The following is a 144179-nucleotide window of genomic DNA, read 5'->3' as shown; positions in this document are numbered from 1 at the left end:
AAGACGCGAAGAGGCCAGGAAACCGTCGCCATCTTCTAGGCTTTTCAGATTTTAGGGTTCGAAATTTTGTTTTTTTTATAATTAGTTTCAAATCTAGTTTACGTTTTTAGTTTCCTTTTTGTGAATCTAGGTTTCGTCTTTTTCAGTTAGTTTTTTGTATTTCTTTTTTGAAATTTTAAGGTTCGTAATTTTTTTTTTGTAATTAGTTTTCGATTTATTTTTGTTTTTAGTTTCCTTTTTGTAAATCTAGCTTTCATCTTTTTCAACTAGTTTTTTGTAATTTTTTTTGCCGCTTTCTTTTACTTCATCCTATTTATTTTGTCATTTGTAATAGATTTGTTGTAATATATTATATCTTAATTTCTGTTTGTTCAATTGTTATTTCCATTGTTGATTTCGTTCTAAATTCGTGCAATATAATGTTATTTCGTTGCTTTTGACATGTTGGTGTTGCTGTTGATATGTCGTTGTTGTTGTTGATACGTCTCTATTGCTATTTTTAAAATAAAAAAAAACCTTCCCACACTTTCTGGTACGGTCCTTGTTCAAAGCTGCATCAATATCTAACGAATCTAATCCGTTTTTGGACTGGATCAGTATATTCCTCATAGTTGTTGCGAGCTCACCTGATGCGGACCAAAACTGCATCAGTAAGCCCGATTTTGACCGCATGAGATGGGCTTTTTTCCACTAGTGCAACAATTGTCCTCAATAACCAACGTAAGTTCTTCCGGCGCATTTTGTCCTCACTTATGCTCACCCTGAGAAACTTCCTAAGAGGTCACCCATCCATGAACTACTCCTAGCCAAGCACGCTTGACTGTGGAGTAACTAAGGAAATGAGCTCTCTAGAAGAAGAATGATGCATCTTGTTGGAATGAGTAGCTTGCTAAATCCCTTTAAAGCAATCATGAGGGGTATTGCAATTTATATTTGAGTCCATGCATTCATCTTAGGCCCATATAAGTCTAGCTCATGTCAAACTCTAGGCCCAGTTGCATCTTTGTGTGAACCCTAGTCTATGTCAAGCCCAGTCTATGTCTAGTCCAAGTCTATTTCAATCTAAATTCAATCCAAGTCCATTTCCAATGTCAAGCCCATGTGCATTTTTGAAGCTAATTTCGAACCAATATAAGTCCAAAATTAGGTCCATATAAGGCCCAACTCATTTCCTAAGTTTAATCAAGTCCATTTCAAACCCGTATAGGAGGAAGTCCAAACCATTAAATTTAGCGAAGCTAGCATCCCTTAAAGACCATGATGGCACCCATTGACCTATCGAAGCTAGTGACCCTTTATACCATAACGACACCCTTTGACCTAGCACGGCTAGTCACCCTTAAGACCATAACGACACCTTTTGACCTAGCGAAGCTAGACATCCTTAAGACCATAATGATACCCTTTGACCTAACAAAGCTACTAATCCTTAAGACCATAACAACACCCATTGACCTAGCGAAGCTAGTCATCCTTAAGACCATAATGGTATCCTTTGACCTAGTCAAGCTAGTCAGCCTTAAGACCTGAACGGCACCCCTTGACCTAGCGAAGCTAGTCATCCTTAATTAAGACCATAACGGCACCCCTTGACCTAACGAAGCTAGTCATCCTTAAGATCATAATGGCATCCTTTGACCTAGCGAAGCTAGTCATCCTTACGACCACAACGACACACTTTGACCTAGCAAAGCTAGTCATCCTTAAGACCATAATAACAACACCCATTGACCTAGCGAAGCTAGTCACCTTTTAAGACCATAATGGCACCCTTTAGACCTAGCGAAGTTAGTCACCGGCTAATACCATAACGGCACCCTTTGACCGTGCGAAGCTAGTAACCCCTAAGACCATAAAGGTACCTCCGAGTTTAGCGAACCTACTCCTATCTTACACCTATAGCAGTCTAAATCCTCGAGTCTAGCGAAACTAGTTTGTCCTAAGTCCATAATGGCCCCAAAATCATTAAATCTAGCGAAGCTAGTCCATCTTTGATCCATCAAACCCCAAAATCATCAAGTCTAGCGAAGCCAATTCCTTCCTAAGTTTAGCAAAGCTATCATAGGCAATCCTTTTGAGTCTAGTCTGTTTGCAATTTCAAAGCCTAGTCCAGTCAAGTGCACATCTACATATGCATATAGTTAGGCCCATGTCACCATCATAACCATAATCATACCCATTTCTAATCATTTTCCATTTTCGCTTTTTCCTCATTTCTCATGTCCACATCCATTTTCCCATTCCCATCCCTCATTTCCGTCTCCCGTTTCGAAAATCATTTATTAAAACTTACAAGCAAGGTCCACTCGATTTTGTTCATGACCAGTCAAGATATTGCAACTCAAGAATGCCTAAAAGAGGGACAAAATGTAAGCCTACTCTAAAGCTCACTATTCGCACTATCACCACCCTAACTTCATTTAGAGTCATGAATATTACTTTACACTGTCTTCACAATAGAAGTGTGATCACTTCCATAGGGTCTATCGCCTTGACATCAGAGGCGCGATCAATTTCATAGGGTCCACTCTGAACCCTGCACCTAAAAGATAATTCAAAAGTGCAACCTACATATCTATCGTGAATTTCAACAGAATAATGAACATATGACATCTAGTGTTCGATCATACAAATGCAATGCTACACATAGCCGATGACGATAAACTACTAATACTTGCTATAAAGAGAAACAACATCACCAACAACCCTTTTGTGCAGTGTATCAACATTTTAAAGGCTTTGTCTTTTATTTATGGTTTACTAGGATGAGTCAGAGAGTCCTTACCCTAAGCCATTTCTATCCTTTTTCATCGAGTCTATGTCACTATAGGACTCTGCTAAGCCTTTCCATTTTCATTTCATTTTATTTTTCTTTTTATTTTCATTGTCCTTTCACCATCATTTATGCTGCTAATTTAATGATGAAACTTAAATCACCTAATGTTCTTGACTAATAATAATATAAAATAATTTTGAAAAAAATGACATATTTTGGGTCAGGAGTTATTTCCCTCTTTCTTACATCATCCTCCATGATACTTAGCCAAATAAACCTTTCAAAATCAAAGCTCCACAAACAACCTCCAAACCTTCCACTATCATAAACCAATAACTTATGTGCAAGCCTAAATACAAAAATATCAAAGCCATGTAAAAATAAAATAGTTAAAATTTTCAAAGTGCGAAAAAAAAAAGACAAAAAGCAATTGAAAACACATAAGACAAAAAGGAAAGAGAAAAGCCAAAGGCAAATAAATAAAAAGTCAAGTTAGGGGGTTTGCACAAAAGTTCTACCCCTCATTCAAATTCCTTCAATTCGTCTAAACCTTAGCCATATAATCCAAAATCCTTCAAACCTATATCAATGGCCCCTACCTTAGCCCATCCAGTTAAATCTTCATCAAACCTAAAGCCTTTAAACCTTTCATCAATGCAAAATCCTTTTCCAAGGTATGTCTAAGCCTTCTAGTTTGAAAACCCGAAAGGGCGGCCTATGCAAAAGCTAGGGCACAAAAAAATCAAATCCAGAACCACGAATGGTATGATTCCGCAAGGATGCATAGGAATCCTCATCTCGAGGTTCGACCGCTTTAATTAAAAAAATAGTCAAGGTCTAATGATTTGAAGTTCTAGAATTTAGGAGCATACTCTTTCTAGATCCCGACATAGACTCGAGTCTAAACCTAGCTACATCAAAGCCTTTTTGAACCTATTTCTATTTGAGTCATAAATTTTAACATTTTTATTTTTCAATTCAATCTCTCCTTGACCCTGAAGGACTCTCCCCCAATTCCATGGTTTCTGGTGATACTTGACTTTGCCTAAATCACTTTCCAAAGAAGAATCCCCACTCACAACTTTCAACGCTCAAAACAGATTTGCTACATTTCAATCAAGACTCAAGGTGCCTAATTCAAGGCAAGCTCACCCAAAGTAGGGGCTTCCTATATATGTGGTGGTTCCTCCAAATCAAATCAAACTCCCGAAGAGTTGTAATTTGCGGATCTCGTTTACGGACCCCGATTATTTACTAAAAAATGATTTTTCGAAAATCATTCTATTTATTTATGATCATTCTATTTCTCTAGATATCTAGATCTCCTAGCCTTGCAAAATCCTGACCTCGCACTGCATTACATACATATTAGTCTTACATAATTCTGATTGCATAACATGTCATCCTTTAGCTTTGCATAACCTTAATCCTTAAATAGCATCTTGTGCATCCTTAGAGAGTCTAAGTTTGCATTATTGCATCATTATGTGCTTATGTGAGTTGTTTGCACCTATCTGCTAACATCTCTTCCTACAGGTAATCAAATTGCTTGTAGATATTGTCCTTGTACTAACTTTGTTTTGCAGAGACACGCGTATATAGATCAGTTCTAAATTGTAGAGCGTTCAGAATCGTTCTCTGTCCCGACACTGTATACTTTATTTTTTGAACCTCAATCAAAGTGGGGGATTCCATTGACACATAATAGTGTCTCCCTATTTAAGGGTTCAATGACGAAACATATCGTGCTATTAGTTTGCACGACCTAACAGAAGAGAAATCTAAATAACCAATCCAAAATTGTGTTTCAAAATGATATTCTAAAGCCCGATTAATTATTCATGATGATTATTAAGTCCATAAAATATTTTTAGTCCATTTAAAGCGTTTATTATTTTAATAAATTTTTTATTATCTTTGATAAATATTTTAAATACAAATCAGATTTTATTCCGTAAAATTCAATCTCCCAAATTTAGGGACAGAAAAGTATCTTCAAAACACGCGTTTAATAAAAAACTAGAATATGCTATAATACGCGTCGGACGAGGCGGCGACGCTCAGGGTGCCACGTGCGCCTAGCACATTGGCCAGACCACGTTAGGCGCGCCAATGAGCGCCTGGCGCGGATTCTATGTGAGACCCAATTTTCTTTCTTATCTTTTGAAAAATGTGTTTACACGTGTGCAACCTTTGTTGGGCTGGTCGCGTCGGGCACACCAATGTGCGCATGACGCGTGGATGTGCACTTGACTCGTAGGCCTGCGCCAGGTGCAGGTTACCGTGTGAGGCGCACGCTCTTTTTTCCTATAAATACTTGTGACTTTCCAAATTACGGACGTTTTTTCGATTTATTATTTCATGAACACAAAAACTCTTGAATACTTACGAATTAAATTGTAACACCCTGATAATTCTCTCTTTTCAAAAATGTTTTCCGCTTACTAAAGAAGATTTTTGTGTCATATATATGTAAATGCGGTTGATAATTGGAGCGGAACAGCTCCTACTCAAAAATTTGCTATTAGTGCAATGTGCAAACTCATGCTTGGTACTCATCCAAAATGAAACTGGCAAGAATATTATGTGCAATTTTTAGGCAGCATCCAAGAGTCTTTTTTTGGCCTGGTTTTGTAGAAGACTCCAAACTGAAAATAGATTAGTACAATGGAGAATAATGTGTAATCATTTGTCCTGTGAATGCCTATGTTTTAATGTCAGATTTTAGTTAGTTGTCTGATGAAAAAGAACAAGGCTAGATTAGACTTTGTATTTTGGAGCAGTGTTGTTAAGCTCTTGTAGGAAATATTCGAAGCCTTGGCACTTTTGCGGACTGTTTTGAACTCCCCACTTTTGTTATCCATAATCCTAATTTAGGAAAGGAAGCAAGATTTTTCTTGCTCTGACTATCGCATGTATATGACACGTTTATGTCCGCATGCTCGTAATATTTTGCTTTTTATGGTCGCCTTGAAGATTTGATAGTTTTTTCTTGACAATAGTTTAGCTCTAAATTATAGTTATATAGTATACAACATCTCTGTTTGTTCATTGAGAATGCCTTCTATGTACATCAAGTAGCTTTTGTAGGTACATTAAAAAAAAGTAACTAGCTTGACACCCTAAACCTTTTAATGCTGGTTCATTTGCAGTTAACAAAATAAAGGAGCTCAAGAAACTATATGGAATTACTCTTTGACCCATCTTCAATGGAATAGTTATGAACATCATTAGGGAAACTAATACCTTGTTAAGTTGCAATGTAGCCATGTGATCTTGAAAAATTTTCTCTTGCGCTTTTGTGTTACTGTTACGATGTAGTTGCCTTTGAAAGTTGACCTTTATCATATAGCAATAAAAAAAGAATTTTTTATTTTGTATAAGTTTCAAGGGTTAGGCACGATTCATGACTTCGTGATTATAATATATATTTTTAATGGTACTGCTGCAGTTTGAACAATTCAACCGTTTATCATAGTATATATCCTTCAGATAATTATATTAGGGGATGTAAAAATTTTGCTTTTACAAACCCCTTGTTGGCAATATTAGGGGCGTTAATTTTCGGAGCCGAAATTTCGAATCGCGGAAAATGTGATCCGAACCCAATCCAAAAAGATTGAATATCCAAAATTTTGGATTGGATATTCGGAAACTAAAAATTTGAATTTTTCGAAGGAAAACTGAAAAAATAAGTTCCGGATCATCGGATATCCAGTCTTGAAAACAAGTGTTTTAGGATATTTCCGATCGCGTATTCAAAAACCCCATGTTTCGGATATTTTTGGATATCTGAAATGAGCTTTTCCCGACCCGTATCCGATCCGAAAAAATACGAAATCCGGTCGGATACTTTAGAACAGCCCTAGGCAATAGTATGACAACACTATTCCTTAAAGTCATGTCTTTGAGCCCGTCAAAAAAAAAAGTCATGTCTTTGAGAATCTTAAGTCATTTGAAATGAAAAGGATCATGTTGTGCAACTTTTTGTTAGAGTCTGAATATCAAGAACACTCAACTATGTGTTCAATAATATTTTTTGAAAATTTAAGAGGTGTTGGTCTTCTATATAAGAAACTAGGCTTGACTACATCTTTATATGTGAAAGTTAGGGCTACTTTTATCGAGTTTTTGCATCAAAACATCCAAAAGTATTAGCTACAGTCATGATTAAAATCATTGTATTATCTACTATGGAAAGCCAACTTTCATGGAAGTTGAGTTACTTCAGCTTAGAGTGCGTTACTTCTTTTGAACCACACATGGCCTTTGTGAAAGATGGAAGTTGAAATCGTCAACCACTAAGATTATTCATACACTAGGGGAAAAAAAAGGAAGGGTTGCGCTTTTGATAAAAGTGCATCCCTATAAGTGAAGGGCTGCGCTTTTCTAAAAAAGCGCAGCCCAACATAACAGAAGGGCTACGCTTTTGAAGAAAAGCGCAGCCCTTCAGTTAGTAGGGTTGCGCTTCTATCAAAAGCGCAGCCCTCCTCACATTAGAAGGGTTGCGCTTTTCAAAAAGCGCAGCCCTTCCCTTTGAGAAGGGCTGCGCTTTTTGAAAAAGCGCAGCGCTACTTTGTGAAGGGCTGCGCTTTTTCAGAAAGCGCGGTCCTTTTCAAAGTGAAGGGTTGCGCTTTTTTAAAAAGGCGCAGCCCTTCGTTCAATTTTTTTTTTGATTATTGAAGCGCGCATGTACAGTAATCCCATACTCCAACTCTATTTTTCCCACTTTCCTCCCTTAGAGAATTACGAGCGAAAAATCGAGTGCACCACCACCACCTTGAGAGACCTAATTCGAGTGCACCATCACCACCTTGCGCGCCACCCACATTGCTCCACCACTTTTGCGCGACCACCACTGCTACCCATGCCACTGTTGCGCGCCACCCACATTGCTCCACACTTTGCGCGACCTAACTCTACTGCTCCACACTTTGCGCGACCTAACTCTACAGTGACCGGCACCACCTTGCGCGCCACCCACCACTACCCTTCTCTTCTCTTCTCTTATCTTCTCTTCTCCACCATTTGAGTGGTTAATTAGGTATGAATTAATCTTGTTTTTAAGTTACTTTTGATTTTCTTAATTGAATTAATAATGTGCAATGTGGGTTTTGTCAATTGTAGGAAGAAGAGGCTAAGGAAGTTTTCTCTTCATTGCTCGTCGTTGGTGTTAAGAGGTAACTACTTTAACATGTAGACAAAGTTGATAATTTATTGAATGTATATGTATTTTTTAAATGTATTATATATTTGTTGATATGAGATTGTATGAAAAGCAATGTGATTTAGCTATATATGAAATCTACAAGTTGTTTGAATCATCATCATATATGCCTAGATACCCTTCAAGACTTACTCATTAGGAGTAAGTCTTGAATAGTCCCCGGTTTGGGACTGTTCTTGGACGTTTGATCTCACTTAGGTGGTGAATGTGTGTCTTCTTTTCAATTCTGAGGAAAATCTTGGCTTATCGTTTCTCTACATTGTTCTCTGGGTACATATGTAGATAAGCAATTATCTACATTGTGTACTTGGAGAACTGTAGGGAAAGCTGCCGGATTTTCCTTAGAATTGAAAAGTTGGCATATATTCACTAGTGAGATTAGACGTCCAAGGATGGGTTAGGTTGGAGTGATAAGGACCTTCGACTGCATGCATACAATTGAACATGTCACTATCTTAGCTTGTGTATACGTGTGTGATTTGAATATGTGAGTGTATGTACTTTAATAATGATTGATGCATTATAATGAATGTTGTGTTTAATTATTAGAGGTGGTCTTCTTGAATGAGATGGATCGTACTTGGATGTATGGTAGTCGTGAATCGATTGAGTTTGTGAATGGGGTCTCGGAATTCTGTAGAAGTGCATTAGAATATCAAACATCCTCTGGAGCAGTCGACTTTTATTGTCCTTGTTTGGATTGTAGAAATGTGAGCAAGGTTAGTAGTATACATGTGGTTAGGGAGCATGTCTTTCGCCGTGGGTTTAGGCCTCAATACCACGTATGGGTTTGGCATGGTGAGCAGGGAGGTATATGGAAGCTCTGGAGTAAAGAATGATGTATGTGAAGAAAAAAAGAAGGATGATGATGAGTTAGGGGATGAGAATTTGGATGATGAATTTGGAGATGACGATAGGGATCGGGTAGACGAGATGATACACGAGGTTGAAGATCAGTCGTGTAGACGACCTCGTATTTTTGAGTCTATGTCTCAGGCTGCTGAAAAGCCGTTGTATCCAGGTTGTACAAAGTACACCAAACTTTCCCCGGTGGTAACACTGTTCAACATTAAGTCGAACGCTGGTTGGACGGACTCTAGTTTCACATCGTTGTTGGAAGTTTTAGCTGAGATGCTCCCTGATGGAAATGAACTGCCAAAGTCGTACTATTATGCGAAGAAGCTGATGTGTCCTTTGGGTTTAGAGTACGAGCGGATACATGCTTGTCCTAACGATTGTGTGCTTTATCGTAATGAGTATGAGCATTTACATGAGTGTCCACGTTGTGGATTGTCGAGGTACAAGCGTGAAGGAGCTGGAGGTAGTGAAGGACCACCAGCAAGGTGTTGTGGTATCTACCCATAATACCTAGATTTAAGCGCATGTTCTCAATTAAAGGAGATGCGAAGAATTTGAGGTGGCATGCAGATCGTAGGAAGAAAGACGGTCTGCTCAAGCATCCGGCTGATTCGCCTGAGTGGAAAACTATCAACAGGGTGCATAAGTCATTTGGTAATGAGGATAGGAATCTGAGGCTTGGATTATGTACGGATGGCATGAACCCTTTTGGCAATCTCAGCTCGCAGCATAGTACATGGCCAGTAGTTTTAGTGGTTTACAACTTGCCTCCTTGGTTGTGCATGAAACGCAAGTACATGATGTTGTCGCTTCTTATATCGGGGCCCAAACAACCTGGAAATGACATAGATGTATACCTTCAGCCGCTTGTTGAAGATTTACAGAAGATGTGGAACAAGGAGTGTTAGTATTTGATGCGTATGCTAATGAGATGTTCACTCTGCGTGCCATGCTTTTTTGTACTATGAACGATTATCCAGCTTATGGGAACTTATCTGGGTATAAGACTAAAGGAAAACAACCTTCCGATTTTTTTAGGTGACATGAAATCTACACACCTTAAGGGCTGCAAACATGTGTATATTCGATGGGACGGTTGAAGAAGAAGTTGCTCATAGACCATTAACTGGTACTGAAGTTTATAATCAGGTGAAGGGCATTGAAACAGTCTTTGGTAAACCTGCTAGTGAGGTTGATCGACCTACAGGATTATGGAAAAAACAGTCCAGTTTTTAGAAACTCCCATATTGGAAAGATCTAAAGGTCAGACATTGTTTGGATGTCATGCACATAGAGAAGAATGTTTGTGAAGCTATTCTCGCGACACTTATGAATATTCCGGGCAAGACAAAAGATGTTAAGGCGTCACGACTTTACTTGGAAAAAGAGGGGCTTCGACCAGAGTTGTGGGCTCAGAAAAGGGACGGAAGGAAGAAGAAAAGAGGGGAGGAAAGGGTTAATGATGAAACTCAGAAAAGTAAAAAGGTGGAGGATTCGGAGAAGATTATTTGCCACCAGCTTGCTACACGATGTCGCGTGCAGAGAAACGATCATTGTATGGCATTAAGGTCCCTACTGGCTACTCATCGAATATGAAGCGCTTTGTTACCTTAAATGGTGAGTTGAAGTTATCGAGTATGAAATCGCACGATTGTCATGTCATGATGCAAGTATTCTTACCGATTGCAATTCGTGGGATACTTCCAAAGCATGTGAGGCACACCATTACAGAACTGTGTTCATTTTTTCATACAATCTGCAGCAAAGTCCTAGACCCGTCGACCCTCGATTCCTTGCAGGCCAGAGTAGTTGAAACTCTTTGCAAATTTGAGATGTATTCCCCCTCCCCCCCCCCCCATTCTTTGACATTATGGTCCATCTCATTGTCCATCTAGTTCGAGAAATTAAGCTGTGTGGTCCAGTGTTTTTGAGGTGGTGCTATCCTTTTGAGAGATATATGGGAACTTTGAAGGATAAAGTTCGGAATCCTACACAACCAGAAGGTAGTATAATTCAAGGGATTGTGGGTGAAGAGACAGCAATTTTGTGGCTGAGTATTTTGCTAGTGTTGATCCTGTTGGACTTCCGACATCCGGACACGAGGGCAGACTTGAGGGCAAGGGTACAATTGGTTCAAAATTGATCACACCTTCCGTAGAAAAGCGTAAACAAGCTCACTAATTTGTATTGCATCACGTACCAGATGTCCATCCTTATTTAAGTGAACATATGGAGGAATTACGTGTTAGCAATACTGGAAAAGGAGTGAGGGCATTGACGCATATGCATAACAAGACTTTCATTGATTGGTTTCATAAACGAGTACTCAATGATTTGGATGAAAGCGTTCCTGAAACAGTCAAGTGGTTAGCATTTGGTCCTCGTGAAGCTGTACGCTCTTATGAGGGTTATGATATTAATGGGTATACATTTTGGACTGAACGTCAAGATCTAAAGTCAAGATCGCAACAAAATAGTGGTGTTTCACTTGTGGCGTCGTATAAGAGAAGTCGTCCCGGACAGCCAATTCGAGGGCTATAGCGGGTTGGGATGGCGTGGGTGGACGGGATGGTGGTTTATATTGATGGGAATGAAGATGGAAATTATGTTGGCATAGTTTTCCCACTCCATTGCACATTTTTCTGGAACTTTTCGACACCTTAAGGCATTTTTCCCCATTCTCAACCCTTCCCAACCCTTTTTCGCCAAAAAACATGTTTCTGAAACTTTTTTCCAAAAAATAATCGCATTTTTGGAATCCTCACATTTTTTTGGATTCTTTAACATATTTTTAATAATTTTTTTAGACACTTTAAAGCCTTGAAAAGAAGTATGGGTTTACTCACATATGGGTGTCTACTCCTCATTTCTTCTTCTTCAATCAACACTATCGATTTTACAAAGGTACTTTTTTTTTCAAATTTAAATTGTTGTAATTTTTCGGTTGACTAATTAATTCGTTATGTGATTTAGTCTTGATCGAGAATTAAAAGAAATTACTATTCTTCCTAAAAAAAACTTCTTACGAAATTCGAAGTTTAGTTGTTGTTGTTGTTGTATATTGCTTCATTTGTTTATGGGAATTGTGTTTGTTTACCAAAGGAAGGCTGGAAGCTTTTTGTTCATTTGCCAATTTCAGTTGACTTTATTTTCTTATTTCATTCAACTTTGCTAGACTTCTGGTTATTCATACTCATATTAGGGTGCTAATTATCTTATCATTTCTAATTGTCTTTACTTGTACGTGTTCTGAGTGTTTTTAGGAGTTGCTACTCTGTTGCCGCTACTGTTCTTCAGTTGGTGGCTTGCTCCTATGTTGTGTTCTTCTGTTGTTTGCTGATTGTTATTTCTACTTGTTAAATGTAAAATTGTAGACTTAATGTCCAATTGTTATCATGAACTACCTGTAGTTGTTGTTTGTTGTTATTTTTTTAACTAAATCTCTTCAAACTTGAATTTCAGGATTTGTATTTGTGAAGTGCTTGAAGTTAATAGAAATTTCGGTTTGGATTGGATCCAAACCCTAAAAACTGAATTTTTCAGTTTGGATTGGAGTGAAATATAATTTGGTTTGAATTCAGTTTGAAATTTCAAAAACCGAAATAATACGGTTTGGATTTGGAATTGTCCATAATTATCCAAACCGAAAACCGAACATTCACTCCTACCTAGGTTTCGCAATATATATCCAAACAAACGTCTACTTCGTCTAAATAACAATTACCTGAATTTGATTGCGAGGATGAATGCGATGACATATCGAAGTGAAAAGCACCCAAATCGTGTACCCAGTTGAGTCGAATAAAGCAATGCTTCTGAAAACGGTGCTTCCGATGAACTAAGTTCAAGAAAAAAAAATGGTGGAACGAAGGTCCGCCCTTTCCTTGCTAAAGACAAGTACAAAAGAGGACAATTAGGAAAGAGGATGGAAAAACTACCTCAGTTTACTAACAAAAATGATATGAGTTTCCAAAAATAATCATACTGTTCATGGGAGAAGTTACATTATTAAGCCGATGTTGGCCAAAACAACCCAACTGATGTTCGGGTTTATCAGCCCACCAAAACTCAGGACTAGATAGGTGAAAAAGTTATTTCACAATAATTGTTCTAAAACTATAAATACGAAAGTACTATAAATACAATAAAGTACAAGAAAACAACTTGGGAATAAATTACAACTAGTGTTTTTTTTGTTGGCATTACAAAAACAAAGCACAACTACTCCCTCTGTCCCCTATTCATGGCCTCACTTTTTGTGAGAGCTTTTTGAGGTAAATGGGGCAAAGGGACGGAGGGAGTACAACCCTTTCCTAGCTTCAGTAGCTAGTACATGGGCCCCAATAACACAATCCTTATAAACTTTAACTATCCTACAAAAGAGCAACATGGATAATATCATCAACCATAAGAGGAGAGTTCCATGGGAACTCTATTGGGATCAAGCAAAATATTAACCGCCTCCACTGCATCTGTAAAATTGAAACTCCTTGAAGTTCGTCGAGCTCAAATATAAGAACCAGTTGGAGAACCAATCCGCAAACGAGACTGAACTCGGCTGAACCACTATGCCCAAGTTATAAGCTTTCCAGATGCATTGAGAGAACTAGTGTTATTTTTTGCAATGTGCGAATAAATTGGTGATCATGACACTTGTATTGTACAGGTAACTGAGGCTTTTGGTAAATTGTTCAATGTGTTCTCAACTGATATCAGATCTGGCATTAAATGCAGAGAGGTTTGAGATAGGCATACGACCAGTTCCTCCAAAACTAATGCATGCCTTAGGAGAAATTGGATCATTTCCACTTCCCGTTCTAGCCCATGATAATCCTGTATCACTATTTTTTTCAGACAATACCTGCAACATGAAGGAATAGCATGATCTGTTCTAAAAAAATCTCGTTCCAACTTCAGTTGCTTTTTATCAAAGCACCCATCTCCATCTTCATAATACAAAGAGAGTCCCTGCAAAGTAAACAACAAAAAGAATACATAACTGTTAAAACATCAGCCATGAGTAAGTAAAATGATACCAAAACCACACACTAACCTCTGTAAAAACAAGTGTTTCTAAAGCAGGTGAACAGTTGAGAAAGGGTAGGATCAATTTATCCCAAAAAAAATCTAGAAGACCACATCGCAGCTCAAGACGTTTTAAATTCGGAAACGTTCGCAGTTGATCGTTTAAGACCTTCTCACCAGCATATTCAAACTCCTTCAACAACAAATTAAAGAGAAAAGTTAGCTTCTTTTCTAACGACTGCTGAAAAAAGGCAAACCAGCTTTTTTTTCCCCCTAACAAAACAAAAACAAAAACAAAAATAGAGATTGAGCCATACCCGCAACATGAAGCCTAACAAGGATATATGTTGAGCATGAGAACAGGCTCTGATGAGGCTAAGTATATTCTGAAAAGAAACCTCAATTTTTCAAATCGTAAGATATATAGAATCTCTAGTTCTGCTTCAACAAGACGATGCATTATTGGGATTGAGTACTTGTGTGCTACATTATCCGAGTACTCAAGGTACTCCAAATTAGGAGTATCGATAAGCACTATGTCAGTGTTATCGAAGCTCACAGTATCAAGTTTATTCATTCGTAAACACAATCTCCTAAGGGAAGTCGAGAAGACAGTTGTGTGATGGACATGGCTTGTAAAAACTTCAAATGTGAGGTCTTCTAGGACAGGGCAACTTGATACTAGCCTTGGCAGGAAGCCATCGTCAGAAATAAAAGACATGGACAAGGAGAGCAGTTTCAAGATTGGGAGGCAATAAGATGGCATGGTGATAACTTGATCAAGACCAATATTGACCTGAAGCTTCAACACTTGTAACGTTTTACAAGTGAATATAGCTGGGGGCAGCTGAGCATCCCCTGGGTTCCTCAAGAGAATACAGAGGTCGAGCTCCCGAAGTCCACAAAACGTGAACGGGAAGGACATCCACGCATCAACACGAGCAACTTTCAAGTCAGGGAGACAGCCTTGCTTAAAGTGATTAGAACAACAGCCACAGAAATAGACATCCACAAAGTCGCCGCTGCCAACTTGAAGTCTAAATCTGGTGAGATACTTAGACTTGTATGCTTGGAGGATAGTGTCAACAAACTTGACAAAAGTGGGGTAACGTTGAACTGCATAGGGATTTTCCGAACAAAGATTTATAGGCGAGACGTCAAAGTCAAGGGATGTAATATAAGGGAAAACACGCCTCAATTTCCTAGACAATATGGATGTAGCAGCGGCATCCTTGGTAGGAAGCAAGGAAAGGATTCGAATTAACAGTTCGTCAGGTAAACTTGTAAGCCTGTCTACCAGGGTACTAAAGTTGTGATTTTGCACATCCAATAGACTAAGGGATAGGGATGTAGTAGGAGTTATAGTAGAACATGATTTGAACCTCCGATCCATAGATGTTCGTCCTCAAGAGAAACGATTATCTCATTAAAAAAACTATCCCATCTGATAGATGTGAACAGTATATCTATCAGAAAGAAAAAACTAGGTTGAAACAGAAGTTGAGCAATTGAATGAATTAGAGCAATTAATGCATGAGGAAATCTAGTGATCATCATCAATTCCACACATGAAGAATAATTCTCAGAAGCAAATACCAACTCCAGAACACAAGAAAAGATAAGAGATCGAAGAAAAAGAATACCTCAATCAAACAGCCGGAAGAAATTAACGAAATACTACTTGGTATTATGAATGAGAATAAATTAAGAGTTTAGAGAGAGAACAAGAAGAATAAACAGTTGGTTTTGTGTTAGGGTTTGAATAAATCTCTATTATATAATGGAAGGCGGGAGCAATGGTGTCCTCTTTTGAAATACCTATTTTGCCCTCTTCTCTTTCTAAATTACAAAAGGAATGTCAAAATCAAAATACCAAAAATAAATTTACAACACTCACTCACAAATCACTTAAAAGAAGAAACTTTACAAATCACCCATACAATTGAGAAAATCACGTTATAAAAATCACGCAAATCACTCAAATAATCAGGAAACTTTATTAAAACTCAAAATTAATATACAAACTAAAACTAATAACCTAGAACGTCAATACATACAAAAACATTTACAAAAATTTACTTACAAATCACTATTCTCAAGAAGCATTCACAATTAATGTGGGTCATGATAAAAAAAAGTAGAGGTGTATTTCTAGTGAAATCAGAATTTAGAAATTAGACAAGGAAAAAAATTATTTACTTTTTTATATTGTTTCCTATATATAATGAAACTTTTACATATATCTGGACGTATTTTTTTCTATTATATAATAGCGATAAATTATCAAGGTAAAAAGGTTTATATAAAATATCAATCAAGAATTAAAGTACAACATATCTCTATTATATAAGGGAAGGGGGGAGCTACGGTGTCCTCGAATAAAGAGACTATCTTACCCCCTTCCCATTCTAAATTACAAATTCACTACAAATCAAAGAGGGCTTCAAACAAAAATATCAAAAATATAATTATAATAATCACTCACAAGTCAACTAAAATCATAAAATTGCATAATTTACGTTATGCAAATCACTAAAATGAGGAAACTTTACATAAACTTAAAAGTTCACTTACAAACTACCACCAATGAAAAAATTGACTTGAAATCAAAGTGTCTACTTTCTTTACAATTTATGAAGTACTATACTTAATTCAAAAATCAAATAAAAAATTATAATATTAAAAATCATAAATAAATTCAAAAAAATTCTATTTTATTCATAGAATTTAACTTTGAAAAGTAAAAAAAAAAAAAAAAAAAAAAAAAAAAAAAAAAAAAGAAGAAGAAGAATGGTGTGACTGTGTGAGACTTAAGTGACAGAAACTAAACCAATCAAATTTTGACTCTTATGCCGAAGAAATTGAATTTCTGTTTGAAAAAAATTCAAGCACGCATCGCGTGCAAAAAAATTCTAGTTAAAAGAGAGAGAAAAGGAAGAATGAGAATTGAGGGAGAATTGAGATTGTGTTTTTCCCTCTTTGCCTCTCAAGTCCTCCCGACCCCGAGACCGTTCATCGTGCACGGTACACCCGGCCCAGCATCTTTACTTCAGATACTCTTTCCTTCCATTTTACATCACAGCCTCAGTGGTTGGGCCTCTACTACTCTCTCCGTGTTAGAAATAGATATTTAATTTGCTCATTTAAGATACATAGCTCATTCGAACTATGTATTGTTCATTCTAGTAATATATTAGAAGCTTAAAAATTAAAGTGAATTTAAAATAAGTATATATCTATACATACAAATATATTAAAAGGCGTGCGAAAACAAGAAAGTGTGCCATGTGGCGCTCTTCTAATCTCCTAGAGAGTTTTAGTTCGTGTAATCCATGTACAATAAAAAAATTAAGAAATTGCATAGTATAGGATTTGATCCCAAGACCTCAAGTACATATACTAAAGTTTTAACCACTAGACTAAGTTGTATTTAGTGTTGTTATCATAAAGTATTATATTAATAAATAAAAGTTTTTCTTACCCGGTGCATAGCCCGGGCCTAATAACTAGTTTTACCCGTAATGTTTGCTCATTATAAGGATGTTTTACTCATTTAAATTATTTTTTGCTCCATAAATATTCAGTGGTATTGTTAATATTTTCATTAAATGAGCAACAGTCTAAGAGTTTTTTTGCTCATTTAAGGACCTTTTTGCACTAAGTAACATATTTACTCATTTCAAAGCTATATTGCTTATTTCATTAATTTTTCAATGGGTATCTTATTGTTTGTTTAATTTTTATTCCTCCACATTCAAAAAAGAATTGGAAAAAAGAAAAGAAAAGAAGAATATAATAAGAAAAAATAATTAAGTCATAGTAACAGCTCATTTTGTGAATGAGCAAATTTATTTTACCTCACTCAATATCAGATTGTTTACTGGTCTTCTTGTGTAAAAAAGATTGCTCATTAATTTTCAATGGGTATCTTATTGTTTTTATTAATTTTTATTTCTCCACATTCAAAAAAAATTGGAAAAAGTTAGAGAGTGGAAAAGAAAAGAAGAATATAATAAGAAAAAAAAATAAGTCATAGTAACAGCTCATTTTGTGAATGAGCAAATTTATTTTACCTCACTCAAGATCAGAATATTTAGTGGTCTTCTTGTGTAAAAAAGATTGCTCATTTGATCAAACGAGTTAAATAAAACTGCTTATTTGATCAAATGAGTAAAATAAAACTGCTCATTTTGTGAATGAGCAGATTTATTTTACCTCACTTCAGATCAGAATGTTTACTTATCTTAACAAAAATGCTCATTTGTCAAAATGAGCAGATTGATTTCTCTTCAAGACAAAACAAACGGCTCATTTGATCAAAATGAGTAAAATAAAACTATTCATTTTGTAATTAGCAGAGTTAATTTAACTCATCCAATATCAAATCATAATGTGAACTATATCAAACTTGTTTTTCCATGTTTTCCTTTGAAAATCATGTTGCTCATTTCCTTATTTTTATATCTCTCTGTTTGTTTTTAATTGTTACAAAATGAGTAAATTTCTTTTACTTCACTCAAAATCAAAATCTTTACTGATCTTCTTCTGCAAATAGATTGCTCATTTGATCAAATGAGTAAAATAAAACCGCTCAATTGTGATCAGAATGTTTATTGATATTGCTGCACAAAAATGATTGATCATTTGATCAAATAAGTAATATGAAACTATATTGTAAGAAATGGAAAAAGTTAGAGAGTGGAGAAGAAAAGAAGAATAATAAGAAAATTTTATTTTTAAAATTTTTTTAAAAAAATATATTGTTACAGAATACGGAAAATATTAAAAAGAAAAAAGGCGTGTCATAATAATTTATATTCTTCCCGTAAAATAAAATATTTAGAAATTTAAAAATAATAATTATAGTACAACATCCCTCAAAAAAAATTATAGTACAAAAATATACAAAATAATTGTAACAAATAAAAGAGCTAAAATAAGAACTAAGACTATGGAAGAAACATGGAAAACCAAAAAAAATTAAAAAATGAGATTCAAAGCCACAGAGGAAGAAAAGACAAAAGTAAAAAAAAAAAAAAAAAAAAAAAAAAAAAAAAAAAAACATAAGTGGTTGGTATGGGAGTTGAACCAAGGACCAACTGTCACTGCATGCTAAGCGCATAAAACATCAAGACCAATTGAGCTAAACTACTTACATAATAACAACGTCACGCGTTAAATACTTACCATATTGCTCAGTTTGTATCCGGGTGAACACCCGGGTTTACGATAATAATTGTATCCCAACCCCAGATTCCGAGCATGCGTTTGGTTTTTATTTTTGGAAAAATTGTGAGGGATACGCCAACGTTTGCGTGAGGTTTTATTTTTTCAAAATTGAAGCTGATATTTTAAAAATGGACGGGCACATGACCCACCGTGCTCTAAGGTGGGTCCAATATGCACGTTATGTTGGAAATTGGAATGTTCAACAAAATGGTATTTGACTTTTATTCACCGACTTACTAAGAGTAAAGTTACTTTGTATTATTGTGGGGGTTAAAAAGCAAAAATAGATTGGAGAGAGTGTGTCCTAAAATGGAATAAAGGACAGTGCACAGAACATTAAAAATCGTCCAAACGAGGTAAATGCACAAAACGTTAAAAATCGAAGGGAGTATATCTTTCTATAATTCAAATTAGTCCCTCCGTTCCATAATTAATTGTGCATTTACTACATTCTCAATGTACATTTTATATATTTTCAATATCTACAATTTCATGATTATAAAAAATTATAAAAGTTGAGTATTAATGGTCAATAATTCATGAAGATATTATATTTAAGGTTTAAAATGTCGTAGATTAAAAAATATCAATTAAAAATAAAAAAAATCAATCAAAATAATTATTATTTAAAATATAAGGTTTATTTGCCTTTATCTTTAATGTATGTTGATGGATTACATAGTACACGCTCTGTTGACCCTTGAGTTTTGAAGATGACTTAACCACAAAAGACATAGTGTATTTTATTTATGTTGATTGCTAGGTAATTCATTCTCGAGCAAAGAGAATACTTGATTGAAGATTAAAACGGAGAATTAATCAAAGATCGAACACTAGTACAGAAAAGGCAATTTGCGTCGGATGTGAGGCGCCTATTTGCGTCGGACTATGGTGCGACGCCAAAGCCCTCGACGCAAATGACTCAGAAACGATCTGCGTCATATGCGGAAACGACGCAAATTAGTTAGCTATTTGCGTCGCACGTTGTATACGGTGCGACGCAGATGGCTACTCAGCCCAACACCAAGCTCAAAGGGTAGGGTAATGTGCGTCGCACATGGCCTAGGGTGCGACGCAGGTGAGTGATTTGCGTCGCACCTTGGGCTACGTGCGACGCAAATTGCTATTTTTTTAAAAAAAAAATTAATTTTATGAACTAGGCTAAACCAACAAAATTTCAGTAGAAGAAAAAGCGAACAAAAAAAGCAAAAAAAAAAAAACCATTCTCATATGTCGAACACAACAGTAAACACAAAAGAATAAATCATTCTCATATGTCGAACACAACAGTAAACACAAAAGAATAAATCAAAAAAAATCCATAAATATCACAATTTACAACTCGAACACAACAGTAAACCAACAAAATTCACAATTTACAACTCAAACAAAATGAAAAACTTAAATTTACAGTATATATTGCAAACAAAATGAAAAACTAATAGCATATATCGCTCGCATCTGTCGCCGGTACTGTCGCTGCTAGTATCATCCGCCGCTACTGTTGCTTGCTTTGTATTAATCTTCCGCCGCTACCGCCGAAAAACAAAAACATGAAGATTTTAGTTTTCAGATCTAAATTGAAAAAAAAAAATTCAGATCTGAAAATTAAAACCGAAAAACAAATCTAAAAAATTTAAAAAAAACCTGAACAAATCAGAATGAAAAAGGAAAATTACCAGTAAAGAATCTCTTTGTTGTTGAAGGATGTGTGTTTTCATCTTACATAATTCCGTCGCACGTTGAAGGATGCGTGTTTTCGTCAATTTCAGATTCAATATAATTCAGGAACCCCAACCTTCATGATTAAAATCGAAAATAATGCAAGAGGATGAGAAGCGGCTGAGATCTGGGTTTTTTTTTCTTGTAGAGGGGAGGAGAGAGAAAGAGGATGAGAAGCGGCTGAGAGAAGGAGGGAGAGAGTTGAGTGAAATTAGGGTTGAGAACCCAAATGTGCGTGCAGTTTCTGAAATAAAAGGGTAGTGAGACGATATGGGCCTCGTGGACTTAATCTGTGCGTCGGACATTGTATAAGGTGCGTTGCAATTGGGTATTTTGCAACGCACCTAAAAGACGTGCGACGCACATAATGTGAATTTTTTTTTTAATGTAGAGATTATTTGCGTCGCATAGACACGGAAATGACGCACATTTGGCTTTTGCAACGCATGTAAAGCAGGTGCGACGCAAATGGGCCATGTTGTGCGTCGCACTCCTCCCACATGCGACGCAAATTCAAACTATGCGTCGTTTCCGTGTCTATGCGACGCAAATCAGGGGACGCAAATCGTCTATTTTGTACTAGTGGAAATGAAGATGTTCGAGTTATGAAGTATCAATCATGGAATGAAGATTAGAATACATTAGGGTGTATTTATTATCTTCATATTAAGGTTGATTGAAAGCTCAATTAAGTTCGTGGTGAATTCTCAAAGGAACTTGGTTTTGTTCCCATGACAGGAACAAACCTGATACAGTTAGGAACAAGACTTAAAACTGGTTTAGGAACACCTAAATAACTCAAAAGTATTGCACCTAACTCTAGGTGTGCGCCTAATAAGTTTGTTAGAGTTTTTAGGATTGTTTTTAATTAAGATCCACTATTTTAGGGAATTTGGTTTTAGTTTATTAGGAAAAGATTTTAAAATGATTTTCGAATTTTATTTAGGAAAATATCTAACCGTTATCTATTACATTTTATTTTAAAAGATTTTGTTTTCAAAATAAAATATCTTTCCGGTTTTCAAAAAAGGTTTTCGTTGAAATATAAAACTGATTTTCATTTTTGATCAAGTTATTTTTAAAAGATATTTTCCTAAAATCTAGCCAAAGTAAATATTTTATTTACTCCCTAAACATATGTTTACACGCCTAAAACTATTGCTACACGTTTTATAGTTAGTGGATTAATTGGCTTGTTTAATTATCTCTCAAGTTTTAATTAATTTAAATAAGTTTGATTATTCCTCAAGTTTGTAAAATCACGTAATACATTACTGCTTCTCTTATTTAGTTAAGTAGTGGGTTAGAGGGTTAATTACTTATCAAGGAATATTTAATTAAAATTATTTAATTAATTAAAGTCATGGAGATCATGGGATAGTGGATTAATTAGTGGATACAAATTGTCTTGTCTTAATTGTCTATAAATAGGCGCCTAAAACCTTAGAACAATTTGTGTCTGACTTAGCTAATTTGTCTTAGTTGTCTAAAAGAGTCAGTGCCTTTCCTAAAGAGATTTCATACTTACATTAATCGAGTTTATTACTCTTCCATTGTTTTACAAATTGTATTTTTGAAAAAGGGTTTGAGTGAACTCTTGTAAGTGTGAGAAGCTTTGAGTGAAGCAAGAGAAAGAGAAAGAGAAAGAAACTTCTAGTGAAGTTTGAGAGGAACGACAGTTGTGGGAACTGTCGTTGGGAACTTGAGTTGAGTGACTTAAGTTGTGAATCGAGAGAAAAGTAATAGGTTTGTAATCAGAGTTGTTTTGGCCTATTATAGTGGAAAGTTGTTAAAATCTTGTGGTCGAGGTTGTTTCTTCCTACTAGCCTAGGAATTTTTCCTCGCTAAAATCTCTCGTGTTCCCATTGTTTGTTCCCAAGTTTACTTTTAATTCCGCAAAAAGTATAGCTTATTCTCTCACTATAATTCACCCCCCTCTTATAGTGCTCATGTTATACAATAATTGGTATCAGAGCGGGAACTCTAAAATTCAGGAGACCCTATATAGTTCAAGATCTTGGAAGATATGAATACTAGAGAGAAACTGGAAGAAGGGTACTCTACGCAGAGGCAACCAATGTTTAATGGTAAGTTCTACACCTACTGGAAGAACAGAATGGAGATCTTCATCAAAGCCGACAATTACCAGGTATGGAGAGTTATAGAGGTAGCTGATTTTGAAGTCACTACCACTAATGACAAGAATGAGGTGATTCCTAAATCCATATCTGATTTCGATCAACAAGATTTCGAAAAAATGAAAATTAATGCTATTGCTATAAAACTGCTTCATTGTGGTCTTGGACCACATGAACACAATCGTGTCATGGGATGCAAAACCGTAAAACAAATTTGGGATCTCCTTGAAGTCACTCATGAAGGTACGAGTGAAGTTAAGAGATCAAAAATAGGTCTTTTGATGAATCAATATGAACTTTTTCAAATGAAATCAAAAGAATCTTGTCCTTAGATTGAAATCTTGTACGAAGTGCTGATTGGAACTATAAACTAAAATTAAGCTAGAGTAGCTCTGGCTGTCTAATGCGAAGTTAGAGATTAAATTTAATGCAGGATGCAAATGATTTATTTGATTATATATCCGATTTCGAGAACTCCGTCCACTATTACTTAATTGATCAAAGGTAACCAAAAAGTGTTACATAAATGGGGCATATGGTCTGAGGGATAGGGATAGGTGGGATTGAGTATTTTTCTATGTTTGGTATAGATTGACAATAGTATTGGAATACATAAAAAAATTTACAAAATTACCTTTACTTATTTTTTGTTTCCTTTCCAGTAAAAAAAACAAATCTTTTCTTTGTTCGTCACTCTCTCCATTTCATTAAGGGTAAAATGACTTTTTAAGACCCATTCCATTAAGGGTAAAATCTTTTGTTTTCTCATTGTAATTTACCTTCTTTTTTTGGAAAAATTGATATGAAAGGTCTGAAGTATTGCCCATCTTCTACAAAAAGGTCCAAACTATGGATTATTATTAATAGGTACCAATTTCTTTTCTTTTTTTTGAAAGAAATAGGTACCAATTTCTAATATCATTTGACAAAAAAGGTCTCCTTCACCTAGCAGGTAAACTAATGGATCACATGACTTTTAATGAAATATTTTTTCCTTTTTTTCGGTTTTGAAATTAAGGAAATTATTTTTTCTTTTCTTTTCTAATTTTTTAAGCCCTTATTTGAACCTGATTCTCTCTTAACTTTTCATTGAACCCTTATTTTACTGGAAAAATTGATTAAAAAAGTCTAAAGTATTGCCCATCTTCCGTAAAAGGTCCAACTATTGATTATTATTAGTAGGTACCAACTTTTATTACTCTTTGACAAAAAATGTACCTTTAACTTGGTTTACTTGTATGAGCATGTAAACAAATGAGTCAGTTGAAATTCAAGTAACATATAATGAAAAAAAAATTCCTTTTTTGAAATTAAAAAAATGTTTTAATTATTTTTTTTTTCCTTTTCTAATATTTTTCTCAATTAATACCTTCTTTTATACATCTAAAAAACATCAAGCATACAAATTTTGGCATATGGTTTACACACGTTTAGCAAAGACACTAAGTCATTACATTTCCGGAATTACATCACACGTGAATAAAAAGTACATCACTGATTGCTTAAAAGTACATCACCCGTGCATGGTTTAAAATTACATCAATGATTACAAACATTTATTCCCAAAAGCATAAACTTGTAATAATCTGCATCTTTTTTTAAAACAAAAGATCTGGAAAAATTCTACCAAATACAAGTTCTTCTCATCACTCACTCATTTCATCGCCTTAGCATTCTTCATATAGGTTGTTTGACGACATTGAGTTATCCTTAAAAATATCACAGCAATTTTCGTGTTGGTTCTGAAACTTTTCTAGAGATGACCCTAGAAACAAAAATAGTATATTCATTAGCAAATTTTTCAGAACAAATTATTTCAACTCATAACCAAAATAGCCTTAAATACAAAATTCATATCAACTCAAAACCAATATGCAATAAGTGAAATTGAAACAAACTGATGTGATCAACATCTAGTCTTATTGAACTAATGGAATAAAGACTCACTACTCAATTCTAAGGCAAAACTCCTTCATGCATTCACAAAAAAAAATCTTCTATATTTTGTTTCCTACTTAGGTATAATAAGTCAATTTGTAAAAATACCAATACATCATATTTAGCTAGCTAAAAGCTAAAGACACACAGATGTGAAATCCATATACCAATACATCACAAGTATACATCAAATCTTTACCACACATACATCATAGGTACACTATAAGTACATTGAATCTCATATATGAGAAATTTCAAATAACATTAAACCATTGTAATTTTCAGCAATAAAAGACTCAAAAGCACATATATATTTTCTTATAGTGTTGCTCCATCGACAATTCAGTAATCTTAGGCATAAACTATAGTAAAAATCTAGAGCCACCAACTTCATGTCGAAGAATATTTCACCGTTGCCTTCACACGAACCTTTTCTTCTCCAAAATTGGAAACCTTTTTTTAGCATTAAATGATTCGTCTTGACTAACTTGCAGCCAAGATTTTGATATAGGTATTAATTACGGGGTAACTATTCTACCATTTAAGATGATCGATTGCAATTAGGGAAATTATAAGAAGAGTTGATTAGCTATGCATATGCATGCTACGTGGGAACTAAACATCCCCATACCTTTAATTTGGAACAGTCATTCCAATCTATAGAAGAGACATCGGAGTATTAATGACAGCTCAGGATAGCAGCAACTAAAGTAATATCCTTGTTATGGGATTGAGACACTAAAATCTCCTTTTATCACTATTAAATTTTTAGTACATTAGAAAATAATGGCATGGCTAGTGCTAGCACTTCTTTTTAGTAGGATGCATTGTTTGTGTTCCTTTATAGCCTCTGATGTACCAAGATGACACAATACATCATATCTTTACTACATATACGTCATCGGTACAATACAAGTATATTAAATCTCATACACATATACACATCATATTTATAAGAAATTTTAAACATCCGATTAAGCTAAGATACATTAATACAACAATTCTGCATAAAGTCATGATATATGCCTAAATGAAAATCAAATCAAATTCATTCGATCAGATAAGAAAGAAAAACCTCCATTTAAATCTAGCATTTCATACATTCGGTGTGTCATTTTGTTGTAAGTACATTGTCGTGCTTGTATGAGTATATCAAGTGACTTATATAAGTACATTGAAACAATTCAATAATTGTTCAAGAAAAACCCAAAATATCATCATCTCAATAAAATTTAATATCTTAATATCTATTCTTAATTAGTCAAAACCTGACCAATTCACTACTCAAGTTCCATGATCTTGTTGGGTTTTTCATTTAGAGCTTTGAGCCATGTTGTACTGCATCTGCATTATTGCAAACTGCCCTAGTTCCTTTGGAAAGACGCACTATTTGAGTACTTACGCAGGAAGATCATTCTAGACTTGTGAAACAAACAATTTACTCAATAGTTCACAACCTTAGACAAAACAAAATTGAAACGTATAAAAAAGCATCAACCTTCGGTTACATAGGCTAAGTAGCATACATTGAGTCATTTTTAGAAGCACATCACTAATGGCTTAAACGTACATCGCTTACTTCTATACGATGAATCAATATATTTACGGATCCCATATATTTAAAGTTGGTTAAACTATAATATTTGTCACACGATTTGATGAGGAGCAATAGGTAATGCAGACTTGTAGATTGGCCTTCAAATATCCCCAGTTGCATATAAAACAAACCGAGGAAATCTCCATTCAGGATCATACGAGAATTCTTATTGGTGTAGTTGCATTCCCTCACCCTTCCACCACCCCCTCCCCCACCCCAGCAGCTCCCCCTTTCCCCACCCTCCGACAGATCCCCCTCTCCCCCACCCTCCGACAGATCCCCCCACCCCCGTCGACCCTCCCACAACTCCCCCCACCCCCTGTCGAATTCCCTCACCCTCCCCCTTCCTTCTCGAATTCCCCCCCCCCCCCCCTTCCTTCTCGAATTTCCCCACCCTCCTCCTTCCCTGTCGAATCCCCCCTCCACCATCTCCGTCGAATTCCGCGAACTGTGTGAGGGAGGGTTGGGGTTTAGGTTTAGGTTTAGGCATTACGATTAACGTTAGGATTATGGTTAGAGGTTGGGATTAGTGTTTAGGGTTAGGGTTAATTAGGATTTAAATCAATTAATTAAGGTTAATGACTAACGGCGGTTAATGTTGTTAGTCATTAAGGGCCTCTTGGTGTATTATGTTGAAATTGAGGGGTACCAGGTGTATTTTTAAAAGTGCGAGGGCACCCGGTGAATTTCGAGAAAACTCGAGGGTATTTGGTGAAAAAATCCGTATTTAAAATTTTATTTTATCTATGCTAATATATTAAAATAGAAAATGTATTATACATGATTTGATCCCATGACTTTACATTTATGTAATAAATTCTTACACACTAAAACAAGTGACATTTGGTGATATAAAGGACCCTTGAGTTCTCCCTTCAGGAAAAAAAAACAAACACTTGAGTCCAACGATATGACTTTCTATCTCTCACTTGTATTATGACCCGTGCATAATGCACGGGAGTATTTATTCTTTTCTTACATATTTAAAGGAAGTCACATAATAACATTGACTTAACTTACCATATTACACAAAATCATAAAACACGAAGTATGAGTGGTGATCAACAAAAATTACAAATGAAATTTCCAAATCAATTCATATGTTTGCGAACACTTCCTTGTAAACTACATTTGGCGTATTTGCGCGCAAACAATGTTCTTCATCCAACAAAAGGATTTTGAGACCTTTTTTGCTCGTAATCTGGAAACGACAACATAAAATTGTCCATGGCTGAAAACAGGTATCGAAAGATACATGCCTACATGAGACAGAGTTTGTCCTTGACTTTTATTTTTGGTCATAGTAAAAAAAAATCATTAATTAAAGGAAATTGTCGTCTCTGAAATCTGATAGAAAATTTGGTGAAGTCAGACGGGATTAGTGACATTCTTGGGATAAATATTTTTTTTTTGACATTGCTTCCGAAAATAATAGTAACTTCCCGTGCATCGTGCATACTGCACGGGAAATGTTTTGTCTTATAAATTGAAAATTTTAAGAAGTTTTTCCTAAAGTCATGGTGGTGAATATTAACTTGTGATTTAAGATTTCATAATCATGTATTGAGATTATTTTAGAAACTGACTTATAAACCGCGTCTTTAGGCTGATATGGTTAATGCCATGGTGAATCACATGACCCACCTATATTTTCTTTAAAAAAATGGATAGAAATAGTATTTGCTCTGTCTATTGCTTCCCATAAAGTCTAAGATAAAATCATAATTCGCACCACCAATAACACTCAGCCATACGCCGGCTTCAGCAACCACTTATGGAAGTATTATTCTACCTTCTTAGACCACTGATGCATCATATTTGGCCACCCACTGGTAGCTGCCCACTTAGTCATGATTTTAATTTTATACCCGTCCAACTGCATGGGGATTTTTTTTATTTTTATAAATTTAAGATTTTATGCTATTTTTCCTCAAATCAGGGTGAAAATATTTAACTCGTTCATCTATCAAATAGATGATATAAAAGTTAGTTAGGAATAAAAAAATAAGTATATACATAAATGTAAATTTTAATTTGCTATTAGACCTGTGCAAATTGTACGAGAAATTTTTGTTCCATAAATTTAAGATTTTATGTTGTTTTTCCTAAATCATTGTAGAAATAGTATCTTGTGATTTAAAGTTTTATAATCATGTATTTATTTATTTTATGACCCGTGTGTTTAGCAGTTGATGTAGTTAATATCATTGTGGATCATGTGACCCATTATTAATCTTATAAAAAAATTGATTGAATTTTTTCGCTTAGCCTACTACTTCATTTAAAGGATAGATTAGATCATACAATTTGACCATATCTCGTACTCAACCATTGAGCTACTTTTGTTTCCACTACCTACAATCCCTCTCATCTCCATATCTTGCTGCCTTGCACCACCATTGGCCATTGCGTTAGGCCACCTATTGGACACCTTTGTTTGCAATAATAATCTTCATTTACCTTTTTTCCATTCATTTGCATGCATTTTTTCTATTGATTTTTTAATTTGTTGATGGGTTTTTGTTAATTTACAAGGAGGTAATATATTCTACTGAGTTTTAATTGAAATTAGAAAAGTTTATATGGGTGTGGTGAAGAACTTCAAGTTGTGGTACCAATATACCCATTAGCTTGAAATTAGCTAATCTGTAGTTTTATATTTGAAAACTCGTGTTTTGAGTATCTTGTATTAGTTCGACTTTAAATTTATTATGGTTTTTTAAATGAAAACACATTTTTTTTATGAATATGGTTTAAATCTCGAAAAATTGGATCGGAGTATTACTTCTAGAGTGAAACTTTTTATGAAGTTTTAAATTCATGCATTGATTATTGATTGACATTTTGTTGTGGACGGTGGTGACTCACCAGCTGTAAAATCCTGGATCTGCCACTAAATGTGTTATATGATTTTGACTTATGACTTATTTCGAATAATAAGTATAATACTCTCTCATATTATTTTATTAATATATACTTATTTAATTGACCACCTAATTAGCTCCTAACTTTATTTAGCTTAATTGTTGCCTATCTTTTCTCTTGTTGTGATTCAAAGAGTTCGCTAATAATATTGTTTAACTGACATGACATAGATGTGGCAAAGAAATCAAGCTGCATGAATATTTTTATTTTTAATTTTTTGCAAAATGGCTCGTGATCACGTATCAAATTAAATGATAGTTCCTTATAAGTTTTAATTCCGGTAAATGAATTATTCAGAAAATATAAGTTATATTTTCAAAAATAAATGTTGATATGTAAATCGCAACTCCCTAAAATACATACATAAAATTGTATTATCTTACTGATCGTTTCCTTTTTAGTCAATAAGCGATACGTCAATTATATCATGTATGCAAATTATTTCCTTGATTGACAGAAGCTACATAAGCAAGTTATGATTTTTTTTTTTGCATAATTTGGAACTTGACTTTGCTCAATAAACGAAGTTCAATCTATATGATAATACATCCTTCCCTGGCTTTGCTCATTATATCATATAGATTGAACTTCGTATATACATCCTTCTAGAGTTGAATTCTCCCATTAAATAGTACATTTTGATTTTCTAACATTATAGTAAAATTTATTATCAAGTAATATGTTATCCCAATCATCATATAAATAATTACTCCCTCTGTATTTTTTTATCTTTCTCACTTAGAATCTTGACACTATTCACAAGTAGAGAGAATCTTTTAGATTTTTCTCAATATATAAGAAAAAATATAGTCATGTGGGGTCTTGTTTGATTCGTCTCAATGAGTACTTTATTAATATTCAATTATTATAATTTTTACTAATATGTAATGAAAGATATTTAACGTAGAATAAGTGCATTGGCAAACGTGCAAAGTCAAAGTAGGAAAGATAAAAAAATACAGAGGGAGTATAACATAATTTTGGATAATATAAAATCATTGGTACTAAAAAGGCAAGATTGCGTGTACAATAATATAATCAAAATTATTATTTTTGTTTGATTTAGTTTATAATCACATAAATAGGAAGTTATATGCTTTCCTAATGCCTCATATGGACAAAGACCAATTTATTATCAATTTTGCTCCTAATTTTAAAATATTATTATACTTTATTTATGAAAAAAATGATAAATATCATAGAATATCGTATAGAATGTACCGATTAAATTATACTCAATTATTTTTACATTATTTTATCACGACTTTAAAATAATTATTTTGAGTTCATATGTAATACAAATAATTTACCAAATGATCTCCCTTATGTCTCTCTTACTTTATCTACAGTTTCTGTCAATCTCTATAATTATACGAAACACATAGAATATCGGTAAGAAACCTGACATATATGTGGTAAATTGTTCCTTCCTTGCTAGCTACCAAAGGAATCTGAAAACCTTTCACGTTATTTTGTCAATATAGCTACATGTTTTCCTAGTATGACGTTGATATATTTATTTTGACAATACCTCATTTAGTTTTACACATAATGTTGCAAGAAGAGAAAAGTTTATGGTTAATGTGTCGAACCATTTATTAGATTCTCTAACACTATAGTTCAACCTATCTAATGGAAAAAATATTGGCTTAAACACGTTGCTTCATTAAGAGCTGAGGACTAAGGTTCAGATAAAATGACAATTTACACTATTACATGCACTCGTTAATGCAACCATTACCGCTCCTGAATTATGTAGTCTTACTCAACCCACTCTTTTGTGATATAGTATCAATTAACCCATATGATGTCTGTGTACACTTCATTGACTGAACATCGCGCATATTATCTAAAATAAAAAATATTCGTGACAATTAATTGTTGTTGAACTAACACTAATAGATTTTGCGATCCTTGTTGTATTATAACTTTGTAAAACTAAATATTATATCTAAGGCAATTCTACAGATGAAGTTTGGATTTATGAATGTTTTAACTTATATAGTATGATTAATAGGATTGCTTAAATGTCTTAATAATGTAATCATCGATTTTCTTGCATTTGAAATAAACCTACCTTTTTGAACTTATTAATCATTATTAGACCTTAATCGAATTTATTTGAACAAAATTATCCGAATTGATTACACCTTATTTTATGAGTACGTCGAACTTCATTTTTTCTTAATTTTGCTGAACTGGCTTTTTCAGAACTTACCCAGGCTTATTAATTTTTATTAGATTTTATGTGAACTTATATGAATTTGACTAAATTTTTTTTTTTTTGTTTTTAATAAGGAATAAACAAATAAATAGAATGGTACACGTATCGTATTGTACACCACTTTGGTTGTTTTTTTATTTAAGTTTGTCGAACAATTTATTAGATTCTCTAAACACTCTAGTTCAACTTATCTAATGAAAAAATATTCACTTAACCCATTACTTCATTAAGAGGTTCAGATAAAATGACAATTTGCATTATTACTGGCACTCGTTAATGCAGCCATTACCACTCCCGAATTCCGTAGTCTTGCTCAACCCCTCTCTTTTGTGATATAGTATCAATCAACCCATCTTATTTTGGCGTACACATCATTGACTGAACATCGCGCATGTTATCTAAAATAAAAGATATTCGTGATAATTAATTGTTGTCAGGCCCGGCTAAGGCCCTGTAGTGCAGGGTGAGCAACTTCACAGGGTCCCAAAAATATAAGGGCCCAATTATTTTGGTTTGCCCAATGGGGAAAAAAATCCTAACTCCATGTTTTTCTCTATTTTCAAGCCTTCCCTTCCAATTCCCAAAACCCCATTTAATGATACCTCTCTCTGCCATCTCCTATTCGCAAAAAAATCCAACCTTTCTCAATTACAATTCTCAAAAAATTAAACAATTACAAAGATCAAGTATTTTCTCACAGATGGAATAGATATGAAAATACCCTTAAGCAACATTCTTTAAGTGGAGACAATTTACTCTATTTCTTTCTTCTTCAACCTCCAACTTTCATCCACTAATTAAAATTCTTTTTTTTCTGGTATGGCTTTTTAGATTCTCTAACTACGGTAACTATTTCCCTAATTCTCTTCTCCTTTTTATTATGCTATCAAATCTCGAGTCTTTTTTTGTAGAGGAAAATATGGTTAGGGTTATATTCATGAAGTTTGAGGGTAATAAAGTGAAAGAGTATAGACAATAAATTACAGCAAGAAGAAGAATTGGATTTTTTTTTTTTTTTGAAGAATTACAAGTCGGAAAGAGTTTTAGTGGTTTAGTAAAGAAAATATCAGGAAGTAATAATAGTGGAAGAGGCACAAGTTTGATAGATTAATATTATTCCTTCTCTTACTAGTTGAAGGTAATTTCTTAATTATGAAAAGTGAGTTATTTAGTTGTTTTTTTGTTTGGATAATCTAGAATTTTAGTTAATTTTATTACAATTATTTTTGGCAGTGTGAATTGTTCAATGATCAAATTTCGATTTTTATTTATTAATTTCCAATTTTTTGATAGTGATTCATGCATAAAACTTGGTTCCTTAATCGTTCGTTTAATGTTTTTGGGGGTCTTATAATTTAGGTTAGCACAGGGCCCCTAAATTATACAAGACGGCCCTGATTGTTGTGAACTAACACTTATAGCTTTTGTAATCCTTGAGACATTTATTCGTTACATATTTCAATAATCTCTTTTTACTTGATATATTTTTTTATTAGGTAATCATGACTCACCAAAAATTACCAATACTACCTCTTTTTTTTCATATATCTTCTTAACTATAACTTCCAAAAATTCTATTACTTTTCCACATATTTATTTTTTTCTACTCTCATAAATACTTGTACCCGCAACAAAGTAGTATATAATTAAATATGAATCAAATAGTTTTTAGACTCATGCATAATACAAAATCATTTTTTAAAATATAAAATATGAAATTATATTTTTATAATATACTACTTTGGTAAAATATCTCAAAAATTCTCCTTTATAGATTAACATTTTGGTCCATAATAATATGATATAGACATTTCATGTCATGTATCCTAATACCAATTTTTTGAATTTTTGCATCATCTATTATATTAATTATATACTTCCTCCGTTCCGAAATAAGTGAAAACCCCTATAAAAAAACTCTCATATGAAAGAGATTAGTGTTTCACTTATTTCATAACGAAAAGGTATATGTCTTTTTTGATTGGTATAATATCGTCATGTCAAGACTCTGTTTTTTCAGCTTTTTTTTGCTTAACTTAACTTATTTTTACTAAATTTAACATATTTTTGTTGAACTTAACTTATTTTTGTTGAAATTGTTTTTTATTGAATTTATTTTTGCTCAATTGGACTTGTTTTTGCTAAATTAATTTTTTACTAAACTTAACTTATTTTTGTTGAACTTATTATTATTGTTGAACTTCACTTATTTTTGCTGAATTTAACTTATTTTTACTAAAATATATTTTAATAAGTCGACGAAAACATAGCCTAATTATCTAAATATTTGCAATTTAATTTATTTACCTTTTATTTAAAAAGGTTAGTATAGTTTTTTTTTTGTTTGACATGTGGAATTTGACTATAAAAAATAAGTATGTTATTAAGATAAACATTAAGAAAAAGTCCTTACCCATAAAATTAACCAAAAGAAACAGAGTAAAATTTCCTGTAACATAATCGTCAGTTTTTTTATCCAATACTTTCCTCTGTTTCTATAATAAACCTTACTTCCTAATTTCTAAACCATGAAAAACATCAAACTCCCATTACAGAAGCAAACCTAATCCACTTTCATTTCATGTTTTGAAAAAATTTCTCCGTACTACAACACTCAACACCATTTCTTATTATATCCTTTGGATAATCATGAAGCAACCGCATTTAATTTTTTTGGGCTAATAATTAAAGATGTAATATAATTTTGAAAATATTTTCATTTTTTTTGCTCAAGTAAATAGATATTTTTTTAAAAAAATTCTCTGTCCGGTCTCTTCACGTGGCTAAAATAATTTTTTCTTTTAGATAAATATATAGATTACTCATACTTTTAAAATAATGTTTGCTTGAAATGGTGACACTTCATTGTTTCAATACTTGGAAAAAATATTTACTAAACTTTCCTTTAAAATAGTGTAGATATCATAATTTCATTTTGGGTCATCATACAAATTTGGTTTGGTCAATTATCTATATATATATTTGCCTAATACAATGTAGATTTTATAGTTTCAATACCTGTCATCTATCCATATCTTGATAGATTATATTGTTATTATCCTATTAATTCAATCTAAAGGTAAGACAAATGTTTCTCTCAGATGGACTGTTCAACACATCCTTACTCTGGATCTACAAAATCTTGTAAGTATGTGAACCCATTGTCAGCTAATCTGATGGAACTTGCATATACAATGATATCAATTATGTCTATAATAAAAAGAGTAAATATGTTGAAATTATAGATAGATGAAAAATCAAACTAATATACATATGGACCGGCCTACCTAATATTGAGAGTCTGAGTAGCAATTTGTCATGCAAATTAATTGATTCAAATACCTTAAGTATTTGGGCCTCGTCAAATTAAAAAAAATTAATGGAGTTGATTAGTGATAAATGGTTGCTATATGTCTGCAATAAAATTATAGCTTTATACATGCTATAGTTGCTATATGTCTGCAATAAAATTATAGCTTTATACATGCTATACATTATGTTAGTAGTCATCTAGAAGGCACAAGAAATATATAAATTCTAAGATATTATTGAGTTTTATTGATTATTAGAAAATTAAACATGTTATTATAAAAAAGTATTTAAAAATAGTGTACGACTAATATGATTAGCAAGGAAGAATGAAATAGAGTTATATGTAGCATTCAATTTACACACTTACACGTGGCATGTAGATTCATTATTTCACCATTTTGTCATGCAACGTGAGGCTTTAGTTTACAGTGAATGTCACGTGGATAATTTCGGATACTATCAATTTAAATTAAGTGGTTGATTGACAATTACCATCAACATTGGAAAATTAAGATTGATTGATAATTTATATTCATTGCTTTTTATTTGGGATTTTAAAATTTCAAACGTAATCAATATGAGAATTATAAATTTCGGCCAAAAGTATATGAATTTGGGATTTTAATTGTTTAATTTTAATCATAATTAACGTCAATCATCTATATATATATATATATATATTAATATATATATATTATTTATATATAATATATATATATATAAACCTAGAAAAATTTGCCTATGTGTCACTATCACAATCAATTCGCCAAATGCGTTCTCCCTTGAAAATGTAAAATCCAACTGCCACGTGTAGATTGTTGCATAACTCAAGCATATGTGTCGCTTGCACATCATTCCCATGTGTGTGCCATGAAATTTCGATCTAGGCAAGAAATCATCAAATCAGTTACAAACATTCATATTAGGAAATAGTATTATAATGTTCCTAAATTCAAGCAAATATCCTATTAAATCAATGGCTCAAAATAACTTTCCTTAGATAATCTTAAATCAACCGTTAAATTCTAGGAACATGTGTTGCTGATTGAAATCAATCATAGGATTAGTTTGTCAAACAATCAATTTATTATCTATTCAAATCTATCATAATGTCGAATTAGATCAATAATTTAAAATCAATCATATAATTATTCCCACAAATCAAGCAATCAAACACTTTGTAAAATAAAAACAATTCCATCCTAGCACTTCACCACAATATACATTTACGATTTGCTAAAATTGCACTATGCCGACGACATACAAAACAAAAGTAGCAATCTATAATTAATCAAATTACAGCTTATTTTAAATTATGAAACAACTTTAAGAAAAATTGAAGATATTAATAGGCATTTTATCACTCAACTTAATATTCATGTTTAATTGAAAAGGATAAAGATACCTCTGAAAAAGGGATAAAGATAATATAAATTACACAGCATCACAAATTTACTTTTATGTTCTATACAAAAAAAAAAAAAAAAATTCCTTTTGTTTTATAATACAATCTGAATTTATTTTGTAAAATAAAAGTAGATAGATTACATTAAATTGTGTTGGGATATAAATAGGGATAAAGAGTAAAATGTATCCATGGCAAAAACTAGATGATGAGATTATGTTGACGTTCGTGGACTTTTCCAGTTACAATTGAAGTAAAAAAAAAACATACTTATTCACGTATTACCTTCATATTATCAATTAGATATGCAAGACTTAGTCAATTTGAGACGAAGCACAAATATAAAAAAAAGTATGGCGATAGCTTTCATCTTAATCATCGTCAGAAACTTGCATTGGCATTTTCACAAGAACAAGTAATAAATAAGAGTAAAGGATTTAATTGAGGCTGTAGTTAGGGCTGGCAATGATGCGAGTCGAGTTCGAGTTTGACTAAACTTGACTCGAACTCGAAAACTCATACTCAAACTCGACTCGACTCGAAAACTCGCGAGTTTCAAATTTTCAAGCTCGAACTCGAACTCGAAACCTAAACTCGAACTCGTTTTAAGCTCGAACTCGAACTCGTTTCAAGCTCGAACTCAAACTCGTTTCAAACTTTTTGGTCATTTGATATAGTTCTATTTTTATAGAAGAAATTCTTTACTTTGCTCTTTGGTCATTTTATACCCTTTTTTTCATTTTTTCAAAAAAGAAAAGTACAAGTATTTTTATAGGAAAAAGTAAAGTTAAAATTTCTGAAAAAAGTAAAAGTATATATATATATATATATATTAAATTTTATCGAGTATCTCACGAGTTTCTCGAGTCGAGTATTGAGTTGCTCGACTCAACTCGTTAACCTGTCGAGTTGAGTTCGAGCTCGAGTCGAGCTCACTTGAGTCGAGCTTTGACCGAGCTTTGACCGAGCCGAGTTCGAGTAGCTCACGAGCTGTCTCAACTCATTGCCAGCTCTAGCTGTAGTTGTTCTGGTTGTAGAACAGGTTGGTGAACCTGAGACGAGTCCGCCAAGTAATGAAGTTGGCGTCCGCTGATGAATGTCTGAAAGGAAAGTTAACTTAAACTACCCTCAAGGGGGATGCGACGAAACCCCCTCTAACGCTCAAGTCAGTACGTGCCTACGAAGGATTTTTAGAAAGAAAAAGGAGAGAGAGAGAGATAAACTATTTTAGGTGAGAGAGAATATACCTGCAAATTAGTACTGTGTCATTCACTAAAAGAATCTACCCACATGTCGTATGCTAATAAATCTTTCAAAATCTACTGCCACGTGTATAAATGGGGTGCAAGTTGCTGATGTGCCACCTCTACACATGTCATTAGCGTTTGGCTATAAGCATCAATTCTGGAAATAAGTTTTTTTTGCCTTACATGATTTTGAAACAGAAGTGAATCATTAACAACCTTCTGTATTTTGGAAAGTTTTGGTGAAAATTTAGCACCCATGCAAACCGTGTTAATTGACAAAGTAACTTTCATGCGTTAGGTATCATACATAAGTGGATGCAACTTTATGTAGTATGCTATCTTACTTTTCCTTTTTTTTATTTTTTTAACATCAATTGGTTTAAGATATAATTTATGCACATACAACGAACGACATAGACAACTAAAATTTGGCATAGGTTATTGAAAAATTAATTTGGACATGATAGACATTGCAGCCTCACCACCACCCAAGTATGTGCAAACCTACTACCAAGAGAGTGGTAAGCATGCGCAAAATCAATATGATTCACAATGTTGAAGACATATATACTTATAAGTAAGTGAGGGTAAATTAATTTTTATTTTCAGTCATTTTTTGTTAATTCTATGTTGAATTATAAGTTGCTTTTAGTGAATGACTTAAACTCAATGATAATTTATAAGCAAGTTAGTTGTATACTGTCTTTAAATACTCTTTTATTATAACATGTTTGATTTTCTAATAATCAATAAAACTCAATAATAATTAAGATTTTATATATTTCGTGTGCCTTTTATATAACTACCAACATAGTTAATAGCATATATAAAGCTATAATTTTATTGCAGATATATAGCAACCCATTTTATCACTAATCAACTCCATTATTTTTTTGGTGGTTGTTTGATTATTAACGAAAACTATAGCGCGAATACTTAAGCTATTTTAATCAATTAATTTGCATGACAAATTGCTCCTCAGACTCTCAGCATTAAATAGGCTAAATGCATATTAGTTTAATTTTTAGTCTATATATAAATTCAACATATTTACTCTTTCTATTATAGACATAATTGGTATCATTGTATATGCAAGTTCCATCACATTAGCTGAAGATGGCTTCACATACTTACAAGATTGTATAGTTATAGACAAAAGGTATATATCTGCAATATAATTAGAAATATATATGTATGATGATTTTTAATCTTTAATTTTATCTAATATAAAAGAGCATGATTATTGTATTAAAAGTGCGTAAATTGAAATCGATAGATAGATAAATTTAGCATGTGTAATTGTATTAACAAGTAATCAAGGATTTTATGAGTTTTCAATGAGCACACCAAGTTTACAAGACAAACGAAAATTTAATCGAGACCGACGAGAGGACCATAATAGTTTTTTTTCGGTGATTATATTTTTGATTACCTTTGAAGAGGATATTTAAAAAAAATGAAGAAGAATAAGAATATTAATGATGTTATTGATGGTAAGAGAAAAAAGGTGAGGAAAGTAGTGTGTGATGAAGACGATATTGTTGGTAGTTTTAGTGAAGTACATGCAGCATATAATTTCTGTTACATTCTTAATTTTCTATATTATATATTTAAAATCTTATTTGGTTGAATATATTTTAATTGTGTACATGTGACTTTTTTGTTGAAGTGGCAAAAAGTCATACGACTTATTAACTAAAATCCGAATCCGACATGAAATTATCGGGTTGTTTAATTTAATATATTTTGGTAAAATATTAGTAAATAAGAAGTGGGTTAAAAAGATTCATGAGATTGATTTGTTTGGGTTACGCATATGTTCAAACTTGATAAACGGTTTAATAAACGGGTCGGATAAATAAAATCAACTAATAAATAATCAAAACAATTTATGTTTCTTAATATGCACGGGTTCAAGTCATATCTACATAAAACCTCCCGTGCGTTTTTGCACGGGTTAAAAGCTAGTATATAATATATAAAAAGATATGCTTGATTTATGAAAATCTCATATGAGATCATGATATTAATTGCCTAATTTAAATACCCAATTAAAATAAATCACGAATGAGTATCATTTTTCAAATAACTTTCGGCCACAAAATATTGACATGTCACGTGGACACCGGATTTAAGAGTCTTTACTTTGTGAAGCTCTAGAATAAATTGCTTGGTGAATATGAGATTGCCACGTAGGATTTATGATTTTGCTTTAGATAATAGTATAGATGTTCTAAGATGTTTTAAATCATGAGCTTCAGATATTTGTGATTTGAGATGGAATTTGTAGATATGAGTGAGTACAATTTGTTGTCAGCACTTTCTTACTTTAAAATGATTATCCAAAAATAAATATTCGAAGCTCAGGTTATGAGTTAGATGGATTGTTAAATAGGACTCAATGGAAAGGCTATTCTTTCTAGAGAGCGTTTGTATCTTAGCTATAAAGTTAAACTCTAATTTGGGGTTATGATCTTTTGGTAAGCCGTGTTTTATTTTGAGAATGGGTTTGACCATTAGTTTAATTAATGTTTTAAATTTGCTTTACTATGATTGAGTTTATTAAAATCTTGAAATCTATATATATATATATATATATATATATCTAAAACATTAATAAAATTTATTGCCATTTTTATTTGGGATTTTAAAATTAAGATTGATTGATAATTTAAATTCATTGTCATTTTTATTTGGAATTTTAAATTTTCGAAACGTAACCAATATGAGAATTATAAATTTCGGCCAAAAGTATATGAATTTGGGATTTTAATTGCGTAATTTTAACTATAATTAACGTCAGTCACATATAATATATTATTAATTTAAGAAAATTGAAGTGTTGTGCATTTTCTGGAAGCTCGATTTTGAGCAATGCAGAGTGGAGATAATTAATAATAATAGGAATGAATCTGAAATCTATGGCTGATTTGTAGGGTATTGATATGGATATGAATCTGTAATTTATTATTGAATCCGATACTTGACTTTTTTTTTATTGGGAATTTTCCTCAGGTACCCCTGAGGTTTGACGTAATTCCCAAATTACCCCTCACATTTGGGGAATTCCTCATATACTCCTGAGGTTTGTGTTTGGATCTAAAATACCCTTACTAATGACGGTAGGTTAACGCTGTTAATTTTTTTCCCCTCTCCCTTCTCCCCTCTTCATCTCTCCTCCCATCTTCTTCTTCACCACTCATCTTCTTCACAATCAAACTACAGTTTTTTAAGTGCTTCATCAAGCTTATAACCTTCAAAATTTTCGAAGACAAAAAAAAATCATTATCTACTGCTTCAAAACCCAAAATCATCCAACAGGCAACAACAACTAAATCAAACAATGTTCTTATTAGAATTTCCAATGTTTAGTTGGCAGAAAATTTCACGCTAGAACTGACCCACCGATTGGAGCTTCAAAAAAACCCATTACTCCATTAAATTGACCCACCATCATAAATTTATGCTATGAGTACTTCATATATTGAAATTGAAGCAGAATTTTTATGACCCAGTTTGTTTATAAGATGGAAAATTCCTCTTCTGCTACTTTTTAACAAGAATGCAAAAATTATAAGAATGGTGTTCACAGGTGGGGATGCAGTCAGGTGGTGAATGAGGTTGTTTTGGGTACCGAAAAATAGAGAGGTAGAATGGTGGGAGGAGAGAGAAAATTTTGAGAAAATTTGGGAAAATTTGGAGGATGGTGGGAGGATGTGGGAGGAGAGAGAAAGCTTGGAGGTTCATCAATGGAGGAGGATGGGAGGATGGGAGGAAGGAGAGGAAACTGAAGAAAGAGAGAAAAAAAAGTTTACGACGTTAGGGTTCCATCATAAGTAAGGGTATTTTAGACCCAAACACAAACCTCAGGGGTATCTGGGGAATTCCCCAAATGTGATGGATAATTTGGGAATTACGTCAAACTTCAGGGGTACCTGAGGAAATTTCCCTTTTTTATTCATTATTCATTTTAAAATTGTTAGAAATATAAAAAAATATTACGTTTGTTCAGTAGCGAATACTTGCCATAATGTATTTATTGCGCGGAAGAATTGATCGATGATTTGCCGTGATTTTCATAAGCTATTATGCATAATCAATGCTATTGTGTAAGCTAATTTTTTTTAGGGATGTCGAATCTAATTTTTTTTTTATGGAAAAGATGTGCCAAACACATAGACATAAGCCAAAGGAATTGTTTAACAAATGATGCCACATCAGCAAATTTACTTACTTATGACACAATTAGTACTCGAAATTATGTGATTCTGCATTAGTTTATAAACTAAACTAATTTTCACGTTGATTTTGTGGCTTTAATTGGTAGGTTAACTTAAAAAGTAAAGGAAAAGATTATTGGGAAAGAAATCAATCAAAACTCTAGATCACCTATAACAATTATGGGCATGTAATAATAATAAAAAACTGTAAATTCCTTAGCTTCCTAGTATGTCGTTTACACTATTTCATACAAATTAACTATGACCATAATATCTTTCCAAACAAATAAAACTATTACCATAATACTCCCTCTGTTTTTTTTATCTTTCTCACTTTCCATTTACACATCTTCCAATGCACATTTTTGAACTTAAATATCTTTCATCATATATTAGTAAAAATTATAACGATTGAATATTAATAAATGTACTAATTGAGACGAATCAAACAAGATCCCACATGACTATAATTTTTCTTATAAATTGAAAAAAAATTGAGAAGATTCTCTCTAAGTATGAATAGTGTCAAGATTCTAAGTGAGAACAATAAAAAAAACAGAGGGAGTATATTATACATATATAAAAAGAATGATATAGAGGAAACTAATGAAACTAATGACAAATTATGTTACAATCACGACAAAAATAAAAATGACAAATAATGTTAAACATTGTTACAAAAAACTCTAATACAATCCCATGCAAAAATGTTATGCAATCACGTGAGATATGATATACTATTTCATTCACGCAAGCCATGAATAACGAATTGATATTCCCATTTGATGTTGCGACGAATTCACCTTCTACAGAAAGTTGGATGTTGTTGCAAACCGTAAATGATGCTTGACATAATTTTTTTTTTCTCAAATGATGTATGAAAACGTGTTTAGAGTTTATGAATTTTGATGTTGTAGTACAATGCAAATATGATTAGGGTATTTATAGTGCAAATTAAAGGTTATTTTTTTACTCGATTTTTTTTTAAAATTAATAAAATATCATTAAATCACGAATTTCCATATTAAAGCTTGATTGAATCAATCCCTCAAATCACGTCATTCAAATTAAAAATGATTTTGATTTAGGTGATCAACTTGCATATGATTGAAGATTGTAATTGCTTGTTTCCATGTGGAGTGAAACTCCAAAATTTTCGGTCAAATTTAAACATAATTGGAGATTATAAAAACGACCTTGCCTTTTTTATGCCACAATTTACGCTAATCATCAATAATTACCTCAAATCACCCCTAATTACGACAATTAATTTCCGAAATCTTTTAATTTTCGGATTCCACCAAGGCAAATCCTACTTGGACACCCTAGTTGATAGTTTTATATTCCTCGTGCTCTAGAATTGCTCGGTGATTGTGAGCTTGACACGTAGGATTTTTTATTTTGCTTTAGATAATAATATAGATAGATATGTGAGACCAAGATTCAAATCTTGGTAGAAATAAAATTTTCATTGTGTTGGGGGGGGGGGGGGGTTGTTCAGATTTTGTTGGGCCTCTAGGTGAATGACCCTATGTGAGGGCAGCCCATAGGAAAACTCTTCTTATCAAGGGGTTTTCGAAAGGGGACAAAAAAAAAAGATATTTAGTGATAGATTTAATTTTAAAATGAAATATTAATAAATAGCCCGAATCTAAAAATTAATTAGATAAGAAAAAGACACACTTAACACATAGAGAAATTACAAAAACATCCCCACCCAAGACTTTAGCCAAATAGTCATAGTAATCCATAGTCATCGTAATATGTTGACTATGATGTTTCCTTCTCATTTATCTCCCCCCTCCTCTCCCACCACTTCAAAGTTAATCAATCATTCATCACGAAAATGACATAAATAGAAAAGGAGCCCACCTGAAAAAACCAAACCCACCAATTAAAACCAAAACCAAAACCCACCAGAAAATGAAACCCAAAATTAGGCCTCGAAATCCCAGAGACGTCTTCAACTATAATATTAATTTAAATTCCCCAAAATTCAAATCATCATCACCTGGAAAAAAAAAGCGCCATATTTTCTCTCTCCTGAAAATAATCGTGAAATTATCAATGGCTCCGCAATCTAGGAAGTGGGTAATCCTAGTTGCAACGATCTGGGTGCAAGCTTTCACGGGGACTAACTTTGACTTTTCGGCATATTCGTCGGAGATGAAAACGTCGCTGGAAATAAGCCAAGTGCAGCTGAATTACTTGGCAGTTGCGTCGGATTTAGGCAAAGCGTTTGGTTGGTCATCTGGGTTGGCTTTGATGTATTTACCTTTATCGGTTGTTATGTTTATTGCTTCCTTTATGGGTTTGCTTGGTTATGGTCTTCAATGGTTTGTTCTTCGTGGCCTTTTTTCTCCCCCTTATTTTGTGGTACGCCTTTCTCTCTCTCTCTTCATTAATTAATTGTTATTTACACTGCTCCATATGTTAATAATGTACATAACACGATGACATATCATATCATATTTGATTCTCGTATACGTGAACACTTATTATGCATCTATCATAGAGTTTGCGGGATAACTTGGTGGTTAGAGGCGGCTTAGAGCATATTTCCCAATTTCAAGAAAAATGCATGTATCATATCATATATAGTGCATCATATAGCCACTACTGCCCTTTTGGTTAGAGGCAATAAAATTATTGTTATTGTAATAATTGTGTAAAATTGTGAAAAGAGTCTCTTGCTAAGGTGTATATCAAATCGATATTTGTGTGTACTATTTGTACATCACAAATTCTTGAGTCAAATTGTTACAAGATAATTTCTGGTATAACAACATATAAATTACCGTTTACTTTGTAATAGAACTCAAATGACAAAAAATATATAACATAATGACATAAGATTTATGTCATTATGACATTATGTGTATAGTCATGCCATTATGGTTGATATCTATTTAATTATGCATGTTATGCAATAAGTTAGGGTGTAATAGAAATGACAAACTGTGTGAGACATCTTAGGTCATGTGGGTTAAGCATGCGAAAAGCCCAGTTCAGCCCAACCCACGAAACAGACTGCCCAACCTGATCCATGATATCAGTCCAGCCCGGCCCATGAAACAGACTAGCCCAGCCCAATAATTATTGAACCAAATTGTGTATATTTTAATCAATTAGATTGCATATATTTTAATTCAATCAAGTTCAAAAATAATGAAATTATTCATTAATATTAATAATTGTATATATTGTAATTATTTTTAAGGTTTTATGTTACAATAATAATTTATTCAAATGATTAAATAATTTTGGAAAAAAAATTCTCATGCCGGTCCGCCAGCCCGCTAGGTCGACGAACTACCAGAATTGCTTCCTGAATCCTGAAAATCGGTAGCATACTGGCGTGGACCTAAAATTTTCAGTCCATGGACTAGCCTGCCCAAACGGTGAACTTCACAGTCCGATCTTGAACCGTAAAATCTCAACCCAGCCCACTAGGATCCACAGACCAACCCGCACCAACGGCCATCTCTAGGGTGTAATTTGTTACATCCACGTCACTCTCATTTGTACATACGTCTTTTTTCTTTTGAAATTTTCATTACCATTTATTACCATATTGGTAATGAAAGTTTATAAACAAAAATACATGCGGAGGTATGAAGTTTTATTGTCGGGATATAGTTTCCTTACAAAATTACACATAAACTATCACTATTTATTACCACTTATTCAACAAACAATACGTGTTATTGCGTTAACCATGGAAATATTTTAACTTAAGTTTTTGAATTTTAGTAGATTGAAAAAAAAAATTAAGTTAGAGGAGGTAGTTGTATTTATTAAGGATTCATTCTGTTCAACTTATTTTAACTTATCTAAGATTTTATAAGACCAGATAAGATAAGATAAGATAAAATAAGATGTTAGACATACAAACGATAAGAAGAAAGTATTGGCAACTCATAGTTAAATACTAAAAATGGCATCTCACAAAATTTTTGGTACCAAAGCTAAGTCAAAATGGTACCAAAAGAGAGTATTTTGATACCAATACTATTTTGTTATCAAATTTCAATTTAGTACCAAGGTTACATTTTGGTATCAAATGACTATATTTTGGTACCACTTTGATTTAACTTTGGTACCAAATTTTTGTGTGATGTTATTTTGGCATCTCACTATGAGACGCCTACCACACCTCCACAATAAACCATTTTATAAAATATGATGAGATAAGATAAAATAAAATAAGTTAAATCAAACGGATCCTATAAGATAATTTACCATAGTATTTACGCTGTACATTTGTGACTAATTTTTATAGGAGGTAACGGTCTAACGGAGTATATAATCCTATGGGCTTTCAACGAATACTATGTCTTTCTATTTTATGTGGCGTTTGGACCGTCCAACACAAACTATAATGAATATTATGATATCGATGATGCTGCCTTCAAACATTGTCAATTGTCGTCATGTCGATCATACACTTATTTATCACACATTTAATTCATTGAGAGTAGCTTTAATGGAATAGAGGATTTTTTTTTCTATCCTTTTCTACTTTTTTTTTTTTTTTTTTTTATCAAAACTAAGCCATAACTTTTGAGGAAATATGTTAAAAACAAACCTTTTAAAAGTTCAGTTTTGCGAGAAAAACCTTATATTCTTTGCAAAAAGAAACCACGAACTTAATTTTTCTTACGATAAGAAACCTTTTCCCATTTTCCGGTGTGTTTTTTTCTCAATTTCGACGATGACCCTTATATTTTTCTCAAACCCCTTATCCCTATTCTATATGTCAAGAGCGATAGGATACCAAAAAATAGAAAAAAGAAAAAAAAAGAAGAAGTAACTACTTACTTTAATTTAAAAAATAAAAAAATTAAAAATAGAAAAAGGAACTACCTCTAAATTAAAAAAGTAAAAAGAAAAACAATCAACAATTCAGAAAAACCTAATTTATTATATATAATTAACACTTGGGCTGTATTTTCCAGCGATATAAGCGGGAGATGTTCCACATTGCAAGATTTGTTTGACGATCGTAGTTTTTATGAAGGAATTTTTTGTTTGATTCAACTTATGTATTTGTTTGATTCGATTGCTTATGTAGATGTCGTATGACTTTTTATTAATGAATTAATTTTACTATTCAAAAAAAAAAAAAAACACTTAGATTATTCTACATTTCCTAAAAAAATAATTTTCTACGCATTTACGCATACATTGTGTGCATATAAAACTAGTTTCCATTAATTGCGGTACCACCCCATATATCTCAAAAACCACACTGGAAAATGAGGAATAGGTTTCATTTTGCGAGAAAAATTAAGTTTGTGCGTGATTTTTTTCGCAAAGAATGTTTTAAAAGGTTTTTTCTCGCAAAATTGAACATTTAAAAGGTTTGTTTTTTTTTTTTTTGACAAATTATCCTAACTTTTAGAATTATTATGGTCATCTCAGTCTCATTTTGACTCTAGATTCATTCTCTGTCCCAAGTAGATATATTGCATTATAATAGAATGGAGGAAGTATAATTTACAAAATAATATATTCCTTAGTAAACATTAAGTATATAAAGTTGGCATGATATATAGAATTAGATGGGTGGAGTAAGTACTAAGTAGTCATTATTTCTGGTAACTTGTAGATAAAAAGATGTTTGTATAAAACTATCACTTTAACTTGCCATTTCGTGTTATTGAAACAGTAGTACTTATTACATTCTATTGTTGGAAGGTGTCAAGGTGATTTGCATTTCATTTGCAATAACGACAACGATAATAATCGGTCTAAACTCTAAAGTCTGAACTTCTGTCATGAGAGTTATATTAGAAATACATGGCGACAAGTTAGGGGACAGTAATAATCAGTCATTAGCTAGGAAGAATTCTATCTTCCTCATCTATGTACATTTTTCTTATCCCCTGCATTTGGACGGGTTTTTCATCATATGCAAAATAAGTCAAATTATTCAAATAATAACGTTTATGATAAAAGATGGAGAAAATAATATGTTGCTGATTGACTAGAAAATAATAAACAGAACATGGCAAATTTATATAGCTAAAAGAAAACATGAACCCGTTTTAATAGGAAATAACCACTAATAGGAAACTGATAACACACCGTTCTGATGATATATGTATCTAATTAACATATATGAAGCATAATAATATTCCCCTCAAAAAAAAAAATGAAGCATAATAATATGATACATTGATACTGATGGTAACCTAGGTGGATCCAATAAGGGTTCTAGGTGGTCCAAGCTCCAAAAATAAAATAAAAATTTTGTTTTGGGCCTTAACCTACACATCGTTTATAAGATAAATATATAATTTTACAAGTCAATGCTAAACATATTGCCTCAGTGGTATTCTGTGCGTCTGAAACTTTTCATAGTACACATGAGACACAAGTTCGAGGCTACTTTTTGCCATTTTTTTCTTTTTATTCTTTCTTACTTCCCTTATTCTCCCGGTTCTTTTGGCCTTTGAAAATTTTTGTTCTTCCATTTTTCTATTTCTCTTGCTTCTATTCTTGTGTTTATGATAAAACTGTCTTTTAAGTTTATTGTCACTACTTATCTTTAAAGTACAATTACTTTTACATTTTTTTAAACAATGTCCAACTATAGTTAATATTCAGTTCCAAATTCATACCTAACAATTATTAAATACAACAATTTTTAAATAAATTAGTTTACCAATATTAATGTTAGATTTATTGATGTTGAATCTAAATTTCTCATCATTGTCCATTGTTGCAATAAAATTACTTGAGGTGTATTAGGCATATTGCTCCTAATTAGTAGGTTCAATTGATGTATTGATGAGGACCCGCCAAACCTAAAATCCTGGATCCGCCTCTGGATGGTAGCATTAATTATTCACAAACTTTTGTATAAGGCAGGCCACACCTTGAACAAATGGTGTGGCCAGCTAATAAAAGGCCCAAACTAGGCTTTGTAATGAAGCCCGCGTCCCCTAAAAAAAACCCAAGCGTAAAATTCGTTTTCGTAACAGGAGTTACTTTTCCATCCGTGTTCAGAGGGGTTACTTTTCATAATATGGGTTACTTTTGTTGAATCTATGTTTTTTTTTTCTTCTAATTTTTAGGTGTTACTTTTAGTGAAACTAAGGGTTACTTTTTCGAATGCTAAGCGGTTACTTTACTGAAACTGTAAGAATATTCCTTGAATTGTGGTGCTCAAGAAGTGTTCGATGAAATGCAAAAGAGACGCAAAACTGCGTCTCGCCCGGGCGGTCGGGCGAACCTCACCCGGTCGGGCACGGGAGCAAGTTTGGAGAAACGTTGTTTCGCCCGGTCGGGCAGTTCTCTTTCGGTCGGGCGCGCATATACGTTTAGGAGAGCTGGGGACCGCCCGGTCGGGCGGATTTCGCCAGGGGGGTCGGGCGGATCGGGAAATAACGCGGAAAACGCGTTTTTAGCTGTTTTGTATAAATAGGTTATTTTAACCTATCTTTTACACTACGAAAAACACTTTGTTCTCTCTGTAATCTGGTTTCTTCTCATAATAAAATATTCTCTCTCTCTCTGCCGTGGACGTAGCCAAATTGGTGAACCACGTAATTCTGGTGTCTGATTTTATTGTTTTTGCATTCATAATTTGTTCTTTCTCACATCCGTTATAACAAACTGGTATCAAGAGCTTTGGTTTTCGATCTGTGTGAGAAAGATGTCTGGGGTGAATGTCAAAATCGATAAATTTACTGGGAGGAATAGTTTTAGTCTGTGGCAGATCAAGATGCGGGCGTTACTGAAGCAACAGGGGTTGTGGGCACCGTTGGCAAAGAAAGCAACGGATTTAGTCACCGCTGAGATGGCCGTTCTGGAGGAGAAAGCTCATTCAACGATATGTTGTGTCTGGTAGATGACATAATCACTGAAGTCGCGGAGGAGGAACCGCATCTGGTCTGTGGTTGAAATTAGAGAGTTGTACATGACAAAATCTCTAACCAACAAGTTGCTTTTGAAGCAACGTCTGTTCAGTCTGCGAATGCAGGAAGGTATGCCTCTTAGAGATCATCTTGATCAATTAAATACAATTTTATTAGAATTGCGTAATATTGATGTGAAGGTGGAGGATGAGGATGCCGCTTTAATTCTGCTTGTTTCTTTACCTATATCGTATGAAAATTTTGTGCAATCTTTCATTGTTGGTAAAGATTCTGTGTCCCTAGAAGAAGTTAGATCATCTTTGCATACTAGGGAATTGCGCCATAAGGCATCTGGTAGTAGTACAGAAAGTCAGTCTTCTGGGTTAGTGGCCAGTAGTAGTGGTGGTAAAGGACATGGTAAAAAGAATTTTAAGAAACCTGGAAATTCTAAAGGGGGTCCTAAACCTAATGATATCTGTAACTACTGTAAGGAAAAGGGGCATTGGAAGAAGGAATGTCCTAAAAAGAAGCATCAGGAGAACAAATCTGGGTCTGGTTCTGCTGCTGTTGCAGCAGAAAATTCGAATTCTGAGGATGACCTTGCTCTAGTGGCAAATGAGAAAACATATAGTGATGTGTGGGTTCTTGATTCTGGAGCGTCATATCATATGAGTCCTCATAGGGAGTGGTTTACTACTTATGAGCAGGTAGATGGGGGAAATATTTCGATGGCTAACAGTGCAGTCTGTAAGATAGTTGGAATAGGCTCTATCAAGATCCGGACTCATGATGATATTATCTATACTTTGAAAAATGTTAAGCATGTTCCACAGATGACCAACAATCTGATTTCACTTAGTCTACTAGACAGTAAGGGTTTCAGTTTCAGAGGGATGGTGGAATTGTGTATGTCTGCAAGGGTTCAAAGGAGGTTTTGAAGGGGGTCAAGCGTGGTACTTTGTATGTTCTGCAGGGTTCTACTATCTCAGGTTCAGCTTCTATTGCATCGTCTGAGGTTCAGAAGGAGGATATGACCAAGCTATGGCACATGAGACTTGGTCATATGAGTGAAAAGGAATGCAAATCCTCTCCAAGGCAGATCTTCTGTGTGGCCATAAGGTCACAAACCTGGAGTTTTGTGAGCATTGTGTTTTGGAAAATTACATCGTAGCAAGTTTTCAAGGGCATTCATAGAACAAAAGGTACTCTGGATTATATCCACTCTGATTGTTGGGGTCCTTCACGCGTGGAGTCTTTGGCAGGTCACAGGTATTTTGTTTCTTTCATAGATGATTATTCAAGAATGACTTGGTTGATTATTATGAAGTCAAAAGGTGAAGCTTTCAAGAATTTTAAGCAGTGGAAGGCATTAGTGGAAAATCAAACTGGGAAGAAGATCAAAAGGCTACGAACTGATAATGGTCTGGAATTTTGTTTGTCTGAGTTCAATGAGTTCTGTAAAAATGAAGGGATTGCTAGGCATCACACTGTCAGAGATACACCACAGCAGAATGGTGTAGCAGAAAGGATGAATCAGACACTTCTGGAGAGAGCTCGGTGCATGCTCTCTAATGCTGGTATGACAAGAAGTTCTGGGGAGAAGCTGTCAATACAGCATGTTATTTGATAAATCGTGGACCTCATTCTGGGATCAATCTCAAAACACCATATGAGATGTGGTCAGGTAAGCCTGCAGATTACTCAGATTTGCGAGTTTTTGGTTGTAATGTCTACTATCATGTGAATGAAGGAAAACTAGAACCAAGGGCTAAAAGGGAGTGTTTGTGGGTTATGGGGATGAGTTAAGGGTTATAGAATCTGGTCTCCTCTGAAAAAAGGGTTATACTTAGTAGAAATGTAGTCTTTGATGAAAATTCTATGTTTAATCCAAGTGATGTCCATTGAAGTGTCAGATAGTAGTAGTGTTGATAAACAGGTGGAGCAGCAAGACACTCATGATGAGAGTGATGATCAACACATTGGTTCTGAAGAACCATCATCTTCGACGCCTAGTGAGGAGGCGCCTAGCCTGGCACGGGAACGTCCTATAAGGACAAATTTTGGTAAACCTCCAACTAGATATGGGTTTGAAGATATGGTAGCTTATGCACTGCAGGTTGCTGAAGAGGTGGATGTCTATGAGCCATCAACCTATAGGGAGGCAGTTACATGTACGGAGTCTACCCATTGGCTTGCTGCAATGGGGGAAGAGATGGAGTCACTTCATAAGAACGAGACTTGGGAGCTTGTGTCTAAGCCTTCAGGGAGAAAAATTGTTACTTGTAAATGGGTTTTCAAGAAAAAGGAGGGGATTCTGAAGAAGGGGTCAAGTATAAGGCTCGACTGGTTGCAAGAGGGTTCACACAAAGGGAGGGTGTAGACTATAATGAGATTTTTTCGCCTGTAGTCAGACATACTTCCATCAGGGTGCTACTAGCGATAGTTGCACATCAGGATTTTGAGCTTGAGCAGCTAGATGTAAAAACAATTTCTTACATGGAGAGTTGGGAGGAGAATATATGGCTCAACCAGATGGTTTCAGGTTCCAGGAAAAGAAAACAGTGTTTGCAAGTTGAAGAAGTCCTTATATGGGCTAAAGCAGTCTCCAAGGCAATGGTACAAGAAGTTTGATAGCTATATGATGAAGCTAGGCTACAACAGGAGCTCATATGATTGTTGTGTGTATCATAACAAGCTGACAGATGGGTCTTTTATCTACTTAGTGCTATATGTGGATGATATGTTGATAGCTGCCAGGAACAAGTCAGATGTTCAGAAATTGAAGGAACTTCTCAGTGCTGAATTTGAAATGAAGGATTTGGGTGCAGCAAGGAAGATTTGGGATGGAAATTTATAGGGATAGGACTCAGAAGAAACTTTTCTTGTCACAGAAGGGTTATATTGAGAAGATATTGTCAAGGTTTGGCATGTCAACAGCAAAACCTATAGATACTCCAAGTGCTTCGAATAGTCATTTGTCTGTGGCTTTTGCACCTAAGTCGCTGAGGAGAAGGAGTACATGAGTCGGGTTCCGTATGCTAGTGCAGTAGGGAGTCTGATGTATGCTATGGTTTGCACTAGGCCGGATCTTGCACATGCAGTCAGTGTGGTTAGTAGGTTCATGGGTGATCCTGGTAAGGAGCATTGGCAGGCAGTCAAGAGGATCTTTCGGTACCTTAGAGGTACGTCAGATATTGGTCTCATTTATGGAGGTGATATGACTTGCTTAGTTGCAGGATATTCTGATTCTGATTATGCTGGAGATGTAGATGGTAGAAGGTCTATGACTGGATATGTGTTTACTCTTGGTGGTTCTGTGGTGAGTTGGAAAGCAACTTTACAACCTACTGTAACTTTGTCTACTACTGAGGCAGAGTACATGGCCTTGAAGAAGCAGCTAAGGAGGGGATCTGGTTAAAGGGGTTAATCAGTGATTTGGGTCTACATCATGATCAAGCAACTGTGTTCTGTGACAGTTTAAGTGCAATATGTCTAGCAAAGGATCAAGTCCATCATGAGAGGACTAAGCATATTGATGTAAGATATCATTTTCTGAGGAGTGAGACAAGGATTAAGGTGAAGAAGGTAGGAACTGCTGATAATCCTGCTGATATGTTCACCAAGCCGGTTCCGCAGAGTAAGTTCCAACATTGCTTGGACTTACTTAATATTCGTGATTGCTAGTTGCCCTCTTGGGGCAATTCTGGAGTCCTTAGGGACTAATCTGGTCTGGTTGTCTTTTGTGACAAATCTGGTGTTTGGGAGATTCTGGGCATTGTGATGATCAATGCATCTGGTTTTCTGGTGATTATGAGAGAATTCAAGTCAAGGTGGAGATTTGTAAGAATATGCCTTGAATTGTGGTGCTCAAGAAGTGTTCGACGAAATGCACAAGAGACGCAAAACTGCGTCTCGCCCGGGCGGTCGGGCGAACCTCGCCCGGTCGGGCGCGGGAGCAAGTTTGGAGAAACGTTGTTTCGCCCGGTCGGGTCCGCATATACGTTTAGGAGAGCTGGGGACCGCCCGGTCGGGCGGATTTCGCCCGGGGGGTCGGGCAGATCGGGAAATAACGCGGAAAACGCGTTTTTAGCTGTTTTGTATAAATAGGTTATTTTAACCTATCTTTTACACTACGAAAAACACTTTGTTCTCTCTGTAATCTGGTTTCTTCTCATAATAAAATATTCTCTCTCTCTTTGCTGTGGACGTAGCCAAATTGGTGAACCACGTAATTCTGGTGTCTGATTTTATTGTTTTTGCATTCATAATTTGTTCTTTCTCACATCCGTTATAACAGAAACCAGGGATTACTTTTTGTAATGATATGTGTGTGTACCTTTACGGAAAGTATGAGTTACTTTTACTGAAATTAGGGGTTACGTTTTGTAATTATAAGGGGTTACGTTTACAGTAATTATGAGTTACTTTTTGCAACTATAAGGGATTACTTTTGTAATTATAAGGGGTTACTTATACTGAAACTAGGGGTTAATTCTTACGCCATAACCACCACCACCTTCTTTATCCTCCTTTTCTCTCTCCTCAGCTTCACCGTCGATTCTACCTCCATCATCCTCGATCATCGTTGTTCACCTCTTCTACTTACCCCCACCCATACTCCTCCTACCTCTGTAGCTCTCCGCCTCCTCCACCTCCTCCCCCTTCCTCATCCTCTCTCTCTCCTCGCCTCCTCCGCCTCCTCACCAATCGACACCACCTAACTTCACATGACGACGATTTTTCAGAAAACACAAACAAACGTCAACAAAAGACTATTATCGCCATAGTTATTAACTGCAAGATTATTATCGCCATTGTTATTAACTAAAGAAAGCTAAAAAGAAGAAGAAGATTTCAATCAAATCCAACAAACGAACTTCCAAGAACACTACAGTTATTACCGCCATTGTTATTAAATGAAGAAAGCTAAAGAGAAGAAGAAGTTCATCAGGAGAGAGAAATTAAACCTGAAAATCGGAGATTAGGGTTTCTGATTTGAGAAGAGAGAAAAATTGGATTTTTCTGCATGCGAATATGGGATTTGGGGCGGGAGGAGAGAGAAAATGAAAAATGTGAGGGGAAGAGGAATTGGGCGGGGAAGGGGAAGGAGGAAGAGCTATAGTAATGTGGCTGCACGGTTTGGGTTCTGTGTGGCGTGTTGCACAAAAAACGCACTGTTAATTATTATATATACTTTTCTGATCTGAGTTCGTATTCCCAATAGTTTACTTCTAAAGAGTTGAGAAAGTTTCTCCAGAAAAGAGATCATATACTCTATTATCTTTAGTAATATGTTAATTAAGGTCAATAAATATTTGTGCTATTAATAGTCTTTGTCATGATATTAGTATTCAATATTCCTATCTACTATGTATTAAGATTCTTGTATTAATCTATGTATTAAGATTTAAGAATGAAAGAAGAAATTTTCAGAAAATGAAGAGGTTTGACAAGGTGAAATTATTCAAAAGACTGTAGTACTCTGCCTTCAAATTGATACTGGAATTTTCAGTTGCAATACACTCCATGTATAGGTTAAATTTGAAATGAGAATCCATTATAAGAAGATTAAATGACAACTCAAAGCACTAGACCTTCACGGGTATGCATTTATGCGGTATAAAGGAGGCAAGTTGTAATTTGCACTATGTGGCCATAGTCTGCCCTTTAGAAAACATATCATACAACCTTTTTCTCTCTCATGAAAGCAGAGATAATCTTCTTGGATTGGCTCTCGATGTTTAGTGGTTAACAATGGAAATTGGGTAGGACACATGAAGGTTTCTAGTTTCTACATCATTCCATATCATAAGAATGACCTATGTCTTATAAGCTTGTTATGCTCCTAAAATTATTCATGGTTTTTATTTGACAGGTATTTTTCCTATGCTTATTAGCAGGATGCAGCATCACCTGGTTTAACACCGTGTGTTTTGTTCTCTGCATTAAAAACTTCCCAGCAAATCGATCTCTTGCACTATCCCTTACAGTCAGCTTCAATGGTGTAAGTGCTGCGCTATACACGCTAGCAGCTAACTCAATCAACCCATCTTCACATGTTGTCTACCTTTTCTTGAACGCCTTCATTCCCCTCTTGACTTCCCTTGCTGCCTTACTTCCAATATTAAGGCAACCGGAAATTGAACCTCTCCCTCCTGATGCTGTTAAAAGGGACTCCTTTATATTCTTTATCCTCAACTTCTTGGCAGTCATTACTGGCTTTTACCTCCTCTTCCTTACCTCAGTAACAAATGGTATAACATCTTCACGTCTTCTCTTTGGTGGGGCGGTTTTCCTGCTTTTCTTCCCTTTATGCATTCCTGGCATTGTATATGCTCGAGAGTGGTTCGAACAGATTCATTCAAGCTTACAGATTGATGGGTCAGGTTTCATTCTTGTTGATGATGATGATCTCGAGCTTCATAAAATATCAACACGGGAGAATAGCTATACTAGTAGCACCATGTCTTTGCTCGGGAATTGGATTGAAAATCGTAATGAATCTACTTATAACTTACCTGAGCTTAATGCAGGAAAGAGTGATGTCTACTGTGGAGCAGTGTTCGAAAAGGATCAATTAGTGATGCTTGGGGAAGAGCATCGAGCTTCAGTTCTAGTCCGTAGGGTGGATTTTTGGCTCTATTATATTGCTTATTTTTGTGGAGGAACAATTGGATTGGTTTATAGTAATAATCTAGGACAGATTGCTCAATCGCTTGGGCAGAGCACCAGCACCACGACTCTTATAACTCTCTATTCGTCTTTCTCCTTCTTTGGCCGCTTACTCTCAGCCATTCCAGATTACATTCGTGCGTAAGTAGTTGATCTTTCTGAATAACAATATTCTCGTACAAGCATGCATTCTCTGAATCTAATAGTTGATTCTAATGATAAGTATGTATAAACTGCCCCATGAAGTGAAAGAGAAGAGTTGGGTTCGTAATGTTAGATATATAGAGGTTGGACGCAAAAATGCAATATCTAACCCCAACTTTATTTTCTTGGTGTTCTTAAGCTTCAAGGCTGCAATCTCAGTAGTGATCCTAGACATAGATTATTTCAGTTTGATAGTATTTCATTTGAGGGCTTCCGAGTTCATAACAAATATATAATTGAATCTTCAATCAAAATCCAAATGTTGTATGTTGAAACCTAATTATCATGGTGATACTGTATCTTTCATATGCAACATCTATGGTTCAATATTGGATACATAATACAATAGAATAAAATTTCATATAGGTTATGTACTGGGTATATCCTTTATATATAGCGTACTTACACTAGGGGTTGTGAGAAGGATATATAGAGTAGGAAGGGATTCAGTTTAATTCACCCCTGCGCTTAAAGAATCAGTTGTCCTCCTCGTCTTTCTCTCTCCCCTACTCTTTTTGATATGTTTATTCTTCTGACCTTCTCACCTCCGTTCAAAGGTGTGAATGTGAAATTCTAAATCATACCATCTGTACTAGTGATGCACACTTATAGTAATTAATTTTCTTTCCTTTTTCACCAATTTCATAAAATTAGAAAGTTCAGTTTTTTTTTTATGGCTGAAGTTGACTGTGATCTAGTTGTTTTGTTTATTTAGTTAACTGTTTGCCTTCTAATGTTCTATGAAATGTTACATGAAATGTTTTAGAAGTTATCTGATTTGGAGTCAAATGCCACTTTTGAACAGGAAAGTGTACTTTGCAAGAACAGGATGGCTAGCTATTGCACTTGCACCAACCCCCATTGCCTTCTTATTGCTTACAGGATCAGGAAGTGCCCTGACTCTCCAAGCAGGAACAGCACTGATTGGCCTTAGCTCTGGCTTCATATTTGCAGCAGCTGTTTCCGTCACATCTGAGCTTTTCGGCCCTTTAAGTGTAGGGGTCAACCACAATATCCTGATCACCAACATCCCCATTGGTTCGCTAGTTTATGGTTTCCTAGCGGCCTCAGTTTATGATTCTAATGCTGGACACACATCTCAGGGGATCTCGATGGTTACTGATAAAATAATTTGTATGGGGAGGCACTGCTATTTTTGGACCTTCTTTTGGTGGGGATGCATCTCAATTGTTGGGCTCTTTTCATGTTTGCTCTTGTTCTTGAGAACTAGGCATGCTTATGAACGGTTTGAACGTGATCGAATTTCTGCCGCACTGGATTAAGGGAGCGATGGTGTGTTTGGATGTGCTTCATATTGTACAGAAAGGACAAACAGTACATACCGACAAAAAGAAAAAAGAAATTACAATGATGGAAACCTGGAAATCAGAATTTATATTGAGCTACATATATCCATATTGAGAATGTCACTTGCTAATCTGTACTTACTGCCTTAATGTTCAGGAAATATGCACACATATATTTTTGCTAGACTTGTTGAAAGGGTTTAACATATGGTGAATCATATCTCCGATTTTTGAAGTGATCATTGTACAACATTGGTGATTTAGTTTCCGATCTCTTGTGTAACATGTTTCGCTCTGAAATTTTTTGTTTGTTTGATTACTCTTTCTTAGAATGCGATCTGCTTTTGCTAGTATATGCTTATATCTTGATTCTCATTATTTTGTGTTTGATTTGATCAACTGTAATTTTATCTGCTGAGATATGTTAAAAGAGATTCTAGCTCCTACACTTTGCACATTTCTAGTCCCAGTGTGACATTTATGCCTGCAAGGCTGCAACTGATGGCAAATTGGCAATCTTGTGCAGAGAAGTGGTTAAAATGTCTATGCTTTTTTTCTTATAAGAACAATAAAATAGTCCTGATCTTAAAGCTTGCTGCTTGAGTTTTAAAAGGGAATGGATATTTGCTGCTCTAGAATCAGCAACTCTGGAGAACCAAACAAGTACTCGTATAAATTATGTATCACCCTAACAGGGGGGAAAACTTATGCCCAAATAAACATGAAGGGAAAAACAAGATTACTTATACTTTTTAAGGATATCTGCAAAATGTCTCATTTTTTACACAAAGGAACAACCTTTCATATGCTAACGCCATTTTGTGTGCAGTGAACATAGACTGTGCATAGTCCTTGCAAGCTTTCCCTCTTTGAGCTAACCTTTTGGGACCTTCTTGAGCTACTTCTTCCAATGTCTCCACCAACGAAGCCACATTTGGAGCGAACATGAACCCAAATTCTTCTTCCACCATTATGGTCCCCTTAATACTTGGGAACCTCGAGGCCATCACCGGGGTTCCACTTAACATCGCCTCCATAAGTGTGAGATCGAGGCCTTGTGGTCTTAAGGTTGGGTTTAGGAATATATCGATCGCATTATAGAAGGCTCCTAGCTCGGATGGCTTCATGGATCCCAAAACTAGTATTTGTGGACCTAGTTCCCTATATCGGTTCTCCCATGGACCCGACCCAGCCACAACCAGATACACATCTGGATGGTCCTTTACAAACTTAGAGAATGCCCTATGAACCAAGGGGTGGCCTTTGTCCTTCACTAATCTTCCTGCCACACCTATGACTAAGGTAGCACTTTTAGGCACACCAACTTTAGACCTAAAATCTTGGCCTATTCTAACATCTTCCCTGAAGTCACCTTCATTCACACCATTGATAATAACATGTACCCTCTTAGATGGTATTTGGTACACATCTCTTAGCATCTCGCCAACACTATCACTAATAGCAACATGATGTTTGTAATTGTGAAAAAACCTTATTTCATTGAGTACTTTAGGGACTACACCTTGAATACTTTGGTTAAAACCAGGGGACATAGGCTCATCTGGTTGCCTAGCCAAGTCTTGATATATGCTTGATTGCAAGCTTTCAAGAGCATTGCCATGCCATGTAACCACAAGGTTGGTTAGGTGGCGCGCCAGCCCATGAGGGAGTGCCACGCTTTCTGTGTGGATCACGTCAAATGCTTCCCGTTGGTTCTCCTCTGTAAACTGGTCCCATGCCTTGTTGTATCGCCATGTCCCGGGCTCACCCTCGTGGCAATGTATGATCGGATTGGTCCGCGATGATGAGCTTGGGCTTAGGACTGCTCCTTCACCATATGGGGATGTAAAGATATGGATCCTATGCCCACGGTTGGCTAAGGCAGTGTAAAGTGTGTAGGCATGGCGTTCCATGCCCCCTGGAATGGACCCCACGGGCCACTTTCTCGAAAAGACCGCAACCTTGAGGGGCATAGGTCCACGTTCCGCGAAGGATAGGTGGTTCCATGCAAAGGTGGCGACTCGCAAGTCGCCTGCCCATGATTTGGCTCTTGTAGTGGTGGAAAAGGGGGGAAAGCATAGGGAGGAAGGGTTACTACTTTGAAGGAGGAAAAGAGCTGGTATAGTGAAAAGAACAATGAAGAAAAGAGTTATACAAAGTTTGTAATTAGAGGTTGAGGAAACAGGTGATTTTCTTAGTTTGTTGTACATATTTGAGGCCATTTTGGTGTAGAGGCAAATAAGTAGAAAGAAAGGGTGGGTGAAGAATCAAGAATGGTTTTTAGGCATATGAATGTATTGAACACGAGAATTAGAAATCTCCAACTACTAGGAAAACAAACATGTACTGGAAAAAGTTAGGCTAAAAATGAGTTAAAGACTTGGAAGTATTGGGCGGCAAGCACGCACTAGGCATTAGGCAAGTGCTCTTTGTTGGGGAAGTGTTGGACTTTCAACGTGAGGTAGTGCCTTTCTCACGCTACTTTAGTGGGAAATTGCCCAACTTTTCCATTTTTGCAAGTAATATTAAGGATTTGTTATTAATTACTTCAAATTTGGTCAAATATTTTGGTAGTATGTTACTCATGCTATGTTGTGTGCAAATGAGATAAATGTAAATGCGTTCTATAAGGAGAGATTACAATTATTACAAAAAAAAAAAATGATGCCCTTGGAGCTTAAAACAAGAGTTGTGTCTTGTTTTTGAAGTGAGTTGTCATTCTTGAATTGTGTGTATATATGGAATATCAAGAGTTCAATCATATATACTTCAAGGTTATATAATATACTTATATTTATATAGTTATATTTGATCAGAATTATAACTAATATGTTTTTTTAAAATTCACTTTGACCCTTATAAATATACATTGATTGACATAGACTCAACAACATCTTGACAATATTATACTAATAATTTTATTTAGTTAAATTAATGGTTAAATTTCCATAACTTTGATCACTAGAGTCAAACTCTGTAAACTAATAATTAAGGTAAAAGAAGTGTTATTCTATCTAGAATTTGCACAGTTCAGACCAATAAGTTTCATGCACTTGTGAGTTGGGTAAAAAACAGTCCTACGAAAAGTCATGTCGTATTGTGTCATGCTAGGAAAAGTTTGATATTTGTGGCTTAACTTTTTCTATACCATTTTAGTTTTTATAAAGAAAATTTTTGGTTTTAACTACCTTTTATTATATCATAATTTTGAAATAACTACCTTTTTCAATTGTTTTGTAATTAAACTACCTTTCTTGTACCAAATGATTGGTGTTGCTACCTTTAAACAGATTCGGGCTATTTTCTTGTTAAGTGAGGCCTACGTTTTTTTCTCCCAATATGTTTACATTTCTCCTTCGATTTTCCCGTATATTATCCCTTTCTTCCAATTTCAAACACAATTTGCCAATCATTACTCAAATCAATCTTCAGAAATGGTTGGCTCGACTCGAGCTTGAAATTCTCGGCTCATCTCGAGCTCAAGAAATTCGTATACGAGTTAAGTTTGTCTTGATGCTTGACTTGAGTTTGCGATAGCTGAATAAGCTTGACTCGACTCGAGCTCGAACCACTCAATATACCTTGAGTTAGGTATTTGGAGTAGTATTTTATAGAGAACATATATATACTTTATTTCATTCTCCCATCAAAGTGGTGCTTTATGAGTTAGCCTTTTACATTATATAAAAAAGGTTTACATTTTGTTCCTTTTGTAAAGAACATGGGGTTAATCCTTTGTTTCTGAACCATTTTGGGACAAGAGCAAACTATAAGTATGAATAGGGTAGTAACATCATATTGAGAAAAAAAAAATTGTTGTGTTACACTATAAATCGATGTGGTACACTTAATATCTTACATAAAACTCCTTATTTAAAGAGTTTTTGAGCCTCTTCACGAGCTTATGAGTCGAGCCAAAACTAGCTTAGGCTTGGCTCGTCAGTATACTGAGTCTGAGTTTTGACTAAACCGAGATCAAATAGTTCACAAGTAGGCTTGATTCATTAATACTCCTACTAGGGACAACTGTAATCCATAACAAAAGGAAAATTATTTTTGTAAGGAAAAAGTAGCGCGGTTTAATGTTTCTTTCTATAAAACAAGTCCAAAATAAAAGGGATAACAATGTTTTTTCTTAAGATTATTTCATGGTGCACTCGAGTACCTTTTATTTAGACTTGGAAATATTTGACTCGGCTTGAAACCAACCTAGTAATTGGACTTTAAGCAACAAATAACAAAGCAAAATAAAAAAAAATGATTGAGCTTAAAAACATTGCAAATAAGAAGGTCAAACTAGATTTGGAATGTTGAGTAGAGTAATCAAAAAATTGAACATTATTGGTATATGGGTAGCACCCTAAGTCTGTTGGCGGACACAAGTCATGTGGCCCGCCATGAAATTCCCAGGACACGACCTCACCATGGTGAGTCAGACCACTTCTAATGAAGTTCCAAGAAGGTGCTCGCGGTCACCGAAAACAACAAAATAAGGGAATTTTTCCTTCAGTCAGACTCGTCTCAGTCGTACACGTGTCAATGGATTGCGCACCCTGTTAGAGGAAAAATACTCCTATAAGTGGCCAAATTGTACTATTATAGAGGTACATTTAAACACTACTTTCTCTCTCTATCTCTCTACTCTCTCTAAATCCTTAACGGACACATACTGACTTGAGCATCGGAGGGGGTTTCCTTGCATCCCCACCAGGGCAGTTTATGTTTGTTTCCTTGCAGCCTTCCACTCACGGACTCCCCCACGATTACTCACGGACATCTCTGAGGTCCGCCACTGTTCCAACTCCGGAACAACTTGGTGCTAGAAGAAGGGGCCTTTGATTTATGTGAAGTGGTCATGGATAAGACAGAAACTACAAGTCACGGTCCAATAGGATTCGAAACCGATCAAGGGTCTTGCCAACCCCTTATTACCGGACCCACTGGGGCAATTGAGTTCCACTTCAGGGTACCCGAGAACAATGCTGAGCGAACCACGGACAACAACATTTCCCAGGTGAACACTGGTAACATACCACTCAATTTAGCTCATCTGAGTCAGTTTTCTTTGGAACAACTGAAGACATTTGCGTCGTTCATAATACAAATGCTGACGGACGCTCCGCAAGATAATGGTAACACTCCAACTCCTAATACTAAAGTCGGACAACCCCGTAATCGATCACTGGCTATGGCTGGTATAAACGCTGACGGCACACCAATAAGGAAAATTCCTACCTTCACTCGTAAGGGACGGCAGTTGAAGAGGTAGCTAGAGGATCCTGAGTATGAAGAGACACTTATGGATACCGAAGAGCTTGACAATTCAGAGGATGAGAACCAAAGTCACTCCCACCGAGAGTACAACACCAACTAATGGTGCTAGTAATTATTCGGCTAGCGAACATTTGTTGATCAAGCCTAAACTCTCTCCCTTTGTGCCAGAGATTCTGAATCATTCTATACCAAGGATTAAATGCCGTCATGTAAATAGGATAGATGTCAGTTTTGACCCCAACCATCACGTCGCAACCTATGAAGGACACGTGTACCTGTACACCTAGGTGGATGCCATATGGTGTAAGGTGTTCTCATCCACCCTAATCGGGATTGCTCAGACATGGTTTAAAAGCATCAAGCCGGGTAACGTTTCTAGTTTCTCTCAGCTTTTATCTATGTTCAATACTCATTTTGTGAGCAATAGGCGTCGTGAACGCACTACTGGCTAGTTATTATCCATCAAGCAGGGAGAAATAAAGTTTCTTTGTGACTTCATTGGTCTCTTTAATGTTGAAGCGGTCACAATTCCCCGTTTACAACAAGGCATGACAGTTCTAGCCTTGATGACGGGACTGAGAGAGGGGTCCGCATTTAGTAGTTATCTGGGCCATAAGACTTTCACGTCACTGGGGACGGTGCTTGGGAAAGCAAATGATTTCATAAGAGGGGAGGAATGTGATAAGGCTGCTAGCAATCAATATCGCGAGTCTGACAAGAAGAAAGATGAGAATTCACGAAAGGATAAAGGTCGTGATAGTGATCGCGACCATGAAGAGAGGAAAGAATCAAACATGGTCAAGAAAGGGAATGATTGAGAGTGTGGTCACCGGGAGAGAAGTGAACGCAAAGAGAAGTTTGACAACTTAGTTCCCCCCCAAAAAAAAAAAAGGATTAACAATTTGTTCTATAAAATTAAATAGGGGATTATTTTTTGGACCCTTTTTTAAAAACATTTCATTAGTAGTATTTAATTGATCTATAAATTATGTATTAGTTCCACTAATTTTAGATTCTAAATTATATTCATATCTTTTTACTAAGACCGATTAAAAGTGAGTGATATAATTTATCTATCTCTATTTGTCTGCTTTTCATGTGAATTTCTGAAAACATGTGCCAAAGGATCGAGTATGTTGCAATAAACACAGACACACACCCTGTCCTAATATATTCATGTAAAGACAAACCAAGTCAAATAAATGCAATTCAATAAAAATAGGTTTGACACCCTCGTAAAATAAGGTATAATAAGTTCAGACAAGAAATAATAAGGTATAATAAATTCAGTTAAAGTAAGTACAGAATAATTCAGATAATTATAGATAAGTTGACAAAAAACAGGGTCAAATTTAATAAATTATACATAACACAAGGATTTAAACTTTGAAAAGGTTAGTCGGAAACAACTAACTATCAACATTGTCTGCTATTTTAGATAACACATATGATATTCAAGTAATGAAGTATACACCAATACATCAGCTATTTAATAATATATCATGTCATGCGAAAATGAGGTTGTAAGTTGAGTTATAAAATCAGAAAAATGGAGTATTTTTGGTTAAAAAAGAGTAAAAAGTAAAATGGGCATGTTATCAAAAATAAAAAATAGCAACTGTATGCAGTTTAATAAAAAAATAGCCTGTAAGAAAAGTGTATAGATTAAATAGAAATGGATGTAGTATTATACTAAAAGGAATCTTAATACTTATTAGATTAATGGTACAGGATTCACTAATAGACTAAACAAAATTTTACCTTGATGACCCAAATTTTATATTATTGTAGTCAAAGTTGATAATTTAAAATTCTGATTTCGTCAAGTAATTTTAGCCGGATTTTGAGCCTTATATAGATGGATGGCGTTATTTTTTTAACCTCCTATCTTAGCCGATTTTTTTTACCTCATATAATTCTATATAGTTTAAATTGATGTACTAATTAAAAGTTATGATTATGTGAAATGTTTTTGGCTTTATATAAATAGACAACATAATTAAAATGTGCGCTTTAGCATTATATACTAATCAATATGTACTTTCTATTTTTTCACCTAAAAAGGTTATCCATTATTTTCAAACTGATCATGAAGTTGAGGGGAACATCCCTTTCTTGTTTAGAGAAGTTTAACAACAAAAGTTTAAGAAATAAACTCAAATTAGTTTCATATATAAAATTTATTTTAAAAACACAAAATTAAATAACCAATTTTTTTAAAAATGTATCAATAGTTGATTATAATTTTTAAAAGGTATCTTCTAATTTATATAAATAACTACAAACCAAATACTGTGAAAGTTTCAAAAATTGAAGTATAATTTGGGAAGATAATTTTTTTCAAAATACGATATTTATTAGACCTTCAATATATACATCCTATAAATATATTTATGCTACCTTACCTTTTTCATATTCAGTATAAATAAGCACTTTAAAATTAAAAGGGAAGTCCCAAGTCATATATATCTTCTTGGCATAATATAGAAGGAAGAAGTAAAAAAAAAATAGAATTTTTGGGAAGTTGATTTTGTGTGATTTTCTTTATGTGTAACTTTTAGTAGTATGATATGACTTTGCACAAGATATCATTATATCGAAAAACAATCATTCTGTACGACAATTATATAAACAAACTACAATTGAAAGATTATGAAATATTGAAAAAATAGAAGTATGATTTAATAATTGTTTTTATAATATGCGAATTGTAATTCAATTTAGACTATAAGGGAAGTAGTCGACAGAACAAGTATTTCAATCAACTCTTTTTGAAAAAAAAGGTGCGACACGTGATATGTCATGCCATTAACTTCATCAGCCACTGAACAAACGTGTCATAAGTTAGTTTTAAAACATTCTAAATACATGATTATAATATTTTAAAATACAATTAATATTCATCACCTTGATTTTAGGAGAAGCTTCTTAAAATCTTCCATTCATAACAAAAAACTTGCCCCCCAGACCAAGGAAAATAGAGAGAATTGTCATCTTTGATTGCATCTTATTGGAGAAAATAAAGATAAAATTTGGGGGTGATCATGATAGAGGAGAGTGATAAGGGTTTTTGCAGAGTATGAGATGGAGAAAGTGAGTGTGGTTGTTGAACTTCAATTGCCAAATAATAATGTCAACACTTAGAATTAAATCAAAGAATCTCAAAACTATTGCTCGGGACTCAATGTACAAATCGTAATTTACAAGTGTACAGATGAAAATTCCAAATTTATATATAGGAGTAATAAAATAATGTGGGTAATGGGGAGTGATTGTACACTCAAATCTATTACTCCAATTATTGTTTGGGTTATGGGGTAATGGGAGTAACATGTAATCTCAACTGTACTTAAATCGCAATTCGCAAGTGTACAATAGGAGTAATTCGCAAGTGTATCGTACTCAATTAGATGTATATAGTTTTTATATAGAATGTACAAAAGGAGATGTTGTATATGAAATCGCAAGTGTTAATTAGTACATTAAAATTCATCATCTTACATAACTAAGTAGCTTGCTTTTGGACTAATTTTAGTTTTTAAAAAAAGTAGTTTGCTTTTGGATCTGTGTAAAATGAACGGGAAAGTTTTATTTTATCAATATGAAGTAGTATGTGTTAAATTTCCAATTTATATGACGGTAAGTGCTAAGCATATGCCAATTAGTATTACTAATATTATGTTTTATGGGTAAAAAATACTAGGTCGTGATTTTCCTTATATTAACATTTTTTTAACAAAATATATTACGACTTAATATTTGACACACACAACTTAACATGAGTAACATGTAATCTATGGTATAACTATTTCATATAAATAATTTTCGATAAGTTTAAGATTTGAAAATATAAAAAATTACATATAAGTACTGTATGAGAAATTTTATATAAATTTAAGATTTTATAATACATCCTTTGAAATATAAGTGCTTTTCCATATTTTAACTTTTTTGTATAATTATAGATATTGACATATTCTGTACATAAAGTAGGAGAGATATAATAGATCATTTGGGTAACATTATATGTCTTACATACAAATTCATAATAATAATTTTAAATTCATGATAGAATAATGTATAAACAACCGAGTATACTTAAATCGGTACATTCTATACGATATAGTGAGATATTTATCATATTTTTAGAAATAAAATATAATAATATTTTAAAATTAGGAGCAAAATTGACAATAAATGGGCCTTAATCCATGTTAGGCATTAGGACAGAATATGACTTTCTACTTATACGATTATAAACTAAATCTAACAAAAAATAATAATATTAATTATATTATTGTACACGACGACATCTTGTCTATAGTACTTGGAATTTATTAAAATACCCAAAATTATGTTATAATTTATATGATGATTAGGACGTAGCATATTAGTTAATAAAATATTCCAGAATCAAAATGTACTACTTAATGGGAGGATTCAAGACTGGAAGGATGTATATACATACAAGGCATTGTTAATTTATGTGGCGGCCACAAATCAAAAATTATTTCAGCATATTGATAGAGTGTATTTCAGCATATTAATATTGTGTATTTCAGCATATTCTTAAAAGTGTGTGTCATATCTTAGCAGAAAACTCTTACTTTGCGCTATTTTTCTAAATGAGAATAGGGGAATTATCATTAATAAAACATCATATTGCACCTACAATAATACTAATAAAAGATAATCTAAAAAATTAATGTGAATGTTTCCAACCAAACTACTAATATAGATGCTTCGCGAACGTTGTCGTCATATGGTAATATTTCATATAGTTCTTTTTTGAGAAGAGAATGGGAGTCGGAGAGGATCGGGAGTAAGTGCGAACCAAGCAAAGAGTGAGTCAAAACTGAGTAAGTGAGAAACGAGATTCACGAAAAACATATAATAGGATAAAGTCATCTGAAAGAATGAATTAAGTGTCATATAGTTTTTTTGATCCGTTAAATAGGTTTCTTTAAGTCAATGGATCAATTATTGAAGACATGTCCCATAATTTGGAATATTTCTAAAATAATTTATAATAGGAATTACTAAAATAGATGATCATAGTTTCGATTATCGTGGTCAATTCCCAATAATATTATATTTTTTTTAATTGCCAAACTATAATAATTCGAATATAGTTGAAATTTAGAATCATATTGATGTTTTGTAGTTGCTTCATATTTTATTTAATATGTCTTTATATATGTTTTAAAAGTAAATATAGATTACTATGACATCATATTTTAAATAAATTTTTTAATATATAATTACTATTAGCATTAAGTATATTATGATCTAGAGTGATTTTAAGGTAATTTTAAAAAAATATGTAAGTATTTTTCCGTTTCTTTTTTTCTTCCTATTTCGATTGTTTGTGTTTTCCACTACATTTTTTTGACCTTAAATATACTTCATTCTCTATTGGTAAAAAAAACTATAATAATTGAATTTTAATAGAGTATTCAATGAGAATAATCAAACAAGATCCCACATAACCAACGTTATTAGGATCAGGGTCCTATTTTGGACCGTAGAATCATAAGATCCAGATCGGAATTTTAACAACAATGTACATGACTATATATTTCAAAATCTTTTTTTTGAAAAAAAGGTTGATAATATGTTCAACCATAATATCAACTACATTAGTCATTGAACGCACGGGAGTGATTTCCAGCTTTTTGAGCATTTTAATACATGATCACTGTAAAAAAAAATTACGAGCTAATATCACACCATATTTCTAAGAGATATATCTTAAAATCTAAAATTTATAAAACAAAAAATGATCAATGTGATCATGAATAATGGATTTAAAATTTACAAGTGCAACGAACTCATGGGTTGTAAGCTATAAGTCATAAGTCATACTTATTCAACTTATGGGTTGTAAGCCAGTTTCACCATATTCAATGTGATCAATACTAATTATTATATATAAGTTACAAGTCATAATTGTAATACTCACGAATCGTAATCCAATTTAAATTATTCTGAATTAATTTCATGATATTGTACGATAATTTAAATTTACATTTTTTTTATTCTTTCAACTTTATATACATGCATTCTAATAATGATGCATTTAATAGATTTGGAAAAAACTACTTAACAAATTAAAAAAGTTACGTGCATTATGGACGAAAGACACGTTTTCAGCCATGGTCAAATTTATGTTGCCTTTTCCAGAGTGGCGAGCGAAAAATGGTATGAACTTTCTTCCGTTTGATAAAGAACACGGTGTGCGCACAAGTACAACAAATGTAGTTTATAAGGAAGTCTTTGAAAGTGTATAAATTGATTTGAAAATTACATTTGTAATTATTGTTCTTCAACCAATCTTACTTTATGATTTTATAATTTTGCGTAATACGGGAAGTCAAGTGATTGTTATTGTGTGACTTCTAAAATATACTCCATAATAAAGCCAAAAATACTCCTGTGCATTACGCACAACAGCACAGATCATAAAACTTGTTCATCTATAAAATAGAACTAAATCAAACAATAACCTCATCTGGAATATTTTTTGTGCACTGAAAAGAGGATATTTCTGTATGCATTTATTTCTTGATCATTAAGAATATTGGCTCTTATTTTTTCATAACTAGGAAAATTTTAGAGAGAGAAACTCTCTCCTCTCTCTAAAAAAAAAGAGCATGCACATTTTCTACTATTCCATGATTTGAACCTCAGTTTATACGGAAGCCATGGCAAAAGGTTCAAAGAAAGGTAATGGTGGATTGAAGAAGAATAAGCAGAGTAAGGGGACAAATCCTCAAACTGTGGATGCGAAAAAGATGAAGAGTGTTAATGACATTCAAGAATCGTCTGCTCTGAGCTAGACATCGGAGGCGGATGATGAAGATTCGATTGCATCACTTAATGATCAATTATCCTGGCATGATAGGGAGAATTTTTCAGCAGAGGCATCGCAATTTCAGAATTGGATTACCTCTGAGGAGACTAGTAGGAAGGGGTTTGGTTACGCCTTCGCCATTGCCGATGCAGTAATTGAATCAGAACTCAGGTACTAATCCTAATTGGACATCTTCGTTGTTTGAGAATATAAGAGATGAGGGATTGAATTTGGATTTAGAGAAGAATGTTGATAATAATGCTAATTCTGATGAATGTGTGAAAATTACTATGGATGACATACAACCTGAGATTGAGTACCGGAATTCAGCTATAGTGTGCTATATTCTAGGTTGTAAATCGCCTTTTAGGATTGTTAATGGATTTATTCGGAGGATTTGGGGGAAATATGGAATTGAGAAGGTAGCTATGCTGGAGAACAGAGTGTTCATGGTAAGATTTCGATTAGTAGAAGGAAAAATGAAGGCATGAGATGGAGGTCCAATTTTATATAACGGGAAACTATCATTGTAAAGAATTGGTCACCTGATCTAGACTTGAGTAGCAAAAGTGTGAAGGTAGTTCCTACATGGATTCGCCTGCCAGGTTTGCATCTGAAGTACTGGGGTCAAATTGTGCTGAATAAAATAGCAGGTATCATTGGGAAGCCTATAAGGACTGATAGAGCTACGCCTCAGAAGGACATTTTAGAATATGCTCGAATATTGGTGGACGTAAAGTTGGATTAAGAATTCCCAGATGAGGTGAAATTCATGAATGAAAAAGGAGAGATGCAATCATAGAAAGTGAAATATGAGTGCAAACCTATTTTTGTTCAGATTGCAGGGGGATAGGGCATACTATGTAGCAATGTAGATAGAAGAAACATGAAATTGCTCAGAGAAATGTGATGCCAAGGAAGGTTTGGAAAGTCAACGTGGGTGTGAGCGAGTACTAAGGATGGGGGCAGTGAACAGATACAAGAGCCTGGAAACAATATGAGCATCATGGCTAATATTGCAGCTTCCATTCATGCAATGCAAAATGATAATACAGAGGGCAGTTCAGGTAATGATAATGAGAGTATTGAGGCACAAATTAAGAAACAGCCAGATGGTCAGGAGGATATCAATATGCAAGTGAAGGGGCACAAGCAGTTGTAGTACAGGAGCATTGTGCAACACAACGAGGGGGTGTGGTGGTTACCCTTCCTCATGGATAGGATAGGGAATTGGAATGTGAGAGGACTGAATAACCATACAAACATAATGAGATTAAATGATTCTTGAACCATAACTTTATAGGGATATTTTCTCTTCTTGAAACCAAGGTGAAGGCTGTCAACTTCCCTAAGGTATTTGCTGGTGTCTGTTCTAATTGGAGTATGGTGACAAACTTACAACATAACATAGGGGGGAGGATCTGGATAATTTGGCAGCCTGGGAGGTTTTATGTGGATATTCTTGAGTGTGATGCACATTATATTCACTGCAAGATCACTCATAGTGCTACAGGGAAAATGTTTCATTGGGCAGTGGTGTATGGATTTAATGAGGCGGGGGAGAGAAGACATCTTTGGGGAATTTGGTGAGAATTAGGGGTACTATGATAGGTTCCTAGATAGTTGGAGGAGATTTTAATAGTGTACTTAACCTCCATAGGAGAATAGGGTCTACAGTCACTCTGGAGGAGGTTGATGATTTCAGACAATGCCTAAGAGCATGTGAAATGAATGATTTGAGTTTTATTGGACCTGCTTTTTCATGGTCTAATAAACAAGAAGGATAAAGTAGGGTATGTTCGAAAATTGATAGAGTCATTGGGAATGATGCATGGATAAATGATTTTCCTAATGCTCACATCACATTTCTCTCTAAGGGGTGTTTAGATCATACATACTCCATGTGTGATTAATTTGGATAGCATGATGAGTTCAAGGGCTAAACCTTTTTTATTCTTTAATATGTGGACTGAGGACAATGAGTTCATGCCAAAGGTGCAAAAAGTGTGGCATGAGGATGTGAGAGGGGTTAAAATGTATAAGGTGATTCATAAATTGAAAAGACTGAAAGGAGTGTTAAAGAAGCTGAATAGAAATAAATTCTCTGATGTGGAGAATGTTGCAGACAGTGCATACAAAAAAATTGCTTGATTTGCAAAATCAAGTTCCGCATAACCCTCATAGAAAGGATATAGAAGCTCATAATGATTATGGTGTGATCAATAAAGCTAGAATGAACTTTTTGAAACAGAAGGTGAAGCAACAGTGGGTAAAAGGTGTTGATGCAAACACTGCCTATTTCGATGCTTGTTTTAAGATGAGAAGGGACCAAAATCACATTTACAGAATTAAGAACATGAGAAGTGATCGGCAAGATGATCCTGCAGACATTGATAAGGCATTTCTAGAATATTATGAGATGTTGTTGGGGAATGCTGATGACTCTACTGGCTATGTTAGTAACACAATTATCAATGAAGGAGTTGTGCTGTCTGAAGAGCATCAGAGGGAAATTTGTCAAGAGTTTACTGATGAAGATGTGTGACAAGCTTTGTATGAAATAGAGGACAGCAAGGCTCCTGGGCCTGATGGTTACAACATCTGTTTTTTCAAGGAGGTATGGGGTTGCATTGGCCCTGACATCATAGATGCAGTCTTAGAATTTTTCCACTATGATATGGTAAGATTCTTAAACAGATCAATGCTACAACTCTATGTTTGATTCCTAAGTGTCATCAGCCTGAAGATGTGACTCACTTCAGACCTATTGCATGCTGCAATGTCTTGTACAAAATCATTTTAAAAATGATTTCTTCAAGGCTGAAAAGAATACTTCTTGAAATTATTGACCCTGCTCAAAGTGCATTTGTTGAGAATAGGGTCATAATGCACAACATAATAGTGTGTCAGGATATGCTAAAGCATTATAAAAGGAAGAATAGAGCAGCAAGATGCACTCTGAAAATTGATATCAAGAAAGCATATGACTCAGTCAATTGGCAATTCATTAGGAACTTATTAAAGGCAATGAAATTTTCCTTGAAATTGTGAATTGGATAATGACTTGCTTGACTACACCATCTTTCTCTCTCAGCATCAATGGAGGGCTTATTGATTTTTTAAAGGGAAAAAAGGGCTGAGACAAGGAGATTATGTTTCTCCTATGGTGTTTGTCTTAGTCATGGAGTATTTCACAAGGATTTTGAAGAAAATGAGTTAGAAAAATAGCTTCCAGTACCACTACAAATGTGAACAGATGAAATTGACACATCTTATGTTTGCAGATGACTTAATTTTGTTTTGCAAAGGTGATGTGCAATCTGTAAACTTATTTGTGAGAGCACTCAATACCTTCTTTCAAGCTTCAGGGCTACATGTGAATAGAGACAAGTCTGCAGTGTATATTGGTAATGTTCATAAAGATATGCAAAGGAGAATCCTTCAAGTGTCAGGCTTCCAGAGAGGTGCATTCCCATTTAGATACTTTGGGATTCCAATTACTACCAAGAGAATTGCTAAAGCTGGCTGTGACATGCTAGTACATAGAATGCTGAGAATAATACTTTGCTGGAGCTCAAGACACTTGTCCTATGCTGCAAGAATAGTACTAGTAAACTCTGTCCTACTAAGTATACATACTTACTACGCTCAGGCGTTTATGCTGCCAAAGAATGTGTTAGATAGAATTTTGCAAATTTGCAAATGATTCCTATGGGATGGAAAGATAATATTGAATAGACCTCCCCTTGTTGCTTGGAGTTGGGTAAGTAGAACAAAAAAAAAAAAACAGGAGGTCTAGGAGTGAGGGAATGTCACACATGAAACATTGCTGCAATAGGAAAGTATGTTTGGCAGATTGCTCAAAAGGAGGATTTGCTTTGGATTAAATGGGTTCATCATGTATATATCAGAGAATAGTATTGGTGGGACTATAAACCCCCACCTACATCTAGCTGGGTATGGACGTTGATTTGTAAGGTAAAAGAGGTATTGAAACCTGCTACACAAATAATAGATGGCTAGATGGTGGGAAGAACTACACAGCTAAAGAAGAGTACAAGTGGCTTACAAATCAAAGAGATAAGGTTACCTTGGTATCATTGGATGTGGAGTATTGCTAACCAACCCATACATTTCTTTATTAGCTGGCTTGTTGCACTCAACAAGCTTAGAATTAGAGTACAACTAGCTAAATCAAACATATGTCAAGATACTGAGTACTTAATCTGTGGTAATGAGACAGAAGAATGTGCACATCTGTTTTTTAGATGTGTGTATAGTAACAAGATATGCAAAGTTATCATGAATTGGTTGGGGATGCAATGCTACAGCAATGAAAACATCTTCTCTTCCTGGAAACGATGGGGAAAGAAATACAGAAGCAAGAACAGAAAAAAGGTGTGTTATGCTGCTCTTGCAGCTACAATATATCATACATGGAGGGTTAGAAATCATGTTTTGTGGGAGAATGCATTGTATAGACCTGAAATTATGGTTAAATGTATAAAAAATGATATCTGTACTCAACTAAAAGTGAGTGCTGCAAATCAGTGGCCTGTCACTGAAAAAGAGTGGTTTTGTAGACTAAGTGAGTATGTAGTTGAGGTGTGCAGTGATGGTAGCTAGTTGTTATGGGAGGAGGTGACGGTCAGTTTGGCCTGGACATTGTAGGCTTTGTTTGTATGGTGGTGTTATAATGCTCATTTGGTAATATAAATTTACATTTTACCAAAAAAAAAATATTGGCTCTTACCATTACTTATGACTTATAATATGTTTTTATTCAGGCGCACCATAAGCTAGATGACTTGATTTTTGCTTTCTGAAGCATAAATCACATTAGGAGAGCTTATATATTAAGGTAGCAGGTATGGTCAATAATGTGAATGTGAATCAAGATGTAATAAGCTCGTTGGTCAACATATTTTAACAAATAATTAATTTGCTCATATATGTAGTAGAAACGTGTGACCTGCATATATAGCTTTCCACATTTGCTGATAATAGCTTTCCAATTTAACATGAAACTAGTATTTTATCCCGGGCGATGCCCTGGGTCAGTTATAATTATTAAATATATAATTTATAAATTTCATATCTGATTCTATTAGCTTTTCGTAATATTTTGTCTAGTACGAAACTGAAAAATGGACGTTATGACATGATAAGTTGTTCAAAAAAATTCTGAGGAATTGGGAATAAAAATAACAGTTTCAATGTGATTCGCGTAAACAAATGTTATTACTTAATAAAAGGGTTAAAGATCAAAAAGCTTATCTACATGATTTTATAATTACATATAATTATGCGACTTTATTATGTTTTACTTTGAAACTTTAAGCATTGAAATTGTATTGGATTAATGGTTAAACTCTCACATTTCATTTCAATGGTCGTGTGTTCAAATCCTAGTAACTAGTTCCTTTGATAGGAACGCCGTCATGTGTATTTGTCTATTTGCTAAGGTTGGTGATGAGATTCTTCTAATCTAGTGAGGTAAATGTATAAATTAGTTTCATAAATAAGTGAACAACTAAGCAGACTCTTTATAAATGGTGCATTAAAGATAATGAAATAATGAATGTTATTAATTAAGTTCCACTAGACGATAATCTCAGTTCAATTAGTTCCAAGCTTGTACGTACAACTAGCAACAGATGTGGAGGAGTATAGCCTATAGGGATTAAGGGAGAAGCGATGCTAGCATTTACATTAGAGTTCAACCCAACCGCTAAAGACTCACTATTTTTTTTTTAGTAAGGTTCTATACTTCTATTGCAATTTTCTTTTATTACTTTCGCAAAGTTAAGCCATTACATGATTTATATCATATCTCAAAATTTGATCGGTAACTTTGTTATGGGCTGGTAGTTAAGAACTCTTCCGGAAACAAAGGTCATGAGAATAATCCTCACCAACAGCGTTTGAAGGGTTTAGGTATATTATACAAATATATGCACTCGGAATTACAATCTAAAAAGTGGAATAAAATAGCTAATTATTTTATAACCTAGGAGTGTCAATCCGAAACTTTGAATATTTTGTACATATATGCATCACTTTAAATCTTTCAGGTCTCCAAACACCAACCCGATCGAGTCCTTTCTTCCACTTCTCTTGCTAATATTTTTTTCTTTAGACCTATACATCCTATATTAATGTATATATCACTTTTGAATTTTAAACTACGAATAGGTCGTTTTTGGTGATAAATAAATTTCTTATCTGGTAATATTGGTAATCAAGGTTGAATGATGTTATAATCAGATTTCAAACTCCTAATATCTTTATTGGATCTAGTGGTACCTAAACGTTATCGGATGCGAGTATTGACATTGGTTCAGATACTCACTGATATACAATCCTATAGTAGTATGTATATAGGTTGATTTAGGATTTCGCATGAGGGCATCAATAAAATCCATCTTACCAATATTTATACATAAAAATTCATGCACTAACCTTTCTTTCATTCATACTAGTTTATCACACTTAAAATATATACATATATGGCAATCATTACATATCATGCCTTAATACTTTTTCCCGTAATATTGGCCTTTCGCTAATAGGCTATCATGACATGGATCTCACTTTCTATGTACTACATAATTGCATTTTACCAACATATCATTTTTTCCGAATTGGTGCAACAGGTGAGGGCTTACAAGAATTTCTTCCTTTATTATAAACTCCATTGAGTCTACTTGATTTTGTAGTTGGTGGTGGCCATAACCCACAAGTAATTGCCATGTCCTTATAATTTTGCAACCCTTCAAGTGTCTGAACAACCATGGGCATCTTAGGCCTGTCCTTAGGGTTTACACTCACACATTGTAGAGCCAATTGAGCCATCTCCTTTGCCCCCTTCACTGAGTATTGCCCTCCAAGCCTTGGGTCTATTATATACCTTAGCTTCCTGCTGCTAGACAAGTATGGCCTCGTCCAATCAACTAGGTGTTGCTCTCCCTTTGGTCTCGATTTTTCCATTGATCGCCTTCCTGTGAGTAGTTCTAGTAATACAACCCCAAAGCTATAGACATCACTCTTAGTCGTCAAATGACCTATATCATAAACATAATTGTCAAGAGCGTTCCTATATATATATATATACTTCATAAACAAGAATTAAATGAAAGAGATTTTGACTTGATTGATTGCTTGTTGGAACTTGATTTGCCATATTGAGTTTTTGCTACAAAATTTTCTCTACTTTTTTGTTTGGTATACCAATTTTGATGTAATAAAGATGAGAATATAAACAATGGAACATTACCAGTTGAAACATACTCCGGAGCAGCATAACCATAGGTCCCCATAACCCGAGTGGTGACATGCGTATCAGAACCTTCAGGGCCCATTTTTGCTAGCCCAAAATCAGACAATTTAGCAGTGAAATCCTAAAACCAAAAATGTAACATTATTAGCACCAAACGTATATTAGGAACTAAAGAAAACAAATGGTATGCTCATATGTATGATGTATCTCCTTTATTTAATTTACATCAAACTAGTCTCCTAGAAGCTCAATCCACAATAGTTAGAAATTTAGAAATTGCAAAGTCAGAAAGAGGAGAGATCTACAGAGTCAAGTAGGATATTGGAGGTCTTAAAGTCACGGTATATGACTATTGTCTCTGCTCCATGCAAAAAGGCAAGACCCTTGGCTGCTCCTACTGCTATCTTTAGCCTTGTTCCCCATGGTATTGATAAGGAAAGTCCTGCCATTCATTAGCAAAATCAATAATAATAATAACAATCCACTTTTTTTTTTTTTTTAAGGAAGGTTTGTTCCAATTTGACTTTTACCATTACATATAAATACGAAGTATTATGTAAATATTATCTTACTTGCTTAATGTATACCAATTTTAATAATTTTTACTAGTAAATATTCCATAAACGATATTAATATGGTGTCAAACATGATATCTTAGATATATTAACTATTAAAACTTTGAGAGGTGGTATCCAAAATTTGAGATTATATCCCGCCTACAATATACAACCCAATTTATTATGGTATATAATTTAGGGCAACAACAAAAATAGTAATCCTTCATTATAAAAAAAACCCAACAATAATAATTCTTACTCTTGAAGAGATGGTTTTCAAGGCTTCCTTTTGGCATGAATTCATAGACAAGGAGACGCTCTTCATCTTCACAGCAATATCCAATCAACTTTACCAGATTTTTGTGCCTTAGCTGCCCCAGGAATATCACCTCAGACTGCCCCACCATAAAATCCAGTTAGTAAATTCTTTCATCAAACTCAACCACCAAAATTATGAAGTGGGTACCGTTATTTAATACCTTACCCTTCCAAACGAATAATTGATTATTGCCCATTTCATTTTCTTATTCTAACTTAAAAACTTTTAATCTTTAATCTCCTTTAAAAAAAATCTTTAATCTTTTAAAAAAGGTATCAATGTATTAATATTACTGGTCCCCTTATAATATTAATGAATCAACCACTTATTCTAACTACTTGTAACAATCACGTAAAAATTTCATGGGTCAATAGCTCAAAGAGTCACCAAGGTTGAACAATGAAGCTCAAAAGTCAAAGTATTTTTCAGGAGAAAATCACTAAATTAAGACAAGCAAATAATTTTAACTTTCTATTAGGAATATGTTTTGAAGATTAGTACCAATATTATATTACTAATCAAAAATTATTAAAAGAGATGGGCTAATTTTAATATAAATGTAGACTTACTTACTAAATAGATTAAACTAGTCACCGAAAGAAATTAAACTAGTCACTATTGGGTTAATTTTCTTTTTAAAATTGGGCTTATGATTGCCTAATTTTAATTTAAAAGCAGACGGTTTCTTACAAGACAAACTCATTACTAATAAGTAATTACTTTACAATACAAATATATATATATATGAACCACTTGATTCAACTCCTTAAACTATTGATGAGTCATCCCTACAATGTATTAGGCTAATGCATATCCTTATTTGGTGAGTGATGAATTGTTATGGGGACCAATTTGTGTTGGAAATAATGATCTATGTGTACCATGCACACATATCATTGCGATAATTAGAGAGTTCATGATCTAACCAATTTTTGACAATATTAGCAATACGATTATAACAAATTGTTAGATTAGTAAAAATTTGTAGTCTATATTATTTAAGGCCATGATCTAACCAATTTTTGACAATATTAGCAATACGATTATAACAAATTGTTAGATTAGTAAAAATTTGTAGTCTATGTCATGAGTTCATGCTTAATTTTATTATCTACACTTTTAATAATAATAATAATAATCAGAGGGGTAGATGAGGGTGTGCAAGGAGCTCAGCAGCACAGGGCCCCCAAAATTATAAAGGCCCCAAAATATATTATTTTGAAAATTTTACTTCATATTTGAAGAAATCTCCCTTGTTTTCCATCCTTAATAAATTTATCAATGATTTATCTTTAGATTTTCAACTTTCCATCTTTAGAACTTTAACCTTCCATCTTTATTTTCTATAAATTTAGGGGGCCAATTTTCATGTTAGAACCGGGGCCACAAAATCTTCAAGACGGCCCTGATAATAATAATATAAATAAATGTGCTTATTTTCAAAACAAAATAAAAACGTAATCCATTGTTATTTGTCGTCTATATTTATAATGACACCATATCTCAAAGAGTCAACAAAGTTGACCAAAAACTCTCATGTCAAACTATGTAAAACAATAAACAGTAAATTGATGAATAAGACAAGCAAATAAAGTAGTAAAAAACGTTGAACAACTTACTAGCCATTCCCTGTGTCCTTGCAGCCCTTCAATATCCAAATGCTTGACAGCAACAGCCTGAGCTTTCAACCCACACTTAAAATTTTCATCAACATACCCTTTATGCACCTTCCCAAACCCACCTGCCCCAAGCAAAAAACTCCTACAAAAATTATGAGTTATAGCCCTCAGTTCACTCAACTGAAAATCAACTAAATCTGGCCCGAATGACTGAGCCAAGTCCTCGTTTATCCGCTGCGATGAACAGCTGCTGAGGTTGCTCAGGTGCCCAGAATACGCCAGCCTTCGAAACGAAGGCAATGGTGCAATGTTCTTCGACATGAGCTCGGAGCTTCGAGACTTTTTACTGAAGTTTATCCCTAAGATTACGGAGTCATCCACTGAACAACACTTTGTTGTCATAGGTTTCCATGGTTTTTCAGTTTTTCTTGCACCTTCTATTTCCTTTGTCATGAAGAAAAATATTATTTCAAGAGAGAAGAAAATAAGATGGGAGGATGATCATCAAAGTTTTGGTTAGCTAGGTTAGGTTGAAATGAAGCATATGAGCTTTGTTTTAGTTATGTTATTATAAGAACAAAGGTGTTTGAGTTTCCTTTTTGAAAAGAAATAAAAAATTGGGAGGTGATTTGATACACTTTCTACAACTACTCCAACAACTCTACTAATTTTGCTAAGTTTTTTTGTAAGCTATTGGAAAGATGTTTGATGCTTTATTTTCATGCAAATGAGGCCAAAAGTTGTTTTTGAAGGGTTTATGGTTTTTTATAGCAAGATCCAAAATGAAGTTACCTAATCAACTTGAGTGGTTTTGATCACCCACCAATGAGATTGTTAGAATAGGATTATCTTTTGTATGATGTAGGTTACATTTTGGACAATTATATCAATATGTGACGTATAGTATAATCTTGCTTCTTTAGTATAAACAAAAAAAATATGTTGTGAAAGACTTGTGATCATTTATTTTGTAGCTATATTATTAGTGGAGACTAATATGTATCATGATGCAAAAATTAAGGTAGTTTATTGCTATATTTGAATTAGTGACGTTCATTGTTATGAATTTCAAACCTTGATGATTAGGGATTTGTACTTGTTCATACAGATTAAATTAAAGTCAATGATTGAACCTAATCCAAAGATATTTTTTTTAAGGAGGTAAAATTTAGGGTGATGAAATACAAATGATAAAAACAAAGGAAGACCACATAATGTCACTTTATTTAATAGCAATGACTAATGAGCAGATATCTTAGGTTATAGTGTGAGTTCAAATTCTTAATTTTCAATTGATGCAACACTTCTATATAAATTCAAGTTGAGTCTCAAACTTATTCTTTATGTAATTTTCAAATTCAACTTATCTTAAACTCAAATAATTTTAAGAATTGCAACAAAGTAAACAGTGATATTTTTCTACTAAGTTTTTATTATTTCTTTTGAACTTCTCGCCAATACTGTACGATCACTACTAATTTTAATTAAAATTTTATAACATACGCGTAAATGGAAATAGTTAAAACAATGTTAAGAATTTAAGATTAGACCTTAAATGTTATAAGTTCTTATCTTGATAAGACTCTCTCTATAACAAGATTAGTCATTGAATTAAGACATAGAAAAGAAGAAGAAAGGAATAAGAAAGAAAGAAAGAAAGAGACAAAGGTGCGTCAGCTAGCTTTGTTAAGATATTTGTCAAGGATAAGATCATTAGTGACGCTTGACGATAGTACAAAATCGTGCTTCCTGCTCCACTATTTATCCTTAAGTATCCATACAATTTCCATAAATGTCCTACGTCAACATTGGTTTGGTGGCACTTAATTGTAGAGGTGTCAATTCAGTTTAACAGTTCAGTTATGGTTATAACTAAATAGTTCAGTTCATATCAGTTCAGTTTATACCAGTTAAAATAATTAGCAGTTCAATTCAGTTAATAAACTTTTCAGTTCAGTTAACAAACTTTTCAGTTCAGTTTAATTCAGTTTTTTTCCTTTCCATTTTCAGTTCAGTTCAGCTGCAGTTTAAAACCAGTTTTATCCAAACAGTGAAACTAACCAACGGTTGAATCTATAACAATTAAAATATATTCCGATTATTTCAATTTTGTTTCGTTTTATTTCAGTTATTGACGAAAAGCACATAAGTTCGACAATAATCACATTGGTTCGGGTAAAAGTTAATCACATTATTGTATTTGTTCGGGAAAAATTGAACTTCATATCGGATTTTGGCCAAGTGTTTTTTCGGGTCCGGTAAAAATTAAAGCAACAAATAAGTGTAGTCTGCATTTCCGCAATTGCCTCGAAAAAAAATAGTTGTACTTCATTAAAACGTATATGAAAGTGACATCGGTAAATATGTATTTTATTACTGATATATTCGATAATTTGGAATAAGAAAAATTTATATAAGTCGATATTCAAACTTTTAGTTGTAAGCAAATCATATCATATTTAGTTAAAGAGGACGTCTCATATCAGCATAAATTCTTATAAACTTTCTCGAAAGACGAGTTAGATATTTTTAAAAAAGCTGATTATATTAATGTCTTACTTTAACTATAAGTGCTTACTATAAGTTTATAACTATAATAGTCATTGAGGCTATATGCATCTGAACACTGGAAAACATATAATCGACGTAAAATAATTTAATATTATATCATATCAAGGTATCTATCTGTGACGGTAAAGTAATTGAAAATAACTTTGCTTAAATTATAGTAACATTAAGTTGTATGTATCCATCTTGATTTTAAAACATAATATTTGAGTGAACCAAATTGATATTGGATTACAACGAATCTCGAACTACGACGAATAATTTTATGAACTAACTATGCAGTCTTACTAAATGAATTAAACTAGCCACTAAAGAGATTAAACTAGTCACTAAATGGATTAAAAAATGTGAGAACCAAATGTATTGAACTGGTCACTAATTAGATTCATTGTATTAACAAAGATGGTTTGTTCTCTTCTTAATATTGAGATTGGACCGTTGTCTAATTTAAAATTAAAAGCATTTTGTCTCTTACAAGACCAACTGATTGAAGATAACACTGCTCCATTACGATATCGAAAATAATATTGAAGTGAAATAAGTTAGTATAAGGTTATTAGATATTGTATCAATGTGAAACGATAACCTAAATCAAGATAAGAACACCCCAATGTAGTTAATCGCTTACAAGTTACAATTATTTTAAATTTCAAATATCTAATTTAACTGAAACAAGTTGATACTAGACTATATAATACATAAATGTAAGCTTACAAGGTAACTGAAAAAGGCAATGATCTATCAAAATGAACCTTGGTTAAGCTTTATGCCTTGCAAATATAAAACATGTTAGGGTTGGTCTAAATGAAGTTAGAGAGAGAAGCTCTATTACCTTCTCTCTAGAATTTCAAATTTCCCGCGAAGTAACATCGATCATTCAGCTTGAACTGAAGCTATGGCAATTGGTAGTAACTCAAAGGGAAATGGCCAGCAATCTAAGAGTGATAGAGGAAGGCAATTGATTCGCAATAAAAGTAAGGCAAGATCGATGAGAGAGAAATTGCTAATTCCACCATTAGAGTGGTCTGAAGATTCGGAATCAGATTGTTCGTTTCATGAACGAGTTCATCAACGATCAATTGATGCTAGGAAGGCGGTTGATGAAACACTGAATCAATGGATTACTTCAATTAGACGTCTGATAAAAGAACCTATAACAACTGAAAAGGGTGAGCGATGGAGTAATACTTTGTTCCATATATTGAGAAATGAAGGACTAAACATGGAAGGTATGAAATCGAACTGTAACGAAGTGATTAAAATTACAAATGATGATATTTCTAAGGAGATTAATTTCTGGAATTCGGCGATTTCTTGCTATATTGTTGGTGCTAAACCTCCTTATCATGTAATCTGTACGTATGCAAGGAGAATTTGGGGAAAATTCAATATAGACAAAATTGTTGTAAGGCCAAATGGTGTTTTCCTGATTAGATTTAAAACTGTTGTTGATAAAATCAAGGCATTAGAACTGGATCATGTGATGTTTGATTGGAAACTAGCGGTGGTGAAGGAATGCACTGTAGGCCTCAATCTAGATTGTATGAACACAGACGTGGTTCCAATTTGGGTGCAATTACCTGGTTTACATATTAAGTACTCGGGAGCGAATACCTTGATGAAATTGACTAGCAAAATAGGGAAGCCTACTAAAACTGATAAAGTCACTGCTCCGAAAGAAAGATTGGATGCTGCAAGAGTTATGGTTGAGGTCAAATTTGGTGATGAATTCCCTGAGCAGATTGAATTTGAAAATGAAAATGGTGTTCTAACCTCACAACTGATCAAGTATGAGTGGAGGCCAATAAAGTGTGATGAATGTGGTGGAGTTGGTCATGATGGTGAGGCATGTAGGAAGAAGAAGGAGGATGGTTCAAAAGGCGAGGAAAAAAATGAAAATGAAGAAGGTATGGGTGGTAAAAGCTATTATAGATCAGGAGGCACACATGGGGATGTAGGAAGGTGAAGTCACATGTGGAGTGATTGATCATCCACTGAATTCTCTGAATAGTGAGATTCCTGCCAAAATGATTGAAGTAAATGATATGACAGAAGAATGTGAGTGATGGTTAGATGGAGAATGGGAATGAAGGAGCACCTCAGTCTCGGGTGGATAACCTTGGATTTTGGAATGTTAGGGGCCTAAATAGTCCATGGAAGCATTTTGATCTTAGGAATTTTATCCAAAGTCGGAATGTTAGACTATTTGGCTACCTAGAAACTAGGGTGAAGACTGGTAATTTCGCAAAAGTCTACCCTAGAGTATGTCCAAATTGGTCAATTGTTACTAACTATTCATCTCATTATAGAGGTAGGATATGGCTGGTGTGGAGTCCTTCTTATTTTACTGTTGATGTGAAAATGGTGACTGAGTTGATGATCTATGGTGTAGTTAGTCATAAGGCATCTAGAGCTCAGTTTTGTTTGAGTTTGGTATATGGTCATAATGATAAGGAAAAAAGAAGTGAATTGTGGAATGATTTGATCAAATGCAGTAGAGATGTCATGAATACTCAATGGGTGGTGATGGGAGATTTTAATAATGTCTTGAATTTGAATGAAAGAATAGGTCAACCTAATCTATTCAGTGAAATTGAAAGATTCAGGAATTGTGTGGATAGTTGTGGTTTGGATGATGTTAAAATGACTGGTCCATTTTATACATGGTCTAATAAACAGCAGGAGGAGGATTATGTGGCTACAGAATTTGATAGAGTGTTAGTAAATGGGCAATGGGAAGTATGTTATCCATCCACTGAAGCTGATTTCTTACTTGAAAGATGTTATGACCACTGTCCTTGTATAGTGAAAATTCATAAAGAATTGAATAAGAGGGCAAAGCCTTATAGATTCTTAATTCAATATGTAGTGTGATTCTGAAAGGTTTCTAAGTATAATTGAGGAGGTTTGGAGGGAGCCTACTGTTGGTACTATGATGTTTCAAGTTGCCTCTAAAATGAAGAAACTGAAAAGGGCTTTTAAAGCATTGAATAGGCACTATTTCTCTAATATTGAGATTGAGGCTGATGCTGCAAAAAAAAATCTTGATGAACTTCAATTGAAACTCAAGAAAGAGGAGGCGTCAACTGCTGAGGAGTTGGTGGCTAGAGAAGTATTTATAAGATTGAATAAAGCCAGAATGAGTTTCTTAGCTCAAAAGGCTAAATCTCACCGGATGAATGAGGGTGACTATAATTCTGCATTCTTCCATGCTCAACTGAGGAAAAGGAGAATCCAAAACATAATTTTTGTATTGAACACATTCATGGTAATGTAGTCCAGGGAGAAAGTGCTATTACTGATGCCTTTGTAGAATACTATCAAAAGTTGCTTGGTAGTGCAAATGGGGTAAGAATGAAAATTGGAAGGAGAGTGATGAATCTGGGTGCATCATTAAAACAAGCTCACCAAGAGTTACTTTGTATGAGTTTTCAGAAGGAAGAGGTGAAGAATGCATTGTTTGAAATTGGAAACAATAAGGCTCCTAGCCCTGATGGGTTCACTAATCTTTTCTTTAAGCAAGCATGGCATATAGTGGGAGCTGAAGTGACTAAGGCTGTTTTAGATTTCTTCAGGTCTGGCAAGATGTTGAAACAAATAAACTGCACTACTTTATCCCTCATTCCCAAAATTGGTCAACCTACAAGTGTGAAGTACTTTAGGCCTATAGCATGCTGCAGCCTGCAATATTGTTTACAAGATAATATCAAAATTGTTGTGCAGTGGAATCAAAATGGTTCTCCCAGGGTTGATAAATGAAGCTCAAAGTGCATTTGTAAGTGGGAGAATGATAATTCAAAACATACTATTTGTCAGGATATCTTGAGGGGTTATAACAGGAGAAATCTTTCCCCTAGATGCACAATTAAGGTTGATCTTCAGAAAGCTTATGATTCTATTGACTGGGGTTTCATTCAGGACATGATGAGTGGTTTGGGTTTTCCAGAGCAGTTTACTAGGTGGGTGATGGAATGCATAACAACACCTAGCTACACCCTGCATGTGAAAGGAGGTAACCATGGCTTCTTTAAAGGAGCTTCAGGAATCAGAAAAGGTGACCCCATCTCACGTCTCATTTTTGTGATTGGAATGGAATATTTGTCAAGGCTACTGAAGAAGATTGCAGACAAGGAGGAATTCCGGTTTCATTACAAATGCAAGAGACCACAGGTTAATCACTTGATTTTTGTTGACGACCTAATGTTATTTTGCAAAGGTAACCTCAATTCAGTGCAATTGTTAACTCAAGCTTTGCAGCATTTTGGTCAAGTTTCTGGTTTAGTAGCAAATCCAGAAAAAAACTGCCATATATTATGGTAATGTGGATGAAAGGATCTAGCAGGAGATCTTGGATGTAACTGGTTTTAAGAAAGGGAATCTCCCTGTGAGATACTTAGGGATCCCTTTAAATTTGAAAAAACTGAACAACCATGATTGTGAAATGCTAGTTGACAATATGTTAATGAAGATTATATGCTGGAGCTCAAGAATTGTGCATGAAGAATTGTGCTAATAAATGCAGTCCTTATGAGCCTTCACTCCTACTGGGCTCAAATGGTTTTAATACCTAAAAGTGTGTTGCAGAAAATAACACAACTTTGTAGAGCTTTCTTATGGGAAGGGAAGGTTGATCTGTCAAAACCTCCTCTTGTAGCTTGGGACTAGATATGCAAGGTACATCATGTGGGATTACACGCCTCCCAAGGATGTAGGCTGGGGACGGAAGCAGATATGCAGTGTCAAATAGCAAATGAAGACAGGGTTCACAACTCAATGGCAGAATTCTTATTCCATTAAAGAGGGGTATAAATGGATACAAGGGGACTCTAGGAATGTGCCATGAAGTAAATGGGTGTGGAATAGATATAACATCCCAAAGCATTCTGTAATTGCTTGGATGGTTGCACTTGGGAAGCTGAGAACTAAAGCTCACCTGTTTAGAATTGGAGTGGTTACTGAAAGATTGTCTGCTATGTGGACTTCAAGAGGAGAGCATAGAGCATGGTTTTTTTCAATGCCTATATAGTCAGCAGTGTTATGTTAAGATTTGCAGATGGTTGAATATTTCAGCTTCTCCTATGGACCAAATCAACAACTGTTGGAAAAAGTGGTCAAGGAAATATGCAAGCAAGAGGAAGAAGGGCACATGTATTACTGTGTTAGCTGCCTTAGTTTATCAAATCTGATATGCTAGGAATTGTGCCTACTGGGAGAAAAGAATTCCAAGACCTGGTGTACTAGTTGGTACTGTTAAGCATAATGTTTGTAATTGATTTAGACAGCTTATTAATGAAAAATGGTGCCAGGATGAGACGGAGTGGTTTGATGATCTAGCTAGACTAAATTAGCTTATGTCTAATTAACTAGGAGATGTGTGTTGTGAAACCTTGTAATGTCTGCAGCTGCTATGTTGTAGGCTGGTTGGTGTGATTGCTTTGTTATTAGGCAGGCAATCTAGTTGGTGTGGGGTTGTTTGTTTTTTAGTAATTATTGAGGAAAGCTTCTTACCTTTTACCAAAAATATATATATATATATACAAAACATGTTACTAGAGCAAAACAAGTTGATAAGTGAAGTTATTATTAACTTATTCGATTAGACGTTATATATGCAAATACATCTAAACATATAAGCAAATTGAAACAATTTGATATTACATAAGACTAATGTATACTGATATTGGATTAAATCTATATATTGAATTAAGTCAATAAGTTAATTTGTATATATGATTTAGGTGGACCGTTTATGTTAAAGATACTTTGTATTAGCTTAGCTTATGTTAAAGATACCGTTTATGTTAAAGATATGGTGGGGCTAACGACGACTAGAAGCGTTTGAAGGCTTCAATCTTAAAGAAAGGTTATGTATGTTCCGTGTTTTAGCCATGATTTTTTTTAAAAATGTAATGCTTTATATTATCTGAACTTTTCTGGTTTCTTTATTTATTTTATTTCTTAGATCTGCACGTTTTAGTTTTTTTGAAAAAATTTATGTCTAAGATCTATAATGTTTTAGGGGTTTTTTAAAGTTTCAATCATGTTTACATGTTGTATTATGCCTATCTATTTATTTATTTTTAAAGAATTTTATAGAATTTTCTGTCGATATTTTATATTTAATGTCTTAGATCCGAATGTTTTAGAATTTTTTTTATTTATTTTATGGCTTAGATCTGAACATTTTAGGGTTTTTGTGCCATATGTTATTGTTGATTTATTTATTTTTTTAAAGAATTTCTAGAATTTTGAGTTGATATTTTTTATATGTCTAAGATCTGAATGTTTTAGGATTTTTTATTTTTATTTTATGCCTTAAAGTTAGATCTGAACGTTTTAGGGTTTTTACTTTATCTATATGTTATTGTTGCTGTATTTATATTTTTAAAGAATTTTCAGTTGATATTTTATATTTTTTGTCTTAGATCTAAACATTTTAGGGTTTGTTTATTTATTTTATGCCTTAGATCTGAACGTTTTAGGGTTTTTAATTTTTTGCATCTAATGTTGTTGATTTTTTTTTTCAGAATTTGATTCGAATTTTCATGTCATATTTTATACTTTAGAGTTTTTTTATTTATTAACTGAAAATTAAATTTATTGAATTTAAATTACATTATATTATTATAATTTATATGGCCTGTGTCACTTTTTGATTTTATTTAATTAAAATTTGATTATAAATTCTTTACAAATAAATAAAGCTGTCAAAAATCCTAAATTAACCACCTAACCCACGCCCACCTAACCCAAGCCCATTTTATTTCTCCTTGATCTGTTTTATTGTTGAATTTTTGTTTTTGTTGTTGTTTAACTGACTCAGACCCATTTTATTTCTCCTTGATATGTTTATTTGTTAAATTTTTGTTTTTGTTGTCGTTTACCTGACCCAGGCCCATTTTATTTCTTCTTGATCTGTTTTTTTGTTGAATTTTTGTTTTTGTTGTTGTTTAACTGACCAACGCCCATTTTATTTCTCCTTGATCTGGTTTTTTGTTGAATTTTTGTTTTTGTTGTTGTTTAACTGACCCATGCCCATTTTATTTCTCCTTGATCTGTATTTTTGTTGGATTTTTGTTTTTGTTGTTGTTTAACTGACCCAGGCCCATTTTATTTCTCCTTGATCTGTTTTTTTGTTGAATTTTTGTTTTTGTTGCTGTTTAACTGACCCAGGCCCATTTTATTTCTCCTTGATCTGTTTTTTTGTTGAATTTTTGTTTTTATTGTTGTTTGATTGACCCAGGCCCATTTTATTTCTCCTTGATCTGTTTTTTTGTTGAATTTTTGTTTTTGTTGTTGTTTGACTAACCCAGGCCCATTTTATTTCTCCTTGATCTGTTTTTTGTTGAATTTTTGTTTTTGTTGTTATTTGACTGACCCAAGCCCACCTGACCCAGACCCATTTTATTTCTCCTTGATCTATTTTTTTGTTGAATTTTTGTTTTTGTTGTTGTTTGACTGTCCCAGGCCCACCTGACCCTGGCCCATTTTATTCCTCCTTGTTCTGTTTTTTTGTTAAATTTTATTTTTGTTATTGTTTGACTGTCCCAGGCCCACCTAACCCTAGCCCATTTTATTTCTCCTTGATGTATTTTTGTGTTGAATTTTGTTTTAGTTGTTGTGTGACTGATCTCATCGTTTTCTAGTATCATATTCATGGATCCTAATTCTCGTGGACCACCTGGTTTTTCCAAAGGTATTTTTTTCTCATCAGTTTTTTTTTAGTTTAAGTTTTATTTATGTTTAGTTACACATTAATTTTGTTTAATTGTTGTTTGTAGATGAGGAGATTGAGACAATTGGGTCCAACAAGACTACAATAGAGAGTTCTCTTGTTGTTTCGAGCAAACTTAAACTAAAGAAGCAATCTCCACCAGAAGGTATAAGTATGGGCTCATTACACATGCACTATGGTTGGAAGTAATGATAGTAAGGTCATGCCTCAAGCAACATATAAGTATTGCAAAATAGCTAAGTATTATGCTGACCCTTCTCATAACACCTCTAATGCTATTAGTCACATTGAAAAATGGTCTGCTTATGTTAAGCACAAAGCTGAAAATCCTAATGTGTGTTCTGATTATGATCAAAAACTTATTGTAAAATGTTCGCCGAAGCCATAATGTGTCATTCATATTCGCTTAGAATAGTTGAACATGAGAAGCTGAGGCAATTGCATTCTTAATTATCATAACCCGAATGTTAGACACATTACTAGAAATACAATACTAAAAAAGCATAATGATATGAAGTCTCTTTTGCAAATATCTCTTTCTTTGGTTAATAGTAGGGTGTGACTTGTGATTGTTAGACATTTGGAGTATCTTCTCGTGGTTATCTTACTTTGATTATGCATTATTTTGATAATAATTGGAAATCAAAATCCAACATTCTGAATTTTAAGTATTTTCCCCCACAACATAAAGGTGTTGAATATATATGTTTGTTTTGGTGTTGATTAAGGATTGGAAGTTGGAGGGAATGACATTTTCTATGACATGTGGTAATGCTAGTTATATGGATGTCATGATAACTAGGTTGAAATCTGATTTGCATTCTCGTTCTGGTTTACCTTCAAATGGTAAGTTTTTCATTGTTAGATATTGTGCCCATGTTTTAAATTTGAATGTGCAAGCTGGCATGAATGTTGTTCTTGATTGTGTGAAAAATTAAAGTTGCGTGGTGCTGTGAATTATATTGATGGATCTAATTCAAGGTTAAAAATTTGAACAATGTGTTATCAATTCTAATATTGCGTTTTCGAGAATGTTAAGGTTGGATGTTCCCACTAGGTGGAACTCTACCTATTTGATGATTATGAGTGTTCTACAACCTAGAGAGACTATTGATTTATTTGCAATTAAAGAGTCTTCTTTTGATTATAGACTAACTTTGGATGAATGAGAGATTGTTAAATATGTTTGTGACTTTCTTAAGCCTTTTTACCATATTACTGTTTTGTTTTCTGGTTTTGAATATCCAACTGCTAATTTAAAATTTTTCACTTGTGCTATCTATTGTTGTTTTGCTTGATCCTCGCTATAAGTTAAAGTTTGTTCAAAGTATGTTTGGTTGTTTGGTTGTGGGAATTGAAATGAGAAAAAAATTAAAAGTTGTTTATAATGCATTTGTGGAGCTTTACAAGTTCTATGACAACGTTCTAGAACTCCCTCATCTACCTCTTACTCTAGTTCTACATCTACTCAAATAATGGTTAGCATAATTTAGGTGTTTATTTTGAACAATTGAGTTATTTTTTGTTCTGTAAATGTTGTGAGTAGCTAAGTTGTCTTATTTATTTTTATTTTGTTTTTTTAGCAATTCGAGGCCAATAATTATAGTGGCTCCGATGTTGAAAGTGGTGTATATTCATATCTAAATGCACCCTTAATTCCATGCAGTGATGTTGATGTCCTTAAGTTTTGGTAGTCTTCTGCTTCTATTTATCCTGTTCTTTCTAGGATGGCCAAAGATATCTTGGCAATCCCTATTACATCGGTTGCTTCGGAATCCTAAAACTTGTTGTTTGGATACTTGAAAGAAGAGGAAGGTGATGAGTGTTTTGAGGTTGTTAAAGATACAAGTTTTGACAATGTAGATTTAGAGTCCCTTCCAAGGATATGTGTTTTTGGGCAGTTTTTGGACAATTTTGTTACTTTTTATTTTATAGACCGGCTATTACTTATTTGGTTATATTTATAATTCGTAGGTTGAATGAAGTTTATCACCAGATTGTTGAATGGTGTCCCCACTGTACTGATTAGTGGGTTTTTGTTTCTCATCAGTGCTTAGATATTCGCAACTTTTGGTTGCTCATTTTTTTGGTGGATACTAAGTAGGTGATAAACATAACTTTTTGTGTTCTTTTGATGGTGGTATGCAGTCCATAGTATTGAGTTTGATGAGCCCCTTTTGTTCTGTTAGGCTTGTTTCTCTGTTATGGTATGATGTCTTAAAGTCCCATTGAGCTTGATTTATATTCCACTTCATTTTTTGTTGGTTTTCATTGCTATTATGCTGGTTTTTGAATCTGTTGAAGTAGATGAACAAGTCCTTTGTTGTGTTGTGCTGGATTTTGATAATGATATGTTGTTTGTTCTATTGAGCTTAATGAATATGCCTCTTTTGTCTTGTTGGGATAGTTATCTAAAATAGTATGCTCATGTTGTCCCTTTATCTCTTTTGATCTTGATACATATGCCCCTTTTTGTTCTGTAGGGCTGGTTTTCTGTAATGGTATGTTATTTCTAATACTCCGTTGAGCTAGTTTCTATAATGGTATGTTGTCCCTATACTCTGTTGAGCTTGATGAATAAAGTCCCGAATGGTTTCTTTAATTATCAGTTTTGGTTTTGACCCTTGGATTCATATGCGGGAACTCTCTTTTTTAGGGTATTTTCGGGTTTTGATAATGGTATGTTATTTGTTCTGTTGAGCTTGATGAATATGCCCCTTTTGTCTTATTGGGATGGTTATCTAAAATGGTATGTTGATGCTGTCTCTCATTCTCTTTTGATCTTGATACATATGCCCCTTTTGTTCTATTGGGCTGGTTTTCCGTAATGATATGCTATTACTAATACTCCGTTGAGCGTTTCAGTAATGGTATGATGTCCCTATACTCTATTGAGCTTAATGAATAAAGTCCCGAATGGTTTCTTTAACTATCAGTTTTGGTTGTGACCCTTGGATTCCTATGCTTAGGAACTCTTCTTTTTGGGGTATTTTCGGGTTTCAATATAAGCTGTCTGGGTGATATTTTATATGGTAAGTTGAAGAAATGTCCATAGGTCTCCTTGTTGGATGCACTAAAGTTGATTGGTTGTGGGAATTATTTGGGACGGTGCTCGATGACGATATTTTTCATGTAACAAAGTTGGGCTTTCGAGCTTTATGATTCTTTGTTATCTGATCTGAGAGCCCAATACATAAATAATATTAATTTTTTCGATGTCAATGGTAAGTTTAAAGGTAATTTGTTAGCCCTATTTTTTCATATCAAGTTGTTTATATGTTAGTGATCTAATCCAATTTTTGTTCTCTTATTGTTAAGAAGCAGTAGAGGATTTTGGCACGTTGTTGACAGGAAGGCAGATGGTCTGTTGGAGGGCAGTATATGTAGATGAAGATGTAGTGTGCCCTCATCCTTATTGTAATTTATCAAATTTAAGATTTTTGTATGGTTAGTTTAGTTTTGTAAAATATGAATATTGGAGAAAGATAAATAAATTAGCAATTTTGTCCTAATTTTCTCTATTTATCGAAATGATTTTCTATGTAGTAATTTTAGTGAGAATGTTATTCTTTAAAGCTCATAGCATTCTAACCACCTAAAGGTTTGAGAAATTATTCTCAAAAGGAAGTCTATTAATAAAAATTATTTGATATGCAATTAGTGAAGGGTATATTGAGAAATTAAAGACTAACTTAGGTAGTAGATATAAATCATCTTTATGTAAAATGGTAAATGTGAAAAATCTCTTGTTCTTAGAAAGATCTTGTTACGGGAATTTATTATACGATCAATATTTTATCTGTATTGTGACTCAAATTTTCATTGAAGTAAAGAAAAGGTTTAATGAATTTGAAAATATCATTTTATCACGAAATATAGCGATACTGTCATAACTTTATATTAATAATGTAATATCATCATAAATTTATATGTGAGAGTATTAATACTATCACCATAAAATCCGTGAATTGGAATACTATCATGAATTTAGGTAATATGTAAATTCAGTTCGATACAGTTAAAAATTAGTGTATAACAATTTCAATTTAAATCGGTTTCAGTTTAATTCCTGTTTCAGTTCAGTTTTAGTTCAGTTTAGTTTCAATTTCAATTTGAAATAGTTCAGTTGATTCAGTTAAATATTCAGTTTAGTTCAATTGATCGATAAACTTTTCAGTTTTTCACATTTATCATCAGTTACAGTTTGTTTCAGTTCAGTTGCAGTTTAGTTTTGGTTTTTCATTTACATTTTATTTCAGTTTAGCATTTTTCAGTTTATTTCAGTTACAGTTACTCCCAGTTCAGTTTAATCTAGTTCAAATTTCAGTTGTTTCAGTTCAACCAGCAGTTCATTAACCAAACTGACAGCTCTACTTAAGTGTTTCTAAGTTGGTATGTCCTACTTGTTACTCGCTCTATTTCTTAAATTATTTCCGATACATAATAGTTAAAAAAATAAATATATAATATATACGAAAATTCAATTACTTCCTCCGTTTTTTTAACATGTTACACTTTTGAAAATTGCGGTTACTTAGGCAAAAATTTAATTGGAGATTAAGTAAAAGTAAGGGTGGGGAATTAAAGGCAGTGGGGACCACCAGTGAGCCACCACCACCAAATAGATCACCAGTTATTCAACACTGCGACCACCACAACCAATTAACACCACCTAATCCGACGCCGCACACCACCAATTCAACCAACGACACCCTCCTCCTCCCCTTCCCCTGTTGAACACGCAACCCCATCCCCTTCCCCTTCCCCATCCCCTTGCAGTCACACAGCCCAGCAGACCCTTTCAAGGGCTGCTGTGGGATTTTCGACGGGTGGGGTAGGGCTTTCGAGGTCTAGGGTGGGGTTTTTCTGTGGGTGGGTTGGGGTTGGGGTGGGATTTTCGACAAGTGGGGTGGTGTTTTCAAGGCCTTAGGGGGGGTTTTCGGCGGGTGGGTGGTGTTTTCGAGGGTTGGGTGGGGTTTTCCGCGGGTGGAGTGTTGTTTTCGGCAGGTGGGGTGGGGTGGGGTGAGGTGGGGTGGTGGGCGGGGTGAGGGAAGGGGGCTGCTATAGTGGTGGGGAGGGTGGGTGGGGGAAGGGATTGGCTGCTAGGGTGGGTGGGGGAGGGGTGGTGGTTTAATTGTTAATTTTGGTTAAATTAGGTTAAATTAAGTAGGTTTAATGTTGGTTAATTGTTATAAGTAAAGGTAAGTTGGTAATTTAACAGGTCAAAACTTACCGATTTGGAAAGAAAAAAAGTGTAACATGGATTTTGCACCATTCTAACCTTTAGGCCGTTCGATCAAATTAATCCAACTTTTTGATCTTTTTTTTTTCATAATCCGACCTTTTAACATAATCTACTCATATTGAAGCGTGATTTATTAAAACGGGATGGTGACTAATATAATGGTTTAATTATACACGTGTATTATTCTAATTGGTTTTAAATTAATTAATCAATTTTAACTTTAATTAACCAAATTAAAACTAATCTAACAACCAACCACTAAGCTAACTACCAACCACACCACCACCGGGACCAACACCACCACGGCCAACACAACCATTGTCAACAACACAACCAATAAACCACCACCAGTCCACCACCACTTTCACCCCTCTGACTCAACCAACAACAAACCACTTTCTCCAACCTCTCTTTCTCTCTCCTCCCCGCCACAAACCAACACGCGAACCCACCCTAACTCCATCCCACCAAATAAAACTCCACCTAAAACCCTAACTACAACCCAATAACTCCACAATTTCGTAGCCTAAGCTTTTAGCCACCGTCATTTCCAATTTCTACTCTATCTTCCTCCATTGAATCTCCTGCAAAAACCTTTAAAAATCTCATCAATGGCGTCTCTTACATCTTCAAATCTCTCTCCATTTTACACCCCTTTCTCAAAACCCATCTTCCCCATAACTCCTTTCACCACCCCCTTCTTTCTCCCCTCTCCAATCACCTCTTTTTCTCTCTCCTTCAAGATGCCCACAACAAAACCCACCTCCATCATATGCTGCTCCACCACTTCCCTGCTACACCATCGCCCACCTCCTACTTCTCCCTCCTACACAGCCACCACCACCTACCTCTTCTTTCTCCCTGATTTCTTCCATCACATCTTTTCCCCTCCTTTGCGAGCCCCTACTACAAATCACTAAACTCAGCAAAAAAGCGAGTCCAAGCGAGATCAAGGGTGGGGGATGGTTGTAGGAGGCCAAAAGTGATTTTCAAGGATGAGGGTGTTCGCAGAGGGTGGGGATTTGGGTTGCAGGGGGAGAGGCCAGGGGGTGTCATAGCCTCGCAAGCAGCGGGGGTGGGGGTGCTCACAGGCGAGGTTAGGGGTTCACTGGGGGTGGGGTGTTACTGAATGATGTTGGGATGGGAAGGAAGAGAGAAAGGGAGGTAGAGAAAACAAAGGAAGAAAGAGATTAGAGAAGAAAAATAGAAATTTGAAAAAAAAACAAATGATAAATATTTAATTTTAACTTTAACAGGTTAATGGTTTTAAGATTCAATATGAGCATATCATGTTAAAAGGTCGCATTATTGAAAAAAAATAAAAGAAGGTGGGATTAATTTGAGCGAATGGTCTAATGGTTAGATTATTCAGAATCAATTTTTCTTTTTTATATAGTAAAATGAATAATGTTTGAAGTGTCTGCTTAGAAGGAGCGGAAGTTATAATGAAAATTCTCCTCCAAGTACCGCTTACTTGGTAGGATTTGAACTACTAACTTTTAGGTAGAATTCCTACCAAATCAATCAAGCTAAGCTTGGTAAATGATCTCAACTATGAGTCGTTTCTTTCTAATAATTCTAGCGATAGATTATTTTAAAATAATCTCAACTTAAATATGTCTTACGAAAATACACCTACATGACTAGTAAATGGTTTAATAGGTAACTTTTCCTTAGCCTTCCTCCTCAAATAGAATTCCCTTCCCTTGTTTTCTCCAATAAAAAAAATGAAATTTTCGTATCCAAGTAGACCAGACCGATTACGTCCCTAAGATGAGAATAAAGCTTTAACAAGGATGAAGGCACTACATGAATTAACAAAAGGCGTGTAATATATTAAATAATGGTATAAATATACCTGTTTGCAATGGATATTGACAAAAAATAAAGTATTTACATCTTTATTCTTTGGCATGCTAGAAAAAGGCAACAGAGAAAAGAAGTTTGGGTCATAGATCTATTAATTTTGGTATGAAGTTATAGATGGATTCATAATGGATAACAGAGGTTGTAGGGATAGTAGCTCAAAAAAGGTGGCCGTTGGGGAGGAAGGCAGTTAGCACCAGTGTCTGGTGGGGATTATTATTTTGAAATTAAAACTGAGCAATCAATTGTAAAAGGACATGTGGCCCTGGTAACTTGTTCAACAGGTTAATACAGGTCACAAGAGCACTTAGGAAAACATACCTAATTGTTATTTATGAAATAAATTGTTATTGGGATTATTACTCATAATTTAGATTATTATGATTAATTAATGTGAAAAATATAAATAGGAAGGATTTAATAAAAGAGGGGGAGTACTTGATTTTGTTTGGTCCATTAATTATTCTCTTTTTGCCACATAAATGATGATTTTGTTTGTACTATAAGCGTTTCGATTTATTTGTAACATTAGCACGTCTCCCAATGTACAACTTTAACCATTTCTATTTTACAATTATCTACAAGTAAAAAATTATGAAAAAATTAATTATTTTGAAAGTATAAATCGATACAAACTAACAAGATCTCACATGACTACATTTTAAAAATATATATCAATCTGGTCAAATGGAAGTATATAAGTAAAATAATGTAAAAATTCAATTTGTTACAAGCAATTCAAAATGAAATAAATACTACTAATTTATAAGGTATTCAGTGTTACCTACCAAAGATCTATTATTCTCAACTTCATCTGTGATTGTAATATGCAAGCAATTAATGCAATTATCAATACATATCCAACAAGATAAGGAAAAGTATTATGTAACTGGGACATGTGTAATTATTGCTAGAAACCTAAATAAACAAGCAAAAAGTTTATATTACCTTTTCATAAGTTTTTGGGTAGGTTTTGACTATGAAAATTACAAGTTAGTTTTTCATAAAAGAATTAATTAAAAAGTACTTCTTCAAAAAAAAAAATTCTATTAATATTATCCTCATTTTTGAAGTTCACTTTTGTTTCCCTTGTCTTTTTTCAAATAAAAATTTTGAGGTCTAATAAGTTATTGTATATTTGAACTTATTGAAACTTATTATAACATGTAGACTTAAAAGAACTCAATAAACTACAATTTAGCAATGACGAATAAATAAATGTTTTACGATTGGGCAAAAGTACAAAGAGTTACTATTAGTCGATGTAGTAACACAATAATACTTAAGAACAAAGTAATACTCCATCCGTTTCTTTTTAATATACTCACTTCACTTTTGGGGAGGACTAAGGAGGAAGTATAAGTATGAGAAAGAAACTGAAAAGGTGGAAAAAGAAACTGAAAAGTGAGAGAGAAAAACTAAAAAGTGGATTAATATATTAAAAAATGATTGACATGAGTGAAAAAAGAGTAAAAAGTGTTGGGACATGTTACCAAAAATAGAACAAGCAACGTGTGTATATTAAAAAGAAACATACCAATGAAAACGTGTGTAGATTAAAAAGAAACATACCAATAAAAACGTGTGCAGATTAAAAAGAAATGAAGGGAATATAGTATAAGAGAGATCATATGCATGTGTGTAAACAAGCACCTTCCATTTGTTTAATGCTCCATGAAGCAACATTTATCAATAAAATAATGATAAAAAAATTTAGAATAATTTCACATATCACACAAGTGTATTTCTTCATGCTATTGAAGATTGATTAATCTTGAAACTATGTGACTACTTACTTATCAAGTCACGTTTTCTTAATAAACCCAAAATAATATACTACTCACACGAATGAATTAAACTATCACCAATATAAAAATTAAAGCTTTTTATTTTTGAAAAGGCAAAACAATCAATTCTAGTTAATATGTTTAATCAATGCAATATCATATTATTATCTAGGATTTATTAGGAAGATACTCCTTAATATGTAAACAATTATAAATTAAAAAAATTAATAGGTCATTTACTTTTTTTAATTTGAAAAGATAATTGGTCTAAATTCCAATCCATATTAGACTACTCATCTAGTTCAAAAATAAATGTCCAACATATTATTGAAAAGAAGATTCAAATCTTAAACAACATCTTATCATTCACGGTGACATTTCACTAAACTACCACCACTCCGTCATAGGTGATTTCTGATTTATTGTTTCCACATTCATGATTTCCGGGATAACCATTGTGCCAACTGCCATGTGTATATAGACAATAGACATATAGTATAACCCTCTCCCTTGTCACAAGTCACAACTCACAAGTGACAACCCATCAGGCATCAGCCAACCTGACATGAAAGATTGAAAGAGGAGTAATCACTAATCAACGATATTTTTGGTGTTGCGTGGGACGATTCTGATTGTATTGTATTTGGTTCCTGAAATTGTTTCTGATTTTTGGTGTTTAACTCTAGTCAACCCCCATTAAGGGTATAACAGTCGACACACTTCATTGTTCATTGATCTTTATTTCAATCACTTCACTTTGCTCCATCTGCATTCTCAATTGGGTACTTGAGTTCCCATCAGTTCTTGCTGCATTGAGATCCTGACGTTTTAATCGAGGTAATCTCCAATCCTCTTACTCCTTTTCATATTACAATTTAGATGATTTTATAGATGATAGAATGTGGTAATTTCGTTGAACTCATCACTGTAATTTGCAGTCATTTTTGGGTGTTTGATGATAAAATAAGAATGTGGGTTTTCTTTGTTCTAATTCTGACTTGGACGACTTTGATTATGACGTTTTCTCAATGATTGCTACTACATTTGGTCAAGTTTTTATAATTTTTGTGTCATCACTTACTATATGAAATTTTTAGCTATGATGTGTATGTGGAGTTGATCTTAGCTAGATTTTTCTTGCAAATTCATCTATTTGCTAATTATTTCGAGTGATACTGCCCATCTTTTTGTGTATTCTCATTATCAATGCACTCCGATTACATTATAGAACTTGGAAACTTGCACATTAAATTTGGTGTTCAATAATTTATAGCTCTTGCAAGAACCCAAAGAAGAAAAAAAAAAGATTTTCAAGGTAAAAATGATCCCTTGCTCTGGGGATATTTGAATTAGGATTCTTCTATTACAGGGAAATGAGGTAAACTGGGTTTTATTTACCATGATAAATTCACTCGTTCAATAATTCACCAACTTTAATACTTCAGAGTGACGTGAGATGCCGCCATGTCAGGAAGATTATGAATTTGGAGATTAATTGGCTTTTAACTTTAACGCTTATTTTTGCAACTAGGTCATGAATTTCAATCCGAAATGTGGCTGCATTTGTTAAGCTCATAAGGCTTTTGATGAAATATTATTAATCTGTTAATTCTCATCTTCGTATTTTGCAACTCGGTCATGGATTTCAGTCTATAACAAGGGTGTGTTTGGAAGGATAGGTGTTGATTCTCATTTTGTACTTATTTGTTATCTGTTTCATTTGGCTGTTTTTACGCACACATATTGATTTATTATAAGAGGCCATGCCTCCTAAAATTCTTTAGCCTAATGACGATAATGTTTTGAAACGGTCCTCAAGTTCATGTCTTATGTGCTGATTGATTAAAGTGGTTGTTATATTCAGAGTAGGAATGTGGAAGTTGAAGATAGCAGAAGGGGGTAACCCATGGCTAAGGACTACAAACAATCATGTTGGAAGACAAATTTGGGAGTTTGACCCAGAACTTGGAACTCCTGAACAGATTCGAGAGGTTGAGGAGGCTCGTGAAAACTTTCGGAAGCACCGTTTTGAACAAAAGCACAGTTCTGATTTACTCATGCGAATACAGGTACTTGTACAATTTCAAGAGCAAATCACAGTTCCCTTTTTCTTCTCTTTGCTCCTTTGGTGCCTATATTCCTTGTCCGTTTTACTTAATATTTAAACAGCAAAACCTTCTTTATCTCAGTAATGCTGAACATATGTGTTTAGTTACATACATGATACATCATAGTGAATGATTTTTAATACCTTGTACAGAGTTGTACTTGTGTATATTGCTACTCTTGGCTGTGCGACCGAAACTGCAAATTTGACCTTAGTAGATCTTATCTAATTTATGCCAAATTGCCAATAGCCATATGACAGAAGGAGAAGTTTTTCCATTTTTTTAATTTACCATCTATAAATCCAATATTATAAATTCTTTGATCAAGGCCTTTTGCATAATTGCATAAGAAATTACTAAGGGCCCGTTCGTTATCGTTTTTCTTTCAGTTTTAAGTTTTTTTGAAAGCTAAAAACTAAAAACAGGAAACCAGAAAAAGTGGTTTTCACTTTTTACTTGTCAGTTCTCAAAATCATTATTGTTCCCAATAAGTTTGAGTAATTTTTTATTCATTATAGGACATATATCACATGACTTTGAAAATAAATAAACTGAAAAACAGAAAACTACAGTAATCCGAACGAGCCCTAAAATAATCTTTAGCCGGATCGCTTACAACGTTAGTAACCTTTGTATGTCACTCTGAACGAAGTGAGTGCTGTGAGATTTGATGCACATGAGTTTGTTGAATTTGTTTGTTCTGTGTGAACTCTGAAGTGTTTTCCGATAACATGTATCCAATATTAGCCGAGAAGAAGATAAATAATGCGGTAATGCAGAAGGATATGTCAGAAATAAAGCTCTAGTGTATGTTCACCTCGTATGGGCAAGTAGTAACTGTCTAACTGATTACCAGTTATAATCAGTTGCTATGTGTAACTTCTTGGTGGCTAATGTCGTCAAGCCTCTTTACGAATAATGAAAATTTTACTTTGCATGTGCTGAGAGAGAGTGAGAATAAATATCTTTCTACTCTTTCACCAATTTAGATCTTGATGGTTTGTGTATCTGACTATACTTTTTTTTTTCTTTTCTTTTTATGGACTGTAGTTTGCCCAGGAAAATTCAGGTAATGTTGTCTTACCTCAAGTCAAAGTAGAAGATGAAGATGAAATAACGGAGGAAACTGTTGTCACCACCCTAAGAAGGGCTCTCAGCTATAATTCCACTCTCCAAGCACATGATGGGCACTGGCCTGGTGATTATGGTGGTCCTATGTTCCTGATGCCTGGCTTGGTAAGAACTGTGTTTTACTGTTTTTAAGAGTGGCTTACTGTGGTTATCGAAATTTATAGTATCTAGTATTACAGTTAGATGGTTGTCAAACAGTTTGGAACTTCTAGGGCAGAACCTTTGCAGCTAGCTAAAATAAAAATGCTTATTTGGATTTAATGCATCAGGTAATTGCTTTGTCGGTTTCTGGAGCTCTGAATGCAGTCTTGTCAAAAGAGCATCAAAAAGAAATGCGTCGTTACCTCTACAACCATCAGGTGCAGAAACTACTAGAATTATTGCTTTCCTTTGTCTTGCTTAATTATTCAGCTGTGGTATTACTTATAAGAAGATAGGATGTTGCCTTCTCTAATACCAAGTAAAAATTTCCCCTTTTCTTGTCAATTTTTTTTTCCTATTTCTTGTCAAAAAGATTTCTTATTACTGAGTAAATATCCCTATTTCTTGTCAAAAATAATAATGATAATATGATATGAAGATTTGCAAAACCAATTGGCTTAGTTCAGGTGCCTATCATTAGGGACACTAGAAACAAAGAAATTGCAAGTAAGCATCCTTATGTATACCGTATGATTTTGCTTAGATGATGCCCAAATTCAATTTCCATGAAATTTTCTCATTAATGGGGAAGGGGGGAGGAGGGAAAATGCTCCAGCAATAACCTTCAGTCTTCTTGAAAGTTAGGATAATGGAGTCTCATACTTCTAATTTATGTAGTGTGATGGCACCTTTTTTTGTTTGTATGTGGGCTGCAGAATGAAGATGGCGGGTGGGGTTTGCACATTGAAGGTCAGAGTACCATGTTTGGTACCGTCTTGACCTATGTTACCTTAAGGTTGCTTGGTGAAGGAGCTGATGATGGTGATGGAGCAATGGAGAGAGGACGTAAATGGATTTTGGAACATGGAAGTGCTACTGCTATCACATCGTGGGGGAAGATGTGGCTTTCAGTTCAGTTCTTTAATCTTTTCTCTTTTCTGAACATTAATGACATGTTATATCTATTAATTCATCCTGTCATATAACAGGTGCTTGGGGTTTTCGAATGGACTGGAAATAATCCAATGCCTCCAGAGTTATGGCTTCTACCATATATTCTTCCTATCCATCCAGGTTCTTACTATCTCTTAAGATATGAATCTTTCTTCCATATTTTTCTTTTAAAAATTTATACGATTGCAATTTTGTTAATAGGTGCAAATTGCATGTTTTATTGGTCATAGTTATCTACTTTCAGAAGCTATCTATTTATTGACAATACACTGTCATTTTAAGTCATTCAGATGTCCTGTTTTGGTTCTTTTTTATAGGTTTTCTCCACTTGATTATTTGTATTCTCTCTTGATTCTGCAGGAAGAATGTGGTGTCACTGTCGAATGGTTTATTTGCCTATGTCATACTTATATGGAAAGAGATTTGTGGGTCCTATCACTCCAACAGTTTTATCATTGAGAAGGGAGCTGTACAATGTCCCGTATCATGAAATTGATTGGAATCAAGCCCGTAATGAATGTGCAAAGGTAATGAAGATGAATTGTCCATAAATTTTGTGCTATTAGGGCTCAGTTGTTGACCAATTGGACATGAAGCCTTATAGCATGTCAAAAAGGCTGCTAGTGTGAATTTCTGAAAAGATGTAGAAAATGTGAAGGGCAGAATCTGTTAAAAGAGTGGGGAAGATAGTGAGGCATGTCACAGAAACACAGTTGATTGAAGCGTGTAAATTTGTTTTATTTTTGTCCTTGGGGGGGGGGGGTTTAAGTAGCTGGAAGTATGTCAAGGTCGGCCAATCTTGAGAAAAAGGGAAATATGTATAAGCGATATGAGAAAAGAAAAAGGGAAAAAATGGAATTGCAGTTAATCATTCTTTAATTGCATTTACGGAAGCTGATGAATAGGTTCTTGCTGTTCCATGAGGTGATTAGAGAACTGTATGCATGGATTGACACCTGTATTTCATCTCTCTACAATATCCGCACTTCTTGGGTATTCGTATGCTAGCAGCCTGACTCAAAGATCTGTTGTTTTTATTTGCAGGAAGATCTGTATTATCCACACCCCTTGGTGCAGGATATCCTTTGGGCATCGCTTCACAAGGTCGTTGAACCGATTTTGATGAGATGGCCAGGTAAAAGGTTGAGAGAAAAGGCACTCTCCACTGCCATGGAGCACATACACTACGAAGATGAGAATACTCGATATATATGCATCGGGCCTGTAAACAAGGTTTGAATGGCACCTGCACTTTCCATTTCAACTGCTTAATTCAGAAGAACCTGGAATTGTAACAATGGACATAACATGAGTTGTGTGCTATGTATAATATGTGGTGGTTAGGTTTCTTCCTGTGTTGGTTAGCTGGTAAGGCCTGATAGGAGTTTGATTGATCTATATAGTGTGTGATATGTTCTAAAGGTTGAACCTGGGGCCGTTGGATGCATGACCACAGAGAGTCTTATAATATGCTAAGGAAGCATAAAACTCTACAAAAAGTGGTTGCAACTGCGACAGCTGTTGAGGGTCCTACTTAGGCAAGGAGGGAGATAAGATACTTGCAGCCTTGTTCGTAATTGCTGAACCAAATATAATAGTGCCTGGTATTATATTAATAATGTGAAAGGCTGAAAGCTGTTGAGATTATATATTTCTCCCTGAAGATTGATGTCTCGTTTACTTTAATTTGAAGATATTGGCTGATAATATTCATTTGGAGTAGGTTGACCTTGTCATGATTTTCTACTCTATATAACTTTTTATTACACATCCATGAAAAAAGACAAAACGATGACCGAGGTTTGCTCTGGGTGTCACTAAGCACTGGAATATTACGGTAGATAATACGAAGTATGATAATGGATTATATTGGATATTATTTATTTATTATCTGCCACCGGTTATTCATTTGGAATTAGCTTCTAAGTGCTCCTTTTATCATTATCAAATGTCCCATTTTCCTTCTTTGCTAATATTTATGGTCAAAGCTTCGTATTGTTCCTTGTTAATGAATTTATCTCACCAAAGGCAACTAATCCGATTAATATCACCTGTTTGATATGTATTTCATTATGTTACAATGTGTTAGGATTCAGGAAGCTGGCTAATTTCTTTGAAATATCTTATCATGGACATCAAAATGCACATTCGGCAAATCAGACTAGAATGACATTTCTCGTAACTTTGGAATGGATAACATTTGTGTGCAGGTGTTAAATATGCTTTGTTGTTGGGTGGAAGATCCAAATTCAGAGGCTTTTAAGTTACATCTTCCCCGAATTTATGATTTTCTTTGGATTGCTGAGGATGGCATGAAAATGCAGGTCACTATTTACTTTTACATCACATGTGTTTCAAGTAATTCTTTGTTATTGTTATTGCACAACATAGATGTCTTTTCACTGGACTTCATGTCCATATGATGCAGGGTTACAATGGTAGCCAATTATGGGATACTGGTTTTATGGTTCAAGCAATTTTAGCAACAAATTTTGAAGAAGAATATGGTGCAACCCTTAGAAAAGCACATACATTTATTAAAAATTCGCAGGTTCTCTTTTGTCCTGCTATCTTTTTTCTTTTATGGTACATTCACCAGACACCACATGTTCTTAGTAACCTGATCAGTTCTTATATTTCTCTTCATCAATTTTTTTTCACATGAAGGTTACGGAAGATTGTCCTGGAGATCTTAGTTATTGGTATCGCCATATATCTAAAGGGGCTTGGCCTTTCTCGACTGCGGATCACGGATGGCCCATCTCAGATTGTACAGCAGAAGGATTAAAAGTAATGATCGAGTTAGAATTGAAGTTCTATCTGAATGTATTTTTCAAGGTCTTAACTTTTCCCACCTTTCAGGCTGCTCTTTTACTATCAAAACTTCCTTCGGATATAGTTGGTGAGCCATCAGAAGTGAAGCGATTATATGATGCTGTAAACGTAATTCTTTCTTTACAGGTAACTAACCTTTAGATGCTCTATAAGTCTTGCATGGAAAGGCTTCTTGCTTTACCTTTCTCTTTATTTATATGCTTACATGATTATGGAGAATGATGCTTGGCTCTACTGGTGGAATTTCATTTAAGAGTGAACTTTTATGATATCACTTGGCTATCTTCTTATCACTTACTAGTTACTTCCTCCGTTCTTTTTGAATTGCAACTTTTCCCTTATTTGGAAGTTTCTTATCAATTGCAACTTTTCCCTTATTTGGAAGTTTCTTATCAATTGCAATGTTTCTGTATTTAGTAATATCTTCTCTCTATCTTTCTCCTATCACATGACCCCACTTTTTATCTATCTCTATCTCTCTCCTCTTCACATGGGTTTCTTAAAAATGTGCGAATGCAGTATGTTGCAATTATTATGGAATGGAGGAAATATTATAATTGCTCTTTTATTACACTCAATGATTCTGTGTGCACTTTATATCTATTTTTTGTTTTGTTTTGATTTTGTTGTTCCTGACTTGTTGTAACGACTAGTACTGGTTACACTTTTTTGTTCATAATTCCTTTTAATGTTAGGAAAATGTCTCTTAATTATAATAGGCTATAGGATTCAGCTTAAAGATACTCCTTTGAATTCTCATCTTCCATAGTCCTTTGTACTTGTGTTTTCAGTTTTCTGCAAGGAATTTAATTTACGTCTGAGATTGGAAGGGTTATCCATGTCCTGTAGTTCCTTGGACAAACTTTTCCAATACAATTGGCATACAAAAAGAGTAAAAGCTGACACATACCTTTGCTGCAGCATACAAGTGTGCACAGATTGGATTTTGAAAGCTGTACTCTGGGGGATGGAGGGGAGGACCCTCGCGGGGTAGGGGGGAACCAGACATGGTGCTATTGGCTGTACATGGTCTTAAAAAAGTTTTAGCTGCTTCTTCGCATGATTGAGCTTTCAATTGCGAATATAATGTGAATTTGATGGCAGTCAAAAGCTATGATTCATCATTTGCTTGGATGCCTTGGTGTACCTTTAGGGGTGATTCTTGGAAAACTAGTTTCTGGGACCCAGTGGTAGAGAAGTTTTCCGGGCAGTTGGATGGATGGAAAAGTGCTTGTTTTCTATAATAGTTCCGAAGACTCTCATTTAAAGTTATTTCTTTATCTACCTTTGTAATTTCTTTCCTTTTTTAAGATTCTCGTTGGAGTAGCCTGAAGTCTGGAGAGGCTTATGATGATTTTTTCTAACATGGGATAGGTAGGAGAAGAGAGATCATCTTGTGAGATGGTATTGTGTTTGTAGACCTAAGTAAGAGGGTGGCATGTTTTGTGGTTGGGAGTTGTCGCTGAATACTTTATGGGAAAAAGACCGAACTTATGAACCATGCTAAGAAAATAGACATTGTAATGTTGAAGTTGGAATTTTAGGCATCTAAGCAGCTGCAATACCCGATTTTTTTTAAAAAATAGCATTCAGAAGTACATCTTCCCCTTCGGCATTATTACTAGGAGTACATTTTTCATTTATATACGTGATTTGGATGCCTGAATTTCTTAAGTACCATCATAAATTTATCTTAGTTCACCTAGTTTGTGGTTGAATGACTTGAGTCTATATTAGTCCATTTTCTTACTTCGGTCTATTTTTACTTGATAGTCCATTGTTTAATTTATCCTTGTTAGCTTTTTCCTAAAAGAAAAGAAAACCATACTGACCAAGCAATCAAGCATTAACAGTTAAGCTAGTAGCTGTAAGTTTGAGCATGCTAAATTTCTTTGCCTTTAAGCTCAGTCTAAGAATCTATTCAAATAAATAACTTACTTTCTTGAAGTGTCTAAATACTGCCTCCATCAGATAGGGGAGTTAATGAGCCTGCCTGCTCGCAAACTATTCGAGCTCGGCCTGAAATTTTGTAGAGCCGAGCATAGCAAAGTTCGATTTGAAAAGTTCATAAGCAGGCTCGAAATATATTTTAGCTATATTATTTTCCATATTATATAAAATAAATGAAAAGTTATACTTAAATCGTGCACAATATTTGTGAAAAACTTAAATTAAGTAGTCTAAACCTATATAGAATATATAGAATATAATTTTTTTCAACTTAAATTGAGCTTTAAGGTAAATTGAACTAGAAAATTTAACCTCGAAAAGCTCGGGACTTGGCTCGAGTTCGAGTAAAAGTGTAACGAGCCGAGCCGAGCAACTCTAGGCTCGATCTCGGTTCGGCTCGTTAACACCCCTAGTCCCACATCAATTGATACGCTTCCTAAAATGGCAAGACCCGGCAATTTATAGTATTTCTTCCTCTTTATAAGGGGCCCAAAGAAAAATAAATAAACATCCTCTTACACTCATTCTTCAAAAAGTTGAGGCCCAACAATCCACTAACTTTAATAAGATAATACTCCACTACCTATTACCAACGACAAAAGAAGAAGTCAATTGAAACTCAACTATATAACGGTCAAAGTGTATCGATTAATATGGGACGGCAGTGAGTACAAAATTATTATATGGCACTGAAGTTGGATCATGTTATAATAAGTGATGTTAACCCTTTGATAACATCCTTGACCGTCTACAACTTCCATGAAGAATATTGACTCTTTTGTTTAGGTCAGAAGTTCTTCGAAATAAACAGAGATGAAGACAGGTAATTTATATATTGCTAAAACTTATTTCACCAACAACAGATATCGTTCACTTTTAAAACATGATAGCCCCCTGGGTGGGCCTTGGTTGTGTAATAAATACTTCATTTCTGAAAGCTTTGCTGTTGACTTAAATTTATTCCTTGAATGTGGTGGTCATTGTCAATTATTTGATTTCTATCAATTCAGATTCCATATTTTGTTCTATGCAATATTTTATCATGATGATAAATTTCTATTTTGTTGTCACAGAATGATGATGGAGGGTTCGCAACATATGAACTTACACGATCTTACCCTTGGCTAGAGGTACAGTCTCCTTTTCTGTCTGCTGTGACCTATTCTTCATTTTCAGTTTTCTAATGCCAGGCATGTGATATATTTCATGCGGAGTTCACAGTGTGACTAGAAGATATCAGAAGTTAACTGAGCATAGGTCTTTTATTTTGTTCTGAAAGATCTAGTGGTCAGGAATTCACTTTCTTTTACAGATGCTTATGTCCCTCATTCCATGGTGGTACTAATTATTACAAACTTCATCTTAGAGTCTTTACTATGTATAAATTTTTGCTCCTGCATTTGCAAGCCTGAAAATTTCCTGAAATTGTTTAGGCTTTCTATTCTTTTGTTTATCTTTCTTTTATATCTCTTCGCTCTCTTTTTCTCCTCTCTAAACTAGCTCTCCTCTCTTTAACGCCTCCTTTACGTCTTTCCATAGACACTATTGTCAAGATAGAATGAAAAAATTTCAAACGTTCTGGGAGAACTCAGAGAAGTTCAGGAATGGAGAATTTTCGAGGTCTATGGATAAAGCGAGCCACGGAATAGATATAACCTGGTGTATGTTAGAGTCCACAGGTGGGCATGTCCTTCCCTCAGTTTGGTAGTTTGAGCAAAAAAGAGGTTTGGGAGGGCTCTTTAATAGATTAAGGTCAGTTTGTACGACAAAGGAAGGTTACTTAAACTAGCTTTGCATAAAGGGTTGAATCAGCAAAGATTTTAATGGCCAGACGGAGATGTTTGTTCGGGTTCTGAGATAGCTTTTGGAGTCATCAGAGTTGAGATTGGATGGTCGTGAAATGTATCAGTTGCGAACATCTACTGGGTCTGATCGATGTGTTGGAGAGGCGTAGCCTTACTTTTTCCTACTAACGATTCAGGAAAACATCTATATACATGACAGACCTGTTTTTTTGCATTGAGGTTGTTTCAGATTTTTTTACACTGTGAACGAGACTCTGAGTAAATCTGTAGACCACAATGGAAGTTTCTTTTTTTAATTGGGGGGGGGGGGAGGTTGTGGTTGGAATTAGCAAGATGGAAACAAGAATTTCCTACTAATTCTGAGAATTCTTTCTTTGAAGAAAATTGGAGATTATAGTGAAATGCTAACTCATTCTATGTTCACCATGTTTTTCTCGTAAACGGTTCATGGAGTTCAAGGAAAGGATTCTACAGATATATATGAGTTGTATGGAGAAGATTTCAGACAAGGGAAGGGTTCTAGAATTCATTGTGAATATGGGATGTTGTGTGCTTGTGAAATCAATACCATTTTCCCTAGAGAGTCCCAGATTGCTGCCCAATCAAACTATTAAATTTCTCTTGCTTAAGACTTGCCTGTTATGCATTGGGTATAGGCAAGGGGTGATATAGGAAGTACATTAAATTAGGCTAGCTTGGGCAGGAAGCAAGAACATTAGCTCTATAAATAGAAGAGATTAGAGAAAGCAAGAGGTATGTTGAAAATTGATGAGAGATTGGGTGAACTTTAAAGTCATTTGGGAGAGAAACAAGCTTTTGTAAAGCTGGTTACTGTCTTTATTTTCCTGTAAATTTCAAGATTATCAATCAAATATCAGTTTTAGTATTAAATCTTCCATCTTTAATCTTCTCCAACAATGTCAGTTTACCCCCACCAAGCCTTCTTGTGAACCTTGCCAGCCTCAGCATTATTTGCTTTTGCTAACAGAGTAATAGACTAGAAATGATCACCTTGAATTGATCTATAATCTTGTTAATTAACGATTCCTACAATACTACCTATCATGCACGTATTGCTTGATTGATTTGCTCCCGTGTTTGAGCCATCAGCTCTCTTTAGTAACATCTCGTCCCCGAAAATTATTCAGAAGGTGTTGGCCTATAACGACCTTGTGCAAATATAATTATATTATAATATGTTAGGAAGGAGAGAGAATTGTAATAAATAAGATGATTTGAATATATTATTATTGATAAAATAAAAAACACACTTACAAAATAGTTCATTGTACGTTGTTTATATAATAACGTACATACTAAAAAATTGGATGTGTAGGAGACAATTCCTCTTGTCCTATATTAAACGTGCGGAGCTAAAACAATTAACTAAAACAACAATGACAATGATAATGCAGTGTTGTTAAATTATTTACTAAAAATAGCTTCAAGAAGAGAACCACTTATTTTAACACTCCTCCTTGGTTCACTTCTGTTTCATTCCTAGCAATGTTCTCAGTTCTTCAAATCTCCCTTTCGGTAAAGCTTTGGTGAAGATATCAGCTAGTTGGTCTTCTCCTCGGCAATAGATCAACTTTATCTGTCCATCATTTTCAGCTTCTCTAATAAAATGATATTTCACCTTGATATGTTTAGTTTTTCGGTGAAAAACTGGATTGTTAGAAATTGCTATAGCTGACTTGTTATCGCAGTAAATTGTACAAGCTCCTCCTTGAGGTTCGCCAATATCAGAAAATATTTTCCTTAGCCATATAGCTTGATTTACTGCTGAACATGCTGCAATATATTCTGCTTCAGCTGTGGATTGAGCAATAGTGTCTTGTTTTTGTGACAGCCATGAAAATACACCATTTCCTAATGTGAAAGTATAACCTGAAGTGCTTTTCATATCATCTTCAGAACCGGCCCAATCACTGTCTGTATAGCCAACTAAATTCACTAAACCAGATCGTTCAAAGAATATGCCATACTGTGATGTTCCTTTGACATATCTTAAGAGTCTCTTTGCTGGTGCTAGATGATTCTTGCTTGGAGTTTGCATAAATCTCGAGAGAAAACTTGTAGCAAACATTATATCTGGTCTTGTTGCTGTGAGATATAATAAGCTACCAATGATGCTTCTGTAAACTCTCTCATCAGCTAGTTCAGCTCCATCATCTTTTCTTAGTTTTTCATTCACTTGTAGGGGAATACTAACTGGATTGCAATTTTCCATACTGAATTTCTTCATCAGTCCCTCAGCGTACTTCTTCTGGCAAATAAATATTCCTTCTGAACTTTGATACACTTCCATCCCTAGAAAGTAGTTCATAAGTCCAAGATCTGTCATCTCGAAGTGTTGCTTCATTTTCACCTTGAAATCAGAAATAAGTTTTGGACTATTACCAGTGATGATCAAGTCATCAACGTAAAGAGACAATCAATATATCTCCATTTTCGTATTTCTTCACATAAAGTGTATATTCGCCGAGACTTTTCTCAAAACCTTCTTGCTTGAAGTAGTCATCAATTCTGCTATACCAAGCTCTCGGTGCCTGCATAAGTCCATACAAAGCCTTTTGAAGCTTAAAGACTTTGTCTTCTTGTCCTGGAATCTCGAAGCCTTGGGGCTGTACATAAATCTCTTCTTCTAAGTATCCATTCAGAAATGCGGATTTGACATCCATTTGATAAATATTCCATCCCTTTGATGCTGCAAGTGCTAATATAGCACGGATGGTATCATGTCTAGACACAGGCGCAAATGTCTCATTGTAATCAACTCCGAACTGTTGAGAATAACCTTTGACTACAAGTCTTGCCTTGTGTTTTAATATAGAGTCATCTGGATTGAATTTGGTCTTGAAAACCCACTTTACTCCTAAGGGTTTTCTATGTTCCGGCTTGTTCACTAGTTGCCATGTTTGATTCTTCTCTATCATCCTTATCTCGTCTTCCATCGCAGCTCTCCATTTGAGGTATTGCGCAGCTTCAATAAAGCTTGTAGGCTCAATAATAGCTAAGTGACATGACTCATAATGTTCTTGATCTTCATTTCCCTGTAATGGAGAAGTTTCTTCATACAACTCTGCAATAGACCTCTTCCCTCTAGGACCAGTTGCATTTGGTGTAGATGAATTCTGCATATGTGGTGATGGTGGTGCTGCAAGTGGAGAACCAATAGGACTCTCTGGCTCTACATCATTAGTTGGAGCTGTGTTCTCAATCACAGGAATACAGATTTGTCTTCTCTCTTCCATTTTTGTATCCCAATTCCAAGACGCTTCTTCACAAAAAGTGACATCTCGACTTATAACAATATCTTCATTCTCGAGATCAAATATTCTATAGCCTTTTGATTGAGAGCCATCCAACAAGAATTCCCTTCTTTGCCTTAGCATCTAGCTTACTTCTTTTCTGATCTGGAATATAAAAGTAACATATGCAGCCAAATACACGAATATGCTTCACTGAAGGCTTGTGACCTGACCAAGCTTCTAAGGGCGTCATACCTTTCACCGCCTTTGTTATTCCTCAGTTTTGTCCAAAATTTCTTTGGGAGGTCCTTCTCTTGAAGCATACACCTCGCCATCTCCATAACTATTTTGTTCTTCCTTTCTGAAACACCATTTTGTTGTGGTGTATAACCGAAAGTAAGTTGATGCTGAACTCCTTCATCTTCGCAAAATTGATTGAATTTTGTAGAGGTATACTCTGTGCCTCTATCGCTTCTTATAGCTTTCAATGAGCAACCACTCTGTTTCTCCACCATATTTTTCCATTTATAAAAAATAGAAAATACTTGTGATCTTTCCTTCATAAAATACACCCAAGTCATTCTCGAATAATCATCTATGAAAAGAATAAACTACTTACTCTCATCTAGTGAAAGGGTTCTCATAGGGCCACAAACATCTGTGTGAACAAGCTCCAATATTTTGGTTGCTCTCCACGCGCCATCTTTATGGAAGGGTGATCTATGCATCTTGCCGAGTTGACATGCTCCACAAAGAGTTTTGCACTCATGCAAAAATGGAAGGTCTTTAACAAGCTGATTCGTGGATAAAAGTTCAAGACCTTCAGAATTGCTATGGCCTAGTCTCTTATGCCATAACCAATACATTTCTTCAGTCTTAGCCTTTTCAGAATGATAAGCTGAGTAAGATCATTGTATAGGAAAACTTTTATTCCTCATTGGAATATTTGCAATTTCTTTATTAGAAGGATCAAGAATGCTGCAATTATTTCTGCAAAATGTACTGAATAACCATTTGTCATCATTTGTGGAACACTAAGCAGATTTTTATCTAATCCCGGCACATAAAGTACATCTTTGATAAATTTTCTGCCTTTGAATGTTTGTATTGCAATAGTCCCTTTTCCACTCGACTGGACGATTGCTCCGTTTCCCATTCTTATAGGAATTCTTACTGAATCGTCTAAATGTGTGAAACATGATGTGTCCCTCGTCATATGATTACTGCAGCCACTATCAATTAGCCAAACATCATTTTCAATACTATTTGATGTTTGATATGCACAGAACAAATGATCCTCTCCATCTTGACATTCAGATACTTGGCCTGAGCCTGACTTTGCTTCTTCCTGCAATCCTTCTCAATATGCCCAAACAATTTACAGAAATTGCATTTGCAATCCTTTTCGAGATGGTTAGTTCTTTTGCAAATCTTGCAAGGAGGATATCTTCCTTTCTTGTCACCGCTATTATGCTTCTCATACTCTTTTGAAGAAGCACTTTTGGGATAAGATTTTGCTTCAAACTTCTTACCCGTGAACTTGTGACTAGTCAGGAATGCTTTTTCGGATGAACCTTCATTCCTGTTGTTCACCCTTTCTTCTTGTGCTTTTAACATACCAATCATCTCTACAACACTTAATTTTGACAAATCTTTTGTACTTTCAATTACATTGACTGATGTATCGTATACTGAAGTCAATGTATTAAGAATTTTTGACACTATTCTCTCCTCCTTAATTTCTTCTCCATATATTTTAATTTGATTGACTATTTCCGTGACTCTAGAGAAATAGTCCTTGATTTTTTCATCAGGGGACATTTTTAAATTCTCAAATTCTCTTCTTAGACTTTGTAGTTTTAGAGTTTTTACCTTCTCACTACCTTGGAACTCAACTTGAAGAACATCCCAAGCCTCCTTTGCTGTATTTGAATTAATAATACGAGGAAAAAGTATATCTGCCATTGCATTTTGTATGATTTGCAATGCACTTTGATCTTTGATAGTTTCCTCTTTAGAAGGTGCACCGGGCTTACCTCCTGTTGCGGCATCTGCGGTGGCGGAGGGTGTGGGACCATTGATAACAATATCCCACAAGTCTCTAAATTTCAAAATTGTCTTCATTTTGACACTCCAGAAATCATAATTGTCTCCATTAAAAATGGGAACAATTTGGTTGCTTGTTAATTGAGAAGCCATTTCTTTTTTTTTATAAAGGAATATGAAAATTGTATATATATTTTTTATGCCTTAAGATCGAAAGCTCTGATACCACTTGTTGGCCTATAACGACCTTGTGCAAATATAATTATATTATAATATGTTAGGAAGGAGAGAGAATTGTAATAAATAAGATGATTTGAATATATTATTATTGATAAAATAAAAAACACACTTACAAAATAGTTCATTGTACGTTGTTTATATAATAACGTACATACTAAAAAATTGGATGTGTAGGAGACAATTCCTCTTGTCCTATATTAAACGTGCGGAGCTAAAACAATTAACTAAAACAACAATGACAATGATAATGCAGTGTTGTTAAATTATTTACTAAAAATAGCTTCAAGAAGAGAACCACTTATTTTTAACAGAACAAAATTTCCACTTTTATGCAACGCACAATCATATCAAACCTGCAAGATGAACATTTAAAGTTGTTGTTTTTTCATCCAGTGGCACCTCGTGAGATATACTTTTTCGTGTGACTTGTCATCATACCCAACCTACAAGACTTGAATGTCCAGTGCAGTATTGAGTGTACCCAAATGAAGTAGTGTTTTGTCCACTTAATATGCTAAGGGGTGCGCCAACTTGTGCAGGATATCTAGGCATGCATAGCCGTTGAATACAAACTTCATTTCATGTTTTTGTATTCCGTGTTCTCATCACATAGTTTTTCCATCACTAGAGTTTAGTACCTTGTTATGGTACTACATCTCATGGAAATCATCCAATCCCCCGGGTTGTCTCTCAGTGCATATGATGCAATGGTATCATGTGCCATCATAGCTAGTAAGCATGTGAAAGCATTGTATTGATCGGAAAACCTGCATGAGAATATTATCCCCTTGACCTGAATTCGAGTATTTTGGATACCTTGAGCCTAGAAGCCTGAGTCAACACTACTCATAAACTTGAGTTTGCCGTCTTCTCGGCAACATCGTGTATCAGCCTTCTCCTTAGTAAGAAGCTCAACTTGAGTGCTTAGAGATGAACTCCATTTACTCATGAGTAGCTGTTTGGAATTTGGGATTCTCCATCATAGACGGAGGAAATATCCACATAAATGATTTCCACTCTCTACCAGGATTTCATCTCTTCAGAAATTGCATCAACATCTATCAGGCGACCATCAGATGTCAAAACCTATTCCTCTGAATCATGATACAAGCAGTCTACCAGGGATGTATGCATACTACTCATTCCCAGACTTCATATAGGTGCAATGCCTGATAAAGACATGCAGGTTTGCATGTACTTGCTTGTATAATTCATGGCGTGATTTGCTGCAGGCTTTGTAAGCTACCGTTAAATTTCATGTTCATGCACATGCTAAAGTTTTCTGTTATCATTTGTATTTTCATTTGCGAGAATCTTATATGCTATGCTTGTCCTCTGTCTCAGTTACTAAACCCAGCTGAAACTTTTGGTGATATTGTCATTGATTATCCGTAAGTGACGAGATTTTCTATTGAGATGTATATACTTCCTCCGTTTTTTTTTTACTTGCAACACTTTTGTTTTCATCAACTCCAATGCAAAATTTGGGTAGGAGAGAGGTAGAGAGGAAAAAAAGAGAGGGCCCCATGTGATTGGAGAGAGATAGAGAGAAAGGAAAAGGAAAAGGAAAAGCAAAAGTAGAAAGTGTTGCAAGTAATTAATTATTTCCCTTTTAGGAAAGTGTTGCCAGTAAAAAAAAACGGAGGAAGTAGATGCTTTCATTTACTAAGAAGTTGATGCGTTAAATTTCTATCATAATAACTTGAAAGAACTTTTGACTCTGTTTCTTTTGTAGTTATGTTGAGTGTACTTCGGCTGCTATTCAAGCCCTAGTATCATTCAAAAGATTATATCCTGGTCATAGGAGAGAAGAGATAGAGAATTGCATAAAACAGGCTGCAAGGTTCATCGAAAAGATACAAGCAGCAGATGGTTCATGGTTTGTTTCATGTTCCTGTTTCATCTTAACTGATCTCATACTGGATGATTTAAGCTTTGTATACTATTTGCGGTGGCAATTGTGTCTTTCAGATTCTTTTTCTTGTCAAGTAAAGGCAATCTAGGTTCAGGTTGGGGTAACTGGTACTGGTCACTTTTGCTAGGTCTATAGACTATCATTTACCCCTTAATGCTTTCTGCTATTCCATTATACTTATACTGAGAGGTTTTTGTAGGTATGGATCCTGGGCAGTTTGCTTTACATATGGAACATGGTTTGGGGTCAAAGGATTGGTCGCAGCTGGAAAGAACTATGATACTTGCCCCAGCATTCACAAAGCCTGTGACTTTCTGCTATCTAAACAGCTTTCTTCTGGTGGCTGGGGAGAGAGCTATCTATCATGTCAGAACAAGGTTGAGTTTCAGAATACCATAAAGAACATATATGTTCCATGGCAAAAGTCTTTTAGGAATTCAGTTGACATTATATTTGCAATTTCTAATCTGACATTTCATGGAGTTTATTGTTCTGCACTTCTCTGGTTGACTTTAAAAAGATGTGGATATAGATCTGACAGGAGTTGGGATTTTTTAACACGTCTGTCCATTGTGACAATACATAAAAGTGATCCAAATTCTTCCTTGTATAAATAAATGCGTCGAAAGTCCATCTAATATCTGAAATTGATGATGAGCTTGATGACGCATGCTGGTCACTTAATGAGTTACTGGAACAAAATTCCATATAATTTCACTTTATACTCATTGCAGCATGTTCACTGCTATTTGATGTCCTTTTTTTCCAGGTATATACAAATATTGAAGGCAACCAAGCTCATGTAGTGAATACAGGGTGGGCGATGCTGACTCTTATTGATGCTGGACAGGTATACCTTGCAATAGTGACATTTATGTTTATTGATGAATCCACTATCCTTTACCCGATTGATGTTGCTGGTTTTTTTTTAAGGCTTCGTTCTATTCACCTGAAATAACTGAAGTTTCGAAAACTTATATTAGTTATGAGTTGAACTTCGTACAGAACTTATATTGGTTATGAATGAAGTTGGGTAAACTTATCTGAACTTTTGTCCTGAAACATATATTAATAAAGTGAAAAGACCAAAGCTTTATTCCCATGGAGTTCAAGAGCTTTTATTAGAATGAGGAAACGACTGGTATCTTTGCTGTGAAATTCAGATTGTTCCCACATCAACAGTCTGATCATCACCTTACCAATATATTGCCAGACCCCTTGTAAACAATCATGATAATCTCTTCTTGCCTAAACCTGGCAGCACCACAGACCTATAAACCAGGATTTCCTACTGGAAAAATTGACAGGAACAGCCCCACATATTGCCGGTCCGCCATATTGAGTCCCAACTTCATAATATTTCACAACAGACCTAACTGTTGCTCATTTTTTACAAACTTGGTACCAGTAGACAGGTGACTTGTTTTACCTGTTAAAATTTTGTTTTTGATTTTTTTTTCCCCTTAAAACTCTCAAGAGTTAATTCCTTCCTTAACTGCCTCCATCTAGAATTACTGCATCCCTGTTCAACGGTACTTCCTGCTTTATATCTCAACTCCAAGATCTTGTCTTGTTTAGACTTAGCTGGTGGAAAAAAGGGTGGGGAGACCCTTTCCGTCGTCTTCTTGATCAGATGAGAGTCTCAGATATCCGTCGTCTTCTTTGGTCAAATGCCGGCGCCAAATTATAGCACCTCCATTGTCAAAACCAGCAATTGATTGGACCCCCCCCCCCCCTCGCTCAAATTCTTTCACTCAGTGTTTGGGTATGAGGAATTCATTTCAATTACTTGTATTCATATCTGGAATATGAAATTCTCACGTTCAATTCCAAATACTTTGATTAGGAAAATCAAGATTCAAATTTGTTTTGGAAAACATTGAAATTCAATTTTGGTCAGTTGAGTTCATTGAATTGGAATGAAGATTGAATTATTCTCCAAAACCATAAATTTCGACATTTTTCAGAAATTAAGATTACAAAACTTATTTCTCTTTTTATTTCGCTTTCTCTCCTTGGACTATATTTCTAGTAATCTTCATCAACACCTCAAACCCACATCTTCTTTGTTGCCGCTTCAAGCTTTCTTCCTTTGCTAATATCTCAAACGAAATACCCCAGCAAAGAACAAAAGAACTCCTCATCCCCCTCTGCCAAATCCTCAAACAATTTACAAAAGATTTCCCAAAATTTCTACTTCCAATTTCGGGAAACTCAAAGATCATCTGACCATGGTTCTGTTCATGTCTTCAATCCCTACATCCCCGTAAATAAATCAGAAACTGCTGAATCGCCCTGTCATAAGAGGAGAACATAGCAGCGATTTTATAGATTTCAATGGAAAAGGACATCGGGTGCTGGGCAATCTTTTCTTATGAAAGAGAGAAATCTCTCTACCATGGAAACAAAAATTAGAAATTCAAACTGGGGAAGAAAAAGTGTTGCGGAGGAAGAGAGAGAAAGTGGAGTGAAAAATTATAGTCATAATCATGTGCCACATTTACCTGCTGGACCACGTTTGTTAAAGATGAGCAATAGTTGAGTCTGCTGTAAAATATTCTAAAGTTGGGACTGAATACGGCGGACCGGCCATAGTTGGGACCGATTATGTCAATTTCTCCTTTCCTACTAGCAAAATGTTTTCTAGGTCTACAATACTCCGCGAATACCTTCAAGTGAAGGTACAAACTTTCAGGAAGGTGCATAAACTTTTACCATCTCATATACCCTGCTGAGCCACTGTGCACTACTCGTTGTACATGGGTTCAATATCTAATTGGAACCATAAATTTCATCTTTGAGCCATAGTCAACTCAAGCCTGTGGAGCTAACTTTAGCATGAGCTATTCACTTAAGGTCCAGGTTTTCAGCCCCAAACAAAGCCACTACCATCATTACATTGTTCATCTCCTCTGGTTCATCCATCTTTCTGCTTCACTTTTCATTGAATTTTTACAGGCTCTCTTAGAGTTATTTAAACTCCACGCTTAACCCTCTCAACCCTCTTATTATTTTTTTATTGAAGCCATTTATTTGCTAGAGCTCCACGCCACCCGGACTATTTCCCAACAGGCCTTACACCTCTTCTGGTAGCCTACTCCTAAATCTGCCATTAGTTGCACACTGTTCCTGTCTCTATATATCTCAATAAGCCCCCACAGGATTGCCAAAGATTTATGCTATTGTTTTACCTAAGCCTCCTCTGGGTAATGTTGATCATGATTTCACGTGCAGCTAATTTGCGTAACACTTCTAACATTAGCACGTTTCAGATTTTATACAGGAGCATGGGTTTCGATTAAGTCTTCCTCCATTATCATCTTCGTCTTTAGTATCACTCTTAAAGTCGCTTTGACGGACTTCCTTGAACCTTTTTCCTTCACTTCACCTTCAAGTCTACAATAACTATGTGCCAGTAAAATATGATGCTGCATGTTCCCTCAGAATTTTGAAGTTTGTTAGAGTGGTTACAGTATTCACACTTTTGTATGGACGACAATCTTTTAATGGCTTTATTAAGTGATATCTTCTTTCCATTTGAATTGCACGAGGTTGCTGGTTTTGATTTTCGCGCTCTAAAATTTTGATATAGCCCATTTCATCTTTCCCACAGAGTTGCCTATAGAAATTTCAAAATTTTATTTTGTATTAAGCTCAACCCATCAGGAGATACACATCAGAAGCTCAGAGTTGTATCGAATTCACTTGATTAGATAAAGAAATCTGCAACGATAGTACTAGTGTCTTCTTTGTAGCATGCTAATCTGATTTGACTCATTCAAATGATTCTTCAGTTAACTAGATGAAATAAATGGAACTCCAATCCTTTGGCTCCAAGTATTTTCATTTTTGTCATGTCTTATGCTGCCTCTAATCAGAAGTGCTAAACTATTGATCTGGACTTTCATGTACGGGTTAATTATTTTCTTTTTAAGGTCTAAAATCGCCTTCTCAATGTATATTACCACTTGGTGCAGGCAAAAAGAGATCCAGTGCCGTTGCACCGAGCAGCAAAAGTGTTGATCAATTCCCAAATGCCAAATGGAGATTTTCCACAACAGGTTAATCTTTTCAAAAATTATGTCATTCATGTGACAAAGCATCATCAATTGGTATATCTTATATTTTAGCATTTGAATTGTCTTACTCTTTCGGAAACAACCTCTATAGTTGTTGATATCGAAGGAATAAAGGGTAAGATTGCATATATCTGAGACCTCTCTGGAGTCATCTAGACGAGATTAAAGTTGGGATGTTGTATTTGAAATTTTCCTTTTGGGTACAGTTTTTCCTCAAAAATGTTATTGAAATATATAGTGCGAATTCACTATTTCAGTAATCACTTTTACCACCTTGACATTTTGGTTCATTTCCTTATTACAGGAGATCATGGGTGTTTTCAACAGGAACTGCATGATCACTTATGCTGCGTACAGAAACATCTTCCCGATTTGGGCTCTGGGCGAATATCGCACTCGAGTGCTTCAGATTCAATGACCATATGCCCATTCATCAGATAATGTTCTTCACAATGCTCTGTATTGCTCAAGCCTTGAACAACTAAGTTAATGTTCCCTTGCACTTCAACAAGAAGCTGCCAAAATTTAATGAGTTGTGGACAAATACCATCTTTCTAGCTCCAGTTAATATGAAATTTGTTCACACTCGAAAGTGCACCTACCTATATTTGTTCACACTAGATTTTTAAATTCAACAACTGAGTAACTTAAGCTTCAATATATTCCATTGTCTTACCAACTAAATAATTACCTAATTTCTCTTCCATAATCATGTCACCTTCTCTACCAGGTCACAAGAAACCAAAGACATTAACACTTGAGAGATAATTGCCATCTCAATTATATATCTAAATTAGCAACAAGGGGGAAAAAATACTATATAGTAATAGAATTAAAATAGTATGCGTCTTGCAACTCAATTTCTATATAAAAAGTTCCTTCTTTACACAATTTGCAGAACTGTTTTCTTTCTATGTAACAATTAACAAGTATAGAACCAAAGTATAACTACTAACTGACAATACTACTACTACAAATAACCAAACCATATTGGAATATTATTATTTGAACCAATATTTGCTGAATCAATAAAGCCCAAAATTATCATCACTAAGATCATCATCATTAACTACGGAAAAATCCAACCTTGCAGAAGTTTGTTTAGCCCACTTAACTATCTTCTCTGCTTCTTTATTAATCTCATCTTCCTCCTTTTTTGCAATCTTCATCAATTTCTTCTGATGTTTCGACGAAAACGACTTCAAATCACTCAAAATTTCATCATGTTTCCCCCAATCATCACTCAGCTCAAAGTCCCCATTTCGAGTGACACTCTTTTTCCTGGAAACTCGTTTTGGAGAACACCAGAAACAACCAGTTTTCACCCCTCTTTTTGTAGAAGAATCCGAAGACAGTGAACTAGATATGGAAGAATTATTATTTTTATCCTTTTTACCTCCTTGTTTAACCCTAAATTTGGGGGAATTTAAGTACCCAGATGAAGAATTCGAAGACCCAGATGGAGAAGATAGATACCCAGTTCGAGATTTTCCTTTAGAATTCCTCTCCTTTTCTGGGGTTTTCTCAAAATCATCAGAAATGGGTTTAGTTGAGTTGCTCAGCTCGTTGGCTGAGTTGCTCGGCTCGTTGACTGAGTTGTTCAACTCGTTGGCTGAGTCAGGAGCGAGGTGGGGTTTTGATGGGTGAGAAGAAGAAGAAGGAAAGGTTTTGAGGCGTTGGAAACGAGATTCAAGGTGAGAAGGAAGAAGAGAGTGAGAGAAAGATGAGCAATTAATGGCGGCAACTTGTTCAAGAACACAATGGTCCATTGCTTCTGCAAGAATTTGCTCCACTGCTGATTCGTCTGTGTATGCCATTGTTGTTTGTTCAAGCACCAAAATTTGTGTGTTTGTGAGAGAGAAATTCAATTGAGTAGTCAGTAGAATTTTGCGCACCGACTTGAGAAGATGAGCAAGTGAGGAAAAAGAGGTTGCCTAACGGCTACTTCATCTCATAATCATACTAGCATTGTGACTTTTGTAAGTTGTTATGTTCAACAGTTCAAGAGAATATCTCTCGCCTTGTGGAAGATGTCATGGGATCCAAGGAGAATTTTAGCCTTTTAAAATTTTCGGCATTTGGGTTAAAAATTATCTAACCACTCATTTGAAAATTAACATTAGTTTTTTTCTATAAGTGAAAGATTGACATAGCTAAAACTTGTATAGTATTGAGCCACATGTGATAGCCTAATGGGGTTAGAATCACTTCCGACCCTAAAGTTTATGGGATCAAGTCTTGTCCCTTGCAAGAGGGATTTCCAAATCCCCCACCCCCTTTATAGTAATGAACCACAAGTCTTGTTACTTTTCAAATGTTTTTAATCCTCCAGCTTAGCTAAACATATTTCAAATACGTTCTCAATACATGAAATTCATCAAAATAAAACACGAAAACATACCAAAAGTATAGCTTAAGAATATAATGCAATATAAGCCTAAATATGAATCAAAATGCTCTAAAATGCAACCTAAATGCATCTAAAAACTATACATAAATATAACATATCACAACTACATTTCCACTATAGCCTTCTCAGTAGATTTGGATGCTTGTTATTGCGCCAAAACATGGATTTTTTTATGGTAAATACTTCAAAATGTCTCCCTTTAATGACAAATTTATAAAAAGAAAGATTACAATTTATTCTCTATGTCCTCTTTGTCACTACAAGTCTGAGACTAAACCATTTCTTTTCTTCTTGTCCTACGATTCACATTTCTCGGCCTCTTCTTATAGTTTTTTGAAACTGACTCATATTGTTCCTCCTCATCTGAAACAATGTTTGAATTATTTTCGCTCTCATTCAAAGGTTATTCATTTCATTAATTACACCTTTTAGAGCAGTTGAAAAGTACGTAATTATATTGTTTTTGAAAATAATCTTTGTAGTATTGACTGCATCTATTATAAAGCATGACATATGCAATGGATCTCATGTACTTTAGTAGATTTTTTCTTCACCATTTCTTCCCTTCTCATCCATCATCTCTGTTCAATGGCATCCACCAAATCTAGGCTATTAAGCTAAATTTTAATGATTCTGTTATTGGTTCTTCGGCATCTGTTTGAGCTATGCTTCTGAAAATCTTTTATCGGCACAAGCATATAAGTTTTGTTTCGTGTCAACTCTTGTTGCAGAAGCTTGGGACCTCATGAATGGCCTCATGTTGGCTCAGTCTCAGCAAATTCAAAATCTTTATGGAAGGCGATAATCAACTAATCAAGTAGTGATGTGAATCCTTCAAGCTAAGATTCCTTTACTCTTGTATGTGGATTATTGAAACCCTCATTGACGATACCAAATATCTACTCACACATTTGTCTTTTTACTGTATAGCTTACTTTTTCAAGAAGGCAGAAGCCAATAGAGTAGCAAATTTTTATCCAAAACACTATCTTCTGCTACCAAGGTTGACTTTGTTGCTAGAGTTGATCCCACCATAGATCATGTCGTCTTTCTTGATTCGTTAGGTTACTCAATTAAGAGAAGGATGATCTAACTCCTATTCATACTTTTTGCCTGAAAAGCAAAATCGAGGCAGGATATCTGTATCTATATAAATATATTAAAAGACGTTCATAAACAAGAAATTGTGCCACTTGGCGCTCTTCTTAGAGAGTTTTAGTTCATGTAATCCATGTACAATAAAAAAATTTAGAAATTGCGTAATATAAGATTTGATCTCGAGACCTCAAGTACATATACTAAAGTCTTAATGTAACGCCCCGACTTTTAAGCATCACTATTAGGTTAATTAATTACAATGATTAGCAGCGGAAGACCTTCCTAGCTTAGTCGATGTGTCACTGTCGTACTCTCCACACAGGAAAGTACAAGGCAACATTCTTTCATATAACTAAACTTCTATAATAGTTTTAGTAATTCTAAAAATATATATATAGATAGCTTAAGCATAGCTAATGTTACGTAATTTAGTGATCATAAACTTGGATTACATAACCGTCATAGTCGCATGAATTAACGTAATTTAATCCTCACTGCTACGTCATCCCATCTTCGTATGCATACCTAAAACAGAAAAACAAAACGTCATGAGCCGAGGCTCAGTAACATACTACTCTAACAACGTAAATTCATTTCAATTCATTTTATTTGCAAACAGGGAGAAGAGAATATAGTAAAAATCATTTCGTAAACATATATACTTCAAATCAGGAAAGTCATTTTCGTTCATATTATCTCCATTATCCCATTTCATTATCAGAAAACTTTCTTTGGTTACTTTGACGAGTACAGAGAAGGCATAGCCACCGAGAATATTCATCCCCCATCAGAAGGTGGCATATAATGCCAGGCAAAGCCACCGAGGACGTTGTCCCCCATCAGAAGGTGGCATATAATGCCATAATGCGGGTGCCACCGAGGACGTTGTCCCCCATCAGAAGGTGGCGTTGCCGCCAGATAACAGAATGACACGTGCACGGCCTAGAGAACATAGTACTGCCATTCACCATCTTTCACTTTCATTTATCATGTTTCGTTTCTTTTGATTGATTTTCATAAATCATAGTAAAGTCATTGCACAACGTCATCAAATCATTTACAAAATATTTCATATCCCGCACACCATATAAACATACATTATATAAAAGAACAATAAAACGTAGTTGAAGGGGAGTGCATGTGTTAGCAGTAGACGTTACATAATCGCACATTTTATATCCCGCACACCATATAAAACATAGCATAAAACATTATATAAAAGCATCATAAAACGTAGTTGGAAGGGGAGTGCGGGTGTTAGCAGTAGACGTTACCTGGAATCCTGCTTAACAACCTTGATCGTAGGGGAAGGCTTGTAATATCTCTTCCTTGTTAATCTAATAATCAATTCAGGAATTAATGAAGACTTATTAATATTTTATTCGGAATTCTGAGTTTTTTGATCCATTTCCATCACGCATGTTTCCATTTTAGGAGGTGTGTAGGAGTTTTATATATTAACGTCTTGGGGGGTTGATAAAAAGTCGTAGGCATTCTTTCCACTTAACAACTTAGCGTCTAAGTCGTAATTCATTATTTGTGGACGACGTCTTACCATAACCATTTCGTATTTTATAATTTCAAAACGTTATAGTTTTGTTAAACTTTAAGTCAAAACTTCATTCTATTAGTCATAGGGTCCCTTTAAACATATTATTCGTCATTTTATAAATTAAAACAGTGGTCATTAATCTTATGGTTCATGATTATACTTATGATTTGTAATTATAAAACTCGTAATAGAATTCTTACGTTCTTGTAGTTTAATTAGTATATAATTATCTGCTACCTTAACATATACAAATTTAACAAGTAAACTATACTTATTTACTATTACTCTTTAATTGATATATTATAATTATATGAAATATAATATTAAAACATACTACATCGTCATTTAATCATTTATTAGTCATAAAATCATAATCTAGTCTCATAATAATCAAATTGCAAAGGTTATATATATATGACATATATTGTTAAGTATTATCACATAAATTATCGTTTAATCGTTTATTAATTATCGAATCACGAGTATTATATAGTGAGTCATTTATTATATTTTAACTAAACATCAATATTAATCCAAGTGAGTTAAAGAGTTTAACTATCTCATTTAATCTATTTCATTTACTGATTTAATTAAAATCAGCCCAAAACACTAAGCCCAACCAATCAATTAGTTTAACTAAAATAAACATTATGAGTCATAATAGGTGATTCTTGGGCTCAACTACTTAAATTAAATTAAACACAACAGTAGGGAGGTATGTTTATACCTCCGCTCCAACTTAGCAGACTCGACAAGAGAGCAAGAGAGGGAGGTCGTTGGGAGTGGGTTGAGGCTCCAACGGCAGCGACGGAAGGCGCGAAACTCCGGCGACTGTGGGCTCGGGTTCGTCGGTGCTGTAGCGGTGGTCTGGCGGTGCACGCAGCAAGCAGAGGAGAGAGAAAGAACTGGGCGAGAGCAGAGAGGAGCTGAGCGAGAGAGATGAGGACGAGGGAGAGGGGCGGCTGGGTAGGCGAAGGTGCGGTGGTTGGCGCAAGGTGGTAGTGGTGAGGGGCGTCGGTGGTTGTCGGTGGAGGGTGGCAGCCACAGAAGGTGGTGCTGTGGTGGTGTTGGTTCGAAAAACAGAGGAGTGAGAGAGAGTTGTGCGAAAACAAGAGATTTTAAGGGGTGTTTTTGGTGGCGTTTTCCGGTGGTAATTCAGGAGGTTTTTGAGTGTATTTGTTAGTGATGACTGAGTGAGGAATGGTGGAGCAAATATGGGTATATATAGCCATTGTTTGAGCTTCAATTGTTCCCAATTGGATTGGTGAAATTGAATGGATAAAATGGGTTGTTGAGTTATTTGGGTTGATTGTGAATTTTTATTTGAAGATGAATTTGATATTGTGCAAGAAACCCATTTTGGATTTAGAAATCCATGGGTGGGTTGTTTGTGGAAGGAAAACTGAAATGGGTCGAAGGAGGAGAAACTGACGTTTCCTGTTTTTCTTCAAATTCTTCTGTTTCTTTTCTTTTCTTTTCTTTTCTCTTTTTCTTTTCCTTTTTAGGCCATCAATTTGTTATTTATTTGTTTTTCTTACTTTAACTAATGACATCATCTAACATAACTTATTATTAAAGAAAAAAATTTAACCACTAATTATTATTATTTAATTTAAGCAAGTTTAAATTTTCGGGATATTACACTTAACAACTAGACTAAGTTGTATTTAGTGTTTTTATCATAAAGTATTATATTAATAAATGAAATTTTTTCTTCCCGAGACATAGCCCGGGCCTAATAACCAATATACATCTAAAACTCAAGACAAACAAATGTCATGCTGCCACATGTACTCTCCCCTCCTCCACACAATCAAATGACACATTGAACCATAAAAATGTGTGTTTCAAGACTCGAACCATGACCTCTCATTTGTTATGCTAATGCACTAACCAACTACACTATAATGCTCATGTTGGTCTTTGTGGGGGAAAAAAATAATTTAAAGACATATATTTCTATTTTTGAAGAATTCGAATGTACGTCATTAAATAATCTGAGGTGTATGGTCCGGGACAATAACTAGCTTATCTCTATTATATAGGCCAAGGGGGAGCAATGGTGTCCTCCTTGAAATTTACTTAAATGCCCCTCTAGCCACCTAATCAACCCCAATTCCATGCATAAACTTGCCAAAACAAAAGTATCAATCAAATCAAAGTTAAACCCAATCAACTCATATAAGATTCAATCATATAAATTTGCCAATAAAAAAGATTCATAATCAAGAACTTACCAAGCATTAATAATACATACAATAACAAAAAAAAATTAAACGGCATAACATCCTCTCAAATCAATTTTTCCATAACACAAACTCAGTTACAAACTCCAAACAAAAAAAGATCAGTTCTCTTCATAAATTGGAGCTTAATCAGGTACGCATTTCGTTATTGAAAAAAAAATTATGTGTGCTGTTCTATGGTCAATAAATCTTAAAAATATGTACTATATCCGAGTAAAATTAAACTCAAACATAGTAACTCTTACGAATATGTGTTTATTATATTTTTTTTTTAAAAAAAAAATTTAACTTAAATTACTATTTATTTAAATTTCATTCGAAGATAGTTAAAATTCAAATTAAATTTACATCATAAATGGTCGAAAAAAATGTAATTTCGTGAAAATGACTTTAATATTTGTGTCCTATATATGAAAAAAATTGAGAGAAAATATGAGAACTCGAATTATTTTTGTGCCCACATAGTAAAAAGAATTTGAGAAAAAAATACTTAAACCCATGTATTAAAATAAAAAAATCATATTTCGTTGATATAACTTTAATATTCGTGCCCAAATATTAAAAAAAATTGAGACATATTATGAGAACTCGAATTTGGGGGAAATAAAAAAAAAATACTTAAACCCATATATTAAAATCAAAAAATTGTGTCGATAATCGAATTTAAACATAAACTGCAGAGCTTGAGCCATGATCGCAAACAAGCTCGACATTCCATGACGGGTTAAGCGAAAGCCAATTCCATGACCGCCAAAACCAACTCTGCAACTTGCTTGAGATAATCCTTAGCTAATACTCCCTCCGTCCCATGATATAGTGCTTGCATTCCTCTTTGGGTGTCCCAAAATGTTGTGCCTATTTCTTTTTTATCAATATGTTTGGACGAAATTATCCTTCATTTCTACATGAAACTTTCCAAAATATCCCTACTTTCATTTAAAATATGTGCCTCTATTTATTATTTTACACCATTTCAAGGTATATTTATTGCTCTTTCATTTTATTTTAAAGGAAAAAGAAGAAAAGAACTAGTTCCAAGACAAAAATACCCAATAAACATTTACTTAAATATATATTTTTGTGAAATCCTAAAAATCTTTCCATTTTCCTTAATTCTTGTGAAAAATGAGAAGTGAGCACTATATTATGGGACGGAGGGAATAATCGACAGTCTCAGTTGAATAGAGAGAAAAAATCGAGTGTGAGGTTTGAATTGGGGGAAATTGATGAAGATGATGTTCAATTGAATAGAGAGAAAAAATATTGCGTGAAATTCAAAAATATGAATATGGTAATTGGAAGAGTAGTGGTTTGATTTTGGGGGAAATGTCGTAGCACACATCGCGTGCATTAAAAGCTAGTACTAATATATTAAAAAACGTTTCTCAACAAGGAACTGTGCCACGTGGCGCTATCCCTTAAAGTGTTGACTTTATGTACTCCACATACACTTAAAAAAAAATTAGAAAATACATGTTATAAGATTTGATCTCATGACCTTAAGTTTGTATGCTAAAGTCTTAATCACTAAACCAAGTAATGTTAGGTGCTACTCCCTCTGTTTCAAATTATAACCATTTTAGCTAAAAGAATTTGTTTCAAAATGAAGTATAAGGCATTCTACAATACCAATGTAAGATTAAATGCAACTTTATATTATCAAGATAAGCTTATAGGTTATTTTGTATTATCAATACAATATTTAATGTCAATTCTTATTACCCATGCAAATCTAACTAAAATTAACTAAATTCTTAATCTATGTGCAAAAACCTTAAACGACTTATATTTTGAAACGGAGGGAGTATAGTTTCAACATAATGCTAATAAATGAAAATTATGAATATCCGAGATATAGTTAGAGCCTAAAAATTAGTTGTAATAATGAAAAAGGATACTATTTGATAGCTTGGGGTGGCAATTTAAACTTGAAAATGATCTTAACATTGAAATGTAACAATCAAGAAATAAAATCATTAAAAAAAAGAAGATAGTCAAATTGCCGGCCGTCCCATACAATTAGTCTTGGCTGCATTAGACTAGAGAAGTGAGAATCTCCTTTTCCTTTACAGAGGTTGGACACCTGATCCAATAGTTGCAACATTCGAGAACTAATTTTTTTTTTTATATATTTCCAATTTCATTCCTGACCCATAATCTTTACAAATGAAAAAGTCTAATACACCATTCCACTTTCAATAATAATTCCTCACTTTTCCAACTTTTCCACCCCAATCCCAACTTGGAAAAATAAATGTCTTTGTCAAATTCAAACCTTTTTATCACTTTTAAGGACATAATTCTAATAGCATTAAATTTTCCATCTTAAGGGTTTCATACTTGAAACCAAACAGAGCTTAAGCTAAAGGGTTTTTTCTTTTTATTTTTTAAAGAGATTGGCATGGAAGCCATTAAAAGGCAAGCTAGCAAGTTTAGAGAGCAAGTATCCAGGCAACAACAGGTAATTTTCTCAAAGTTTTGATCTTTCTCAAGAATTTTCCCAGTAATTAGTAGAGATAGCTGTAATTAATTACCCTTCTTTATAATTTTTACTGTGTATGATTGCTTTTTGACCTGTTATTATGATCATCCAGCTATTTATGATCTGGGTTAGTGTTTGGTTGAGTTCTTGGAATTAAAATTTATACTCTCTCGTAATTATGTGAGTTGGATTCCATTACCACAATCGTCAACACGTCTTTATCAATGGTGGGTAGTCTATCCGGTGGGTATACTCAAATAATTAACCTGTTCGACTTTTTTGGGTCAAACTTGTAAGTATTTGGCTGAAGATTCTCAGTTATATGAATATCAAAATATTATGACCTTGGTTTTACTAAAATCATCTTAACTATGATTTAAATAATATCAATTTTTTTTTATTTTTTTGTACTATTATGTAGTCAACCATATGGTCAATTCAAAGTAGTTCATGGGAGAGAAACAGGCTGTGAAAGTCAAACATGACAATTATATGAGAAAAGAGAAGATGTATATAGCTCTATGTACACCCAAGGCCAAATGAGTATGCATTTGTTTCAATTGAATATCTATCAGATCGAATGAGTATGTATTTTTTCAAAGGAATATGTATGTGATCAAATGAGTCTGCAAATAGTCAAAATGAGTATGCATTTGTTGAATTGAGTGTGTCTTAGTTCAAATGTGGATGCATTGTTTGAATGAGTATGAAAATTCTCAGGTGACAACAAGAGTATGATGAAATAAGTTCCGTAAACTTCAAATGAGTATAAGAGTTAGAATTTCTTTTCCCTATAGTATAATCATTGCGCGGTCAACTTAGACAATATAACACCATCGAATACTCATTTTGAAAGTATGGACAAAAGATCATTTTCAAGATATTCACAAATCATCGTCACATTTGTATAACAACAAGAATCGCTAAACTGATACGTGGACAATATATGTTTTCCATATATAACAATATACACATTTGCAAATAAATGTAATCAGCATCTGGAAAACTTATCATTCTTATTTGATATACTCGTTTGCAGATTAAGTACACACATACTCATTTGAAAAGATATCCTTCAGCCTTGGGTGTACATAAAAGCTATGTACTCCAAGGCATATGGTATAAGCACAACCTGGTTATTGAAAGTCACTGGACATGTAACAAGATTGGTGACATACTGTTGCAGATACCATTGTTAGATAATGTAAATTAAATATTAACAAATATTTAATTTACATTATCTAACAACCATCTTACAGTTAATTCTTTTCTCATGAATTATAATAAGTAGCAGTTGTATGAACAGTAATTTTTGGAAGGAGGATCCCACACAAAGCCAATTTTTGGTTGCATTGTGTCATTGATTCTGATTTTGAGTCAGAGAAAAAAGAATGTTAAGTTGTTAATACTCTTTTAATTCAATATTATAGAGCTCATTTGACTTTTTCTTTAACAAACTTTGACCATTAAACAACATTATTATATATGTGAAAGTAATAAAAAGATGATTTTATGAAGGTATTTTACAAATATAAACCTAGTAAGGTTGTTTTAAAGTTATAAACAAGACATTGTTTCAAAGATGATAGGCTCACATACTAAAAAAGTCAAATGCTGCTTATTATTCTGGAAACAAAAGGGCGCACCACCAACTTTTTTGTAGTCTAGAAAAGTTCTATGATTTTGAAGGGCTTGCAGTTGGTGCACACTTGTGCTGTTTAGCTGAATCATTGTGCACGTCGCATTCTATCAATTAGCATTTAGCAATCACCGTATACTGAGGCCATCTTCCACAGGCTCTTTTAAGACAGTTAGGGCATTTTGGTGACGAAGCATTTGTGGTAGATGAAGCGGAGATTGCATGCCGTGACCAACTTCAAAAGTTGTACACATCTACAAGAGCTGCCAAGGTACAATATATTCACCTCTTGATGAAGTGATCTTCCATTCGACGGAGGACCATCAAAAGCATTTCCATCAGCAAAATTACTTTTAGATTCTTATCATTGCTGCTTATGATTTTGTTTTGTGGTTAGCATTTTGAGAAGGATATAGTACAAGGTATTGAAGGAATTATGTCAGTGACTTCAAAGCAAATTGAAATTGGTGAGCCTATTTATACCTTCGCATTCTTGATTATTTATATGTGACTTTTTTAAGACTTTTCTATTCCTTATGCAGAGAGAAAATTTGCTGAAGACTGTTCCAGATACGAGACTGAAAATCATTGTAGTACTTCTCCTCTGGCAGAAACTGCGTTGCGTGTTGGTACTGCTCGCAATTCAATGGTAGAAGAGAAGGGGACTTTGCTTAGAGTTTTTAGTGAAAAGGTAATATTTTGACTTTATTTTTGTTGGTCAGAGCTTTTGGAAGCTAATATAAGAATTTTATGATTTTTGGTGGTTCGGTGTTATCACGTTCACATATAAGCATAGCCGCATAGGTCCCCATACTAGAGAGTAAGGACATGTTCAATGATCAGGCTAGAAGGTCACTTATTTAAGTCGGCTTTTCGGACATCATTATCTACTCAATTGAGTGAAGAGTCCTTGCTAATTAATTTGAATTTATTGGTTCTAAGGTGCTTTTTTGTCAATGATCTTTATTGCAATAGCAAAAGAAAATAGCTATTACAGCAAGGATTTTCTTATATGTTAACCGCTGTTTGATTTTGATTATCTAGGTCTGTAAGCCATTGCGAACACTAGTAAGAAGCGCTGAGCTTGAGGACGCTAGGCTTCTGATTCGCCGATATAATAAGTTATGGCAGGAAGTGGAAGCTCAGGTTGTAATTTCTCTCTTAGATAATTACTTCCCATAGTCAATGAGAAGTAGGTGTTTTAGTCACATTCTTCCCCCTTGTAATGATGTTAGTTATAGTTCTCAGTCGACGTTCATTCTGAATCTTATATTTGTCTTCTCAGTAGGCAGCTGATGTACTAAGACTGAAATCAAAGTCCACTGAGGGAGCAAAATCTGAGGAAATTTTCAACAAGCTTCATCTTGCAGAGGAAAAGTTGGATGAGCTTAAATATAGATTGATGGCACTTGGAAAAGAAGCAACATCTGCTATGCTGTCAGTTGAGGCTCAACAGCAAAAGATGACTTTCCAACACCTTGTTGTTATGGTATACTTCGTTCTTACCCATTTTTGATAACATAATTTATCGTGAAATGTATAATGCGCGAATTGACCAAATTGGTAAAAAAAATTGACCCTCAACGACAATTTGGTAAAAAAATAACTTGCTTTAAAGATAAATTGGTAAAAAAATTTGAGATCCAGTGACAATGTGGTTAAAAGAAAAGAGCTCAGATGACATTTAAGTAAATTGAGTTTTGACGACAATTTGGTAACTAAAATGGATTCCTAGTGACATTTTGGCCATATTTTCTATAATTTTCCAGCTTGATCAACATTCAATACGTGCATTTACGTGCCTTTTATATAGATTTTCTGTGTTTTTATCAAATTAACTTCTCTTGTCACTACACATTTTTACCTAATTCGAAATAAAATCTTATAAAGTGCACGTTTTGATGAAATCGGAAAATTATAGAAAATTTTTGGCCTAAATGTCGCGATGGCGCTCTATTTTTTTTTTACCAATTTGTCGCTAGAGCAATTCTTTTACCAAATTGTCATTGAGTATCACTTTTTTACCAATTTGGTCAATTGGCCTACTCAATGTTCATGCTTATATTTTAACCTCTCCCCTCAAATATACTCCATCCATCCCTCCTTGTTTGCGGGTTTCACACGTATTTAAATGAGGGTGAAAAAATAGAGGAAAAACTTATTATATAAAGAAATGGAGCAAACATATATGGACTTCCTAGGAAAGAAAGAAAAAAAAATTTATGAAACATGCTTTAAGAGGAAGCCTTGGTATTTGGACTTTTTATTTTAGCAGCCACTGAAATAGGCATGAAAAAACATAATAGCATATGGATCATGTTTTTAAGAGTTAAGGCTTCTGACTTCAATAATCATATATGACCGTGCGCCTATCTTCATTGTAGAGTTCCTAATGCACTTTTCTTGAGACAACATATAAAGAATTATTGTGGCATCTACTAAAACTTAAGTAGTTAGCTCATGAGTGATCTGCTATTATTGTAAAAAAACAAATTTCAGGCAGGGGTCAATAGACCCTTTTCCTTTGGGGTTTAGAGTTGTAACCTCTTTACAGATGAAGTGCTCTGGATTTCTGAGCCTAATTTTAGACTTTCAAAGAAACTTTGATCTGGTTTGATTTATAGAAAATTCTCAGTGATATTTAGCTGATATACTTCTGGAGCAACTCAATCATTGAATTTTATGTTCCTTACCTGATCTTTATTGAAGGTTCAAGGTTCTTGATAAATAATTATAGTTTTGGGTTGTGAAACTTGCAGATGAAAGCTGAAAGATCTTATCATCTCAATGTTCTTTCATTGTTGGAGAAGTTGCTTGCCCAGGTTTGTAAATTTTTTTTTTTTTGACAGGAAGAAAAATAATTTCATTGATAAGGGATAGCCAAACGGCACTTACAATCAATTCTTGAAAAATCGAAAATTCCAACATAGGTATATAACACCTTAGAACTAGATACATCACAGATTTGATAAAAAATAGCCTTAATAAAAAACTTCATCTGAAGCAATACAATCTGTGAGTTCGCCCTGATTCGGCTTAACTTCCGCTAATGCATAGTCGTTTGGGTGAAAATACTTCCGTGGTCTTCTAGATTCTTACAGAGAATAGTGATTGTTAGATCTTCCTTCTTCATTAGACGAACAAAAAAAGAAATGGAACATCCTAAAATAAATACCATCTTAATGATGGGATATACTTATTGGAAGCAATTAAAAATGTTTTTGGGGCTTACCACCGGTACGAACACCAGTGGAAGCCCCTACAAAGATTCACAATTGAGACCAAGAAGAAAAGTGATGAAAAAACAAAGAGAAAGAAGAAAGAATGAAGGAAAAACCTTCAAAAAAGAAGAAAAACCTAGCGACGGAGGCTAGGAAAAAACCCTCCCAAGGAGAAACCCTAGAGAGAAAAAACTCTCCCAAAGAGAAACCCTAGAGGGAACCGTGTGTATGCTATTAACATGGTGCTAATCAGGTTTGTAAATTATCTCTTTTACTTTGCATCGAATTACGAAGAGCTGGGGGTTAAATGCATGCAAATGATCCTACAAATTTCACATGTTCATTGTGATACTTCTTGCTTAAGTCCTCACCTTTTTCTTCTGAAGTTGTGTTTTTTCTTCTTTGTGTGTGTAAATATTAGTCCGAAACAACCATAATTACCAAAACTACACAGGATACTATTATAATTAATGATACAACAGAAGAAGAAAAGATATTGCTTTTAGTTTAATCGAAGTTTATGTTTTTCTTCTTTGCTTGTTGGAGAGTAAATTTTCATCGTCTTTTGTTGAATTTGATTCTTATTTCTTAGATGATTCAACTTGAACAATTGAGCCAGTCATCATTACCAGAAGGAATTACTGATTCCAATGGAAGCAAGGAACATTGCATAGAATATGAAGACAGTGCATGCTATGTTGCAAAAGTAAGGCTGCTTAACTTGTCAGTAATTCTTTGTTAATATAGATGTATGTTTGGAAATGAAAGTAATGGTCAAATAGTATTAACAGTTTGAAGTCCTCCTCCATGACTCTTATTGACTATTTTGCTACATCTGCTGAAAAACAATGTAGCAACTGTTACTCCCTTCATCCCACATCTAACATCTTCTACTTTCGTTTGTCCAACAATTGATTAACATCTACTTTCGGTTCTCTCAAAATTAAGTTAATATCTTCCATTTCATGATGTCTCACAACTGACAATTAAGTTAACATCTCCCACATTGGGATATCTCGCAATTAACATATTTTGTAGTAAGTTTTTCCTCTCTACTTTTTCCTTAAAGATGAGCCCCGCATCCATCCTCCCACATTTTTTTATTTCTAAAGTTTTCACTCCCTTGATCTCCAGGCATAAGGAGCTGTTTCGGTAAATTTTGAGACAGAGGGAGTATTTGTTCTTTGCTGTCAAAAACTATAATCATAAACTAAGTTGATAATAATGAAATTGATTAAGCTGATTAAATTGAGATTGATAATATCTTATCTCTGTATATCATTAGGTTGTACACCCATTTGATGCTGAGGCTGAAGGGGAGTTGAGTCTGTTAGTCGATGATATTGTCGTGGTGCAACAGGTGTCTTCCTCAGTTGATGAACGTTTCAGTGACTTTTCTTTCATACTTATTACTGTAAAGATCATCGACTTGATCTTTCTTCTTTTGTGGTGGTTCTGTTGCCTGTATTCAGGTGATTCCCGGTGGTTGGTGCAAAGGCGAATGCAATGGTAAGACAGGATGCTTTCCTTCCCCTTATGTACAAAGGTTAGCTGAAGTTTCAGAAGGCAATGTAGCGTGGGCCAACCTGCAGCAGCTATAGTTTTTCAGTTGTTACTTGATTTTGTTGTAAAATAAGTTGTATAGCTTATTGTACTTTATTCAATATCTTTTGCGGTGTGCACACTATTTATATAAAGGCGGAATTGTACAAATCATGGGTGCTGAGTTCTGTATAGTACGAGTCTGTGTTCCCAGAAACAACTTGATGATATATAATATAGCAATGGTATAAAAGGGCCGCTATATGTTTTATTAAACCAGTGGCTCAAGCAATGCCACTGTATGACATGCAATTTTTGCTCTTCCACTGAACATAGTACAAAAAGTGAAAAAAAATGTGTTGAAATTCATTTGGCGCCAAAGCGAGGGGAGAAAAAAAAAAAAATGCCCTGTGCTGCTTGGGACAGTATGTCCAAACGACGATCAAGAGTGGTCTTGAAATGCAAATGATGCTTGCAAAACAGGGATGAAAAATTCTGACAAATGATATGTTGAATCCTAGTTTTGACGATGACAAAGAAACAAAGATGCAAACCAAGTAGTGAACTAATGAGTTATTTAAGTGTATGATTTTTAAGGTATCAATGAAAGGAACTGGAGAATACGAAGTCAAGGAAGAAGTCAAGAGAGGATTTCAAAGGCTAAGTAAAGAAGTTTCTATAAGTTGATACTGGAGCAAGCATTGGATCAAGAAGAATAAAAGCTAGGCGTTTTATTTTCTAGTTCCAATGTAAAGGAACAAAGAAGAATGGTAAGGAACATGTGGCAGTTTATTTGAGAATGAGAGTTTGTTCCTTTCGTAAGGAACAAACTAAGTGGCACTAACAAATATGTTAAAGGAACTGATTAATAAAAGGAACTAGACTTAGGCGTGTGCAGTAAATAACGGTAAATTAATGTAATTGAGTAAGTCATGCCTAAATTATAGGAAATTAGTTTTAACTAATAAAAATCAGTTTTAAAAGAAAATCTTTTTAGAAAAGATTTTTTTTTCGGAAAAATAAAAAATATATCCGGTTTTTAGAAGTATTTAAAAGATATATTTTCTTAAAGATTAAAATTCATTTTAATAATAAAAGTTTATATTAAACTGATTTTCGGATAAAGCTCAAGGAACTCCTATTATTAGGAGTGTGCTAACATTATCCACGTTCAATAGTTCATGGGATCATGGGACATGATGGAAACGTGTTCCTTAGGGGAAGGAACATCATGGGTTAATGGATTAACATGAACTCGATTTTAACTCCCACGTTCTTATTGATTATCACTATAAATATTGAAGTCTAATAAGTTCCAAATGTGTCTGACTAAGTAATTAAGTGAGTTTAACTATTAAGTGTCAGTGCCTTCATTCTCTCATAATAGCCATTTGTTCTTTGCCTTCTTACTCTAATTCCACTAAGCTTATTTCGATCAATTGTATTTTGGTTTTTGGGGTAAGGGAACTTTGAGTGAAGTTCTGTAAGAGAAAGGCTTTGAGTGAAGCTTGTATGATGTGAGAAAACTTCGAGTGAAGTTGAGAGGAACTGCTGTTAAGGGAACAGTGGCTCAGGAACTTGAGTTTAGGAACTCAAGGTGTGGCTCGAGTTAGAATTAGGTTGTAACAAAGTTGTTTGGCCTAATTAGTGAAAGGGTTGAGTTTAAAATCCCTAGTGGTCGAGGTTGTTTCTTCTTGTTGGGCCCAAGAAGTTTTTCCTCGTAAAAATCCCTTGTGTTCCTTTAGCTTGTTTATTCGTTTAAGTTTTAATTTCCGCAAAAAGTTACGTTTATTTCTACACCTACAATTCACCCCCCTCTTGTAGTGTTCCTAGGGAAATAACAATTGGTATCAGAGCTAGAACTCACGTAAGATAGGAAACCCTATTGAGAAAAAGATCCAAGGAACAATGAATACCACCGAGAAACTTGAAGAAGGTTATTCCACTCAAAGGCCTCCTATGTTCAATGGGAAGTACTACAACAATGGAAGAACCGCATGGAGATATTCATCAAGCTGAAAACTATCAGGTATGGAGAGTCATTGAAGTTGGTGATTTCGAAGTCACAACTACAAATGACAAAAATGAGGTAACTCTAAACCCCTCTCTGATTATGACAAATCTGATTTTGGAAAAATGGAAGTAAATGCCATGGCTATTAAACTTTGCATTGTGGACTTGGACCCCATGAACATAATAGGATCATGGGATGCAAATCCGCAAAGCAAATATGGGATTTACTAGAAGTAACCCAGAAGGAACTAATGAAGTTAAAAGATCAAAATTGATTTACTTATGAATCAATATGAACTGTTCTGCATGAAATCAAAGAAAGCATCCGAGACATGTTTACTCGTTTTACTAACATTATTAATGAGTTGGCTTCTCTTGGAAAGTTTATTTCATCTGAGGAACAGGTTCGAAAGGTTCTTAGGAGTCTTCCTAAGGACAGATGGATGGCTAAAGTCACTGCTCTTCAAGAAACAAAAGACTTCACTAAGTTCAACTTAGAACAGCTGGCAGGGTCACTTATGACTCATGAGCTTCACCTTGATACTGAATATGGTGAAAGCTCCAAATCAAAATCAATTGCTCTCAAAGCAGATGATGAAGATGATTCGGATCGAAGAAGAAGAAGCAGCCCTCATGGTTCGAAAATTTCGAAAGATGTACAGGAACATGAAGAATGGAAACTTCAAAGGTAAAACTAAGAAATTTTCTAACAAAGCTGCTTGTCATAAATGTGGAGTACAGATCACTTCATCAAGGAATGTCCTCTTTGGGAAAATGACAAAACCAAAGAAAGGAACAAGGAACGCTTTGCTGAAAGGAACAAAGAATCAAAAGCACCTTTCTCTAAGGCAAATGTGCGCAAAGCTATGATAGCTGCTTGGGGAGATTCAGAGACGGAAGAAGAAGAGGAACAACCAACTGAAGAAACAGCAAACCTTTGCCTCATGGCAAACACTGACGAAAAAGAAGATGAAGAAAAATTGAGGTAAGTCAACATGGACTTGAGTCAGAACTAGATGGTAAAACTAGGCTGAAATATATGATCTTCTTTATGATGCAATTCTTGAATGTAGAGATGAACGTGAAAAACGTAACAAACGGAACAAGCCTTAAAGGTTTGCAAGGAACACATAGAATGGCTTAAGAAAATGAGAACAGATGTTGAAACAAGATTCTTGATTTATTTGATAAAAACTTAAAAATCAAAGAATGTTATGAAAGTTTGAAAAATGAAAATTATCTAATTAATTTAGAGATTTCACACTTGAAGGAATTTGTCCCTGTTCTGAGTTCCTTTGATATAAGATCAACCCTTTGAAAGGATACAGATCTGAGATTGAAAAATTGAATAAAGAGAAAAATTTTTAAAGGAACAGATCTGTAATCTTAAAAAGGAACTGGTTGTCGCAAGGAACAGAGGCAAAATCATGAAAGTTCCTAAGTGGATTGAGAAACCACAGACCAAAAGAGGTCTTGGTTTTGAAAACTACAAGAAAAGGAACAAGACAAAGAAATATGTTGATCTACCTAATGATAAATTTGTATGTATTGTGGCAAGGTAGGTCATTACATAAATCAATGTCAACTAAAATCTGAGATGATTGGGAAAAATGTGACAATAAGTAAGAAAAAATGGGTTGTCAAAACAAATCCTAGTCAAGAACAGGAACCCACGAAAGATGGGGTTCCTACAACTAACAACTAGTTGATTTTTGCAGGTTGGAGTGAGGGGGAACAACACATGGTATCTCGATAGTGGTTGTTCCAAGCACATGACAGGAGACAAAACAAGTTTCTCTCACTCACAACCTATGAAGGTGGAAGTGTAACATTTGGTGATAATAAGAAAGGTAACATAGTTGCATGGGTAAGGTTGGTAAGTCACCATTACACTCCATTGAAAATGTATTTTTAGTTGAAGGTCTAAAACATAATCTATTAAGCATTTCTCAATTCTGTGACAAGGAAATACTGTAAAATTTGATAAAGAAAAATGCTTATCATCAACATTAAAACTAAGAAGGTTATCTTGGAAGGAACAAGGAAAGGGAACACATACATTGTGGATCTAGACCTTGTTCCTCAAATCAATTTAACTTGTCTTAGTGTTATTGAAGATGATTCACTTTAGGCACAAGCGTCTAGGACATGCTAGCTTTTCATTACTTGAGAAACTTAGATCAAAAGATCTTGTTTTAGGATTACCATCCATAAAATTTCATATTGATCAAGTTTGTGATGCATGTGCACGAGGTAAGCAAGTAAGATCCTCTTTCAAATCTAAAACGATTGTAAGTACCACTAAACCATTAGATTAATTCATATGGACTTATGTGGCCCATGAGAATTCAAAGCAGAAGTGGAAAGAGGTATGTTCTTGTGATTGTAGATGACTACTCTAGGTCACTTGGGTTATTTTTCTCCTAGTAAAGATGAAACTTATGATGAGTTCCTTGTCTTTGCTAAAAGAGTTCAAACACTAAGTGGCATAAAATAATGCACATTAGATCAGATCATGGCAAGAATTCGAAAATTATAAATTTGATGACTAAGCAGAGATAATGGCCTAGATCATAATTTTTCTGCCCCTAGAACACCACAACAAAATGGTGTTGTAGAAAGGAAAAATAGAACTTTGGAGGAAATGTCTAGAACCATGTTAATTGCTAGTGAACTTCTGGGCTGAAGATGTTAATACTGCTTGTCACATAATTAATCGTGCCATGATGAGACCTATCATTAATAAAACTCCTTATGAACTTTATTTGGAAAGAAACCAAATATCACCTATTTTAGAACATTTGGTGCAAATGTTATGTGCATAATAATGGAAAAGATAATCTTGGAAAATTTGATGCAAGGAGTGATGAAGCAACATTTTTAGGATACTCCTCACATAGTAAAGCTTATAGAGTATATAACAAGAGAACTATGTGTGTTGAAGAAAGCATTCATGTAATCTTTGATGAATCTGACAAATACAATCCAAGCATACAGGTTGATGACTATGAGATGGGTTGGTACAACCAAGTAGAAAAAGCAGATTCACAAGAAGAAGAAGAAGTGAAAGAGGAAAGGAACGAGGAATTGAAAAAATAACATCGATAGTTCCTGTTCCTCAAGGAGGAGAAGATGTTCTTGTTCCTCAAATGAAGGAACTGAGTCCACCGAGGCTAACAGAGGAACAACTGAGCAGAGTTCCTCATCTACTCAAGGAACTCATGAGGAACAACATGTTCCTATAAGAGAGTTTCAACCAAAACCTTGGAGAATACAAAAGTCACATCCTGGAACTCATAATCAGCGACATATCCAAAGGTACGCAAACTAGATCTCAGTTAAGGAACTTTTGTGCATTTCATGCGTTCCTATCAATGATGGAACCAAGAAATCATGAAGAAGCCTTAACTGACTCTGATTGGATTACTGCAATGCAAGCTGAATTAAATGAGTTTGAAAGAAACAAGGTATGGCATCTAGTTCCTCATCTAAACAACAAAAAGTAATTGGCTTAAAATGGGTGTTTAGAAACAAACTAGATGAATATGGAACCATTGTAAGAAACAAAGCTAGACTTGTAGTAAAAGGTTATAATCAACAAGAAGGAATTGATTATGAAGAAACCTTTGCTCCTGTAGCTAGATTAGAAGCCATTAGAATTTTAATTGCATTTGCTGCTTACATGGGATTTAAATATATCAAATGGATGTTAAGTGTGCATTTTTAAATGGCTATCTAAAGAAGATGTATATGTTGAACAACCCCCTGGTTTGAAAATAATAATCTCCCAAATCATGTCTACAAGCTTGATAAAGCTCTTTATGGGTTAAAACAAGCACCTAGATCATGGTATGAGAGATTATCAAAGTTCCTTTTAGAAAACAATTTTAAAAGAGGAAAGGTTGATAAAACCTTGTTCCTAAAATCTAAAGGAACTGAATTTTGCTTGTTCAAATATATGTTGATGACATCATATTCGGAGCTACTAATGAAACATTGTGCAAAGAATTCTCAAGTCTCATGAGAATGAATTTGAAATGAGTATGATGGGTGAGTTAAATTTCTTTCTTGGACTACAAATCAAACAAACTAAAAGGAATAATTGTTCACCAACAAAAATACATAAAGGAACTATTAAAGAAATATGGCCTCGAAAATTCAAAGATAAATCACACTCCTATGGGAACTTCAACTAGATTAGATGAAGACTCCATAGGAACAAGTGTTGATCAAACAAAATATAGAGGAATGATTGGTTCACTTTTGTATCTAACTGCTAGTCGTCCAGACATAGCTTTCAGTGTTGGTTTGTGTGCTAGATTTCAAGCAAATCCAAAGGAGTCTCACCTACTGCTGTGAAGAGAATTCTTAGATATCTTAAAGGAACAGATGATCTTGGACTCTACTATCCAAGAAGTGATACATTCGAACTAAAAGGATATGCAGATGCAGATTATGCTGGAGATCTTGTAAATAGGAAAAGCACCTCAGGTATGGCACAATTCCTTGGTCATAGTTTAGTTTC

General features: G+C 34.4%; 8 protein-coding genes and 2 long non-coding RNA genes across 11 annotated transcripts; 4 read left to right on the top strand and 6 right to left on the bottom strand.

Moving 5' to 3' along the window:
• Nucleotides 1-12899: 12899 nt before the first annotated feature.
• Nucleotides 12900-15523, bottom strand: LOC104893147 (F-box/LRR-repeat protein At4g14103). Its single transcript, XM_057395064.1, is given in 4 exon segments — nt 12900-13829; nt 13915-14079; nt 14204-14292; nt 14295-15523. Coding segments are annotated over 4 exon segments (1563 nt in total). The 5' UTR covers nt 15280-15523; the 3' UTR covers nt 12900-13505.
• A 4838-nt stretch (nt 15524-20361) lies between these two features.
• LOC125497325 (uncharacterized) lies at nt 20362-21213 on the bottom strand. Its single transcript, XR_007273958.2, has 2 exons — nt 20795-21213; nt 20362-20647 (listed from the first exon to the last, which is right to left on the bottom strand). It is a non-coding gene; the product is annotated as an uncharacterized LOC125497325 (long non-coding RNA).
• Nucleotides 21214-43655: 22442 nt separating this feature from the next.
• On the top strand, nt 43656-58269 carry LOC104893146 (protein NUCLEAR FUSION DEFECTIVE 4). The gene is made up of 3 exons (XM_010679228.4): nt 43656-44219; nt 55584-56521; nt 57390-58269. The coding sequence occupies exons 1-3, from the start codon at nt 43767-43769 to the stop codon at nt 57865-57867; spliced, it is 1869 nt and encodes a 622-aa protein (XP_010677530.1). The 5' UTR covers nt 43656-43766; the 3' UTR covers nt 57868-58269.
• A 268-nt stretch (nt 58270-58537) lies between these two features.
• Nucleotides 58538-60643, bottom strand: LOC104893145 (hypothetical protein). The gene has a single exon (XM_010679227.4). The coding sequence runs from the start codon at nt 60111-60113 to the stop codon at nt 58644-58646; it is 1470 nt and encodes a 489-aa protein (XP_010677529.1). The 5' UTR covers nt 60114-60643; the 3' UTR covers nt 58538-58643.
• Nucleotides 60644-76467: 15824 nt separating this feature from the next.
• LOC104893143 (probable serine/threonine-protein kinase PBL15) lies at nt 76468-80724 on the bottom strand. The gene is made up of 5 exons (XM_010679226.4): nt 79793-80724; nt 78114-78249; nt 77603-77739; nt 77295-77418; nt 76468-77082 (listed from the first exon to the last, which is right to left on the bottom strand). The coding sequence occupies exons 1-5, from the start codon at nt 80243-80245 to the stop codon at nt 76649-76651; spliced, it is 1284 nt and encodes a 427-aa protein (XP_010677528.1). The 5' UTR covers nt 80246-80724; the 3' UTR covers nt 76468-76648.
• Nucleotides 80725-84433: 3709 nt separating this feature from the next.
• Nucleotides 84434-90483, top strand: LOC104893322 (uncharacterized). Its single transcript, XM_010679419.1, has 8 exons — nt 84434-85099; nt 85230-85545; nt 85638-85935; nt 86084-86135; nt 86177-86676; nt 90007-90056; nt 90142-90240; nt 90332-90483. The coding sequence occupies exons 1-8, from the start codon at nt 84434-84436 to the stop codon at nt 90481-90483; spliced, it is 2133 nt and encodes a 710-aa protein (XP_010677721.1).
• A 9021-nt stretch (nt 90484-99504) lies between these two features.
• On the top strand, nt 99505-122109 carry LOC104893142 (cycloartenol synthase 2). Its single transcript, XM_010679225.4, has 19 exons — nt 99505-99830; nt 100858-101062; nt 102152-102337; nt 102502-102591; nt 103090-103284; nt 103363-103447; nt 103688-103854; nt 104372-104560; nt 105538-105651; nt 105756-105878; nt 105995-106117; nt 106190-106288; nt 109186-109242; nt 116802-116848; nt 117193-117336; nt 117572-117749; nt 118142-118222; nt 121350-121433; nt 121756-122109. Exons 2-19 carry the CDS (start codon nt 100865-100867, stop codon nt 121867-121869), a joined length of 2274 nt encoding a protein of 757 aa, XP_010677527.1. The 5' UTR covers nt 99505-99830; nt 100858-100864; the 3' UTR covers nt 121870-122109.
• A 166-nt stretch (nt 122110-122275) lies between these two features.
• Nucleotides 122276-123512, bottom strand: LOC104893141 (hypothetical protein). Its single transcript, XM_010679224.4, has one exon. The coding sequence runs from the start codon at nt 123266-123268 to the stop codon at nt 122477-122479; it is 792 nt and encodes a 263-aa protein (XP_010677526.1). The 5' UTR covers nt 123269-123512; the 3' UTR covers nt 122276-122476.
• Nucleotides 123513-125029: 1517 nt separating this feature from the next.
• LOC130591583 (uncharacterized) lies at nt 125030-127982 on the bottom strand. Its single transcript, XR_008969407.1, has 3 exons — nt 127239-127982; nt 126234-126296; nt 125030-125484 (listed from the first exon to the last, which is right to left on the bottom strand). It is a non-coding gene; the product is annotated as an uncharacterized LOC130591583 (long non-coding RNA).
• A 2846-nt stretch (nt 127983-130828) lies between these two features.
• On the top strand, nt 130829-137917 carry LOC104893140 (SH3 domain-containing protein 1). Of its 2 annotated transcripts, XM_010679223.4 has the most exons (10): nt 130832-131218; nt 133036-133149; nt 133276-133345; nt 133421-133569; nt 133923-134024; nt 134167-134367; nt 135638-135700; nt 136692-136805; nt 137385-137459; nt 137572-137917. In XM_010679223.4, the coding sequence occupies exons 1-10, from the start codon at nt 131159-131161 to the stop codon at nt 137698-137700; spliced, it is 1077 nt and encodes a 358-aa protein (XP_010677525.1). In that variant the 5' UTR covers nt 130832-131158; the 3' UTR covers nt 137701-137917. The 2 variants fall into 2 exon arrangements, with proteins under 2 accessions (XP_019105112.1, XP_010677525.1); XM_019249567.3 differs by having other exon boundaries at nt 130829-131218; nt 137385-137917.
• Nucleotides 137918-144179: the final 6262 nt, after the last annotated feature.

This window comes from Beta vulgaris, chromosome 5 (genome assembly GCF_026745355.1).
Source record: "Beta vulgaris subsp. vulgaris cultivar EL10 chromosome 5, EL10.2, whole genome shotgun sequence".
NCBI classification, from domain to species: domain Eukaryota; kingdom Viridiplantae; phylum Streptophyta; class Magnoliopsida; order Caryophyllales; family Amaranthaceae; genus Beta; species Beta vulgaris.
This window is presented reverse-complemented; position numbering and strand designations above follow the sequence as displayed.

Bases quoted from the DNA above. Each gene is read 5' to 3' on its own strand.
- LOC104893142 (XM_010679225.4), top strand. From the start codon at position 100,865: ATGTGGAAGTTGAAGATAGCAGAAGGGGGTAACCCATGGCTAAGGACT. The intron at 106,289-109,185 runs GTAACTAACCTT...TTGTTGTCACAG, and splicing joins ACGTAATTCTTTCTTTACAG to AATGATGATGGAGGGTTCGC. The intron at 121,434-121,755 runs GTTAATCTTTTC...TCCTTATTACAG, and splicing joins ATGGAGATTTTCCACAACAG to GAGATCATGGGTGTTTTCAA.
- LOC104893141 (XM_010679224.4), bottom strand. From the start codon at position 123,268: ATGGCATACACAGACGAATCAGCAGTGGAGCAAATTCTTGCAGAAGCA.
- LOC104893143 (XM_010679226.4), bottom strand. From the start codon at position 80,245: ATGACAAAGGAAATAGAAGGTGCAAGAAAAACTGAAAAACCATGGAAA. The intron at 77,740-78,113 runs GTAAGAATTATT...AATGAATGGCAG, and splicing joins TGAAAACCATCTCTTCAAGA to GACTTTCCTTATCAATACCA. The intron at 77,083-77,294 runs GTAATGTTCCAT...TTTATGATATAG, and splicing joins TCCGGAGTATGTTTCAACTG to GTCATTTGACGACTAAGAGT.
- LOC104893140 (XM_019249567.3), top strand. From the start codon at position 131,159: ATGGAAGCCATTAAAAGGCAAGCTAGCAAGTTTAGAGAGCAAGTATCC. The intron at 134,025-134,166 runs GTTGTAATTTCT...TCTTCTCAGTAG, and splicing joins GGCAGGAAGTGGAAGCTCAG to GCAGCTGATGTACTAAGACT. The intron at 134,368-135,637 runs GTATACTTCGTT...TGAAACTTGCAG, and splicing joins TCCAACACCTTGTTGTTATG to ATGAAAGCTGAAAGATCTTA.
- LOC104893146 (XM_010679228.4), top strand. From the start codon at position 43,767: ATGAAACCCAAAATTAGGCCTCGAAATCCCAGAGACGTCTTCAACTAT. The intron at 44,220-55,583 runs GTACGCCTTTCT...TTTATTTGACAG, and splicing joins TTTCTCCCCCTTATTTTGTG to GTATTTTTCCTATGCTTATT. The intron at 56,522-57,389 runs GTAAGTAGTTGA...ACTTTTGAACAG, and splicing joins ATTCCAGATTACATTCGTGC to GAAAGTGTACTTTGCAAGAA.
- LOC104893322 (XM_010679419.1), top strand. From the start codon at position 84,434: ATGGAGAATGGGAATGAAGGAGCACCTCAGTCTCGGGTGGATAACCTT. The intron at 85,546-85,637 runs GTGACTATAATT...ATGGTAATGTAG, and splicing joins ATCTCACCGGATGAATGAGG to TCCAGGGAGAAAGTGCTATT. The intron at 90,241-90,331 runs GTATAAGTATGG...ATTGCAAAATAG, and splicing joins GAAGCAATCTCCACCAGAAG to CTAAGTATTATGCTGACCCT.
- LOC104893145 (XM_010679227.4), bottom strand. From the start codon at position 60,113: ATGGCCTCAAATATGTACAACAAACTAAGAAAATCACCTGTTTCCTCA.